Source organism: Bos indicus x Bos taurus, chromosome 7, assembly GCF_003369695.1.
Source record: "Bos indicus x Bos taurus breed Angus x Brahman F1 hybrid chromosome 7, Bos_hybrid_MaternalHap_v2.0, whole genome shotgun sequence".
In the NCBI taxonomy this organism is placed as follows: Eukaryota; Metazoa; Chordata; class Mammalia; order Artiodactyla; family Bovidae; genus Bos; species Bos indicus x Bos taurus.
Window position 1 is genome coordinate 104,122,969 of NC_040082.1, and position 118,414 is coordinate 104,241,382.

General features: G+C 45.6%; 1 protein-coding gene across 6 annotated transcripts; it reads left to right on the top strand.

Moving 5' to 3' along the window:
• Positions 1-27,100: 27,100 nt before the first annotated feature.
• On the top strand, positions 27,101-109,438 carry NWD1 (NACHT and WD repeat domain containing 1). Of its 6 annotated transcripts, XM_027548127.1 has the most exons (21): positions 27,101-27,384; positions 28,529-28,561; positions 28,705-28,828; positions 34,507-34,592; positions 37,013-37,129; positions 43,834-44,131; positions 50,468-51,740; positions 57,109-57,312; positions 58,918-59,077; positions 61,138-61,255; positions 62,599-62,757; positions 70,827-71,024; positions 73,971-74,093; positions 81,355-81,563; positions 88,585-88,857; positions 94,675-94,765; positions 97,959-98,113; positions 100,040-100,316; positions 101,984-102,534; positions 105,589-105,694; positions 107,255-109,438. In XM_027548127.1, the coding sequence occupies exons 3-21, from the start codon at positions 28,753-28,755 to the stop codon at positions 107,554-107,556; spliced, it is 4,776 nt and encodes a 1,591-aa protein (XP_027403928.1). In that variant the 5' UTR covers positions 27,101-27,384; positions 28,529-28,561; positions 28,705-28,752; the 3' UTR covers positions 107,557-109,438. The 6 variants fall into 6 exon arrangements, with proteins under 6 accessions (XP_027403928.1, XP_027403925.1, XP_027403926.1 ...); XM_027548124.1 differs by having other exon boundaries at positions 28,529-28,828; XM_027548125.1 differs by lacking the exon at positions 28,529-28,561.
• Positions 109,439-118,414: the final 8,976 nt, after the last annotated feature.

Sequence of the window (118,414 nt, forward strand, 5' to 3'; positions counted from 1 at the left end):
TGTTTGATCTCCTTGCTCTCCAAGGGACTCTCATGAGTCTTATCCAACACCGCAGTTTGAAGGCATCAATTCTTTGGCCCTCAGCCTTCTTTATGGTCCAACTCTCCCACCCATATATGACTACTGGAAAAACCATAGCTTTGACTATACAGACCTTAGTCAGCAAAGTAATGTCTCTGCTTTTTAAAATGCTGTCTAGGTTTGTCATAGCTTTTCTTCCAAGGAGCAAGCATCTTTTAATTTCATGGCTGAGGTCACTGTCTGCAGTGATTTTGGAGCCCAAGAAAATAAAGCCTGTCACTGTTTCCATTGTTTCCCCATCTCTTTGCTATGAAGTGGCAAAGATGGGACCGGATGCCATGATCTTTGTTTTTTGAATGTTGAGTTTTAAGCCAGCTTTTTCACTCTCCTCTTTAACCCTCGTCAAGAGGCTCTTTAGTTCTTCACTTTCTGCCAAGGAGTTTGAGGGGATGATAAAGCTAGTTGGGTCAGTATCCTGATTGTGGTCATGGTAATATTAACATGCACATGCGCCAAAGTCTGCTAACCTGCACATTAAAGAGTCAATTCAACCGTACATGAATTATAAAATAGTATGAGAAAGTGAATGAGGGGGAAAATATACTCAAGGGTTGAAATTTTCTTAATAATTTTTACTGTTTCACCAAGCTTCAGAGATAAAATCAAGTGACAATGGCTCCCCCCAACCCCTTTTTCTGCACAGGTGCTGTGATGAGCAGTATCACGACTTCCAGTACATTTGGTGCTGTTGCTGATTTCTGCTAAGGCACCAGCAGGATGCCTGAGTACCTTTAGGGTAAATGCCAGCCGAGAGAAGAAGGCAAATGATGTAGCATTAACGTCATGGTTGGCGGTTTAACATTGTGGGTCCTGGAAAGGATTTGGGGGACCTCAGGGGTGTGCTGGACACATTTGGAGAAGTGATTTCTAGCACGTGGGAGGCATGGATAACCTTCCCATTTTGCAGATGAGGAAACTAACATTTGGAGAGGTGAAGTCATTTGCCCAGAGGGACAGGAAAAGGCTTAAACACTGGACTTCTGGACACAGAGTAGGTGCAACTGTCCAGGGAGCTGGACAGTCCAGTGCTTGTAAAGCTTCAGAGCATGGAGGCCTTGAATAATTTAAAACAGCTAAATCATATTTAGTATCATTAGTATAACAGTATACTATGATACAGTCTAGGTTTATATGGAATTCGATTTAATATGTACTATAAATAGCACAAGTACATTAATGTACTGTGAAAAAGGGAAAGTGTTAGTCGCTCTGATCTTCCTGACCTGGGAGGGAACCTGGGTTTCCTGCATTGCAGGCAGATTCTTTACCATCTGAGCCACCAGCTGCTGCTGCTACTGCTAAGTCGCTTCAGTCGTGTCCGACTCTGTGCGACCCCATAGATGGAAGCCTACCAGGCTCCCCCGACCCTGGGATTCTCCAGGCAGGGGGAAGTCGCTCAGTCGTGTCCGACTCTTAGTGACCCCATGGACTGCAGCTTACCAGGCTCTGCCGTCCTCGGGATTTTCCAGGCAAGAGTACTGGAGTGGGGTGCCATTTCCTTCTCCAGAGAAGCCCACTAATGTATTGTATGCCATTTAATTTACTATGTTCTATAACAGCATATAATAAATGAATATACTATATATAATTTGATTATGTACTATAATAGCATATAGTGAACATAGTATATGCATTTAATTTGCTATGTGCTATCACACAGCATACAAAAATTATGTGATTTAATTTCTACACACTATAGCATAACATACAGTAAATTAATATGCTGTAAGTAATTTACTAAACTGTATACATTCATCATATATTACATGTTATGCGTGGGTGAGTGCTAAATCATTTCAGTAGTGTCCGACTCTGTGCGACCCTATGAAGTGTAGCCTGTCAGGCTCCTCTGTCCATGGGATTCTTCAGGAAAAAATACTGGAGTGGGTTGCTATGCCCTTCTCCGGGGGATCTTCCCAACCCAGGGATCAAACCCATGTCTCTTACGTCTGTTGCATTGGCAGGTGGGTTCTTTACCACTTGCATCACCAGGGAAGCCCATAACACACTATATACAGAGTAATAAATACATATATTTCTAAAAAAAAATGTAACCTCATTACAGAACATCTGGAGAAAGAAAAATAACCCTTAATTCCAGATGCAGGTTGTATTTTAGTTTATTTCTTGTCATTCCCGCCCCCTCCCCCCGCCCTTGTACTTCTAGCTGTTTCTTTTAAAAAAACAAACAAACAACAAAAAAAAAAACATAATATCTACCAAATTCTACCTCCACTTCTGGACCTGGCTCTTTTCACCCAATATTTAATCCTAAGATGTTGTCCACGATGCTACACAGCTGCACTGTCCAATTTGGTAGCTGACAGCCATTTAAATTTAAATGGATGACACTTGCATAAAACTGACAGTTTCCTTTCTCCATGGAACTAACTCCGTTTCAAGCACTGAGTCTGCCCGTATTGGGGAGCACAGAGAATATTTCCATCATCTCAGGAAATTCTATGGGGGCAGCACTGCTCCACAAGCTTTCTAACCAGCATTTTTAACTTTTTTTTTTTTTTTGGCTGCAGAGGATGGAGGATCTTAGTTCCCTGACCAGGGATGGAATCCGTGTTCCTTGGAGTGGAAGTACAGAGTCTTAAATATACTGGGCCTCCAGGGAAGTCCCCTATCTGGCATTTTAAAATAAAGACTATCTCTGTGATAAAAGATGCAAAGATTTCAAAGGGTAAGCAGTGTTCGTGTCTCCTCCCCCATCCCCAACTTCTGTCTCTCTCCCCAGACACCACCATGGCCTCTTGCTATCCTCCCTTTAAAAAATATTCTTTCCCTATGTGAGCATGTGAGGGCTTTCCTAGTGGCTCTGTCAGTAAAGAATCTGCCTGCAATGCATGAGAGCTGGGTTTGATTTCTGGGTCCGGAAGATCCCCTGGAGGAGGGCATGGCAACCCACTCCAGTATTCTTGCCTGGGAAATCCCATGGACAGAGGAGTCCGGTGGGCTATAGTCCCTGGGGTCACAAAGAGTCAGACAAGATTGAGCGACTAAGCACAGCATATGTTAGCATGCATACATATATATGTCCCCATCTTCTCTCTCTATATTTTTAAATTTTGTTTTGGCTGTGCTGGGCACACAGGCTTTGTTGCGGCATGGGGCTTCTCTAATTGCAACACACGGGCTTAGTTGTCCTGTGACACGTGGGATCTTAGTTCCCTGGTTAGGGATTGAACCCACATGCCCTGCATTGAAAAGCAGGTTCTTAACCACCGGACCACCACAAGTCCCCACATCTTCTTTTTGAAAAATACCTGCTGTTTTATACCTTGTTTTCCCCACTATGTCTATTGAGAATTGTTCCTTGTTAGTCGCTAGGAGTTGGACAGGACTGAGCGACTTCACTTTCACTTTTCACTTTCATGCATTGGAGAAGGAAATGGCAACCTACTCCAGTGTTCTTGCCTGGAGAATCCCAGGGACAGGGGAGACATGTGGGCTGCCGTCTCTGGGGTCACACAGAGTCGGACACAACTGAAGCGACTTAGCAGCAGCAGTACTATGAAAGCTGTAGGTGAGGATGTTTCCTTGTCTCCTCCAGCTTCTGGGGGTGTCAGTATTCCCTGGGCTGTGACTGCATCACTCCAGTCTTTGTCTCTGTCTTCACTGGGCCTTCTCCTCTTTCAGTTCAGTTCAGTTCACTTCAGTCGCTCAGTCGTGTCTGACTCTTTGCGACCCCATGAGTCGCAGCACGCCAGGCCTCCCTGTCCATCACCAACTCCCGGAGTTCACTCAGACTCACGTCTATCGAGTCAGCGATGCCACCCAGCCATCTCATCTTCTGTCGTCCCCTTCTCCTCCTGCCCCCAATCCCTCCCAGCATCAGAGTCTTTTCCAGTGAGTCAACTCTTCGAATGAGGTGGTCAAAGGACTGGAGTTTCAGCTTTAGCATCATTCCCTCCAAAGAAATTCCAGGGCTGATCTCCTTCAGAATGGACTGGTTGGATCTCCATGCAGCCCAAGGGACTCTCAAGAGTCTTCTCCAACACCACAGTTCAAAAGCATCAATTCTTCGGTGCTCAGCTTTCTTCACAGTCCAACTCTCACATCCATACATGACCACAGGAAAAACCATAGCCTTGACTAGACGGACCTTTGTTGGCCAAGTAATGTCTCTGCTTTTGAATATGCTATCTAGGTTGGTCATAACTTTTCTTCCAAGGAGTAAGCGTCTTTTAATCCGTCTCGAATTCCATTCTGCCCTTCTCTCTTTAAAAAAAAAAAAAAAATTTTTTTTTAAATCTAGTTGCAAAGAACAGAGGCTCCTCTCTGGTTGTGGGGCATGGGCTTCTCATTGAGGTGGCTTCTCTAGCTGTGGAGCACAAGCTAGGGCACACGGGCTCAGTACTTGCAGCTCCCAGGCGCTAGAGCATGGGCTCAGTAGTTGTGGCACTGGGGCTCAGTTGCTCACAGCATGTGGAATCTTCCTGGACCAGGGATCAAACTTGTATCCCCTGCATTGGCAGGCAGATTCCTATCCTCTGCGCTAACAGGGAAGTCCTTTGCCTTTCTCTTATAAGGACATGTACTGGATTTAGAGCCCATCCTAACATCGGAGCTGATCTCATTCAAGATTCTTAATTATGTCTGCAAAGAGCCTTTTCTCAAATAAGGTCACAGTCACATGTTCCAGGGGTGAGGACTTGGACACACCTTTTTTGGGGGGGTTCTATTCAGTCCTCTACCATGAGTCTATGATACATAGAGTGACTGATGAGGTCAAAGAGACAGGTAGGGTCTTTTTTTAAGAAGACTAGATTTTACTCTAAATGTTGGGGAAAGAGACTAAATAGTTTTCAACCGGAGATGCCACCAGCCGGCTGAGACAGGGAAAACAAACTTCAGTGGATCAAGCTGGAGACAGGAAGATGAGCGGAGAGGCGATGGTAGAACCTGGACTGGGTGGGAGGCTCCTGAAGGGTCGAACTGGGGACAAACAGGAGGAATTGAGAATAACTCTGGGTTTGGGGCCTGAACAACTGAGTGAATGAATGACCATTAATGAGATGGAGAATACTGGGGGCCAGTCAGATGGGCCAGGAGGGAGGTATTGGTCATCACCCCCATACTGTAGCTGAGTCTCAGAGAAGGAAGGGCTTGGCCAAAGTCATGCATGCATGTTTAGTCACTCAGTCTTGTCCCATTCTCTGCAATCTTTTGGACTGTAGTCCACCAGGCTCCATGGGATTTCCCAGGCAAGAAAACTGTAGGGGTTGCCATTTCCTCCTGCAAGGTATCTTCCTGACCCAGGGATTGAACCTGTGTCTCCAATGTCTCCTGCACTGCAAGCAGGTTCTTTACCCACTAAGTCATATATATACACACACACACACACACATATATATATATATATATCACTAACTGAATTAACCACCTAGTGTGTGTCCTCCAAACCCATGTATGGTGGCTTGAATTGTGTCTCTTCATAGAGATGTTTGATTCAAGTCCTAATCTTTGTTACCTGTAACTATGATCTGACTTGGAAATGGGGTCTTTGCAGATGTTAATCAAGTTAAGAAGCGGTCATAACTGGATTAGGGTAGATGATGTCCTTGTAAGGGAAGGGAAAGCTGGACACAGGCGCATAGGAAGGACATCATGTGATGATGGAGGCAGAGCTTGGGTGATGTAGCCCCAAGCCAAGGGATGCCGTGGAAGCTGGAAGAGGCAAGGAAGGACTTCCAGCATCTCGAACTGGAAAAGAATAGATTTCTGAGAATGTTCATGGTGGCCCAGTGGCTAAGACTGTGCACTCCCAATGCAAGGGGTCTGGGTTTGATCCCTGGTCAGGGAACTAGCTCCCACATGCAACTAAAGGTCTGGCATGACCCTGCACGCTGTGACTGAGACCCAGTGCAACCAAGTTAATTGAATAAATAATAAATATATTTTTAAAAAAGGAATAGATTTATGTTGTTTTAAGCCACCTTGTCTGTGGGACTTTGTTATAACAGCCCCAGCAATCCAGTTCACCAAGCTTTGTCCAGGGGGCTCCACCATGGTGTGACCTGGAGCAGCGAGCTCCACGGCTCAGCCTGCTGGCACTGTGACAACCAATATGACAGAATGTAGAGGCAGAAAGCCCAAGAACAAGGTGCTGATCAGATTTGGTGCCTGGTGATACCCCAGTTCCTGACTTGCAGACAGTTGCCTTTTTGCTGTGTTCTCACATGACCTTTCTTCTCTGTCTTTCTCTTAGAAGGACACTGATCTTATCATGAGGGGCCTACACTTTTGACCCAATCACCTCCCAAAGGCTCCTAGTCACCTCCAAACACTATCACAAGACAGGTAATTTTATGTGTCAACTCAGCTGGTTGGAGGGATGGCCCAGGTAGCTGGAGAAAGGGGTGTGTCCATGAAGGTGTTTTCAGAAGAGATGAGCATCTGAACTGGTGAACTGAGTAAAGCAGATGGCCTTTGACAACACATTTGCGTCTTTCCAATCAGCTGAGGCCTTGTTCAGGTCAGTTCAGTTGTTCAGTCATGTCTGAAGCTTTGTGACCCCATGGACTGCAACATGCCAGGCTTCCCTGTCCATGACCAACTCCTAGAGCTTGCTCAAACTCATGTCCATCGAGTTGGTGATGCCATCCAACCATCTCATCCTCTGTCGTCACTTCTCCTCCTGCCTTTCAATCTTTCCCAGAATCAGGGTCTTTTCCAATGAATTGGTTCATCACATCAGATGGCCAAAGTATTGGAGTTTCAGCTTCAGGATCAGTCCTTCCAATGAATATTCAGGACTGATCCCCTTTAGGTTGGACTGGCTGGACCTCCTTGCCATCCAAGGGACTCTCAAGAGTCTTCTCCAACACTACAGTTCAAAAGCTTCAATTCTTCGGCGCTTAGTTTTCTTTATATTCCAACTCTCACATCCATACATGACCACTGGAAAAACCATAGTTTTGACTAGATGGACCTTTGTTGGCAGAGTAATGTCTCTGCTTTTTAATATGCTATCTAGGTTGGTCATAGCTTTTCTTCCAAGGAGTGTGCATCTTTTAATTTCATAGCTGCAGTCACCATCTGCAGTGATTTTGGAGCCCCCCAAAATAAAATCTCTCACTATTTCCATTGTTTCCCCATCTATTTGCCATGAAATGATGAGACCGGATGCTATGATCTTAGTTTTCTGAGTGCTGAGTTTTAAGTCTACTTTTTCTCTCTCCTTTTTCACTTTAAGTAGAGCAAAAAAATAGGAAGGGCAAATTCACTCTCCCTGCTTGAACTGAAATATCCATATTTTCCTGCCCTTAGACATTAGTACATCTGACTTTTTTTTTTTTTTCATTTGCCACATCCTGCAGCATGTGGAATCTTACTTCCCTGACTAGGGATTCAACCTGTGCCCCTTGCATTGGAAGGAAGTATGGAGTCAACCACTGGGCCACTAGGGAAGTTTCTGATTCTTGAATAATTTGTTATGACAGCCTCAGAAAACTAATATGCCCACTGAACAAAATCCTAAAAGGACCTTCCCTCCACACCATGACCCTGGAATAGAATTGCAACTAGATAAGTGAATGACAGGCCTGTTCTGTCTGAATGCACACATGGGCACTTGTCAGTTGGCAGTCACACATTTTTTTTTTTTAAACCAAACATTCCAGACTGTTTCCTGAAGGGATGCACATTTTTCAAAACCCTATAAAGCAAAGGCTTTTGTTTGTGCATCTTTCAGATTTTTTAACATTACAAAAGTAGTACAACGTGGATAAGTGAATCACTTTGCTGGGAGCCCAAAATAAGAAATCTAAAACAATTAAAAAGGAAAAATGAAAACTACAGGGAATTCCTTGGTGGTCCAGTAGTTAGGACTCTGCACTTTCACTGCCGAGAGTGTGGATTCAATCCCTCACTGGGGAACTAAGATCCCACAAGCTGCATGGTGTGGCCAAAAATGTAAAATGAAATGACATAATATAACGTCACACAAAATAAAAAGAATCTGTTATTTAAAAAGGACTTCCCTGGTTGTCAGGAAGCATTTAACAGGAGGCTTCCTGTGTGCTGTTTTGAATCTGTCAGGAATTGTCTGCTCCTTAATTCCTGAATATTCAGGAATTAAGAGGAGAGGCAAGCCTCTCCAGGGACTGAGGAATCCAGGCATTTCCTTCATTAGCATTTCTATATGGTGATAAATACCCTCCTCTTTCTTGTGAACCATACGGTAAAAGTGATTGTTTACAACTCTCTCTCTTTAATATGGATCGCCTATGTTTTGTAAGTCTTGAATTTTAATCTTTATCTTTGCTGAGAATAACTACTTTGTAAGACAGTATATATGCCCACATCATGTTGATTAAAACACCTTTGCTCCATCAGAGCTCTGGTCCCTGTGTCTGTCTTTCTCTCTCTCTCTCTCCCTCTCCCTCCCTCTCTTTTTCAGGCTGATCCCCTGGAGTGCAGAGGCTCTCTGAGTTCACTTCCCTGCCTGGGCTTCTAAGACCCTCTCGAGAAGGTGCTCTTCGCCTTCACCCCATCGAGAGGGCGTCTGAGGCCTCCGTGAACAGAGCAAGCCCCGTGCAGGGGCTTCATTGGCTTTCTGTGTAAACCAAGGAATATCAGCCTCTTTCTCTCCTTTACTTTCTTATCATCTACTCCAGACCACCAAGTTCCGGTCCATTAAAGGACCTCAACAAGTGGCACCCAGAACAAGGACTTGGTACACATAGGCAGATTCTCGGACGGAGTGACCCCAGGGCCTATTGAGGCCGGTAAGTACTAAGACATGGGTAAAAAGGCTGGAAAGCCCCATCACTTTTCTACTTTACTTCATCACTTATTTAAAGTTCAGGGATCTAACGAAATGCATGCTGATTTTTTAGCTAGATTAGCAACTGCTATTTCCCGTACTGTAATTGGAGAAGAAGCCAAAAGGCAACTAGAGAAATTACTTGCTTATGAAAATGCAAATCAGGAATGTCAAAAAGCTATAGCTCCAATTCGTGAGATAGGGACGATTATTGATTATTTGAAGGCTTGTCGCGATCTAGGATTAGAAACTCAAAAGATGCAAATGGTAGCTGAAACAATTGCTGCTGCCTTAAGAAAGGGAAATAAAGGATGCTTTACATGTGGAAATAAGAACCATTTAAAAAGGGACGGCCTTAAGAAAGCTAAAAAAAAAAAAAGAAAAGAAAAAATATATAAAAATAAAAAACCTCCAAAAATCTGCCCTCACTACCATTGAGGAATGCATTGGGCCAAAGATTGTAAGTACATTGAAAGAAAACCTATTCTGGAAGACTCCAAGCAGGGACCCCCAGGTCCCCTTCAACAAAAACCTGGGGCAAATTCCATCTTTTACCTGAAACCCTCAACATCTGGCAGTGCTGCCATCAATACACCAGCTTTGTTCTTAGAATGAGCTCTATTTAAATTCAAATTCTCATGAACTGAAAAATATTAAATATGTATAATGTTTATTTAAATACAAATATAATTTAAATGTAATTGTTTGCTAATCTAATTAAGACATGTCTTAAGTCATCAACATTATATAATACTTTTATTATGCCTAGGTTTAAGGTAAACTAAATTTGTCAACAAAATATATATATATATATATAAATGCATAAATGAGATAAAAACTTTTAGATAAACTCTATTAAAAATAATTATATTTTTAATAGAATAATCTATTATTATAATCTAAAATAATCTCTTAAGGTTGGGATAACTTAAATTTCTAGAGTTGTAGTAAACTAAATAATAAAAGTTTATTAAATAGCTAGGTCATTTCCAAATAAAATAAGATTTTAAAACATTAATTAGTAAACATTAACTTCCTCTTACAAAAAGTTTTTCTTACAGAAAAACTAAAGAGATTTTAAAATATTAATAAATATATAATGTATTCAGTTCAGTTCAGTGGCTCAGTCATGTCTGACTCTTTGCGACCTCAAGAATCGCAGCACGCCAGGCCTCCCTGTCCATCACCAACTCCCAGAGTTCACCCAGACTCTCACATCCATTGAGTCAGTGATGCCATCCAGCCATCTCATCCTCTGTCGTCCCCTTCTCCTCCAGCCCCAATCCTTCCCAGCATCAGAGTCTCTTCTAATGAGTCAACTCCTCGCATGAGGTGGCCAAAGGACTGGAGTTTCAGCTTTAGCATCATTCCTTCCAAAGAAATCCCAGGGCTGATCTCCTTCAGAATGGACTGGTTGGATCTCCATGCAGCCCAAGGGACTCTCAAGAGTCTTCTCCAACACCACAGTTCAAAAGCATCAATTCTTCGGCACTCAGCCTTCTTCACAGTCCAACTCTCACATCCATACATGACCACAGGAAAAACCATAGCCTTGACTAGATGGACCTTTGTTGGCCAAGTAATGTCTGTGCTTTTTAATATGCTATCTAGGTTGGTCATAACTTTTCTTCCAAGGAGTAAGCATCTTTTAATCTCATGGCTGCAGTCACCATCTGCAGTGATTTTGGAGCCCCCAAAATAAAGTCTGCCACTGTTTTCACTGTTTCCCCATCTATTTCCCATGAAGTGATGGGACCGGATGCCATGATCTTAGTTTTCTGAATGTTGAACTTTAAGCCAACTTTTTCACTCTCTACTTTCACTTTCATCAAGAGGCTTTTAAGTTCCTCTTCACTTTCAATATACAATATATTCTAATATATTCTAATGTATAATATATTGATGTATATATAAATATAAACATATATTTATATATATAATAAATATATATTATAATATGATATAATAAATATATTCACCAATCTATAAAATGCTAATATACAAGACACTTCATAGTTGCTAAGGAAAAGTAAGATATATGATTTTAATAAAAAGATATAAGATATGACAAACTCAGATATACATTCCACATTTTTCCTGGGGACCACTGCTCATTTAACAAACAATACAATTATTAAAATAACCTGGAAATATGACAAGCCTATTTGGACAGAGTAGTGGCCCCTCACAAAAGAGAAATTACAGGCAGCTAAAGAACTTATAGATACACAACTAGAATTAAAGCATATTGAGGAATCTTGGTCTCCTTGGAACTCCCCTATTTTTGTTATAAAAAAGAAATCTAACAAATGGCGTCTCCTAACAGACCTTAGAAAAGTTAATGCATCTATGAAACCTATGGGTGCATTACAACCAAGAATCCCATCACCTACCACTATTCCTCAAAATTGGTATATTATTATTATTGATTTACAAGATTGCTTTTTAAATATACCTTTACACCCTTTAGACCGAGAGAGATTCGCTTTCTCTCTCCCTTATCCTAATCATATTGGACCTCATAAACAGTACCAATGGAATGTACTGCCACAAGGGATGATGAATTCTCCCACCATGTGTCAGTACTACGTAGCCAAAGCCCTTGAGCCTGTGAGAAAGCAGTTTCCTAACTTTCTTGTTATTCACTATTTGGATGGTATATTGTTTTCGGCTCCATCTATCTTAAAAACTGAACACATGTTTGATATAGCTCAACTATGCTTTAAAAACTCTAATCATTGTCCCTGAAAAAATTCAAACCTCTACACCTTACCATTACTTGGGGTTCATTGTTAATAGGCAACGCATTACTCCCCAACTAACTTAGATCCATACTGATAAATTATCAACCTTAAATGATTTTCAAAAGCTCTTAGGTGATATTAATTGGATTAGACCTTCTTTAGACATTGCTAATCATCAACTGAATAACCTATTTAATACTTTAAAAGGAGATCCTGATTTAAATAGCCCTTGTTCACTTTCTCAAGAGGCACGAGAAGAACTCTGGTGCAAAATAAATTACAAAAACAATTTCTTACTCACATCAAACTAGATTTACCTCTAGAATTGTTTATACTCCCCTCTCCTATATTTCTAGACACTTTAAACAATTTTTACAATCTTTTCCTATTATCCATTTACAAGTATTCTTTATAATCCACAGACACAAGACATAGTCAAACAAACACATCACACACTAAAGTTACAAATAAAGAAATTAAAAAAGGGGGAATACACGGGAACACTACTGTCTTCGTTATCTAAAGCAGACTTCACTAGATTCCAACATATTTCCTAAACCTATAACTATTGTTAATACAGCTTTATTTGTTTTAAAGTTTTTAACCTCTTCTTAAGATTCGACCCAAGGGGGCCCCCGGAGTTCAAAATGGAGATGAAACAAGAACGCCTGGAAGAAGAAATTCCAATACGGGCTATATCTGCTTTAAAGATCTCCAGAAAGCACTGCCCTTGGGGGCATCACCCCAATGATCTTCCCACCTGGGGACAAATAAAAACCCTTACTAATCGAGCTGAAAATTTGGTCTCTCAACAGGGATTGCCTCCGAGTCCTGAATACATTGTCCTGGCAATGCTCAGTCTTTTGGCCTGTACCTCCCCCCGGCTCAAGCTCGGACTAACACCCAACCCCCCTCTATTACTGGTGGTCGAATGGACAGAGAGAGGACCAATCGTTTCAACTAATGATTCTATACATATGCCTTCTCCCTAGTACAGGAAAGGGCCCTCACACCCTGGGCAGGAAAGAAAACTAATTAACATTTCTTTAGGCTATGAAGTCCTTCCCTTGTGCATGGGCACAGCAGAATTGTGCGTAAACATCAGCCGACAAACTTGGGCTTTCCTCCTGCCTCCAAAAGAAGATTTTCAGACATTGCTTGGATCATTTACTACCCTTTCTTTGTCTGTAAACCATGTTTATACTACTGAGACTTTAGGGAAAGAGTTAGGGAAAGAACAAAGAACATTATGCAAAGGGTTTACTTATAAAAACTGTACTTATACTCCCGTTTGTTGGGACAAATGTCAAACCAAATCAAGAAAAATCAATGTTTGTGGCTAATCATACAATTGTTGATTGGGGACCCCATGGTATGTGGTTATCTGACTGCTCAGAGGATATTACCAACACTGTGTGTGATAATGGAAGGTCACGGACACCACGATGGAACATTACTATGGCAAAGGACTTCTTGAGTGGCTTGACGGTGGATTAGCCCCACCTCGTCCTAGGATCGTCCTCGATAAACAGAGTGGGCCTGAACAATGGGACATTTGGAAATTTGCTGCATGCACCAGAGCACGGAAAAACTTGGGACTTGGACTGGACATTTCATAGGGACCAGTCGTGGTCATAGTAACTATTTCTTTCGCTATAATCAGTCATATTTTATACAGGCCTGTGTCTCACTTCCTTTTGTTATAGCCATAGAAAATTTACAATTTAATAAGACTTTTACATTCTGTAACTTGTATTAATTGCAAACTATACACTTGTCTTAACCCTTCTATTTCTTTAAGCTACTCAATTTTGTGTTATTCCTGTTCAATTCAATCATAGTGCCTACAACTGGGAACAAATCAAATTTCATTTACAAAATATACATGGTAACACCTCTCTGAATGTACAATTACTGCAAAAGAAAATGTTTAACACTTTTTCTAAAAATCTGCTCTCTTCCCCTAATTTGGAAACTTTAGCTGAACAAATTAACTGGACTAGACCCTCGAGGATGGTTTCAAAGTATTATCCACAGTATCAGATCTGGAACTGTAACTTTGGTGATTGTCATGATAATTATATTTGTTGTTTACTGTCGCTTTTCTATAAGGTTGGTTAATACTAACCAAACTCATTTGGTCAAGACCGTTTTTTACAAATATAATAAAATAGGGGGAATTGTCAGGAAGCCTTTAACAGCAGGCTTCCTGTATGCTATTTTGGATCTGTCAGGAATTGTCTGCTCCTTAATTCCTGAATATTCAGGAATTAAGAGGAGAGGCAAGCCTCTCCAGGGACTGAGGAATCCAGGCATTTCCTTCATTAGCATTTCTATATGGTGATAAGTACCCTCTTCCTTCTTATGAACCATACGGTAAAAGTGATTGTTTACAACTCTCTCTCTCTTTAGTATGGATCACCTATGTTTTGTAAGTCTGGAATTTTAATCTTTATCTTTGCTGAGAATAACTACTTTGTAAGACAGTATATATGCCCACACCATGTTGATTAAAACACCTTTGCTCCATCAGAGCTCTGGTCCCCGTGTCTTTCTTTCTCTCTCTCTCTAACTCTCTCTCTCTTTTTCAGGCTGATCCCCTGGAGTGCAGAGGCCCTCTGAGTTCACTTTCCTGTCCAGGCTTCTAAGACCCTCTCGAGAAGGTGCTCTGCGCCTTCACGGAGGCGCCTGAGGCCTCCGTGAACAGAGCAAGCCCCGTGCCGGGGCTTTATTGGCTTTCTGTGTAAACCAAGGAATATCAGCCTCTTTCTCTCCTTTACTTTCTTATCGTCAACTCCAGACCACCAAGTTCCTGTCCATTAAAGGACCCCAACACCTGGTGGCTTAGATGGTAAAGAATCTGCCTGCAGTGCAGGAAATGAAGGTTCAATCTCCGGACTTGGAAGAGGTTTTTTTAAAAATGCAAAGTATAGAGAAGCGTATGAAGTGAAAGGAGAGTGAGACTTACTTCCTCTCATCCATAACGTGCCTTCCCGGAGGTAACCACTATGAACAGCCTTATTATTATGCACATATGAACATAGGTGAGGCTTCCCAGGTGGCGCCAGTGAGACTTGGGTTCAATCCCTGGGTTGGGAGCAGCCCACTCCAGTATTCTTGCCTGGAGAGTCCCATGGACAGAGGAGCCTGGTGGGCTAGAGTCCATGGGGGTCACAAAGAGTCAGACATGACTGAAGTGACTTAGTATGGATGCATGAACATATGTGGAGAAAAAGTTTCTATTTTGACCAAAAGGGACTCATCCAACATGCACCCTTTGGCATCTTGCTTTTGTCGCATAATAATATAACATGGACACCTCAGGGCAAAGCCTTGAAGATCTAGTTCATTCATTTTCATGGCTGCATTGAATTCTATCAAGTGAATGGTATATACTTTATTTACGCAGTTTCTTAAGATGGATGTATACACTGTTTCTAACTTTCCTTATTACAACTTAAGTTGGGCAGTGGAACCAGACTACCTGGGTTCAAATCCCACCTCTGTCCATTTCAAGTTGGTTGATTAGTTATTCACTGCTGTGTAACTAACGTCCCCCAAAACACAACAGCTTAAAACAGCAAGTACTAGTTATCCACAGTTTTAGGAGCAGAAATGTGGGAGTTCAGCTCAGTAGTTTAGGCTTGGGGTTTCTAAGGAGGCTGCAATCAGATGTCAGCCAGGGCTATAGTCATGGAAGGCTTCAGTGGTACTGGAGTATGTGTGTGTGCGTCTTAGTCGCTCAGTCGTGTCCAACTCTTTGTGAATCCATGGACTGCAGGACGCTAGGCTTCCCTGTCCTTCGCCATCTCCCAGAGCTTGCTCAAACTCATGTCCACTGAGTTGGTGATGCCGTCCAATGATCTTGTCCTCTTCACTCCCTTCTCCTCCCGCCTTCAATCGTTCCCAGCATCAGGGTCTTTTCAAATGAATCAGTTCTTCGCATCAGGTGGCCAAAGTATTGGAGCTTCAACTTCAGCTTCAGTCCTTCCAATGAATATTCAGAATTGATTTCCTTTAGGGTTGACTGGTTTGATCTCCTTGCAGTCCAAGGGATTCATAAGAATCTTCTCCAACACCACAGTTCAAAAGCATCAATTCTTCCACGCTCAGCGTTCTTTATGGTTCAACTCTTATATCCACACACGACTACTGGAAAAACCATAGCTTTGACTATACTTACCTTTGTCGGCTTTCCTGGTGGCTCAGATGGTAAAGCGTCTGCCTGCAGTGCGGGAGGAGAAGGCAATGGCAACCCACTCCAGTACTCTTGCCTGGAAAATCCCATGGACGGAGGAGCCTGGTAGGCTGCAGTAATGGGGTCGCTAAGAGTCAGGCACGACTGAGCGACTTCACTTTCCCTTTTCACTTTCATGCATTGGAGAAGGAAATGGCAACCCACTCCAGTGTTCTTGCCTGGAGAATCCCAGGGATGGGGGAGCCTGGTGGGCTGCTGTCTATGGGGTTGCACAAAGTCGGACACGACTGAAGTGACTTAGCAGCAGCAGCAGCAGCAGCAGTGCGGAAGACCCAGGTTCGATCCCTGGGTTGGGAAGATGCCCTGGAGAAGGAAACGGCAATCCACTCCCATACTCTTGCCTGGAAAATACCATGGACGGAGGAGCCTGGTAGGCTGCAGTCATGGGGTCACTAAGAGTCAGGCACGACTGAGCGACTTCACTTTCCCTTTTCACTTTCACGCATTGGAGAAGGAAATGGCAACCCACTCCAGTGTTCTTGCCTGGAGAATCCCAGGGATGGGGGAGCCTGGTGGGCTGCTGTCTATGGGGTTGCACAAAGTCGGACACGACTGAAGCGACTTAGCAGCAGCAGCAGCAGCAGCAACAGCAGTGCGGAAGACCCAGGTTCGATCCCTGGGTTGGGAAGATGCCCTGGAGAAGGAAACGGCAATCCACTCTCGTACTCTTGCCTGGAAAATTCCATGGACTGAGGAGCCTGGTGGGCTACAGTCCACGCTGTCGCAAAGAGTCGGACACGACTGAGCGACTTCACTTTCACTTTCACCTTTGTTGGCAAAGTAATATCTCTGCTTTTTAATACACTGTCTAGATTTGTCACAGCTTTTCTTCCAAGGAGCAAGTGTCTTTTAATTTCATGGCTGGGGTTACGTTCTGCAGGGATTGTCAAAGTGAAAATGAAGCCACTCACTCGTGTCCAACTCTTTATGACCCCATGGACTCTAACCCAACAGGCTCCTCCATCCTTGGGATTTTCCAGGCAAGAATACTGGCTTGTGTTGCCATTTCCTTCTCCAGGGGATCTTCCCCACCCAGGGATCGAACCCGGGTCTCTCGCATTACAGGCAGACTCTACTGTCTGAGCCACAAGGGAAGCTAAAGCTAACACAAGGAGCCGGGATCGTTTGTGGTGACGTGCAGAGGCAGCGGAAACCAACGAAGTGAAGAAAGGGGCAGGAAGGCGATCACCTGGGGCTGGACCACCCCGCCCCACCTGCAGTGAGGACTGCTGACAGCCCATGCTTGGCCCATGAGGGGCGTGGGGGCAGTAGTGGTGGCGCAGAGGAAAGAGGGGGAGACCCCAAAATAAAGTCTGTCACTGTTTCCACTGTTTCCCCATCTCTTTGGCATGAAGTGATGGGACCGGATGCCATGGTCTTAGTTTTCTGAATGTTGAGCTTTAAGCCAACTTTTTCACTCTCCTCTTTCACCTTCATCAAGAGGCTTTTTAGTTCCTCTTCACTTTCTGCCATAAGGGTGGTATCATCTGCATATCAGGTTATTGATATTTCTCCCGGCAATCTTGATTCCAGCTTGTGCTTCATACAACCCAGCATTTCTCATGATGTACTCTGCATATAAGTTAAATAAGCAGGGTGACAATATACAGCCTTGATGTACTCCTTTCTCAATTTGGAGCTGGTCTGCTGTTCCATGTCGAGTTCTAACTGTTGCTTCTTGACCTACATGCACGTTTCTCAGGAGGCAGGTCAGGTGGTCTGGTGGTATTCCCATCTCTTTAAGAATTTCCCACAGCTTGTTGTGATCCAACAGTCAAAGGCTTTAAGCATGGTCAATGAAGCAGAAGTAGATGTCTTTCTGGAACTCTCTTGCTTTTTCTATGATCCAGCGGATGTTGGAAATCTGACCTCTGGTTCCTCTGCCTTTTCCAAATCCAGCTTCTACACATGCACACACTGTTACCTCTGCTTTATTCTGTTCAGTAGAAGCTGGTCATTAAGTGCAACCCACACTCAAGCGGAGGAGAATTAGCGTCTACTTTTTGAGGGGATGACCATCAAAGAGTTTACAGTCAGATTTAAAAACCACCACACTGTGCATCTGGCCAAGTTATTTCGCCTTTCTTTTCTCCACTTCTCCTGCTGAAAATGGAGATAAAAACTAGCACCTGATTATTGAATAGGTTAGAAAGAGTGACAGGTTAGTATCTGTCACTAGGCAAACACTCAGGGAGGGACAACTGTTTTATGTGCCTGGGATATGTCCCTTCTGCATGTCACTTTCGTAGCAAATTATGCTGTTGGTTTAAGAATGGTTGAATCTCACTAGGGAATGGGAGAAGAAATTTGCCGGTGAAATGACTGACAAGAGATTAATGCCAACTAGCTCACACAGTGCAATCTAAAAAAAAAGCAAACAAATCAACAACAACAAAAAATGGGCAGAAGATCTAAACAGACATTTCTCTGGGACTTCTCTGGTGGCTCCATGCTAGAGACCACAATGTAAGAGATTCCTTGCAACTCTGGAGATGAATGTTCAGCCCCTGCATCAGGACGATCCCCTGGAGGAGGAAATGGCAACCACTCCAGTATTCTTGCCTAGGAAATCCCATGGACAGAGGAGGCTGGTAGGCTACAGTCCATAGGGTCACAAAAGAGTTGGACAGGACTTAGGGATTAAATAACAGCAACAACATGGCAATTCTGTGTTTAACTCTGTAATGAACTGTCACAGCAGCTAAAGCATTTTACATTCCCATCTAGCAGAGCTCCAAGTTTTCCATATGCTCATTCACACTTGTGATTTTCTACTTTTTTTATTACAACTGTCCCAGTGGTTGTGAGATGGTGTCTCACTGTGATTTTGATTTACAAATAAATGCTATTTTTAAGTAATTAAAAAATCAAAATCAATGCAAACAAAAATCCGTGATGAACAAAATATCAGAATCTTAATGAAAACAGGATTCTGCATTTGTATACTCATTTCACTCACTTCACTGTTTTCTGTTTGTTGGTTTATTTTGTTTTTTGTTTTGGCTTTTTTGGGAGGGTCACACTGCCCCATTTGTGGGATCTTAGTTCCCCCACCAAGATCTAACCTGGACTCCCTGCAGTGAAAGTGCAGAGTCTTAACCACTAGACCACCAGGGAATTCCCACCTCACCGTATTTTAAATTGTGATATTTAATTTATGTAGGTTTTTCTGTGCTGATTTTGATTTCCTAAAAAATATTGCATGGAAATATTTTTATCCTTTTACAACAATTTAAAAAATATTATTTATCTTTACCACTTTGGTTTTTTTTTAATTAAATTTATTTATTTTAATTGGAGGTTACAGTATTGTATTGGTTTTGCCATACATCAACATGAATCCACCACGGGTGTACACGTGCTCCCCATCCTGAACCCCCCTCCCACCTCCCTCCCCGTACCATCCCTCTGGGTCATCCAAGTGCACCAGCCCCGAGCATCCTGTATCATGCATCGAACCTGGACTGGCGATTCGTTTCTTATATATTATACGTGTTTCAATGCCATTCTCCCAAATCATCCCACCCTCTCCCTCTCCCAGAGTCCAAAAGACTGTTCTATACATCTGTGTCTCTTTTGCTGTCTCGCATACAGGGTTATCGTTACCATCTTTCTAAATTCCATATATATGCGTTAGTATACTGTATTGGTGTTCTTTTGGCGTCCCTGAACCCAAATGCTGCACCCGGAGCAGCCGGCATCTCTCATGCGTTCTCAACCCACTCCGCACCCTGTTCAAGTTCACGAGGCAGGCCCAGCTATGACCTCCAGGGGGCGCTGCTGCTCTGCTCAAACTCAGCCCAGCACCTTCCATGCTAAGCGCCGGATTCAGTTTACTGACGTCTCCTAGTGGGAAATAGACAGGGAAACAGTGGAAACAGTGTCAGACTTTATTTTTCTGGGCTCCAAAATCACTGCAGATGGTGACTGCAGCCATGAAATTAAAAGACACTTACTCCTTGGAAGGCAAGTTATGACCGACCTAGATAGCATATTCAAAAGCAGAGACATTACTTGGCCAACAAAGGTCCGTCTAGTCAAGGCTATGGTTTTTCCTGTGGTCATGTATGGATGTGAGAGTTGGACTGTGAAGAAGGCCGAGCACCGAAGAATTGATGCTTTTGAACTGTGGTGTTGGAGAAGACTCTTGAGAGTCCCTTGGACTGCAAGGAGATCCAACCAGTCCATTCTGAAGGAGATCAGCCCTGGGATTTCTTTGGAAGGAATGATGCTAAAGCTGAAACTCCAGTCCTTTGGCCACCTCATGCGAAGAGTTGACTCATTGGAAAAGACTCTGATGCTAGGAGGGATTGGGGGCAGGAGAAGAAGGGGACGACAGAGGATGAGATGGCTAGATGGCATCACTGACTCGATGGACGTGAGTCTGAGTGAACTCCGGGAGTTGGTGATGGACAGGGAGGCCTGGTGTGCTGCAATTCATGGGGTCGCAAAGAGTCGGACACGACTGAGCGACTGATCTGATCTGATCTGAGACCAGATTCCTCCTCTGTAAGATGGAAATGATAACGTTAGGCTTGCGGGATGGCTGAGCAGCCTTGGAAATGCCCTGCCCAGGACTCAGTCCCGACTCAGTACACAGTGATAATCACGACTATTTCCTCAGAGTGCAGATAGAAGAATATTTTACAATTTTACTACAGAGAATTTGAAAACCTCATAAAAGTAGGCAGACTGGTATAATGAGTTCCCAGCCCCAGCCCTGACCACCATCACCCCCTGGCCAACTGTACTCCATCCACCTTGCCTAGGATTATTATTTCAAGGCAAATCCCAGTCCTTCTGTAAATACTTTGAGTCTCTAAAAGATAAAGACTTGCAGGGAAGGCGGGGGCGGGGGGTACTAACCACATTACTATTATCATGCTTTAAAACCTTTGCCAAGAATTTTTGAATACACAGATTCCAATATAGCCGGAAAAGGAGTGGGGTGCCTCTCAGTTCCATCAGCCTCTTGTCAAGAGAATGTGGGCAAATTGTTGAACTTCTCTGGTTTATTTTCCTCATGAGGCAACCAGGGTAGCATGTGCCTTAGGGCCCGTGTGCCACAGCTACTGAGCCCACAGTCTAGAGCCGGTGCTCCACAATAAGAGAAGTCACGGCAATGAGAAGCCCTTGCACTACATCTAGAGAGTGCTGCTGCTAAGTCGCTCCAGTCGTGTCCGACTCTGTGCGACCCCATAGACAACAGCCCACCAGGCTCCCCCGTCCCTGGGATTCTCCAGGCAAGAACACTGGAGTGGGTTGCCATTTCCTCCTCCAATGCATGAAAGTGAAAAGTCAAAGTGAAGTTGCTCAGTCGTGTCCGACTCCTAGCGACCCCATGGACTGCAGCCCACCAGGCTCCTCCGTCCATGGGATTTTCCAGGCGAGAGTACTGGAAAATCCCGTGGACGGTGGAGCCTGGTCACTTATGGAAACTGGAGAAAGCCCTCATGCAACAGTGAAAACCAAGCATAGCCAAAAGTAAATTTTTTAAGAAAAGAAAAGCAGGGTAGCAAACTGAAGTCCTCAGGTCACTGGGAATATTGGTGACAGTATGTGTATTAATACCTGCAACTTCAGAGTCCCTCGAAATACATTAATATGACTATGTACATATGTAAAAACAAACTTGTGCTTCAGTTCAGTTCAGTCCCGCAGTTGTGTCCAACTCTTTGCAACCCCATGAACTGCAGCACGCTAGGCTCCCCTGTCCATCACCAACTCCCAATGCTTACTCAAACTCATGTCCATAGAGTCAGTGATGCCATCCAACCATCTTATCCTGTGTTGTCCCCTTCTCCTCCTGCCTTCAATCTTTTCCAGCATCAGAGTTTTTTCAAAAGAGTCAGCTCTTCGCGTACGGTGGCCAAAGTATTGGAGTTTCAGCTTCAGCATCCGTCCTTCCAATTAACAGGACTGATTTCCTTTAGATGGACTGGTTGGATCTCCTTGCAATCCAAGGAACTCTCAAGAGTCTTCTCCAACACCACAGTTCAAAAGCATCAATTCTTTGGCGCTTAGCTTTCTTTATAGTCCAGCTCTCACATCCATACATGACCACTGGAAAAACCATAGCCTTGACTAGACAGACCTTTGTTGGCAAAGTAATGTCTCTGCTTTTTAATATGCTATCTAGGTTGGTCATAGATTTTCTTCCAAGGAGTATGCATCTTTTAATTTCATGGCTGCAGTCACCATCTGCAGTGATTTTGGAGCCCAAGAAAATAAAGTCTCTCACTATTTTCATTGTTTCCCCATCTATTTGCCACGAAGTGATGGGACCAGATGCCATGATCTTAGTTTTCTGAATGTTGAGTTTTAAGCCAACTTTTTCACTCTCCTCTTTCACTTCCATCAAGAGGCTCTTTAGTTCTTCGCTTTCTGCCATAAGGGTGGTGTCATCTGCATATCTGAGGTTATTGATATTTCTCCTGGCAATCTTGATTCCAGCTTGTGCTTCATCCAGCCCAGCCTTTCTCATGATGTACTCTGCATGTAAGTTAAATAAGCAGGGTGACAATATACAGCCTTGATGTACCCCTTTCCCAATTTGGAATCAGTCTTTTGTTCTAACTGTTGCTTCCTGACCTGCATACAGATTTCTCAGAAGGCAGGTCAGGTGGTCTGGTATTCCCATCTCTTTCAGAATTTTCCACAGTTTATTGTGATCCACACAATCAAAGGCTTTGGCATAGTCAATAAAGCAGAAGTAGATGTTTTTCTGGAACTCTCTTGCTTTTTCCATGATCCAGCAGATGTTGGCAATTTGATCTCTGGTTCCTCTGCCTCTTCTAAATCCAGCTTGAACGTCTGGAAGTTCACAGTTCACGTACTATTGAAGCCTGGCTTGGAGAATTTTGAGCATTACTTTACTAGCGTGTGAGATGAGTGCAATTGTGTGGTAGTTTGAGCATTCTTTGGCATTGCCTTTCTTTGAGATTGGAATGAAAACTGACCTTTTCCAGTCCTGTGGCCACTGCTGAGTTTTCCAAATTTGCTGGCGTATTGAGTGCAGCCCTTTCACAGCATCATCTTTTAGGATTTGAAATAGCTCAACTGGAATTCCATCACCTCCACTAGTTTTATTCGTAGTGATGCTTCCTAAGGCTCATTTGACTTCACATTCCAGGATGTCAGGCTCTAGGTGAGTGATCACACCATTGTGATTATCTGGGTCATGAAGATCTTTTTTGTATAGTTCTTCTGTGTATTCTTGCCACCTCTTCTTAATATCTTCTGCTTCTGTTAGGTCCATACCATTTCTGTCCTTTATCAAGCCCATCTTTGCATGAAATGTTCCCTAGGTATCTCTAATTTTCTTGAAGAGATCTCTAGTCTTTCTCATTCTGTTGTTTTCCTCTATTTCTTTGCATTGATCACTGAGGAAGCCTTTCTTATCTCTCCTTGGGTATTCTCTGGAACTCTGCATTCAAATGGGTGTATCTTTCCTTTTCTCCTTTGCCTTTAGCTTCTCTTCTTTTCACAGCTATTTGTACGGCCTCCTCAGACAGCCATTTTGCTTTTTTGTATTTCTTTTTCTTGGGGATGGTCTTGATCCCTGCGTCCTGTACAATGTCATGAACCTCCATCCATAGTTCATCAGGCGCTCTGTCTATCAGATCTAGTCCCTTAAATCTATTTCTCACTTCCACTGTATACTCATAAGGGATTTTATTTAGGTCATATCTGAATGGTTTAGTGGTTTTCCTTACTTTCTTCAATTTAAGTCTGAATTTGGAAATAAGCAGTTCATGATCTGAGCCACAGTCAGCTCCAGGTCTTGTTTTTGCTGACTGCATAGAGCTTGTCGATCTTTGGCTGCAAAGAATATAATCAATCTGATTTTGGTATTGACCATCTGGTGATGTCCATGTGTAGAGTCTTCTCTTGTGTTCTTGAAAGAAGGTGTTTGCTGTGACAGCGTCACAAAACTTGGCAAAACTGTTAGCCTTTGACCTGCTTTGTTTTGTACTCCAAGGCCAAATTTTCCTGTAACTCCAGGTAGCTCTTGACTTCCTCCTTTTGCATTCCTGTCCCCTATAATGAAAAGGACATCTTTCTCGGGTGTTAGTTCTAGAAGGTCTTGTAGGTCTTCATAGAATCATTCAACTTCAGCTTCTTCAGCGTTACTGGTCAGGGCATAGACTTGGATTACCGTGATATTGAATGGTTTGCCTAGGAAACAAACAGAGATCATTCTGTCATTTTTGAGATTGCATCCAAGTACTGCATTTCGGACTCTTGTTTACTATGAGGGCTACTCCATTTCTTCTAAGGGATTCTTGCCCATAGTAGTAGATATAATGGTCATCTGAGTTAAATTCACCCATTCCAGTCCATTTTAGTTCACTAATTCCTAAAATGTCAGTGTTCACTCTTGCCATCTCCCGTTTGACCACTTCCAATTTGCTTTGATTCATGGACCTCACATTTCAGGTTCCTATGCAATATTGCTCTTTACAGCATCGGACTTTACTTCCATCACCAGTCGCATCCACAGCTGGGCTTTGTCTCTGCTTTTGCTCAGCCTTTTCATTCTTTCTGGAGTTATTTCTCCCCAATCTCCAGTAGCATATTGGGCACCGACTGACCTGGGAAGTTCATCTTTCAGTGTCCTATCTTTTTGCCTTTTCATACTGTTCATGGGTTACCAGGTAACTTGTGGTTGCCAGAGTAGAAAATGGTGGGGTTTGTGAAATGGGAGATTGCTATATACACACTGTGATGGTGTTTAGTTGGGAAGTTGTGTCCAACTCTTGTGACCCCATGGACTGGAGCCCACTAGGCTCCTATGTTCATGGAATTTCCCAGGCAAGAATATCGGAGTGGGTTGCCATTTCCTTCTCCAGGGGGTCTTCCTGACCCAGGATCGAACCCACGTCTTCTGCATTGCAGGCTGATTCTTTTCCACAGAGCCACCAGGGAAGCCCAGCACACTACTATACATAAAATAGATAGCTGGTAAGAATCTACTGTCTAGCACAAGGAACTCTACTTGTGCTCTGTAATGACCTATATGGAAAAAGAATCTTAAAAAGAGTGGCTTTACGTATATATATATATAACTGATTCACTTCGCTGCACAGCAGTAATTAACACAACACTGTCAATCAACTATGGTGCAATAAATATTTACAAAATAAAAGACAAAAAATAATTTAGAAAATAATATGGCTATGGTAACATGAGCTTCCCAGGTGGCACAGTGGTAAAGAATCTGCCTGCCAGAGCAGAAGATGCAGGAGATGTGGGTCTGATCCCTGGGTTGGGAAGATCCCCTGGAGAAGGGAATGGCTACCCACTCCAGTATTCTTGCCTGGAGAATCCCATGAACAGAGGAGCCTGCTGGGTTGTGGTCCACAGGGTCTCAAAATCTGCTAACCCTCTGAATGGTAACCCACTCCAGTATTCTTGCTTGGAGAATCTCATGGACAGAGGAGCCTGCTGGGTTGTGGTCCACGGGGTCTCAAAGAGTCAGACACAGCAGTGATTGAGCAGGCACGCCTGCAACATGGGTATAGTAACAGAGTGGAAGGATGGCTCTCAACCAGGAGCAGGAGGTGAGGACTCTACCACACAGGGCGTACTTGGCCAGGTTGGAAACATTTTTGAGAGGGGTGCTACGGGCATCCAGTGTGTGGAGGCCAAGGATGCTGTTCAATATACCACAGTGTACAGAATGGCTCCCCAACAAAGAATGATCCAGCTCCAAAGTCAGTAGAGCCAAGGCAGAGAAACTGTGTTCTAGAGACTTGGAGTTCGTTAACTGTTGCTGAAACTTTGACAGTTGGAGCCTTTGATTCCTGACTCTGCCACTAGTTGGGTGGACGAGGTGGTAGTAAAAATATTGCAGAAAGGGGAACCCTTTCGAGGGCCCGAGAGTGGGCTCTTGTTAACACTTGAGAATGAGTTGTCCAGGAGATACACGTGCTGACAAAACAAGAGAATTTATTGGGAAGGGGCACCCTGGAGGAGAGCAGGAGGGAAAGGAAAAGTTGAAGGATTTCTCTGCCATGTGGCTCCCACCTTCAAGTTTTACGGTGATGGAATTAGTTTCGGGGTTATCTCTGGCCAACATTCTGAGTCACTGTCCTTCCTGGTGGTGCCTGCATTACTCAGCCAAGATGGATTCCAGCGAGGTGGATTCTGGGAGGTTGGTAGGACATGTGGGCATCTCCTTTTGACCTTTCCCAAGTTCTTCCTGTTGGTGATGGCTTGTCAGTTCCATGCTCCTTACCAGGACCTCCTGTCACAGAGTAACTCACACAAATGGTTATTACAGTGCCTGGCCAGGGTGGGCGTCTCAGTTAGCGTTTCCCCTACCAAAAACAGCCTTTAACAGGATCTCTCCGGTGGTCCAATGGCCAAGATTCCTTGCTCTTAATGGGACGGGGCAGGGAGGGGCCGGAGTTCGATCCCTCGTCAGGAAACTGGATTCCACGTGCCGCAAGCAAGAGTTCAGGTGCTCCCACTGAAAATCCTGCATGCCGCAATGAGGCTCAGTGATTTCCTGTGCTGGGACTAAGGCCTGGCACAACCAAATAAAAATAAATAAATGAAAATAGCAATTAATCACACCAGGCATGATGCTAGCCTCACAGTCTCTGTAAGTACATTTCATTCTCTCACCCTCCAGGAAGGTGGTTGAGAAAATTTAGGCCCAGGGAGGCCAAGTGGCCTGAACAAGGGGCTGCATCTCTTTGGACCTCATTTCCTTCATTGGTGGCCTTCCCTGGTGCCTTAGACAACAAAGAATCTGCCTGCAATGCAGGATACCCAGGTTTAATTCCTGGGTCGGGAAGATCCCCCGGAGAAAGGGAATGGCAACCCATTCCAGTATTCTTGCCTGGGGAATCCCATGGACAGAGGAGCCTGGCAGGCTGCAGTCAACCGAGTCACAAAGAGTCGGACACGACTGAGCGATGAATACACACACTTCTCATTGGTGGGACGGGATTATGATGTGTGCCTCTCGAGGTTGTTGGGAGGACTGCCCTCCACAAAGGGCATCTGCTAGGGATGAACCCATTAGCCGGCACACAACAGTTAACCACCAAGTCTGGCTAAGTGCCCAGCCTAGCCAGGGCTGGAGAGCCAAACAATTTCTTTTATTATCCTAGTTGCTGGGGGAATTGGCAGAGACCTGTGAAGTGCCTAAGACAAAAGTTACTAGGGTTGCTGGGGGCATGCCTTTCAGGCAATGCAGAGCCCAGAAACTTTCTTCTCCAGCCTACTTCCCCAGAAGATTATAAATTGGCCCTTTCACCACCAGCAGGAGCTGGAGGAAGGCTGGAGCCCCCAAGGCAAACCTCTGTCCTTCCTGGGGAATCCAGGCTTGCTTAGCTGTCTCCTTATGTGACCAACAGGAGTTGAGAAAGATGGATAACTGGTGATGAGCTGACTGATTGGACGGTTATGGACTCAGCACCTGCTATGTGCCAGGCACGCTGACCTTGGCAGACGCGGACATCACGTTCTCTTAGGAGGAAAAACAGTAAACAAAGAAGAAACATCAGCTGGTGGTGAGTACTGTGCAGAGAATTAAAATAGGGTGATGGTCAAAATAGCAATTTGAGACGTCAAGGAGTAGTGGCATGGTCAGAGAGAGCCTCTCAGGAAATGGCGTTTAAGGTGGAATGTGCATAACTTGAAAAGGTGCAGCATGGGAGTTCAAGTATGGCATATGCAAAGACCCTAAGGCTGAGAGCAGTTAGCCAGCATTAGACTGGAGGAGAAGGGGACAACAGAGGATGAGATGGTTGGATGGCATCACCGACTCAAGGGACTTAAGTTTGAGCAAGCTCTCGGAGTTGGTGAGGGACAGGGAAGCCTTGTGTGCTGCAGTCCATGGGGTCACAGAGAATTGGACATGACTGAGTGACTAAACTGAACTGAAACTGGCTTCCCAGGTGGCTCCGTAGTAAAGAATCTCTTTGTCAATCCAGGAGATGCAGTAGATGTGGGCTCAATCCCTGGGTCAGAAAGATGCCCTGGAGAAGGAAATGGCAACCCACTCCAGTATTCTTGCCTGGAGAATTCCATGGACAGAGGAGCCTGTCAGGGTTATAGTCCATGGGGTCGCAAAGAGTTGGACATGACTGAGCAACTAACACTTTAACTTTTTGCTGTAATAAACCATCAGGGTGAGTGAAACAGCATTTGTGAATCCTTCGAGTCCTCCTAGGGAATCCTCCAAACCTAGGGTGGTCCTGGGACCCCTGAACAGCAAAGCCTTTCCGGATGGACAAAGCAGGGAAGGGAAGTTGGGGCAAAGAAGAAAAAGATGAGCAAAAATTCAGGCTGTTAGGTAAAACTATTTCTTGAGTGCCTGTATGTAAAGTGGGGCCTTCTAAAAAATATATATGAACAAATGGAAAAGCATATCATATTTTTATTTTTTCTTTTATTTTTTTGACCACACATGTGGGATGTGGGATCGTCATTCCCCAACCAGGGATCGACCCTGAGCCCCTTGCATTAGGAGCATGGAGCCTTAACCACTGGCCCACCAAGGAAGTCCCTTTTTCTTTATTTTTTTGATTGGAGTATCATTGCTTTACAATGCTGTGTTAGTTTCTGCTGTACAGTGGAGTGAATCAGTCATATGTATGTATATAAACCCTCCCTGCTGAGCCTCTCTCCCGCTTCTCCTTCCCACCCCTCTAGGTCATCGCAGAGCAACGAGCTGAGCTGAGGCGGGTACTTACATACCTCTCTCCCAAAGGCCTTGTTCGCATTTGCTTCCTCATGGAACTTGGGGAATTTATTTTGGTTGTCAGGCACATTGTGCTTTCTTCCTTATGTGTTGTTCCTGAGATGAGAGCCTCCTCTTCTCACCCTAGCCCACCCGGGAGTGGTTCTCACTCCCATTTCCCAGAAGATGGCAGCTGATGGAGGCTGTTGGCTTAAGTCCTCCAGGAAGGCAATGGAGGAGTCAGCATTCCAAGCAAACCCATGGACACCAAGGTATCCATTCCTCCAATCTGTGGTTTGTCAACACTGAGAGGTGGGTGAGGCAGGAGTAAGGTCACCAAAGCATCTTCTGTAAGGCCAAATCCTGAGAAAGTCTTTTCCTGCTCACTTTTTTTTTTTTTTTAATTTTTCCCCAGGCTTTATTGAAATACAATCAACATATAACATTGTGTAAGTTTAGGGTGTATCATATCCATATGATGCACTTCAGGATGGCTACCCACGGTAGCATTAGCTAACAGGTGTCACATAATTACCATTTCATTTTTGTGGTGAGGACACTTAACTGTCTTAGGAACGTCCAGGTGTATAACACAACATTGCACAGTATTGTTAACTGTGATCGTCATGCTACACATTAGATCCTTGGACTGACTCATAAGTGGAGGCTTGTAGCCCTTGGCCAACCTCTCCCCATTTCCCCACCTACAGTCCCTGGCAACCACCATTCTCCTCTCTGTTCTGAGTTGGGTTTCTTTTGTGCGGTTGTTTGTGCTGGGTCTTTGTTGCAACACGTGGGCTTCTCTGTTGGGCAGCACAGGCTCCAGGGCACGCAGGTTCAGTTGCGACACGTGGGCTTCGTTTCCCAGCAGCATGTGGGTTTTTAGTTCCCTAACCAGAGATCAAACCTGCATCTCCTGTCTTGGAAGGTGGACTATTAACCACTGGACCACCAGGGAAGTCCCTGAGTTGGACCCTTTTTGGATTTCACATATAAGTGAGGTCTTGGAGCAGTTATCTTTCTCTGACTTGTTTCACTCAGCACAATGCCCTCAAGCTCCATCCATGCTCTTTCAAATGGTGTATTTGATTATTTCAAACAGCACATCTCGGTTGCTCAATCAGGGATCAAACTTGCACCCCTGGCATTATAAGCGTGGAGTCTTAACCACCAGGTCATGAGAGAAATCCCTCAGTCAGTTCCAGGTGGGTAGGTACTTAACTGCCCCTCCGGAGACTTGCTAATTTCCCTTCTTCTCAAGGAGAGCAGGCCTCAGGTTCCACACCTCGTGCAGGCAAGCAGATTCAGCTAGAGTTGATTTAAAGTTGGTGTCCCAGTTTCTCAGCACTGCTGACATTTGGGGACAGATGGTTTTCCGTGGAGGCCCTGTCCTGTGCCTTGTGGGGTGTTGGGCAGTATCCTTGGGCCCTACCTTCTAGATGCCAAGAGCTTCTCCTCCCCCAGTCGTGACAACCAAAAATGTCTCCAGATATCCCAAGTGTCCCCTGGAGGGGGGGTGCAAAATGGCCCCCAGTTGAGAACCGCTGGCTTAAATAGTACACCTTGTGCCCATACTTCACTGGAGGGCACGGTGAGCACAGGATGATGGGGGTTCCCCCGAGTTGTCCTTCTTGCCTGCCCTGCCAGGGCTTGGCACCGTGCCCAGCATCACACAGCCTCCCACTGCACACCTGGGCCAGGGCTCAATTTTCATGGAGCCCCAGGGGACCCAGGTGTTCGGGAGGCTGGTTTGTCCCTAGACTCCAAAGCTGAGCGCCAGGAAACCGCAGTTACTGTGGCTACCGGTGAGCTCCCGGGGCGAGAAGCTATTGGTTGAGGGGGAAAAGGCTCGGGTGCCTGGCGGAGTCAACATCCAAGGGATGTCAGCTGGGAGGCCATTGTCCAACATCTCTCCCCATTAGCTTTCGCAGACCAAGTGGAGCCGTGAAGAGCCACTGGTTCATCTCCCCAGGGGCCCTGGAGGTGACAGAGGCTGCGGGTGGTCAAGAAACCTAGGAGGGTGAGACAGGTACCCCACTGCAGATGGCCCTGCCCGGCTGGCCTCCTAGGAAGGCCATCTGGCCACTGGTGTGAGGTGTCTGAGGCCCCGGCCCTTTCCTGGGGAAAGACTGTCCAGGTAGGTGGGCAGCATGAACTGCAGCCCCCTCAGCCCGGGCACCCGCCGGCGGCTTCTCCACGGTCAGGCAGGCCCCCTCCCAGCGCCTGCATCCAGAAGCGTGGCCATCTTCATCAGCTCTACGGTCTCAGGTAAGGGACAGGGCTGGACTTAGAGCTTGGTGGGGTGCCAGGGCCAGTGGGCATGGCTCACAGCATCCTCTAGGAGACCTGGATGTGAACACAGCCCGGCCAGTGACCCACACACATAGGGACTGGTGAGGGAGAGCCTCCCTGACCCTTTGCTTCCTCCCCTATAAGCCCGCCTTAGAGCCTGACTTGAGAGAGTTGTCAGTGGCAAATGATACTGCAACTAATATTAATGATGAATGTTCTAAGCTAGGCTTAAAAAGTGCCCGAGTCTTCCCACAGCTACAAAGCTCTGTATGACAGGATCTGGTTTACTCCCCAACTTTATCTGGTGTAACTCTCACCTCACACCCACACCCACCCACACTGGGCTCCAATAGGTCCAGGAACCCAAGCCCCATAAACTGTAGTTATTCAACTGATCTGTTTATCTAATGCATGACTCCTCCAACCAGGCTATAAGCTCCATGAAGGCAAAGAGTCCACAGTGTGTGCAGGTAAGGGTTTAATAACCCATTCTTCGAAAATTAAAACAAAAACCCCTGATTCATACTGTCTGCCAATTTCTGTGGTGTAAATTCTCCCACCATGGTCAATTTCAAGCTGTCCTGGGTGACCTCATAAACATGCAGCCAGATATGTTGGGTAGCTCACCATCCTCGAATATTTCCCTAATGCAAAATCAATAGCTATAAACAAACTCAAGAGCAGAAACCAGGGTCAAGGGTAGTAAAATAGTTCGGAAGTGATGAGGTTTGAGTATTTGCAATCTCCACTTTCACTGTCATGTATTCCATCCCAAGTTCAGACAGTTTAATGTTTCACGTTATTATTATTTAGTTAAGTCATGTCTGACTCTTTTGCGATCCCATAGACTGGAGCCGGTCAGGCTCCCCCGTCCGTGGGATTCTCCAGGCAAGAATACTGGAGTGGGTTGCCATTTCCTTCCCCAGGGTATCTTCCTGACCCAGGGAATCTTCCTGACCCAGGGATTGAACCCGAGTCTCCTGCATTAGCACATGGGTTCTTTACCACTGAGCCACCTGAGAAGCTAATTTTTCACAGTGGCTGTTTTAACAAAATCCCTGATGATTCAGCCATCGGCTCTCCCAGGACAGCAGGGGCCGGCTCCAGCATACTGCATTGCCTACATATGCACTGTTTGCCATTGTATCCTTGATGCTTTTTTTTTTTTTTGGCATTTTTGTCTTGCGGGATCTTGGGGCTTCCCAGGTGTTGCTGGGTGGTAAAGAATCTGCCTGCCACTGCAGGAGACATAAGAGATTCGGATTCTATCCCTGGGTCAGGAAGATCCCTTGGAGGAGGAAATGGCAACCCACTTCAGGGTTCTTCCCTGGAGAATCCCATAGACAGAGGAGCCTGGCTAGCTACAGTCCATGGGGTTGCAAAGAATTGGACTTGACTCAAGTGACTTAGCACGCATGCAAACAGGATCTTAGCTCCCTGACCAGGGATTAAACCTGTGTCTTAACCACTGGACCACCAGAGATCCTTTGTAGTGTTTGGACATAAAGTAACTTCACAGAGGACATTTTATGGACAAATATAAATAACCTGTGGAATTCATAGGACAGGCACAGGAAGGGAGTAGGAGGCAGGTCCAAGATTGGCATTCAGGTCAGTGCCTGTGCTAGGACCCCGGCAGCTTCTTCATACTAGCCGCTTTGGGAGTCTTTTCATGGACACTAAAGTGACCCTCCCCTGGCTACGTGGAGAAAACAAATAATTCTTGAATGCTTACATTACAATAGGTGCAGCCTCAATGGTTCCATCAACATTTATTCGGTACCTGTGTTGAGTGCTGAGAAATTAGCAATGACTTAGACAGAGCAGAGGTTTTTGACTTTGGGGAGCTTGTAGCCCTGCAGAGTAGAGGCATCACCCACTTTTTACGGAGGAGGAAACCAAGGATAGCATGATGCTTGGCACAAGGCCATACAATGAAGGCAAGTGGTAGAAAATAATCTTAGAATCCAGATTTACCCTAGGCAGGGCTGCCAGATTTATCAAAAATAAGAAACCAAACCACCACCATAACCAGCAAAACCAGGACACCCAGCTCAGTTTGCGTTTGAAGTAAACAACCAATGATCTTTTAGTATAAGATAGTGTGCAGAGCTGGAGAAGGAAATGGCAACCCACTCCAGTACTCTTGCCTGGAAAATCCCATGGACAAAGGAGCCTGGTAGGCTATAGTCTATGGGGTCGCAAAGAGTTGAACACGACTGAGTGACTTCACTCACTCACTCAGCGTGCAGAGCGGCTTCTCTGGTGGCTCAGCAGTAAAGAATCTGCATGCAGTGAAGACTGCCTGCAATGTAGGAGACGTGGATTCGATCCCTGGGGCAGGAAAATCCCTCGGAGAAGGAAATAGTGACCCAGTCCAGTATTCTTGCCTGGGAAATCCCACGGGCAGAAGAGCCTGGCAGTCCATGGGGTCACAAAGAGTCAGACACGACTGAGTGAGTAATCCACCACCGCCAGTGTGCAGAGAGGGACATACTTATGCTAACAAGTGATCTGTGTTACACATGGAACAGGGCTTGTCAGAAATGCACATTCTGGAGTTCAGGGAGTGGGCTGCACTTATGCTACCAGGCTTCTCATTACTTATCTGAAATGCAAATCAATGGGGTGTCCTGTATTTTATCTGGCAACCCTAACCAAAGGTGAACAACCATACTGGTTAGCTGGGTCTGAGGGGTTTCCTCGGATGTGGGATTTTTAGCACTAACACTAGGAAAGTCTCAGGCATAGTTGGTCTTTCTGGCATGCCTCCTATTTTTTGTAGCTTTTGATTCTTCATGAACGGTCCTAACCTTTGTAAGAGTTGTTGTTGTTCAATCACCAAGTTGTGTCCGACTCTTTGCAACCCCATGGACTGCAGCATGCCAGGCCTCCCTGTCCCTCACCATCTCTTGGAGTTTGCCCAAGTTCATGTCCATTGGGTCAGTGATGGATCCATCCAGCCATCTCATCCTCTGTTGCCCTTTTGTCCTTCTTGATCTTTCCCAGAATCAGGGTCTGTTCCAATGAGTCAGCTCTTCACCTCAGGAGGCCAAAGTTTTGGAGCTTCAGCTTCAGCATCAGTCCTTCCGATGAGTATTCAGTGTTGATTCCCTTTAGGATTGGCTGGTTTGATTTCCTTGCAGTCCAAGGGACTCTCAAAAGCCTTCTCCATCACAATTCAAAAGCATCAGTTCTTCGGTGCTCAGCCTTCTTTATGGTCCAACTCTCACATCTGTACATGATTACTGGAAAGAATATAGCCTTGACTATACAGACCTTTGTTGGCAAACTGGTGTCTTTGCTTTTTAATACACCGTCTAGGTTTGTTGGTGCCAGTGGTAAAAAACCCACCTGCCGATGCAGGATATGTAAGAGACGCAGGTTCCCTCCCTGGGTTGGGAAGGTCCCCTGAAAAAGGGCATGGCAACCCACTCCAGTATTCTTGCCTGGAGAATCACCATGGACAGAGCAGCCTGGAAGGCTAGGCTACGGTCCGTAGGGTCACAGAGTCAGACACGACTAGAGTGACTGAGCACACACACTAGGTTTGTCACAGCTTTCCTTTGTAAGAGCACCTGAGGCTAAAAGCAGAGCTGTGAGGCAGGGACAAGTTCTGAGTTTGTCCGGTTCCTAGCCTCCATGCTGTTCCTTGCAGATATGGACGCAGAGAGGGAAGCCCTCCAGAGCACCGCCTACCCCGAAGTGCAGACCTTCTGCCAGAAGCATGGCCTGATGTTCGAGGTAATTGCCCCCCGACCCCTCACTGTCTCAGCAACCCGGGCAGGCATATGGGCTCCTTGCTCAGAGGGGCTCCACACCAGAACTACAGATGAAAGTCCTCTGAAGAAGGCAGGCGGAGAGGTCGTGGCCATGGGCACTGCAGTCAACCCTGGTGGTGTGCCAAAGTACTGGGAGTGGATGCCTTGCAACTCTGCTCCTTGGGCATGCCACTTTTTTTTTTTTAAATAAGATTTACTTTCTTCTTCTTTTTGGCTGTGCTGGGTCTTCGTTGCTGTACGTGGGCTTTCTCTAGTTGCAGAGAGCAGGGGCTACTCTTCGTTGCTCTCAACGCAGGGGTCCCAGGTTTGATCCCTGGTCAGGGAGTTAGACCCCACATGCTGCAACTAAGAGCTCACATGCCACTCGTAGACCTAGCACAGCCAAATAAGTAAATCAATAAGAAAAAATACTTTACAAAATGACGGTGGGGCCTGTAGGTGTGATGGATGACGCAGGCTTCTCTTGCTGTGGAGCAGGGGCTCTAGAACATGTGGGCTTCAGCAGCTGTGGTTCCCAGGCCCTAGAGCATTGGCTCAGTAGTTCTGGTGCAAGGGGTGAGTTGCTCTGTGGCACGCGGGATCTTCCTGGATCAGGGGTCAAACCTGTGTCTCCTGCATTGGCAGGCTGATTCTTTACCCCTGAGCTACCAGGGAAGCCTTGCATGTCACTTTCATCGTTGCTTTGTCCTGTCCTCCAGCCTTCCCGACACTGGAACAGCTTTAGCGGGTATCTATGAGGGCTGTGGGATATTTGGGTGGGTATGCATGTGAGACGTGCACCAGCTGGGCAGTCCCCATGGGCCCTAGATAGAGGGCACCGATCCCAGGGTGGGGATGTAGATGGCTGCATGTTTCTAAGTGGAAACTGATAAACCATCTTTGGAATCTCAGCCTCAGTTGATGCTGTCTCTTTGCCATTTACAACAGTCATCCAGAGAGCCTAGCCACTGGACTACCAGGAAAGTCCCTCTACATTACTAAGAAAGGGGCCCTCACTGATCATGAGACATGATTCAGTGGCAGAGATGCTATAAAGGAAGACATAGGTGCTGAGCACTGATGAAACGCCTCGTGTGCATCCCTTTAATGTGCGACTAAGGCAACACCCTCAAGATGCAGGCTGGGAGACAGTGGCCTAGAGAGATGGAGTTTCTTGTGCGGACCCAGTGGCTGAGCCTTTTTCCTTTTCCCTTTCCTCCTCCAGCCACATCCGGTACTGTAGTTCTTTTACCCCATGCTGTAGTTTATTAGGAATTTTATGTCCTTCTCTCTGGACAAAAGAATTGAGACATGGCCTGTTCTGAGTCCCACCCACTCTCTCCTCATCCCAGCTTTCTGCCTGGTCAGCTTCACTGCTTGAATTAAACCATTCTACTCAGCCCCACCTCCAGCCAGTGGGCCAAAATGGACTGAAAGTGTGCAGTTCCCCAGGACACTTGGCCACGTCTGATTCTGGCCAAGTGAAAACCCTCCTTTGCAAAGAAAGCTCTGCAAACAAGGGTGGACATGTCCTTGTTTAAAAGGAACAGTTTGAAAATGCCCAAGTTCTTTAAAAATGTTTTAAAATATTTTTAAGTAAACGTTTGAGTTTGGAATTCAGATTTGCAGGAAAATTGCCTGTAGGATAGAGTCTCCATATGCCCCCACCCACCCACTTTTTCCCCTGTTGTGAACATCTTCTATTATCGGAGCATGTTTGTTATGACTAAGAAATGGACATTGGTACATTGCCTTTAAGCAACCTCCAGACTTTCAGACTATCACCATCTGTGTCTCCTTTCTGGCTGGAGAACTCGGTTACATTTAGAAGGCCAAAGAACTCTTACATTGAGTTGTGCCAGCTCCCCAGTCTCCTGTGGCTGGGACAGCTCCTTGGTCTTCTCCTTCGTACTCATAAGCAGTACAGTTGTGGGGAATATTGCCTGGGAGTCCTGTGGCATACCTCCAATTTGGGTCTGTCTGATATTTTTCTCATGATTACACTGGCATTATGGGTATCATTCGAGTTCTTTTAATCCAGACATCCCTCTTTGAGGAAAGGTTGTCAAATTACTGAAAGAGGGCCTTCTCTGGTGGTCCAGTGGCTAAGACTCCGAGCTCCCAAGGCAGGGGGCCAGGGTTGGATATCTGGTCCAGGAACTAAGATCTGGCATGCTGCATGCTGCTGCTAAGTCGCTTCAGTTGTGTCCAACTCTGTGTGACCCCATAGACGTCAGCCCACCAGGCTCTGCCATCCCTGGGATTCTCCAGGCAAGAACACTGGAGTGGGTTGCCATTTAAATAAAAAATGACTGAAAGAAACTTTATGCCTTTATCAAAAGGAATTGAAAAACATCACCCATCCTGCCACTTTCCTGACAAACCCATGCTTGTCATTTCCAGGTGGTTGACCTGAGGTGGGGTATTCGGAACACTGAGGCCACTAACCACATGACCACAGAACTCTGCTTGGAGGAGCTTGACCGGTGTCGGAAAACATCCATAGGGCCAGCTTTTGTTGTGAGTCTCTTGGGAGGGACAGATGAACTCTTACTTCTCATTCTAGCCCCAGGATATGGCCCTGTTTCTAGACCAAACCCGTCAATGGAGGGAAGTGGGTGGCATGTCTGCTATCATGCTCAATCTTCATAGCCTGCCCATGGCAGACATTGCTAATTGATCACAGCACCCATTTTTCTGGAGAGCTAGCCAGAATCCAGACAGTAGCAGTCAAGTGGAAGCAGCAGGTGAGTGGCAGAACAGAGTGCTGAAGCCCAAAGGCATCTTAAAATTTGCTCTGAGCTTTCCCACATCATGAGCTTTGTTTGGGGGACTTTTAGATCCTAGAAAACCATAGAGAAGGTGAAAATCTACAGGGTATGCAAATTTTTTTCTCTCATGTGCCCTGTGTTATTGGGAGCAATCTCTGTGTCCCTTTTTTGAGCATGCCTCAGGAGCTAACTTCTTCTGATCCTAGGCAAGACTAACCAGGGTCTTCTCTTCTCCCCAACTAAACTCTCTCTGATACCAGAACAATCTCCAGCTCACAATTAAAGGTTTATGTTATAATCAGCATATGATATTCCAAAACTTTGATTTATTACATCACCAAGTTTCAAATATACCAAGAACTAGAGAATTTTGGCTCGTAAATCCTAGAGCAGGGATCAGCAAACCACAGCCCATGGGGCAAATCCGGCCTTCTACTTGTTTTTGTAAACAAACCTTTATTGGCACAAGCCTTTATTTGGCCCTTGATGGAAAGTTTGCTTAAACCTGTCCTAGAAAGTAAAGAGAGAAAAAGTCAAGAAAGTATCTTTGCCCAATACATCTTAATCAAAAACAAGCTTTGAGCAGCTCCCCAAAAAAACTTCTGGAGATAAGCATATAGCAAGTAAAAGGTAAAAGAAGGTTTATAAAAGCTGTTTTCTAGAGAAACAAAGACAAATAAATGAAGCCCATTTGGACTTAAAATTGCCCTGCCCAGTCAGTGTGCATGCATGCATGCTAAGTCGCTTCAGTGGTGTTCGACTCTTTGCAACCCTATGGATTGTAGCCCACCAGGCTCCTCTGTCCATGGGACTCTCCAGGCAAGAATACTGGAGTGGATTGCTGTGCCTGCCCTCTCCAGGGGATCTTCCCGACCTAGGGATCGAATCCATGTCTTTTATGTCTCCTGCCTTGGCCGGCAGGTTCTTTACCACTAATGCCACCTGGGAAGCCCACTGCCCAGTGTAGTAGCCACGAACCACATGTGGTGATTTAAATTGATTAATATCAGGCAGAATTAAAACTTCAGTTCCTCGGTTGCACCAGCCGCATTCCAGCGGCTCAGTGGCCGCATGTGTCAAGTGGCCACCGTGTTGAACAGCATGGGTATGAACACTTCCAGGGTTGCTGAAAGTTCTAGTGCTGCTTTAGAGATTAGTTCAGTTCAGTTCAGTCGCTCAGTCCCGTCCGACTCTTTGCGACCCCATGAATTGCAGCACGCCAGGCCTCCCTGTCCATTACCAACTCCCGGAGTTCACTCAAACTCACGTCCATCAAGTCGGTGATGCCATCCAGCCACCTCATCCTCTGTCGTCCCCTTCTCCTCCTGCCCCCAATCCCTCCCAGCATCAGAGTCTTTTCCAGTGAGTCAACTCTTCGCATGAGGTGGCCAAAGTATTGGAGTTTCAGCTTCAACATCAGTCCTTCCAAAGAACACCCAGGACTGATCTCCTTTAGAGATTACGTCTCCTTAAAAAAAAAAAAAACTAAGATCTGGGTGGCAGATGTGAAAAGCTTTACTATGTATTAAGTTTTATCTGTACACTTACCACTGTGTTTTCATGCTTTCCTCTTATACTTTTCTTTGTAGGTTGACATCAATTTTTCTTTCTTCCCTGCTTTGTTGAGCTGTAACTGACATCCAGCACTGTATGGGTTTAAAGTATACAACATAATGACTTGATTTACATGTATCGTGAAATGATTATTAAATAATATTAGTTGACACCCAGCTGCTTATATAGATATGAAAAAGGGAAATGGTTTTCCTAGTGATGAGAATGTCTAGGGTTTACTTTCTTAGCAATTTTCAAATATGCCCTACAGCGGTGTTAACTGCAGTCACCATGCTGTACACTACGTCCCCAGGACTTACTTATAACTGGAGGTTTGAATCACTTGATTTCATGTCTTTATTTTTTATTGAATTCTTTATTATTTTTATTTTATAGCTGATGTTCAACTTGTGTTGGTTTCAAGTGTACAGCTAAGTGATTCCGTTACATACATCCATAACGGCTCAGCAGGTAAAGAATTCATCTGCAATGAAGGAGACACAGGAGGCATAGGTTTGATCCCTGGGTGGGGAAGATTCCCTGGAGCCTTGAAGAAGTGGCAACTCATTCCACTATTCTTGCCTGAAATATCCCACAGACAGAGGAGCTTGGCAGGTGTACTTCAAAGAGTCGAAAAGAGTCAGACACGACTGAAGCAACTGAGTACAAATGCATATATATGTTTAAACTTTTTCAGATTCTTGTCCCTTAAAAATTTGTTGCCAAGTATTGAGTATGGCTCCCTATTTTAATCATTATTGTTTTAAGTACAGTCTAATATTTTAAAGGCTCTACCCTCTGAGTTGCTTCCCTTGTGACTCAGTGGTAAAGAATCTGCCTGCCAATGCAAGAGATGTGAGTTTAATCCATAAGTTTGGAAGATCCCCTGGAGAAGGAAATGGCAACCCACTCCAGTATGCTTGCCTGGGAAATCCCACGGACAGAGAAGCCTGGAGGGCTACAGTCCATGGGGTCACAAGGAATCGGACACAACTGAGTGATTAAGCAACAACAGCAAAATCCTCTGATTTATGTATCTCCTTTGCGATTCCCTCCCCCACCCCTCAGTTTTCTGCTTTTGCTGATGATTGAGACTGATGATTGATCATTTTGTTGCGTTTCAAAGAAAAAAAGAAAAGGCAAAAGTTTCGTAAAGAAAAAAAGGGAGATGGGGAGAAAAGGAACTCCAGGAGGACTTCCATTTTGCAACCGAAATTGCAGGCAGCCAAAAGCGCAATGCAGCTTCCAGGTGGCATGGGGGATGGTGGATGGGAGGGAGGGTGATCTCGGAGCTTCCCCCAGGCCTGAAAGGCCCAGGGACCTCACAAATCCTTCCAGAAGGGTTCCTTGGGCGGCAAGCTGACCTTTAGCCACTTCCTGTGTTCCTCCTGAAACAGGTGTCTCCCCTCTAACTCTTGAGAGTCACGGCTTCATTCTCCTTCAGTGGCTCTGGTTTAGGGGGCTTTCCACCAAACTCAGAGATGCAGTGGAGGCCCTTGGAGAGGCATCTCTCTGGTAAATAAGTCATTAGGCAGTGCGGCAGGGGACGGCTCCCCGTGGCTCTTCCTTCTAGAAGCTCTGGGTCTCTCGGGCCACCTGCAGCTCCAGCATCTCCAGAGAGTTGCTCCTGGTGGTGGCAACTTGAGCTTCTTTCAAGCTCCTCCCATTCCTGTTGCTCTGGTCCCACAGACAGGAGCATCTTGTGTCTTCTGTCTCCTTCCTGAGAGCTCTGGTTTGTGGTTGGCTGGCTGCATCTTTTCCAACTCCTCTTGCTTGTCCAAGGCTCTGCCTTCAAGAAAGGCAATTGGAGAGTGGAATCCTCTTCAACACCTCGTTCTTACCAAACCAAACTTGGATCCACAAGCCCATGCAGAATAAAACCAATCTACCAACATTGAGTTGTCATGAAGGAAGGCACAGCATTGACTGCAGGTGCCAAGCAAGGATTTCAGGGCAGCTAGTGCTCAAAACCCCTGAACTCCCAGATGACTTTTAGGAAAGCATTTTTAAAGGCCAGGTGAGGGAGTAGAGTTGCAGGGTATGGGATCAACTCGCACAATTCTCTGATTGGTTGATGATGAGGTAACAGGGTGGTATCACAGGGGTTAACGTTACCAGTCCTTAGGTGCCATAGGTCTGGGGGCTATGTGTTCATGATCATCACAAAGTGAACTTCTTCCATTTGGTGAGGGTTTTCACACTGGGCTTTCCTGGTGGCTTATACAGTTAAGAATCCACCTGGAATGCAGGAGACTTGGGTTTAGTCCCTGAGTTGGGAAGATCCCCTGGAGAAAGGAATGGCAACCCACTCCAGTATTCTTGCCTGGAGAATCCCATGAACAGAGGAGCCTGGTGGGCTACAGTCCATAGGGTTGCAAAGAGCTGGACACAGCTGAGCGACTCACACTTTCTTTTTTTGCAAGACAACTCAGGAAATGTGCATCAGATACTGTTTTCTATGTATTTCAGGGCGGAGCTAAAGGTGAGGATATGGGGCAGGGGTCTGTCCCCTAGGGTCCTGCTCCATTACACCATCATCACAGATTCAAGTCATTCAGGTTTCCCAGGTACACACCCCCTGGAATATTCTGGTATGTCCCAATGAAGAAGGGAGGGTTGATTGCTTCCATTTTACATAGTGAAGAAATTCAAGACTTTGGGTCCACTGTCCTAGGCCTTCTCCAGCCTAATTCTCTTGAATTCCAGTTTGCACTTTCTTCATGCATGCTGAAGGTGGAAAGACGGCCTCCTATATTCTTGCAATAAGACCCAAATCTTAGGGGCTCTGCAAGCCCTGCAAAATCATCCCAGGGGATGGCCTTATCCCCCTTTACTGCCCCTTCCCTGTTGGTTCTGTAGACCCTGTCTTTTCCGCACAGTATATCCCAGGGCCTTTGCATGTACCGTTCCCCCTGCAAGCCCTCTGCCAGGGACATTCCTTCTCCTGTCTTATTCTTTAGCTTGATCCTCACTCCCTCAGGGGAATTTCTCTGAATCCACGGCCCTCGTGTGACCTAATTTGCCTTTTCCTCTTAGGACGATGAGCAGCTGAAATACTGACACTGGTGCAGTTCTCAGACTGAAGCCTGTTTCTCCTGTTAAGACTCCAAGGTCCAGGAAGGCAGGGCCCAGCACTGTCTCGGTCACTGCTGTCTGCTGAGCAGCTGTCATGGGTTTGGCTCAATATATATATTCGGGGAAGATATTCTGCATGGGGATCTCACCATCTCCCTTTCCAGATCAACTCTTTTTTAAAAATTTTTAATTAGTTTAGTTTTGGTTGCTCTGGGTCTTTGTTGCTGCACGTGGGCTTTCTCTAGTTGCAGCGAGCAGGGGCTACTCTCTGAGAAGCTACTCACCGGCTTCTCATTGCAGTGGCTTCTCTTATCACAGAGCAGGGTCTCCAGGGCACGAGGGTTTCAGCAGTTACAACACGTGGGCTCGGTAGTTGCAGTGCGCAGGCTTAGTTGCCCGGAGGCATGTGGAATCTTCTCAAACCAGGGATCGAACCCATGTCTCCTGCATTGCCAGGCGGATTTTTTACCACTGAGCCACCAGGGAAGCCTGGAAGGACTTATCACTTGCAACAAGTCAGGAAAACACCAGAGACTTTTTCCAAAGCAGTGTCTCCCTGAACAGCAAAACTGAGAAAATTTTAAGCCAAGGGGGCATGCATATTCATGAAGTGATTTGAGCAGAGGTGAATTCAGCCTAGAATTGGGACAAAGGTCCACAGCGTCCAAGCTTTGGTTGATTGAAGTCAAGGAGGGTCTACACCATCATCCTACACCTGGGCAGGAGTCTTAGTTCCTGCAGAACTCAAAGACATATTATATCTATATCCTTTGAAGATTAACGAGGAGTCTGTTTTATCACTGTGTTGCAAGAAGGGGAACACTTTCCAGGACCCAAGAGCAGGCTCCTGTCCAACACTTAGAAATGAATTGTCCGAGGAGACATACATGTTGACAAAGCGAGAGACTTTATTGGGAAAGTATGCCTGGGCAGAGAGCAGTAGTATAAGGGAACCCAGGAGAACTGCCCTGCCACGTGGCTCCCAGCCCCCAGTATTATGGTAATTGACTTGGTTGCTGGGTTGTCTCTGGCCAGTTACTCTGACTCCGGGTCCTTCCTGATGGTGCATGCACCACATCAGCCAAGATGGATCCCAGCGAGAAGGATCCTGGAAGGCTGGTAGGATATCTGAACTAGAGTCTCTTTCTGTATTGTTTCGTTGCTAAGTCACGTCTGACGTTTTTGCGACACCATGGACTGTAGCCCTCCAGGCTCCTGTGTCCATGGGATTCTCCAGGCAAGAATACTGGAGTGGGTGGCCTTCCCTTTCTCCAGGGGATCTTCCGCAACCAGGGATGGAACTGCATCTGTTGTATTGCAGGCAGGTTCTTTACTGCTGAACCACCTTTTGACATTTCCCTCCTCAGGGGATTCTGCATCCCTTACCAGGACCCCCTGTTTAAGATAACTCATGCAGGTGGTCACTACTGGGCCTGGCTAGGGTGGGTGGCTTTAGTCAGTGGTTCCCCCTAACAACTGGACTATTGGACTGTTTCTTGACTGCTTTTCCTTTATTCCTGCATTGTCTCACTTCCCTTAAGATAATTAATTACTTAGATGTGTTCAAGGGCAAGCATTGAGGCCAGGCTTCAATCACAAAATGGCTCAGGCCAAAATGGTTTCTCTTATGTCAAGAAAGCCATTACTGGTTCCCTTACTCTGGGGACCCCTAACCGATCTGCTTACATTAATCTGATTATCTCTGTGGAACAACCACCAGGCTCATTTTAAGGGCTCGGCATGCCTCACCCAGGGTTACTGAGCTAAGTGCCTGAGCCGAGACTTGAGCCCAATACCACCCCTCTCCAACTCTCTCTCCTCCAGGCCCTCGTGGGTGACCAGTACGGCCCCTGCCCTGTCCCCACGCGGATCGAGGAAAAGGAGTGGGAGGCGCTGAAGGCTCAGCTGACCGCCAGGCCCCGCGACCTGGAGCTGGTGGCACGATGCTTCTGGAGAGACGAGAACGCGGTGCCCCCCGCCTACCTGCTGCAGGCCCTGGGCACTGGGGAGGCCTCTGGGCCTGAAGAGGCCACCCTGCTCTCTGCACTGCGCTCCGGAGCCCAGGAGGCCCGCAGGCTGGGGCTCATCAGCCAGGAGCGGTGGTACTGCTACCACCGGTCAGGTGAGGCTGCCAAGACTCCCCTAGGGGTCCCTGGGAAATGCCCAGGGGTTCAAAATACACGTCACGCTTTATCCAAACACCACCGCCTGCATTTCTATAAATGCTAACCCAACCTGGCTCCCGGAAGCCCAGTTCTGAGAAAGATTATTTTTCTGATCCAAGAGAGTGTAGTCACATCCTGGTTAATTTCAGCGTCTTAGGGTTCTTCTCTTCGGGCTCCTTCCCTTCTCTCAGGCAGGCTCCTGGCTTTGGGGGACTTGTCCTAGGATGACCACCATCCCCATACACCTGGGACCGAGACCCTCCCAGGATTCAGGGTTCTTAGGGCCAAACCCAGGACAGTTCTGGGAAAACTGGAAGAGTGGGTCACCCCGGGCTAGCTGAGAGCCGGCTTCTACTGAGGAAATTGTCCTTCATCAATGTACCTGCCTCTGAAAACTGAAGCGAAGGAAGAAGGAGTCTCTGTTGCCCAAGGAGGGGAGTAGAGTTTCCCCTCTGTGCTGAGTTCATCACCTGGCTCCCTGCTGCTCCCTTATGTCTCACCTCGAGCCTCGTCCTCTGCCCCTTCCATCCTCCACACCGGGCTAGCAGAAAGGTGTTTCTAAAAAGGCAGTGAGATCAAGCCATTGCCCCATTGCTTGCTGACTCAGGAAAGAAATAGGTTCTTTCAGTAAGAAAAAGGTTCTTATTATTTATGGATTAGTAAGTAACACACAGAGTCGGACACGACTGAAGTGACAGCAGCAGCAGCAGCAACGTCAGTTTACGCTTTATTAGTATGACAGTTTACATCACCCACCTTATTTTTTATATAATTTTATTTATTATTTTGGCCGTGTGGAGCCTTCTTCCTCGCTGCGCGGGCTTTCTCCAGTTGCAGGGAGTGGGGGCCGCTCCTCAGTCGCGGTGCACCAGCTTCTCATTATGGTGGCTTCTCTTGTTGCAAAGCAGAGGCTCTAGGGCACGAGAGCCTCAGTAATTGCAGTGTGCACTCAGTAGGTGTGTTTTCCAGGCTCTAGAGCACAGATTCAATAGGTGTGGGGCACCAGCTTAGTTGCTCTGGCATCTGGGATCTGCCCGGATCAGGGATCTAACCCGTATCGCCTACAGTGGCAGACAGATTCTTTACCACCAAGTCACCAGGGAAGCCCTCACATTATTAAATATATGAATTTATATTATCCAAACTATTAACTATATGAATTCATGTTATCCATACTATTAAATATATGAATTTATGTTATAAAATATTAAATATATGGATTTATATTACCCACACTATAAAATATATAAATTCATTTGATCAACATATTACATATATTGATTTATTAAAAGGTATTGAATGTAGTAATTTATACTAATAGTATTTTATTAAAATATATTGACTGCTATTTACTGTATATATAGTAATTCTAGTAAGGAGATAATCCATTTTTAAAAATTTTATTTGAGGATAATTTTAGATTAACAAAAAAGTTACAACGTTATAAAGATACAAAGATAGTGTAGATTTCTCTTACTCATATAAGAGTAAGTATGATCGAGGTACATTTACTGGAACTCAGAAATGAACATCAATATTTACCATCTGTACATGACTAGTAACTAGACTCCAGACTTCATTTGGATTTCTACAGTTCTCCCATCAATGTCTTTCTGTCCCAGGATTCCACACTTGCATTTCATCCTTTGTCTCCTGAGGCTACTCTGGTCTGCAACAGGTTTTCATGACTGTTTTGAGGAGTACTGGCCAGGTCTTTTATAGAATGTCCCTCAGTCTGGGCTTGGTTGGTGCTTTCTCATGATTTGACTGGGATTATAGGTGAGGGGGCAGAGAAGGCAATGGCACCCCACTCCAGTACTCTTGCCTGGAAAATCCCGTGGACAGAGGAGCCTGGAAGGCTGCAGTCCATGGGGTCGCTAAGAGTCGGACACGACCGAGCGACTTCACTTTCACTTTTCACTTTCATGCATTGGAGAAGGAAATGGCAACCCACTCCAGTGTTCTTGCCTGGAGAATCCCAGGGACGGGGGAGCCTGGTGGGCTGCCATCTATGGGGTCTCACAGAGTCGGACACGACTGAAGCGACTTAGTAGCAGCAACAGCAGCATAGGTGAGGGGGAGGAAGACCACAGAGCTGAAATTCCCTCCCCATCCCATCATATCAGGAGCACCTGAGGCCCACCTGGCATCACAGGTGGGGCTGACCTTGACTGGTTAAGACTAGTCATGACGGACCGGTTTTGGATACACCGTTTGTGTGTCTAACAATGTTGAGTCCACTGTTTGTTGAGCACTTACCCTGTCACTATAGCTTGCTGGAGTCCAGCTCCAGCAGCCAGGGATTCAACCTGAAGGGGTGAGCGGTGTTGGAGAGAAACTGAGGCAGCCTCTCATTTTTCTTGGACTGCCTGTTTATTTCAAGCTTATGATTCTCTTTTATACTTTTACAAAAGCATTAGTTTAGAGGTTTGATATTTTTAGTTCCCATTGACCCAGATTTATTTTTCTCCAAAAATCATTGTTGCCCCTCAAAAGGGGTTCCTTCCTCAGCGATTCTCTTATCTACTTTTTCTCATGTGTCCTTGTGAATACCCTGTAGCTCATGCTAATGTCTGGGCTGCATACCACATTCCTCAGTTTAATTCTTATCTTTCTAAGTCCTGTTTACCCCTAGTATCCTAAGCTCACTATTTCTTAGAAAGGGCTTCCAGCTAATAATATCTCTAAAGTCCCTAATCTCTATAAACTATAGTAGAATATGCTAACATTACAGCATCCCTTAAATCTTTAGCTTCTAACTATTTTAATTATTCCTAAGCCCTAAATTCCTGGTGGCTCCGACGGTAAAGCATCTGCCTACGATGCAGGAGACCCGGGTTCAATCCCTGGGTCGGGAAGATCCTCTGGAGAAGGAAATGGCACCCCACTCCAGTACTCTTGCCTGGAAAATCCCACGGATGGAGGAGCCTGGTAGGCTACAGTCTATAGGGTTGCTAAGAGTCGGACACGACTGAGCAACTTCACTCACTCAAGCCCTAAATTCACCAAATTCCTTTGCCATAACACTTTCCTCACAAATAGGCTTCAGATAGCAATCCCTCCCATGGTCTCAAGCTGTGGCCTGTGTGCTCACCCTGGAACACTTTTTTGTAAAAGTCCTTGAACAAATGTCAGTGATTAACTTTATGAATTATTCTTTGAGCACAGCTGCAGAAGGCTTTATGCCTTCTTATGCTCCTCTCAAAAACAATAAGCACCTTAATATTCTCTTCAGTCAACTCAGCCGAGGAAAGGAAAAAACAAGTCAGAATCACAAAGCCTAATTCCTTCATTCTGGGTCCGTGCCTACGGAACAAAGGGAGGGGGTTTAGGGCCATGCCTCCATTTTGTCAGTAATGCCTAACGCGGCTCCCGACAACAGCTTGCTCTACGACACAGAGCCAAGTGTGCCAATTGTTCTCAGAGAGAAATCTGACCCTGAGGTCATACTCAGCATCTGGGGTCTGTACTTTGGGATGGGCCCAGATTAGCATCTCAGCCCTGCCCCTTTCCAGCGCATGACCTCTGGCAGGCTTGCAGCCTCTCTTTCTTCATCTGTAAAATGGAACTGCTGCTGCTGCTGCTGCTAAGTCGCTTCAGTCGTCTGACTCTGTGCGACCCCATAGAGGGCAGCCCACCAGGCTTCCCCGTCCCTGGGACTCTCCAGGCAAGAACACTGGAGTGGGTTGCCATTTCCTTCTCCAATCCATGAAAGTAAAAAGTTAAAGTGAAGTTGCTCAGTCGTGTCCGGCTCCTATCGACCCCATGGACTGCAGCCCACCAGGCTCCTCCATCCATGGGATTCTCCAGGCAAGAGTAGTGGAGTGGGGTGCCACTGCCTTCTCCCAAAATGGAACTAGTCAGAAGTAGTACCTAGGGGAGTCGTTATGGAGATCTGAAAGGTCCTGTCTCGGCCGTGATCTTATTCAACAATAAGATCACTAAGCAATCATGTCAAACCTCACCCACTAGTAAACCCCTTTTGAAAGAACAAATAGAAATTCCTAGACATCAGCAGGGATAAGGCAGTGGCACCCCACTCCAGTACTCTTGCCTGGAAAATCCCATGGACAGAGGAGCCTGGTAGGCTGCAGTCCATGGGGTCACACAGAGTCGGACACGACTGAGCGACTTCACTTTCACTTTTCACTTTCATGCATTGGAGAAGGAAATGGCAACCCACTCCAGTGTTCTTGCCTGGAGAATCCCAGGGATGGGGGAGCTTGGTGGGCTGCCATCTATGGAGTCGCATAGAGTCAGACACGACTGAAGTGACTTAGCAGCAGCAGCAGCAGCAGAAAGCACAAATGGGTGTGGAGGTCAGAGGCGTGTCATAGACAGTATCTTTAGACCATATTATTTTTCAGGCACCTTGCTAAACTTTCTTTAAAAAAAAATTTTTTTTATCTTGAAATAGAGTTTCATAGGAAACTGGAAAAAAAAAAAAAAAGAGGAAGAGGTTTCATGTATCCTTTACCCAGATTTCCCCAAAGGTAACATCTTGCATAACTAGGGTACAATATTATAACCAGGAAGTGGACATTGTTAGAATACAGAGAGAGTAACAGAAACCATTTGTGCATGTGTGTGTATGAGCCTTTTCTTTCTCTGCAATTTTATCACCTGTATAGCTTCAAGTAACCACCATGGTTGATACACAAGGACTGTTCCCTGACCACAGGGTCCCTCCCACTGCCATTTAGAGCTACACTCACCCCTCCCCACAAACCCCAGCCTTGGCAAGCCCTAACCCAACTCCATCTCATTTCTTTTATTTCGACCATGTCACAGAAGATAAAATCGCAGACTGAAACCTTTTGTTCCTTCAGCATAATATGCTCAGCTTTTCACAAGCATTATTTCATAGAAAATCCCCATAGCAGCCCTTTCAATTTTGGGATTAGTACTCTTGTTAAAAGGAGGAAACAGAGACTCAGAGAGGTGCAGTGATTTTTCCCAAGGTCACACAGCCTATTGCTGGCAGACAGATAGTCTTGGATTGGTTCATGCCAAAATGTGTCCAAGAAGCATCCCATTTAAGGACTGCGAGTTGCCTTCATCTCTGATCTCCATTCATGAGGCTAAAGGGGTTGTGGGGTCAGATCAAGGAGGACTTTTGAGTGGCTCTTGTCTTTGGCTCTGAGACTGAGTCCTGTCTCCAAGGTCCTGACTCACTCATCTGCAGAGATCTGGGAGCCTCTGATGAGCCCAGAGCAGCTTCAGAAATAACTCAAACCTGATTGCGATTTCAAAACAAAGGCCTCCAAGGAGAAGTCAATGTGGGCTCTTGGCTCTAGAAGATACAGGTCCTCAGGGCAGCTGCTGCATGCTCTGGGACAGGAGTCAGCAAACCATGGCCCAAGGCCCAAACCCAGCCCACTGCTTGTTTTTATAAATAAAGTTTTATTGGAACACACTCAAGCACATTAGTTTGTAAGTTATCTATGGCTGCTTTCACATGGCATGACATTAACCTTTTTGAAATGAACAATTCCTGCATACAAGTGTTTGAGCTTTTGTTTTCAGTTCTTTGGGGGCCATACCTAAGAGCTGTATAAACTCCATATTTAACTATTTTGAGTTTGATGGCATTGTTTTATGATGAGACTGCTTCACATACACACTGCTTCACACAATCTGTGTGTTGCCTACACCAAGGTATCTTTGATTTTGTTGTTGTTGTTCAGTTGCTAAGTCATGTCTGACTATTTGCAGTCCCATGGGCTGCAGCATGTTGGCTCCTCTGTCCTTCAGTATCTCACAGAGTTTGCTCAAACCCGTGTCCCTGGAGTTGGTGATGCTATCTAACCATCTCATCCTGTGCTGCCCCATTTTTGCCTTCAGTTTTTCCCAGCATCAGAGTCTTTTCCAATGAGTCAGCTCTTCTCGAGTAGTGGCTAACTCAATGCCACTCTTGGTGTGGCCTCTGAACCCCAGCCTCAGCATCACCTGGGAGCTTGTTGGAAATTCAAACCATAGGCCCTACCCCGACATGCAGAATCAGAACTTCTGGAGGCAGGGTCCAGCCATGTAGGTTTTTGTGAGCCCCCAAGTGACTCTGGCAAACTGTGGCCTCAAGGCAAACCTGGCCCATTGCTTGTTTTTATGAAAAAGTTTTGTTGGAACACACTGGAGCCCATTATTTTGGATGTTGTCTATAGTTACGCCAAGTAACTCTGGCCCATGTTAAGCCTGAATTCCAGTGTTCTCATTCCTGGAATGTGTCTCCCAAGTGTCCCCATTTGAGCCAGCTGATGACATAATGCTGACCGCACTCTCTTCTACTTTTGCAGTCATTGAGTGGGAAATAGAACGGGCCTTGCTGAGCTCAACGGTTGGGGATCACGGGGCAACAGTCTTCCTGAGAGAGATCCAAGACCTCAATAAACACATCCTAGAAGACTGTGCCCTCAGAATGGTGGACCGTCTTGCAGATGGTTGCCTGGACACGGATGCCCAGAACCTTCTCAGCAACCTCAAGGGGCGCATCGCTGACCGGCAGCCTGGAGTTCTCAAGGCCCACCACCTAGCGTGGAGCCGAGACCTGGTGAACCCCCAAAACAAGGCTCATGCCCGATACCTGAAGGAGCTGGGGGAGCAGTTTGTGGCCAGGGCCAACCATCAGGTTCTTGAGTGCCTCCGGGAGCTGGAGGCAGGCAGGCAGGAGTTGGCATGGCTCTACCAGGAGATCCGCCACCACCTGGGACTCAGTGCCGAGGTCAACCGGACCTTCTGTGGGCGCCAGGAGCTCCTGACCCAGCTGGGGCAGCGACTGCGACAGAGTGATGGCCACCCCCACCCACCCCTGGTGCTTTTTGGACCCCCAGGGATTGGAAAGACGGCTCTGATGTGCAAGCTGGCTGAGCAAATGTCGGGGCTGCTCGGCCGCAAGACAGTGACCATTCTGCGGCTTCTGGGGACGTCACAGATGAGCTCTGAGGCCCGAGGCCTGCTCCAGAGCATCTGCTTCCAGGTGTGCCTGGCCTACGGGCTGCCCCTGCCCCCTGCCCAGGTCCTAGAGGCCCACACCAGGCTGGTCCAGTTTTTCCACATCCTCCTCCACACCATCTCCAGCCGAAACTTTGAGTCCCTCATGATCCTGCTGGATTCAGTGGATGAGGTGGACTCTGTTCACTGTGCTAGGAGGATCCCCTGGCTGCCTCCCAAATGTCCTCCGAGGGTCCACCTCATCGTCTCGGCCTGCTCTGGACAGCGGGGGGTTTTAGACACCATTCAGCAGGTGCTCACGGACCGAGAGGCTTACTGGGAGGTGAAACCCCTCTCCGGAAACCAAGGGCAAGAGATGATCCAGCTCCTGCTGTCTGCCTCGAGGAGGACACTGAGTCAGGTGCAGAGGGACATGCTCTGGGCCAGCCTCCCAGAGTGTGGACACCCAGGGCGGCTGAGGCTGGCTTTCGAGGAGGCCCGGAAGTGGGCCTCCTTCACTGTGCCAGCCCCGCTGGCTTCCACTGCTAAGGAGGCGATGCAACAGCTGTGTGCCCGCCTGGAGCAGACACACGGGTGGCTCCTGGTGGCCCGCGTGCTGGGCTACATTGTGTCTTCCCGGTGAGTCTCTGCTGGGTTCACTCTGTTTTGAACTGAGATAGTATGCGTGCATTCTTCTCCAAGGGCTGCCATAACAAATCACAACCTGGGTGCCTTAGAGCAATGGAAGTCTTTCTCTCACAGTTCTGAGGGCCAGAGTCGGAATCGAGGTGTCAGCAGAGCCACACTCCTGGAGGCTCTGAAGGAGAATCTGTTCTAGGCATTCTCCTTCATTTCTGGTATTGCTGGCCATGCTCAACGTTCCTTGGCTTGTAGAAGCATCACTCCAGTCTCCACCTCTGTCATCTTGTGGTCTCCTCCCTGTGTGTCTCTCTGAATTTCCCTCTTTCTTGGAAGGACATCACTCATTGGATTAGGGTCTACTCCTATCCGGTATTGTTACTGACCAGGGTTCTTGGCCTTCTCAATCAATAGAAATTGATCAGAGGCCAGACAAGAAATCCAGGCAAGGATTTACTGGTACTTCTGCTGTGAGCACAGGCTTTCTAGGTGGCACTGGTAGTAAAGAACTTGCCTGCCAATGCAGGAGAGGCAAGAGACTCTGGGTTCGATCCCTGGGTCAGAAAGATCCCCTGGAGGAGGGCATGACAATCCATTCCAGTATTCTTGCCTGGGAAATCCCATGGACAGAAGAGCCTGGTGGGTTATTGTCCATGGGGTTGCAAAGAGTCGGACATGACTGCAGCAATTTAGCATGCATGCATTGCTGCAGCAGTGGGGAGGGAGTACAAATGACAAGCTCCCTAGCTGCCTGCTCCCAGTGAGCTGGTTCCTTATTTGGGTGAAGGTAGGTGTCAGGCTGGAGGGGTAGCTTAGGTGGTTTGTCCACCCCTTTGGTGGTGTGAAACACCCTGCTTTTGCTCCCAGCTCTTCAGAAGTGGCAGTTGGGTTTTTGGTCTTTTTCTGTCTTATCCATAATTTCCCCAGTGGTGCATGCATGAAGCTATTTTCAGTTCTTCATAGTTTGTTTGTATTCTGTTGTTCGAGGAGACGTTTGTCCAGGTGCAAACACCACAGCAAAGGGCCCCAAGTCCCAGGTCCCAGCCCGTCTCAGTGGGACCTCATCTTGACCACTTCCCCAAAGACTGGTTTCAAATAAGGTCCTACGCACAGGGTCCCCATGGGCATGAATTTTGAGGAACACTTTTCAACCTAGTATCATTCACATCATAAAGTTCACTCTTTTGAAGTGTCTGGTTTGGTGGCATTCAGTACATTCACAGTGTTGTGCTACCACTAACCGTGAGGAATGGGTCCTCACCCTGCAAGGGAGGCCCTGTCCCTGTCGGCAGTCACTCCTCCTCCTCCTCTCCCAGTCCCCAGCAGCCATGAATCTGCTTTCCGTCTCCATGCATTTGTCTAGGTTATCTCCCTTTCCTTCTGCCTGTCTATGTATCTGTCTATGTCGCATCACCAGTTCAATGGACATGGACTTGGGTGAACTTCAGGAGATGGTTAGGGACAGGGAGGCCTGGCATGCTGCAGTCCACAGGCCTGCAAAGAGTTGCAAAGAGTTAGACGACTTAGTGACTGAACAACTACAACAATACATATCTATCTGTCATCTGTCAGGGCTTCCCAGGCGGCTCTAGCGGTAAAGAACGCTCCTGGCCATGCAGCAGATATAAGAGATGAGGGTTTAATCTCTGGGTTGGGAAGATCCCTTGGAGAAGGGAGTGGCAACCCACTCTAGTATTCTTGCCTGGAGAATGCCATGGACAGAGGAACCTGGTGGGCTACAATCCATGGGGTCACAAAGAGTCAGACACGCCTGAAGTGACAACACAGCACGTCACATCATCTCTCATCTGTCTATCATGCTGCTTACACCTAGTGGTTGGAGGCTAGGAATTCCACTATCATCCTAGATGATCTGACCCTTAGCATCACGGTGGGAGGCTGAGAAACTCTGTTAGGCATGCATTGTGGCCTTTTCAAACACCCTCTGTACAGAGTGGGTAGCTGAGTGTCTGTTGTATAGGGCTGCTGAAAGAAAGAATGAGACTATACTTGCAAATAGACATCACCTGGCCAAGGTCCCTCAGCCAGCACCAAATGCAGAGTGGTGTGACCTCACACACAGAGCTTGTCTGCAGTGCAGGAAAGGCAGGTCCCATGTTGGGGGGCAGGTGAGGTGCCTGCTTTGGGTCCACATTGTCACAGGGTTGTCTCTGGGGATGGAGAAGGGCTCTTAACCTAGTGGTTCAGTTGTGACCTTAGGCACACCCCCCAGCGCATATCTCTAGCACCATCCAGTAGAATATTGGCAATGAGGGCAACGCTCTATATCTCATTGTCCACCGTGGTAACCACGAGCCACGTGTGGCAAATAGACACTTGAAAGCCAGCTTATCCATCCCAGAAACCGGATTTTAAACTTCATTAATTTTTACCTTTCAATGACTGTGTGTGGCTGGTGACAACTATACTGGACATCGTGGCTCTAGACTCGATGAGACACAACATCTTCAAGAGCAGGGATGGAATTGAATTCCTTTCCCCCTGGCCATCCAGGACCATGAATACGCAAACCTCAGTTTCCCCATCTGACAAACAGAAGAAGGCCCCCTCCTGCACAATTCCAGCTCTCGAGGGCACCTTATCAGAGGGACTCACATGCTCCGAGAACCATCTCTCCCTGCCACTTACCTTGTCCTCTCCTTCCTGTGAGTTGGCTTATCTTCTTCCTAGCAACTGGTGTTGCTGTTTCTTTTTTCCCGGTTATTTTCTATGTGGCTCTCTGCACTGGAAGATCAGCTTTGTGGGCCCCGAGCTCTCTGTCCTCCAGGGGGCAGCACAGACATAACACTCCATGAACAGGGGTTAAGCAAAAGTGCCCATGCTTTACTGATGTCAGTGGCCTTCCAGAACGCAGCCCTCTGCTTCTCTGAGAATGAATGCACTGGCTGGTCCCTACCAAGAGGGCCCGGTGCAGGGGTGTGATGCCAGAGAAGTGTGGGGCTGTGCTTCCCTTGGATATCCAGGGTGAAAGCCTCTTAGGATGTCCCATTTTTTTGATCTGGTGGACAAGTCATTCATTGTGCCCAAAACCGCAAAGAGAGAATCTAAGCCTGCAGAGTACATCATGAGAAACGCTGGACTGGAAGAAACACAAGCTGGAATCAAGATTGCTGGCAGAAATATCAATCACCTCAGATATGCAGATGACACCACCCTTATGGCAGAAAGTGAAGAGGAACTAAAATGCCTCTTGATGAAAGTCAAAGTGGAGAGTGAAAAAGTTGGCTTAAAGCTCAACATTCAGAAAACGAAGATCATGGCATCTGGTCCCATTACTTCATGGGAAATAGATGGGGACATGGGAAATAGATGGGGAAACAGTGGAAACAGTGTCAGACTTTATTTTGGGGGGCTCCAAAATCACTGCAGATGGTGACTGCAGCCATGAAATTAAAAGACACTTACTCCTTGGAAGGAAAGTTATGACCAACCTAGATAGCATATTCAAAAGCAGAGACATTATTTGGCCAACAAAGGTTCATCTAGTCAAGGCTATGGTTTTTCCTGTGGTCATGTATGGATGTGAGAGTTGGACTGTGAAGAAGGCTGAGCCCTGAAGAATTGATGCTTTTGAACTGTGGTGTTGGAAAAGACTCTTGAGAGTCCCTTGGACTGCAAGGAGGTCCAGCCAGTCCATTCTGAAGGAGATCAGCCCTGGGATTTCTTTGGAAGCCATGATGCTAAAGCTGAAACTCCAGTACTTTGGCCACCTCGTGTGAAAAGTTGACTCATTGGAAAAGACTCTGACGCTGAGAGGGATTGGAGGCAGGAGGAGAAGGGGACGACAGAGGATGAGATGGCTGGATGGCATCACTGACTCGATGGACATGAGTCTGAGTGAACTCCGGGAGTTGATGATGGACAGGGAGGCCTTGCGTGCTATGATTCATGGGGTCGCAAAGAGTCGGACATGACTGAGCGACTGAACTGAACTGAATTGAACTGAAGCCTGGTTTGTTTCGAGAGTATACTGAAGATTGAGAAAGAAGATTTTATTCTTTTTTTCCTTATGGCTGCACCTCGAGGTATGTGGCTTCCCTCATAGCTCAGTTGGTAAAGAATCTGCCTGCAATACAGGAGACCCTAGTTCAATTCCTGGGTTGGGAAGGTCCCCTGGAGAAGGGATAGGCTACCCACTCCAGTATTCTTGGGCTTCCCTTGTGGCTCAGCTGGTAAAGAATCCATCTGCAATGAGGGAGGCCTGGGTTCGATCCCTGGGTCGGGAAGATCCCCTGGAGAAGAGGAAGGCTACCCATTCCAGTATTCTGGCCTGGAGAATTCCACAGACTATATGTATTGTCCATGGGGTCGCAAAGAGTCGGACACGACTGAGCGACTTTCACTTTCACTTTCGAGGTAGGTGGCATCTTAATTCCCCACCAGGGATCAAAGCTGTGCCCCCTGCATTGGAAGTAGAGTCTTAACTACTGGACTGCCAGGGAAATCCCAGAAGATTCTATTTTGAAAGAGTAAATGTTTGAGGAAACACTGGACCACCCCATGTAAACCCTCGTGTTGTGGCTCCCAGGAATATTGGTTTGGAAAGACCTGTCAAGAGGAGAAAAGCAGATTAGGGAGATGGCCTGGCTACTCCAATGGGGAAATTGTGGAGAACACCACCATTGACATAGCTGTGACTGTCAAAGATGAGATGAACTCAGTGGAAGAGATCTCAGAGAATACTGATGTTAACATCTACCTCGTTGGACAACAGAAAATTCCAAGTGAGCAGGCATTCTGTATGTGTAAAGAATGTGGGAAGCGTTTCCAGCAAAATGAAGACTAATCAATATCAGGGAATTAAACGCACACACACAAGGTGTTTGTATTCTTTGTAAGCAGAAGCCAGCCTCTCTCTCTCATCTGCTTTGAAATGAACTCTGCTTGTTCTCCAACCCAGAGGAAATTTGTGGACAAGTCCCTTAGTTTTTCCAGGCAAATGCTTGCAGGTATTATGAAGTCCATTCCAGTCTGATGCTCATCGTGTTTAAAGCCACTTCCTTTTTCAGGCAAGAACACATGGGGTGGTTTATGTATTATTTTCACAAGTTACTTCTCTTCCTGTGCTACTCGACTCATCTGAGATTGGGGGAGGGATGGTTCAGGGTTCTGTAGGTGTGAGAAGGAAAGAAAGATCAGGAAATGTCTTACTTGATGGGTACAGCTGGAACCAGGTATGAGTACCAGCTAACCGTGGGCTCTGTCCAAACGCTGATCTCCATGGTGAACCCTTCAGTGATGGGCAGGATGCCATAGAGCTGGTCACATCTGTCCCTCGCTCAGCTTCTGCCTTCTCCAAGTGCAGGAGACACAGGTGTGCCCCCACGCCCGTCCGTCCTTTCCACAGGCAGGGGCTCTCAGAGGCGGAGTTAAAGGATGTTCTGTCCTTGGATGATGAGGTCCTGCAGAGCGTGTACCAAGACTGGACCCCACCCAGCAAAGAGCTTCTGCGCTTCCCACCCCTGCTGTGGGTGAGGCTTCGTCGAGATCTGGGTAACTGCTTGGCCAGGCGGCCCGTGGACGGCTTCACCCTTCTGGCCATTGCTCACAGGTGAGTCGAGCGGGTTGGTGACACTGGCTGGGTGGGACGCCAAGAGCAAGGACTCCCTGATCGGGTTCCTCTTCGTTCCAGATCCTTCTTCACTCCCCATTCCCAGGGAATCAAGTCCACTTAGCACAGCAAGCAAGGGTCTCCCCCCCACGAGCTCTAACACAGCTAACTTGTTTGTTATCATTATTAGTCACACCACACGTCTTGTGGGCTCCTAGCTCCCTGACCAGGAATTGAATTCGAGCCCTCGGCAGTGAAATGGCAGAGTCCTAACCATTGGACTACCAGGGAGCTCCCACAATGAACTGCTTCTTTAAAGTGAGGAGAAATTCACACGAAATTCATCATTTGAAAGCAGAACAGTTGAGTGGCATTTGGCATATTCACATGTTGTACAACTATCACCTCTACTTCCAGAACATTCCCACTGCCCTAAAAGGTACCCCATCCCCATTAGCAGCCACTCCCCAGTCCCTGCTCCCCCAATGCCTGGCAACCCCGAGCCTGCTTTCCGTCTACGGATTTGCCTGTGCTGGACATTTCATATGGACGTGATTGCACGCAGTGTGGTCTATTGCGTCTGGCTTATCTCACTCAGCGTGACATTTTCATGGTCTGTCTGTGTCACAGCACGTGTTAGCGCTTCATTCGTTGTTATGGTTGAATGATATTCCCCTGCAGGCATGGATCACATTCTGTTTATTCACTCATTCGTTGACGAACACGTGGCTGTTTCCACCTTTTGGTGACTGTGACTAGAGCTGCTGTGAATAGGCATGCACAAGTTTTTATTTGAACGCCTGCTTTTCCATTCTTTGGGGGGTATATATGGAGTGAAATTTCTGGATCATACAGTAACTTGTTTTATGTTTAATTATTGAGGAACCCAAATTCTCCGATTTTAAATTGGAAATCCCATGGACAGAGTCTGGAGGGTTATAGTCCATGGGTTCCCAAGAGTCAGACATGACTTAGCAACTAAACCACCACCATAGTTAATTCAGTTTTGTGTTAGTTTCAAGAAAACAGCAAAGTGATTCAGATATATACATATATTATATATGTTATATATATATACACACATATGTTATATATATAACATATAAAAACATATATATTATATATGTTTTATATATAAATTAGTACTTATACATACATTATCTTATATATTATTATATTATATAAGTTATTTGTATATAAATTATCTTATATCTTATTATATATTATTTATACTTATATATTTTGTCTTATATATTAATATATATTTATATATATCAGTATATTTTTATATATATATTCTTTTTCAGATTCTTTTCCATTATAGATTATTATAAGATACAATTCCCTGTGCTATACAGTAGGTCTTTTTGTTTATCAAATATTCCTTTTTAAAGTAAAATTACTTAAGGAAAAAGGTAAGATGGGCTGATTTAGAGCTAAATGGTAGGTACCAAGTAGTGCAGGCGGCCAGCTGAGCCAGGAAGCATCTAGAAGGAGTTTAGGATGGACTGGCACTTGGGAACCACTTCCTGAAGTGGTGGCCAGTCACCACCTCTGAGCCCAGCCTGTGCCCCAGGCCCATCAGCCCATGTCTCCTCTCTGCAGACAGCTGACCGAGGTGGTCAGAGAGCTCTACCTGTCTGGGCCTGAGAAAGCCAAGAGTCACGGAGTCTTGGCCGACTTCTTCTCAGGGGCCTGGAGCCAGGGCATCAAGAAACTCATCACCCTGCCACTCGTGGGAAAACCCCTGAACCTGGACCGCAAGGTGAGGTGTCCGGGGGCCCCTGTTCCCCACTCTCAGCCTCCGCACTTCTGTGGCCGGAAGGCCGGGGCCACGTGCCCCCTTCCATTCCCTATTTCCAACCCAGACACACTCTGCCTCCTTTCCTTCTTTGCTCACAAAGGACAGAAAGTCCCCAAACATTATTTGAAGGGTGGGGAGCAGCAGATGAGGAATTGATGCTCCACTAACTTTCAGGATGAGAAAACAAAATCACAACATTAAAAGCTTATCTCCAAAGTCATGGCATCCCAGAATTTTAATTCCTTATGCTCTGATTCATCCTGAAACACACAAGTTTCCTCCTTGTTTTGTGTGTGTGTGTGTGTGTGTGTGTGTGTGTGAGTGGTGGGGGTGTTGATGTTTTCCTTGTGAATCCCCTGATACAATTCAATTTTCAATCATTGGTTCTCCCAAAGTGTTACTCATTTTAAAAATAACACTCATTTCGCTTCCCACCTAGGAGAGTAGTGTGTAATTGTTGGAGAACACAGAGAGGATCAAACAGTAAAATAAGAGCTAAACCCACAAGTCCCTGCTCTGAAGAGCTGCTCCCAGACTTCCAGTCACTATTCACGTATTTCCTCCGTCTTTCTTTTGTACTCAGGAGCTCTAAGACTTGGGTCCTTAGCTTACAAGTTGCCACCTCTTTTTTTTTTGCCTTTCAAATACCTCGAGGCCCAGCTCAAATGCCTCTCCTTCAGTAAGTCTTCCCTAATTTCCTTCCTTTTGCTTATTTGTTCTTTTTCTTTTTTTTTTGCCATGCCACGCAGCTTATGGGATCTAGTTTCCAAACCAAGGATCAAACCCGTGTCCCCTGCAGTGGAAGCGCAGAGTCCTAACCACTGGACTGCCAGGGAATTCCCTTGACTACTTGTTCTTTACTCCATGTGCCCTTCTCTCCGAGTCAGAACTCAGACTGTGTATTTATTTTATTCTTGTCTGTGCTGAGTCTTCGTTGCTGCAAGCCGTCTTTCTCTAGTTGCGGATCATGGGCTTTAGGCGTATGGGCTTCAGTAGTCGCAGCACTCGAGCTTAGCTGCTCCTCTGCACGTGGAATCTTCACGGACCAGGGATTGAACCCATGTTCTCTGAATGGGCAGGCAGATTCTTAACCACTGGATCACCAGGGAAGTCCAGAGCTCAGACTTTTTAAAAGAAGCTTTTAGTTTCAAGATCATTTTAGAGTCACAGACTAGTTGCCATGAGTGTAAGAGTTCCCGTGGACACTTCTTTTAGACTTCCCTATTGTTAACATTTGCCCTAAACATAGCACAGTGACTACAGCTAGGGAATACACTTTTGAGTCTTTTATTATAGTTTGATTTCTCTTTTGCATTTTCCCTCCTGGACAGGGAGGCCAGAGGCAGGGCCAGGCCTGATTCTTTCTCCTCTCTGGTTTCTCATAGACGCTCTCCTGTGCGCCCAGAACTCCTGCAGGCTCAGCCTCATCTCTTTAGGATGTGGCTTGCCCCTCTTCCTGGTTTCACAGCCTCAGGACCTCCCACTCCAGTCCCTCTTCCCCAGCAATGCCCCTGACCATCCAATCTGATCATGTCTCTCCTCTAATATCTCACATGGCTCCCCAGCACCCTCTGTCTCCAGTCCAATCTCCCCAGCCTGATGTTCGGTGCTTTTGTTATCTACTATCGACATCCTCCCTAGTCTCATCCCAACCATGATCCTTCACTCTGTCTTATAATTCAGCCTTCCCAAACTCTGATCCTGCTCTCTCCCACCACTGGGCACATGATGCTCCCTTGCTCTGAAATGCTATCATTTCCAATGTATTTTGCCAGACAGGCTCCTACTTACCCTGTGAGACCCAGTTTCAATGCCCCTTGGATTCCCGGAGCCCCAGACCCCTCCTATCCCAGCCTGTGTGTGGGTATGTCCTGTGTGTGGGTGTGTGTGGGTGTCCCCATCTGAAATTGTGTCACTGTCCCTCCAGTGTCACCTGGTACCTGGCCTGGCCCATGTTTGTGGAGTGAATGAATGAGATTGTGTCTTAGTGGCCTGGCTGCCAGCTCTCTCTTCCTCTGCAGGTGGCCCCTCAGCCCCTGTGGTTCTCCGACACGGTTGCAAACCTGAGGAAGCTGAAGGAGTTACCCTACCACTTGCTCCATGCCGGCCGTATCGAGGAGCTGAAGCAGGAGGTTCTGGGTAAGGTCTCGGAGGGGCTTGCGTGGGTCCCTGACCCTCTGGTGCTCCCACTTTCTGGAGCCTGACAAGGTGGAAGGGTGAAGGTTAAAATCTCTGGCACCTTTTAAAGCACTAGTTCTCACCAGAGGCGGTTCTGCACCGTCACCGCCCCGACATACACACCCACCAAGGGACCCTAGGTGATGTCTGGAGATACTTTGGTTGCAGCTGGCATCTAGGGCTAGCTGGTAGTATAGAGGATGAGAAACTGCCTTAGAATGAGAGAGACCCTGTCTACCTGTCAATCTATCACCTACCATCTCTATTCATCTACCATATACGGCTGTCTATCTAGTATCTATCTATCGCCTATCTACCTGCTGCTGCTGCTGCTGCTAAGTCGCTTCAGTTGTGTCCGACTCTGTGTGACCCCAAAGACAGCAGCCCACCAGGCTCCTCCGTCCCTGGGATTTTCCAGGCAAGAACACTGGAGTGGGTTGCCATTGCCTTCTCCGCCTATCTATCAGCATCTATCTATAATCTGCCATATCTATCATGTCTCTCTCTCTCTATATATATATATATATAAACATAAAATCTCATCTAACATACATATCTCCTTCTACCATCTGTATCTATCATCTTTATATTTATCTATCCAATATCTATCATAACTATCTACCTACCAACCTACCTAAATTTCTCTCTCTCTACCATTATATCTATCATCTTTATATCTATCTATCCATCCATCCACCTATTTGCCTATCAATCTACCGTGTGTGTGTGTGTGTGTGTGTGTGCACGCTCAGCTGCTCAGGTGTGTCTGTCAGACTCTTTGCAGCCCCATGGACTATATAGCCCGACAGGCTCCTCTGTTCATGGAATTTTCCAGGCAGGAATACTGGAGCAGGTTGCCATTTCCTACTCCAGGGGATCTACCCGACCATCTACCATCTATGTCTGTCTATCTGTCTGTCCATTGTCTATCCGTCCATCCATCTTTCTGTCTATCTATCCCTCTCTCTCTCTCCCCATCCATCCATCCATCTCTTCATTCATTCTCATCCATCCATCCATTCCTATCATTCTCAACCAGGGATGACTCTGCTTCCTAAGGGACACTTGACAATATGCATCTTTCCGACGGTCATCACTTGGGAGGCGTCCCTGGCATCTAGTGGGTGGAGACCAGGGACACTGCTCGTCCACCCTACCTAATGGCCCCACCACAGAATACGACCCAGCCCCGAATGTCAGTGAGGCTGCGAGTGAGAACCTCAGAGAAAGGAGCTGAGAAGCCACCTCCCACGATGCGCTGAAAGAAGCTGCAGGCTCCCCACAGCGCCCCCTTCTGCCCACAGGCAGCATGACCTGGATTTGCTGCCGGGGCCTCTCTGGGGGCATCGAGGGCCTGCTGGAAGACTTTGACCTGTGCGCCCCATACATGGACTGCCCTGAGGTCAGCCTGGTCCGGGAAGCTCTCCAGCTGTGCCGCCCGGCAGTGGAGCTCCGAGGCATGGGTGAGTGGTGCGGAGACGGCGGGACGGGGGAGGTGCGGTCTACTCTGCACCCACTTCTAGAAGCCCAGTGTCTTCACTGAGTCACTCACACACCTTTCCTGTTATAGCTGAGGGCTTTCTCCTAGCTCCAGCTTCTAGAACTTTGAATTGAATCTGGGAGAGTTTAGGAGTAAAAACTACCAAGGCAGAGCCCTTCCTCTCACCTCAGCCCAGCGATGTATTCTATTTAAAAAAATTTTTTTAAGTTTATGTTTATTGTTTTAGCCTTGCCATGCAGTCTGTGGGATCTTAGTTCCCAGACCAGGGATCAAACCCAGGCCCTCAGCAGTGAGGTCACAGAGTCCTAACCACTGGACTGCCAGGGAATTCCTCCAGTATCTTATTCTAGAAAGGGCCACATAGGAAACATTTTAGGCAAAATTGAGGAAATTATGTTGACAGTATAGATAGATGGTGTTCAGTCGTATCTGACTCTTTGCAACCCCATAGACTGTAACCCACCAGGCTCCTCTGTCTATGGGATTTCCCAGGCAAGAATACTGGAGTGGGTAGCCATTTCCTACTCCAGGGGATCTTCTGGACCCAGGGATCGAACCTGCAGGCTCTTTACCACTAGCGCCACCTGGGAAGCCCATGACATTTAATATAACAAGGGAGAAAACGTTCCCACAGATTTTTTTTTTTAATTGATGAAACGCATATAATGATAATAACTGAGCACAGCTTTTTGTAAGTTAGGTCTACTCATGAGAAAGCAGGGGAAGTCTTGATCAGGCAGATAACATTTAGGGCTCAGCTGGGGTTCAAAGTTGGCATTTCCTGTCATCCCACTAATTACGCATATCAATTTAAAAACATCAATGGTTTTACAAAAACCATTCTTAGCTCTCAGGGAAAGTCGTTGAGCAGGGTTTGGCCCACGCTCTGGCCTGGAGTTTGAAGGATCTCTTGTGTCCTCAGGTGATACTCTGTCCAGGATGGAATTTTGTTTGTATTTTTTTAAAGTGTGGCAAAATGCCCGTAACATAAAATGAACCATTTTAATTGTCCAGGTCAGCAGCATGAAGTCCATTCACACCCCGTTGCACGACCATCAACCCCATTCATCTTCGTAACTTGTGTGTCCTCTCAAACTGAACCTCCGTCCTCATTAAACACTCGCTCCTTTTTCCCCCTCCCTAAGCCCCTGGCACTCACCCTTCTACTTTCTATCTCTAGGAATTTGACCATTCTAGGGACCCATGTAAGTGGACTCATGCAATATTTGTCCTTTTTGTGAGTACTTATTTCACTTAACATACAGTCCTCAGTTCATCCATGTCAGAATATCCTTCCTTTTTAAGGCTGAATACTGTTTCGTTGTGTGTATGTGTGTGCTAAGTCAGTCCAGTTGTGTCTGACTCTTTGTGACCCTATGGACTGTAGCCTGCCAGGCTCCTCTGTCCATGGGATTCTCCAGGCAAGGATACTGGAGTGGGTTTCCATGCCCTCCTCCAGGGGATCTTCCTGACCTAGGGATCCAACCTGCATCTCTCGTGTTCCATTGTGTAGATGGGCCATTCTTTGATCATCCATTAACTCTTCAATGGACTCTTGAGTTGTTTCTACCTTTTGTCGATTGGAAGTAATGCTGCTGTGAATATTAGTTCCATTCAGTTCAGTCACTTAGTCTTGTCCGACTTTGCGATCCCATGGACTGCAGCGCTCCAGGCTTCCCTGTTCATCACCATCTCCCGGAGTTTGCTCAAACTCGTGTCCATCGAGTCAGCGATGTCATCCAACCATCTCATCCTCTGTCATTGCTGTGACTATGGGGGTACAAATATCTCCTTGAAACCCCACTTTCGGTTCTTTTGGATATATACGTGGATGTGGAATTGCTCAATCATTTGGTAATTTTGTGTTTAATCTCTGAGGAACTGCCAGCTCTTTTCCCACACTGGCCGTGCCGTTTTACATTCCTACCAACAGCACACAAAGGTGCTAGGTTCTCTATATCCTCTACAACACTTGTTATTTTCTGATTAAAAAAAAAAAAAAGCCATCCTATTGAGTGTGAAGTGGCCAGGCTGTGCTTTCTTTTCTTTCCCCTGCTATGTTCGGTCTTAGCTGTGGCATTCAGGATCTTTGCTGTGGCTCGAGGGCTTCTCTCTAGTTGCATCGCAGGGGCTCAGTAGTTGTGGCACGTGGGCTTAGCTGCCTGATGGCATGTGGGACCTTATGTCCCCAACCGAGGGATCGAACGTGAGCCCTGTCCTGTGCAAGCAGGATTCTTAACCCCTGGACCACCAGGGAAGTCCCCATGATGGTTTTTATCATACATTTCCCAACTGGATTTTTTGTTTGTTTTTGTCTGGCCACACTGCATAGGTTGTGGGATCTTGGTTCCCCAACCACGGATACCTTGGCCCTCGCACTGAAAGCGCCAAGTCCTAACCACTGGACCACCAGGGACTTCCCATCCCAGTTGGTTTTGATTTGAGTGTTTTTACAAGTGATTTTATAAGGATGCTTAATTCCTGTATTCCTTCCATGGTTCATTCATACCTGCAACTGCTGCTTGTCTGAGAAGCCTACCTGGCTACCACTGAGGCTGGACACCCCTGGCCCCCACACCCCTGCATATTCCATTGCTACATGCTACTTCCACATATCTTAACTTTTTAGTTATTATTTTCTCTGGCTTTCTTTTGCATCCTCTATCTGCCCCTATGCTATGCTAAGCTGCTTCAGTCATGTCTGACTCTTTGCACCCCTATGGGCTGTAGCCCACCAGGCTCCTCTGTCCTTGGGATTCTCCAGGTAAGAGTCTGTCTGCCCCTGCTCCCTGCCAAATGTCCACCCCTATTACATAGATCAGTCCAAGTGCATGGATATTGGTCTCACCAAGTTGACTTAAATCTGGGCTCTGGCATTTACTGGCAGTGTGACCTTCAAGTCCCTTACTACCTCATCACCTCCCTCACTCTCACCCCTCCCCGTGCCTTGCAGCCTTCAGTTTTCCCATCTGCAAAATGGGGGATGTTGGTGAACCCTCCCACCTAGGGCTGCTGGGGAAACTTTGCAAGTCAATTCACGCAGAGCCTGTCCCCATGGTGCCTTCCGAGGAGCCTTTTACTGTCATGTGACAGCACTGATGCTGTTGACCTGAATGGCCTTGGAGGGGCCATTTCTGCCCCGAGCCTCCGCTTTCATCATCTGCAAAATGTTGGATAGCGCTAAGGTGGTGTCTACACGACTGAGCGACTTCACTTTCACTTTTCACTTTCATGCATTGGAGAAGGAAATGGCAACCCGCTCCAGTGTTCTTGCCTGGAGAATCCCAGGGATGGGGTAGCCTGAGGGGCTGCCATCTATGGGGTCACACAGAGTCGGACACGACTGAAGTGACTTAGCAGCAGCAGCAGGATCCCACCCAAGTGGATGATGCTTTTGCCTTCCTCTTCTTGCATTCATGCTCACCAGAGGTTTTAAACCTCAAAGGGACTGATTTCCCAGGAAAATACCCTTGGGCCAGTTTAAGAAAAGATTTCAAAGCTCAAATCACAGTATGTTCTTTGCAGCGCTCCTTGACTGACAACCTGTGGCTGCCCGGGGCAAGGAGAAGGTGTAGAGAGAAATGTTGCCACCAGATGGTGCAGCTGAGCAACCGTGCATTCTCACAACATTCCAGTACTTCCCAGCAAGCTCCTAGAAACCAGTCCTATTATGGATATCTCCCGTTGCCTCAGGCTCCAGGATGACTTGGCGTGGTGCCATTCCTGTTTGTTTTTATTTAAAAGACTGATATTTTGTTCATCATGGATCTGGGGGCATGCTTTTGATTTTCTTAAAAAAAAAAAAATTGCATTAAAGTAGTGTTTATCTTAACAGTTAAGTTTGTTAGCACCACCTTAACTGCTACGCCTGTGGTGAGTGGGACACTTGCTCCTGTTCCTGGCCTTACCCGATTTCACCCACCAGCAAACCCAGGCACAGGGCGTGGCCACCCTTGCCCCAGGCCCCACAGTTCGTGTGAGCTGTGTAAGCCGCTGAAACCTCGTGTGTGTGTGCTAAGTCGCTCAGTCATGTCCAGCTCTTTTGCGACCCCATCAGCTGTAGCCCACCAGGCTTCTCTGTCCGTGGGGATTCTCCAAGCATGAATACAGAAGTGGGTTGCCGCTTCTGAACCTCACCATGCCTCAGTTTTTGGGGTGATAGTGATGATACATCTAGACTGCCCCCTCCCCAAGATGTAGTTACTTTTAAAATACATATTTATTTATTTATTTAGCTGCATCAGGTCTTCATTGCTGTGCACGGGCTTTTCCAGTTGCCGTACATGGGCTCTCTAATTGTGGCATGCAGTCTCAGGAGTTGCCACACACAGGCTCTCTAGTTGTGAGAGCTCAGTAGTTGTGGTACATGGGCTTAGTTGCTTTGAGGCATGTGGGATCTGAGTTCCCCAACCAGAGATGGGACCTATGTTCTGTCCTGTTCATTGCAGATTCTTAACCACTAGACCACTAGTTCAGTTCAGTTCAGTCGCTCAGTCGTGTCTGACTCTTTGCGACCCCATGAATCGAAGCACGCCAGGCCTCCCTGTCCATCACCAACTCCCGGGGTTCACCCAAACCCATGTCCATTGAATCGGTGATGCCATCCAACCATCTCATCCTCTGTCATCCCCTTCTCCTCCCGCCCTCAGTCTTTCCCAGAATCAGGGTCTTTTCTAAGGAGTCAGCTCTTCGCAGCAGGTGGCCAAAGTATTAGAGTTTCAGCTTCAACATCAGTCTTTCCAATGAACACCCAGGACTGATCTCGTTTAAAATGGACTGGTTGGATCTCCTTTCAGTCCAAGGGACTCTCAAGAGTCTTCTCCAACACCACAGTTCAAAAGCATCAATTCTTTGGCACTCAGCTTTCTTTATAGTCCAACTCTCACATCCATACATGACCACAGGAAAAACCATAGCCTTGACTAGATGGACCTTTGTTGACAAAGTAATGTCTCTGCTTTTTAATATGCTGTCTAGGTTGGTCATAACTTTCCTTCCAAGGAGTAAGTGTCTTAATTTCATGGCTGCAATCATCATCTGCAGTGATTTTGGAGCCCAGAAAATAAAATTAGCCACTGTTTCCACTGTTTCCCCATCTATTTGCCATGAAGTGATGGGACCAGATGCCATGATCTTTGTTTGCTGAATGTTGAGCTTTAAGCCAACTTTTTCACTCTCCTCTTTTACTTTCATCAAGAGGCTCTTTTAGTTCTTCCCATCTGCATATCTGAGGTTATTGATATTTATCCCAGCAATCTTGATTCCAGCTTGTGCTTCCTCCAGCCCAGCGTTTCTCAAAATGTACTCTGCATATAAGTTAAATAAGCAGGGTGACAATATACAGCCTTGACGTACTCCTTTCCCTATTTGGAACCAGTTTGTTGTTCCATGTCCAGTTCTAACTGTTGCTTCCTGACCTGCATACAGGTTTCTCAAGAGGCAGGTCAGGTGGTCTGGTATTCCCATCTGTTTCAGAATTTACCACAGTATATTGTGATCCACACAGTCAAAGGCTTTGACATAGTCAATATAGTCAAAGGCTTTTGGCATAGACCACTAAGGATGTCCCAATATAGTTATTTCTTAATCCCTGGTGGTTGTCACTAAGTTATATTTAACTCTTGGCGACCCTAGGGACCATAGCCTGCCAGGCTCCTCTGTCCATGAGATTCTCCAGGCAAGAATACTGGAGTGGGTTGCCATTTCCTGCTCTAATCCCTAGAATCTATAACTATCACTTTATATGGTGAAAGAAAATGTGATTAAGGTTCTTAGGATGGAGAGTTTATCTTGGATCCTCCAAGCAGGCCCAAAATGCAATCACAAATGTCCTTATAAGAAGGCAGAATGAGATTTGAAACCCCCCCAAAAAAGGGAAAATGCGGAGACACACAGATGAGAAGGCCATGTCAAGACACAGGCAGAAATTGGGTGGATGCACATACACGCTGTTGGTGGGAATATTGTTGCAACCACTGTGGAAAACAGTATGGAGGTTTCTCAAAAAAACTGAAAAATAGAGCTACCTTATGACCCAGTAATTCCATTCCAGGGTAAACAAAACAGAACAAAAACGCTGAAAGATACATGAGCCCCCGTGATCATAGCAGCATTATTTACAATTGCCCAGATATGAAAGAAACCTAAAATGTCCGTGGACAGATGAATGAATAAAGATTTGCTACATATATTCAATGGACTAGTACTCAGTCATAAAAAAGAATGAAGATTTGTCATTTGCAGCCATGTGGATGGACTTATAGGGGATTGTGCTAAATGAAATAAGCCAGACAGAGAAAGACAAATACTGTATGATATCACATATGTGGAATCTAATAGAACAAACTAGTGAATATAATAAAAAAGGAGCATACTCACAAGAATAAGCTGGTGGTTACCAGTGGGCAATGGCACCCCACTCCAGTACTCCTGCCTGGAAAATCCCATGGATGGAGGAGCCTGGTGTGCTGCAGTCCATGGGGTCGCTAAGAGTCGGACACGACTGAGCGACTTCACTTTCACTTTTCACTTTCATGCATTGGAGAAGGAAATAGCAACCCACTCCAGTGTTCTTGCCTGGAGAATCCCAGGGATGGGGGAGCCTGGTGGGCTGCCATCTATGGGGTCGCACAGAGTCAGACACAACTGAAGCGACTTAGCAGCAGTAGCAACCAGTGGGCGAGGGGATGGTGAAGTGAACATCACTCAGCCGTGTCTGACTCTTTGCAACCCCATGGACTGTACAGTCCATGGAATTCTCCAGGCCAGAATACTGGAGTGGTGTTCTCCAGAAGGTGTTCCCTTCTCTAGGGGATCCTCCCAACGCAGGGGTCAAACACAGATCTCCTGCATTGCACGTGGATTCTTTACCAGCTGAGCTACTACGGAAGCCCTAGAGGGAATGGAGGGGGCAAAATAGGAGGGGGGGAGTAAGATAGACTACAAGGATGTATTGTACAACATGGGAAATATGGCTAATATCTTGTAATAAGTGTAAATAGAGTGTAACCTTTTTAAATTGCATAAAAAATTAAAAATAAAAAAAAGAAATTGAGGACTTCCCTGGTAGTACAGTGGATAAGAATCCTCCTGCCAATGCAGGGCACGTGGGTTCAGTCCCTGGTCCAGGAAGATCCCACATGCCACAGAGCTGCTAACCCCACAAAGCACAACTTCTGTAGCCCTGGCACCTGGAGACTGTGCTCTGCGACAGAGAACCACCACACAGAAGCCTGTGCACCGCAACCAAGAGTCGCCCCTGTTTGCTGCAACTAGAGAGAGCCCACAGCAACCAAGACCCAGTGCAGCCAAAAGAAAGAAAGAAATATTTTAAATAATAAAAAAAGGAAGTTGAAGTGATGTGGCCACAAGCCAAAGATGCCTGGAGCCCCCAGAAGCTGAAAGAGGCAGGGAAGGATGCTCCCCCAAAACCTCTGGAGGGAGCACAGCCTTGGCCACACCTTGATTTCAGACTTCTGGCCCCCAGAACTGTGAGAGAAGAAGGTTCTGTTGTTTGAATCCCCCCAAGTTGTCTTGTTTCCAGCAGCCACAGGGCACTAACCCACTCAGTAACTATGAACTGCTGGTGAAATGATCCTACACATTGGTTGGGTGCCTGGGTTTCCCTGTAGGCTCAGACAGTAAAGAATCTGCCTGCAGTGTAGGAGACCAGGGTTCAATCCCTGGGTCAGGAAGATCCCCTGGGGAAGGGAATGACTACCCACTCCAGGGTTCTTGCTTGGAGAATTCCAAGGACAGAGGAGCCTGGTGGGCTACAATCCATGGGGTCACAAAGCATAGGACACGACTGAGTGACTTACACACTTGGCATTCAGAACGTAGCCATAAGCAAGACAGGCATTGTCTTTGTTTTCAGGAAACCCAAGGTCTAGGATGTGAGGTGGGGATCCTCCTGGTGCACTTGAAGTAGGGGCGAGTGGGTGGAGAGGACAGAAATGGAGGCAGAAGCGGGGAGGGCTCCAGCTGGGGGAGCAGGGCCCCTCCCCTCAACCAGCGTCCCCTCTGTTGCAGAGAGAAGCATCCTGTACACAGAACTCCTGGCCAGACTCCATTTCTTCAGCACTTCACATCCCGGGCTGGTGGGACAGCTGTGCCAACAGGCACAGAGCTGGTTCCGGATGTGCCCACAGCCTGTGCTGGTGCCCCTTGGAGGATTCCTCCAGCCCCCTGGAGGGCCTCTGCGGGCAACCCTCAGCGGCTGTCACAAAGGTAGGTGTCCCCAGCGCAGTCCCTGTCTGCCTGGGGGCAGTGGTTGCAGGCTGCTCTCTGGGGCTCCCCTCTGCCAGCTGGGAAGCCCCAAGGGTGCCAGCTGGGCCTGGCCCTGCTGTCTCATGCTGACTTGACTCCATCTGTCCCCCAGGGACTGTAGACGACTAGTGTAAATACGGCTATTGAGCCCAGAGCAAGCAGATGCTGACTGCCTCTGGGGTCTCGTCACTAAGAGTTCGGTGCCCATCTTACCATAGCTTCTGTGATTTTACAGCCTCATGCTAGTAAGTTTGGAAACTGAAGACTGGCTCCTGCCTGGCCCTGGAGAGGCTGGTGGGACTTTTAGGTTCTCCATGAGACACCAGAATGTCAGGATGAGAGGGTTTTGTTCTCTCCATCCATTTCCAACCCATCTTTCCGTCCGTCCACCCATCATCCCTCTCTTCCTTCCATTTGTCTGCCTTTCCATCCATCCAAACTCCTTCCCTCCCTCTCTTCCTTTCTTCTAACCACTCAGCTATCCATCCGTCTTTCCATTCATCCACCCCTCCCTCCATCTGCCCTTCCTTCCTTTCATCTATCCATCTGTATGTCCTTCCATCCTTCCTTCCCTTCTTCCTTTCCACCCATCTGCCCATCCATCCACCATCAGTTGTCCATATTTCCAATAGTCATCCTTCCTTTCACCATTCTATCCACACCACTTACCTTTCATTTTCCCCAAATTGCCACCTTCTATTTGCTCAAATACCCCTCCTCCCATCCAGACACTCAGCCATTCATCAACTCACCCACCCACCTATCAAATTCATCTACCCTTCTAATACCCATCCGTTCACTAACCCACTCGTGCGGCCAGTCATCTGCCTGTCCACTTACCCGCCAGCCCACCACCACGCATCCAGCCCTTTATCTGCCCACCCACAGCCTCACATTAATCATGAGGCTACTGAACACAAATGGCTTGTTGTTCAAATACCAGCCATTATAACTTGTAGGGAAAGCTACACTCTCAAGGCACAGAGCTTCAAAAAGAGAAATTCTAAGAGACACTTGATACAATGCATGGAAAAAAAAAATGATTTAGGGACAGCTACCAGAATACTGTGTTGAGAAGGATTATAAGACTGAGTCTAACAGGAAAGAATGTACATTTATTACGATACTGATTCTGATGCTGTAACAAAAGCCAACATAGCAATGGCTGAAATAAAAAAGAACTTCATTTGTCTCACACACAACGGTCCATGCATAAATAAAGGTAATACGGTGTCTTCAGGTTGTCAGGGACTCAGACATTTTCAAACTTTTTGCTCTGCCATTTTCAGTGTGAGGTTTGCATTTAATGGCCCAAAATGGCTGCTCCAGCCCTTGCCATCACAGCGGCATTCCAGCCGGGGAAGAGGGAAGAAGTAGACGGCAGTCCCCTTCCCTTCGAGGACACAACCTTGAAGCAGAACTTGTCACTTTTGCTCCTGTTTCACTGGAGAGAACATGGCCATCTTTGATTATAAGGGAGCCTGGGAAATACGCTCTTAGTCTGGGTAGCTACATACTCAACGAAACGTGTGGGCTGTGGATTTTATTACAAAAAGAAGCATGATATCAATAGAATGGCTACTGTAGGGGGTGGGGCCGATCACAGAGCGTGGTGATTGATTGGTGAGATCTGTCCAAGCATAAGGAAAGGCAGTCACAGCGCACACGTTTTTTGGTTTTTCTCATCTCAGTAGGAAAATGTCTTGTGTTTCAGACCCACTGTGCCAGTTGCATGAGCTCTAGTCATGTCGCCCGGTGGTGCTGGTGGTAAAGAATCTGCCTGCCAGTGCAGGAGACATAAGAAACGTGGGTTTGATCCCTGGGTCGGGAAGATCCCCTGGAGGAGAACATGGGAATCCACTCCAGTATTCTTGCCTGGAGAATCCCACGGACCGAGAAGCCTGGTGGGCTACAGTCCACAGGGTCGCAAAGAGTCGGACACCACTGAAGCAATTTAACACATACACACACACGACATGTTGAGGTTGGGAAGCTTCCTACCCACTCTGGGCTTCAGTTTCTTCATTTTTATTTATTTATGGATGTACCATGTGGCTTGCAGGATCTTAGTTTCCTAACCAGGGATCGAACCTGCATCCTCGGCAATGAAAGTGTGGAGTCCTAACCACTGGGCCTCCAGGGAATTCCCAGTTGCTTTGTTTTTAAGATGAAAAGTTTGAGTTCTCATTTCCAAGGTGACACAGTTCGTGAGTGATCACAAATTAAAAAAATAAAAATAAAAAAATAAGGAAAGAAGAGAAAAATCCCACCTCCTCATATCCTGTCCCAGTGAGGTGGAAATACAATCCTGGATTCTCAGACCTGGACTCTGACTTTAACACCTCCCCCACCATCTTGGCTTTCCTGGTGGCTCAGCAGTAAAGAACCCGCCTGCCAATCAATACAGGAGACACAAGAGATGCGGGTTTGACCCCTGGGTTGGGAAGATTCCCCTGGGAAAGGGAATGGCTACCCACTCCAGTATTCTTGCCTGGAGAATCCCATGGACAGAGGAGCCTGGTGGGCCACAGTCCATGGGGACAGAGTCGGACACAACTGAGTGACTGAGCACGTGGACACCCCAGTTGTAATGACCAGAAATTTCTCCAGACATTTCCCAGTGTGCCCTGGGCGTGTGGGGCAGAATCACCCCTGGGTAGGAATCGCTGAACTAGAGACACTTACGAATGAAGAGTGGTTTAGCCCATCTTCCTGCCTCAGAGCAGCTCAGAGTCTGCATCTGGCGTCTGACAGTGCTGGTTTTAAAATCCCAGCTCTGCCACTTCTAGATGTGTGACTCTGGACAAGGAACTGATTCTGTGCCTCAATTTCCTTATCTGCAAAGTGGGGGAGTATTTCATGGCTGAGAACTCAGACCCATGAGCTCTTGTTTCTGTGTGGCTGCAGGCATCACTGCCATGGCATGGAGCCTGGAGGAGAAGCTGCTGCTGGTTGGCACGCAGGAGGGCATGGTGGCTGTGTGGGACATGGAGGAACAGCAGGTGATCCACATCCTTCCTGGACACACAGGTGAGGCTTGGAAAATGGGGCTGACGATCAGGCTCCTCCTAGAGTCCTGCAGTGATCAGCCAGTTTTCAGGGTCCATTTCCCACCAATTCACTTCTCTGTATAAAAACTGTGGTCTTTGTTCCTGCATCAGCTAGCTACAGCCATGTAACAAAAACCCCAAACAAGAATGCAAATCAGAACAGCCACTGTGGAGAATAGTAAGGAGGTTCCTCAAAAAACTAAAGATTGTTGCCGTATGATCCAGGAATCCTATACCTGGGCATATATCTGTACCATAATTTGAAAAGATACCTGCCTCCCTGTGTTCATAGCAGCAGTATTTAAAATAGCCAAGACTTGGAAGCAACCATCAATGGATTAATAGACAAAGATGTAATATATACAATATATATGAATATTAGCCACAAAAAGAATGAAATAATGCCATTTGCAGCTACACACATGGACCTAGAGATTATCACACTAAGTCAGAAAAAAGACAAATTCTGTATTGTATCACTCATATGTAGAATCTAAAATATGATACAAATGAACTTATATACAAAATAGAAACAGACTCACAGCAAAGAGAACAGACGTGGTTGCCAAGGGTGGGGCTGGGAAAGGGCTGGACGGGAGTTTGGGGTGAGGAGATGCAAACGTGTGTGTAGAGAAAGGATAAACAGCAAGATTCTATTCTATAGCATAGGAACTATATTCAGTGTCCTGTGATAAACCGTGATGGAAAAGAATACGAAAAAGGAAAATGCAAAATCAAGATCACCCCAAACACAGTAGCTTCAAACAATAGCTTATTTAGCTCACCTCTGTGAGTGGGCACTTCCCCGGTGGCTCAAACGGTAGAGTCTGCCTGCAATGCGGGAGACCTGGGTTTAATCCCCGGGTCAGGAAGATCCCCTGGAAAAGGGAATGGCACCCCACCCCAGTAGAATCCCATGGACAGAGAGGCCTGATGGGGCGACAGTCCATGGGGTCGTGAAGAGTCGGGCACGACTGAGCGACTGACACACAGTGTGAGTGGGCGCTCCAGCCCCGTGGCAAGCACTCATGTGCTTTCTGAGGCTGTAGATTTGTGCTTTTGGGGCATTTCTTATACGTGAAATTGTATACTATGTGATCTTGTGCGTCAGTTTTCTTTCTCGCCACTTAACACGTTCGCAGTTCATTTGTATCGTTACAAGCATAGATAGTTTGTTCGCTTGCATTGCTGAATCGTATTCCCTTGTATGCAAGCGACAGGTTTTCAACCATTCGTCACTTGAAGGACATTTACACTGTTCCCAATTTGGGGCTGTTGTGAATAATGCTACTCTGATTCATTGTATCATCATCTTTATACTGTTTAAATGCACTAAAAATATTTCATTTATCTTAATAGATCATATTCCAGAATTTGTTAAATGTTTAAAATTATTTAAACATTTTGTGGCTATTTAGGCTTTTTTTTTTTTTTTGGATCTTCCCTGGTGGCTCAGACCGTAAAGCGTCTGCCTACAATATGGAAGACCTGGGTTTGATCCCTGGGTCGGGAAGATCTCCTGGAAAAGGAAATGACAACCCACTGCGGTATTCTTGCCTGGAAAATCCCATGGACGGAGGAACCTGGTTAGGCTACAGTCCGTGGGGTCGCAAAGAGTCGGACACGACTGAGCAGCTTCACTCACTCACTTCACTCAGGCTATTTCTAGTTATCTTCTATTTGGATGATACTGGGATGAATCTGTTTTAACTCTTGGTCAGTATTTTTTTCATTCTGTTTAATATTTCCAGTGAGTGGCACTCTTGACTTGGAAGGTATGAACATTCCTATAGGTTTTGAGAAGTGTCATCATATTGCTTTCCAAACAGGCTGCAACAGATTAAAACACTCCCTAACCCCAAAGTTCTCAGCATTAGATACTTGAATTTTATTCTTTTTGTCTAAGGGGTTGCAGTGGAGTACGTACTGATAGAGTATTGACAAATGAGTCTCTTTATTTTATTATTTTCATCAGGATGGCTATTTTTCCAGAGGATGATTCAATCTCTGTACAGTAGCTGACTCATGGCGACCTTGATTCATTTTTTAAAGTCTTCAAACTCTTATTATTTGTAATCAGAAAAACTCAGTAATCAACTTACTGAAAAAAAAACAAAAACACTGTGTGTGTGTGTTAGTTGTTCAGTCATATCCAGCGTTTTGCGACCCCACAGACTGTAGCCCCACAAGGCTCTTCTGTCCATGGAATTCTCCAGGCCAGAATACTGGAGTGGATTGCCATTCTCTTCTCCAGGGTATCTTCCCAACCCAGGGATCGAACCCGGGTCTCCTGCATTGCAGGAAGATTCTTTACCATCTGAGCCACCAGGAAAGCCCTGAAAACACTGTAGACCTAAGTAATAGGAAAAGTAAAAGTTTCCCATCACATGGTAGGGTGCTAGAGGTCTTTTGTACTGGCTTCTGAGAGTCAACTGTGAAATTTTCAAGAATTAGGAGAGGTGGTCATTCTTTTTCTTAAAAAAAATTTTTTTTTATTGAAGTATAGTTGATTTACAAAGTTGTGTTAATTTCTGCTGTACAGCAGAGTGACTCAGTTATACACATATATGTGTTCTTGTTTACATTCTTTTCCATTGTGGTTTATCCCAGGAAATTGAAAAGTGTTTTCTATGCTCTACAGTAGGACCTTGTTGTTTATCCATTCTGTATGTAAACAGTTGGCATCTACTAATCCCAAACTCCCAGTCCGTCCCTTCCCTGCTGCTGCTACTGCTAAGTCGCTTCAGTCGTGTCTGACTCTGTGCGACCCCATAGACGGCAGCCCACCAGGCTCCCCCATCCCTGGGATTCTCCAGGCAAGAACACTGGAGTGGGTTGCCATTGCCTTCTCCAATGCGTGAAAGTGAAAAGTGAAAGTGAAGTCACTCAGTCATGTCTGACTCTTAGCGACCCCATGGACTGCAGCCTACCAGGCTCCTCCGCCCATGTGATTCTCTAGGCAAGAGTACTGGAGTGGGGTGCCATCGCTTTCTCCGCCATCCCTTCCCTACTCCTTCTCTTCTTTGGCAGTCACTAGTCTGTTCCCTATGTTCAAACAGCCATTCTTAAATGTTAGATTATAGAAACATACGATTAATCAATTCTATTGAAACAAGGTAATAAATACTCAAAACGCATCATTTTCTAAATATTTCACAACACTCTACTCTTATCTCTCTTCTTGGTTATTATATCTGTGTGATATATATGGTTATATATAGACATATAAACTTGTGCAACCTGTTTTTTTTTTTTGCCTCTTTTTATATCATGTATATATCTCTAGCTCATTTTTATTCATTTTCTTTTTGGCTGTGCTGGGTCTTTGTTGCTGCTCATGGGCTTTCTCTAGCTGTAGTGATCAGGGGCTAATCTACATTGCGATATGCAGGCTCTTCACTGCAGTGGCGTCTCTTGTTGGAGATCACAGGTTCTAGGGCGCGAGGGCTTCAGTAGCTGTGGCGTGTGGACTCAGTTGCTCTGTGACACGTGGAGTCTTCCTCGACCAGGGACTGAACTTGTGTTTTCTGCACTGGCAGGTGGATTCTTAACCACTAGACAACCAAGGGGGTCCACTAATTCATTTTAACAGCAATATAATGGCCTATGTATGGGAAGTATTATAAAGTGTTATTATTTATAAAAACTCTGGTTGAAAACTACCCCAATCTCAAGTAATAAAAATCATTCCAAATACTGGTGCCATGTGAATTCTAAAACAAAATGCCCTTCCTTTACTCTCCCTCGATCCTTCAGTGTTCCCCCAAAAGTGATCAGTGCACACACTCTGTTATATGCCATTAGCAATTTTTTCTCTAGGCTTATGCAGACATAGCTCTGTCTTTTGAGCTCCTGTCAAAAATCACATCGTGCTGTTTTATACACTGGGCTGCAGCTTGCTTTTGTCACAATGTACGTGTGTTAGTCTCTCAGTCGTGTCTGACTCTTTGCAACCCCATGGACTGTAGCCCACCAGGCTTCTCTGCTCATGGAATTCTCCAGGCAAGAATACTGGAGTGGGTTGCCTTTCCCTTCTCCAGGGGAATCTTCCTGGCCCAGGGATCGAACCCAGGTCTCCAGGCAGATTCTTTACCATCTGAGCCACCAAGGAAGCCCAATAGATTGTATCAATGTTTTGTAGAGATTGAGAGTCTGGGCTCCTGGCTGAGATCCTGGCTCAGTTACTTATTAGCCATGTGGCTTTGCATAAGTTACCATCCTAGGCTATGACTCAGTTTCCCCATCTATACAATATGAAAGTGAGTCACTCAGTCATGCCCAACTCTTTTTGACACCATGGACTATGCAGTCTATGGAATTCTCCAGGCCAGAATACTGGAGTGGGTAGCCATCCCCTTCTCCAGTGGATCTTCCTGACCTAGGAATTGAACCAAGGTCTCTCGCATTGCAGGTGGATTCTTTACCACCTGAGTCACAAGGGAAACCCAATGTGATAATAATATTATCTCAAAGAGTTGTTATGAGATTAAAGGAGTTTAATGCATGTTAACAGCTATGCTTGGCACATAGAAAGCACTCAGTAAATATTGGCTATTGTAGTAATAATGACTATTATGGTCAGGTCAGTGCATATATGTATATATGTGTGTGTGTGTGTGTGTGTGGTCAGTCCATGGCATTTTCCCAGCAAGAATACTGTTGTGGGTTGCCATTTCCTTCTCCAGGGCATATATATATATCTCCTTCCTTCTTATTATTTTTAATTCTTGCATAATATTCTTTATACGGGTGTACCATATTATTTGGGCTTCCCTGGTAGCTCAGATGGTAAAGAATCTGCCTGCAGTGCAGGAGACCTGGCTTTGATCTCTAGGTGGGGAAGATCTCCTGAAGAAGGGAATGACTATCCCCTCCAGTACTCTTGCCTGGAGAATTCTATGGACTGAGGAGCCTGGTGGGCTACAGTCCATGGGGTCCCAAAAAGTCAGACGTGACTGAGCAATTAACACACACCATATTATTTAACCAACTCTCTTTTCATAGGTTGTTTTTGGTTTTTTAAATATTTGTTTGTTAATTTATTTTGCTGCGTCGGGTCTCAGTTGAGGCACACAAGATCTTTGACCTTCATTGCAGCATGTGGGATCTGGTTCCTGGACAAGGGATCGAATCCTGGCCCCCTGCACTGGGAGCATGGAGTCTTAGCCACAGACCACCAGGGGAGTTCCAGGATGGGCTTTTCAGTTTTATATTTCTAGTGGAAAAAGAGAATTATCTTCTTTCAGGCTGCTGTTAAAGAGGAAAGATTAAACAAGAAAAAACCTTGAAACGAGGTTCTCTTTTGGAGACAGTTTAACCAGGACCCTGAAGCTTTGGGGCTGGATCAGCCCTTTAAATCCCCCCACACCTGAGAGATCCCAGAACCCGATCGACTTCAGTGTGTGTGACTGCACGTGTTTTTCCCTTTGGGTGTTTTCTTTAATAAAAATTAGAATGGCTTCTGTGCCCTCAGGGTACCCCCTCCATCCATTTTGAACATTAAAAATATACATTAATTTATTTGACTGCACTGGGTGGAATTTTTAGCATGTGGAGTCTAATTCTCTGACCAGGGATTGATTGAACCCGAGCCCCCAGTTTTGGGAGATCGGAGTCTTAGCCACTGGGCCACCAGTTAAGTCCTCAGTTTTTTTTTTTGTTTTGTTTTATTTAGACAATATTGCAATTAAAGTCCTTATCCATCTTCACACACTTACGCTATTATTTCTGTAAGACACCATTTCTAGGAGTGGGATTTCTTAGTCAAATCGTATGCACATTTTTCATGTTTTCTCTCTTTTTCTTAGCTTCTTGTACTAAAAAAAATCTATAGACTCAGAAAAACTTTTGAAATAGTACAAAGAGTTCCCATGTACTTTTATACACCTTCCCAGACTAGCAATGCCTTGTACAACTATAGTATATTATCAAAACCAAGAGGTTGCACATTTTAACTTTAAAAAAATGTCACCAAGTTACATCTTTGCAAGTTTTTTATCAACTTATACTCTAATTGGAGAAGGAAATGGCAACCCACTCCATTGTTCTTGCCTGGAGAATCCCAGGGACAGGGTAACCTGATGGGCTGCGGTCTTTGGGGTCGCACAGAGTTGGACATGGCTGAAGCGACTTAGCAGCAGCATACTCTCATTAGTGGAGTATAAGAATAACTGATTTCTTGTATCTCTGCCAGCACTCCAGCAAGCAATCCATCAAATTTTTGCCAATACAATGGATAATAATAGTACTGGTATTTCATGATGGATTTTTGTGGTTACTAGTGAGGTTGAGTATCACTTTCAAATGCTTATTGTTCACTTGTACTGTTTCTGTAAATTTCTTGTTTATATTCTTTGTCCCGTTTGTGAGTAGGTTATTTGTATTTTTCTTGCTTATTTGTAAGAGCTATTTGTTTATTAGGGAGGGTCTTCACTTATCTGTTATGGACTGCAAATATTTTCTCCCAGTGTGTGATATCTTTCAAGTTTATCCTTCTGAAGTTTTACATTTTTATGCAATCCAATCGGTCAATTTTTCCCCTTTATGTCTTGCAGATTTCATGTTTTTCCTAGAAAAATATCTCTCCACGAGTATGACATTTTCTATAATCTCACTTCGGTTTTTTTGTTAGTTTATTAACTTTAAATACTCCCTAGATGATGAACTTTTATACATTTCAATGATCTGTTTATTAGCGAGTCAACATTTGGGCAAATGATTTAATCCCAACCGGTTGTTTCATTCAGTTTAGTTTTGCCACATTCCGTTATGGTTTCTGATGTGTTCATGTATGCATGCATTTATTTTTGGCTGTACTGGGTCTTCGTTGCTGTGCAGGCGTTTCCTCTTGTTGCGGTGAGCGGGGGCTACTCTTACGGCAGAGCACGGGCCTGAAGGCACACAGGCCTCAGGAGCTGTGGTGCCAGGACTCGGTAGTTGCCGCTCACGGGCTCTAGAGTGAGGCCTCAGTAGTTGCGACTCACAGGCTGAGTTGCTCCTCCACATGTGGAATCCTCCTGGACCAGGGATCGAACCTGTGTCCCCTGCGTTAGCAGGCAAACCCGTAACCTCTGGACCACCAGAAAAGTCCCCACATTCCATTATTTGTAATTCAGACGTGTTCTAATCTGTACATCTCTTCTTTGGTAAACCAGGGATTTCCAAGCCCATAGATGTTTTAGTAGTCAGAAGGTCGAAATGTTCCCAGCTAATGTGCTCTCCTCCACCCTGGTCTGTTGCAGGAGAGGTGAGGTGTGTGGAAGTGTTTGCCCAAGGGACACATGCCATCTCTGCCTCGAAAGACCAGACCTTGCGCTTGTGGGACTTACTGTCTGGCCAGGAGAAATTCACCATTTGGGATGGAGGTTCAAAAGATCCCACTGAATCTCAGACCTGGAGCCTTCGTGTGGATGAAGCAAAGAAGGTTGTGTATTCAGCTTCAGGCTCAAAGGTAACAAATACCTGCCCTGTTGGCAAAGGAAGGCTGAGACCAGAGCAGTCAAAGATGGCACATTGTGTTTATAAGAGGTGTTCCCTGAAATGAGGCTGAAGTACACCACCACTTGAGAGGGTGCCATAAGGGACTTCAAAACTTAGAGTTTTGAAGATTAGATAACCTTGATAGTTCTTTCTGACCTTAAGATTTGAGACCTTTCATAGTATTTAATACAGTCATTTTTAGTGCTATAAATTTCCCTTTGAGCACTGCTTTACCGACACCCTGCAAACTTTGATATGTTATGTTATTTATGTTCTGTTCTAACTATTGCTTCTTGACCTGCATACATATTTCTCAGGAGACAGGTCAGGTGGTCTGGTATTGCCATTTCTTTAAGAATTTTCCAGTTTGTTGGTACATAGTAAGTACCAAATAATTAATAGCTATTAATTGTTCTACAATGAAGTAATAAAAGTAATTGGTACTTGTTAACATGTGAGTAATATTGGTAGTTTATAAGCTCTGCTGTCCAATATGGTGACCACCAGCTATATGTTGCTATCGAGCACTTGAAATGTGGCTACTCCAAATTGAGATGTGCTGTACACAAAGGCCTCCTCAGACAACCATTTTGCCTTTTTTGCATTTCTTTTCCTTGGGGATGGTCTTGATCCCTGCCTCTTGTACAGTGTCATGAACCTCCATCCATAGTTCTTCAGGCACTCTATCTATCAGATCTAATCCCTTGAAACTATTTCTCACTTCCACTGTATAATTATAAGGGATTTGATTTAGGTCATACCTGAATGGTCTAGTGGTTCTCCCTGCTGCTGCTGTTACTACTGCTAAGTCGATTCAGTCGTGTCCGATTCTGTGCAACCCCATAGACGGCAGCCCACCAGTCTCCTCCATCCCTGGGATTCTCCAAGCAAGAATACTGGAGTGGGTTGCCATTTCCTTCTCCAGTGCATGCATGCATGCTAAGTCGCTTCAGTTGTGTCCGACTCTGTGTGACCCCATGGACAGCAGCCCAACAGGCTCCTCCGTCCACAGGATTCTCCAGGCAAGAACACTGGAATGGGTTGCCATCTACTTTCTTCAATTTAAGTCTGAATTTGGCAATATGGAGTTCATGGTCTGTGCCACAGTCAGCTCCCAGTCTTGTTTTTGATGACTGCATAGAGCTTCTCCATCTTTGAATGCAAAGAATATAATCAGTCTGATTTCAGTGTTGACCATCTGGTGATGTCCATGTGTAGTGTCTTCTCTTGTGTTGTTGAAAGAGGGTGTTTGCTATGACCAGTGCATTCTCTTGGCAAAACTCTATTAGCCTTTGCCTTCCTTCATTCTGTACTCCAAGGCCGAATTTGCCTGTTACTCCAGGTGTTTCTTGCCTTCCTACTTTTGCATTCCAGTCCCCTCTAATTAAAAGGACATCTTTCTCAGGTGTTCATTCTAGAAGGTCTTGTAGTCTTCAAAGAACCATTCAACTTCAGCTTCTTCATCATTACTGGTTGGGGTATAGGCTTGGATTACTGTGGTGTTGAATGGTTTGCCTTGAAAACGAACAGAGATCATTCTGTCATTTTTGAGATTGCATCCAAGTACTGCATTTCGGACTCTTTTGTTGACTATGATGGCTACTCCATTTCTTCTAAGGGATTCTTGCCCACAGTAGTAGATATAATGGTCATCCGAGTTAAACTCACCCATTCCAGTCCATTTTAGTTCGCTGATTCCTAGAATGTTGATGTTCACTCTTGCCATCTCCTGTTTGACCACTTCCAATTGCCTTGATTCATGGACCTAACATTCCAGGTTCCTACGCAATATTGCTCTTTACAGCATCGGGCTTTACTTCCATCACCAGTCACATACACAGCAGTGTGTTGTTTTTGCTTTGGCTCCATCTTTTCATTCTTTCTGGAGTTATTTCTCCACTGATTTCCAGTAGCATATTGGGCACCTACCAACCTGGGGAGTTCATCTTTCAGTGACCTATCTTTTTGCCTTTTCATACCGTTCATGGGGTTCTCAAGGCAAGAATACTGAAGTGGTTTGCCATTCCCTTCTCCAGTGGAACACATTTTGTCAGAACTCTCCACCGTGACCTGTCCGTCTTGGGTGGCCCTACACGGCATGGCTCATAGTTTCACTGAATTAGACAAGGCTGTGGTCCATGTGATTAGATTGGTTAGTTTCCTGTGATTATGGTTTTCAGTCTGTCTGCCCTCTGATGGAGAAAGGTAAGAGGCTTATGGAAGCTTCCTGATGGGAGAGAGTGATTGAGGGGAAATTGTTTTGTTCTGATGGGCAGGGCCATGTTCAGTAAATCTTTAATCCAATTTTCTGTTGATGGGTGGGGCTGTGTTCCCTCCCTGTTATTTACCTGGGGCCAAACTAGGGGCCTCCCTGGTGGCTCAGACAGTAAAGCGTCTGTCTGCAAAGCGGGCAACCCGGGTTCGATCCCTGGCTTGGGAAGATCCCCTGGAGAAGGAAATGGTGCCCCACTCCAGCATTTTTGCCTGGAAAATTCCATGGACAGAGGAGCCTTGTAGGCTACGGTCCATGGGGTGTCAAAGATTTGGACACGACTGAGCGACTTCACTTCACTTCACTTCAAACTATGGTGGAGGTAACGAAGGTAATGGCGACCTCCTTCAAAAGGTCCCATGCCCACACTGCTACACGCAGTACCCCCAGCCCTGCAGCAGGGCACCGCCGACCCACGCCTCTGCTGGAGACTCCTGGACACTCACGGGCAAGTCTGGGTCAGTCTCTTGTGGGGTCATTGCTCCTTTCTCCTCGGTCCTGGTGTGCACAAGGGTTCTGTTTGTGCCTGCCAAGAGTTCATTTCCCAGTCCCATGTAAGTTCTGGCAGCTCTATGGTGGGGTTAACGGCAACCTCCTCCAGGAGGGCTTATGCCATACCCTGGTCTACTGCACCCAGAGCCTCTGCCCCTGAGGCAGTCCACTTAGAGTCCAAATTAGAGATACCAAGGGAACATTAGAGTCCAAATTAGAGATTCCAAGGGAAGATTTCATGCAAAGATGGGCTCAAAAAAAGGACAGAAATGGTATGGACCTAACAGAAGCAGAGATATTAAGAAGAGGTGGTGAGAATACACAGAAGAACTGTACAAAAAAGATCTTCATGACCCAGATAATCACGATGGTGTAATTACCAACCTCGAGCCAGACATCCTGGAATGTGAAGTCAAATGGGCCTTAGGAAGCATCACTACGAACAAAGCTGGTGGAGGTGATGGAATTCCAGTTGACCTATTTCAAATCCTGAAAGATGATGCTGTGAAGGTGCTGCACTCAGTATGCCAGCAAATTTGGAAAACTCAGCAGTGGCCACAGGACTGGAAAAGGTCAGTTTTCATTCCAATCCCAAAGAAAGGCAGTGCCAAAGAATGCTCAAACTACCACACAATTGCACTCATCTCATAGGCTAGTAAAATAATGCTCAAAATTCTCCAAGCCAGGCTTCAACAGTACATGAACCATGAAATTCCAGATGTTCAAGGTGGATTTAGAAAAGGCAGAGGAACCAGAGATCAAATTGCCAACATCCATTGGATCATGGAAAAAGCAAGACAATTCCAGAAAAATGTCTGTTTCTGCTTTATTGACTATGCCAAAGCCTTTGACTGTGTGGACCACAACAAACTGTGGAAAATTCTTAAAGAAATGGGAATACCAGACCACCTGACTTGCCTCTTAAGAAACCTGTATGCAGGTCAGGAAGCAACAGTTAGAACTGGACATGGAACAACATACTGGTTCCAAATAGCAAAAGGAGTACGTCAAGGCTGTATATTGTCACCCTGCTTATTTAACTTATATGCAGAGAACATCAGGAGAAACACTGGGCTGGATGAAGCACAAGCTGAAATCAAGATTGCTGGGAGAAATATCAATAACTTCAGATATGCAGATGATACCACCCTTATGGCAGAAAGTGAAGAACTAAAAAGCGTCTTGATGAAAGTGAAAGAGAGTGAAAATATTGGCTTAAAACTCAACATTCAGAAAACTAAGATCATGGCATCTGGTCCCATCACTTCATGGCAAATAGATGGGGAAACAGTGGAAACAGTGGCAGACTTTATTTTTTGGGGCTCCAAAATCACTGCAGATGGTGATTGCAGCCATGAAATTAAACGACGCTTACTCTTTGGAAGGAAAGTTATGATCAACCTAGATAGCATATTAAAAAGCAGAGACATCACTTGGCCAACAAAGGTCTGTCTAGTCAAGGCTATGATTTTTCCAGTAGTCATGTATGGATGTGAGAGTTGGACTATAAAGAAAGCTGAGCACCAAAGAATTGATGCTTTTGAACTGTGGTGTTGGAGAAGACTCTTAAGAGTCCCTTGGACTGCAAGGAGATCCAACCAGTGCATCCTAAAGGACATTAGTCCTGGGTGTTCTTTGGAAGGACTGATGTTGAAGCTGAAACTCCAATACTTTGGCCACCTGCTGTGAAGAGCTGACTCCTTGGAAAAGACCCTGATGCTGGGAGAGATTGAGGGCAGGAGGAGAAGGGGACGACAGAGGATGAGATGGTTGGACGGCATCAGCAACTCAATGGACGTGAGTTTGAGTAAACTCCGGGAGTTGGCGATGGACAGGGAGGCATGGAGTGCTGCAGTCCATGGGGCCACAAAGAGTCAGACACGACTGAGCAACTGAACTGAACTGTATACAAAGGGCACCCCAGGTGGCGCTAGTGGTAAAGAATCCCCTTGCCAACGCGAGAGGGGTAGGAGATGGAGGTGAAATCCCTACATCAGGAAGATACCCTGGAGGAGGAAATGACACCCCATTCCAGTATTCTTGCTGAGAGAATGCCATGGACAGAGAAGCCTGGTGGGCTTCAGTCCATGGGGTTGCAGAGTCAGACGTGACTGAGCGTCTGAGCATACAGGCACAGTAAGGATAAAACACACATTGGATTTCAAAGACTCAGTATCATAAAATATAATGTAAAATATTTCAATAATAATTTTGTATTGATTATATGTTGAAATGACAACATTTGAATATATTGGGTTAAAAAGGTATATCATTGAAATTGATACCTCTTGTTTCTTTTTACCTTTTTAAATGTGGCTTATAAAAAATTTAACATCATATGTGTCTTACATCGTATTTTTATTGGACAGTGTAGGCCTAACTATTACAGAGATGTGGGTTGTTTTCAAAACTGATTCTAGAAATCAGCTATGTTATCAGCAAAAGTTGGGAAAATATAGTAAAGGAATAGTATATAATAAATAACTGCAAACCTAACCATTATCATAATTTTGCTTTTTACGGTGTGCGTGTGTGTATATATGTGTGTATGAAACAAAAGGGGGATAAAACCATATGTACAGCTTTATAAAAGGATCTTTGCCCACAACCTTAAAAATTCTTCAAAATCAGCATGTTTAGTGATTTCATAAGATTCTGTTGCATGGCTGTGCTGCAGCTTATTTAACTAATCCCTTAATACTGGACATACAGGTTGCTTCCAGTTCTTTGCATGTTCAAATAGCTGAGGTAACTTTCCTTATACATATATACACATGTATATATCTTTCTGTGTATCTTTTCCGAGTCCTTTAGTGTAAACCCCACAAGTAGAATTAATAGAATTATTTAAATGATTACTTTTGATGAAAAGATACTTTTGGGGATAAGGTTAAGGATGAAACTTCTCTAATTATACATCAGTAATTACTTGGAATGAACATATATGCATATGGCACGGCTGTTTTTCTATTTTTTTAAAGCTGTATTTTAGAGCAATTTTATTTATTTATTTTTTAAAAATGATTTGAGAAATAATACCCTTTTTTTCCTAAAAATATATATATTCATTTATTTTTGGTTGTGTTGGGTCTTAGTTGCAGCTTGCAGGGTCTTTTGTTGTGGCTTGTGGGCTTCTCTTTAGCTGTGGTGCCTGGGTTCCAGAGTGTGTTGCCCATGGCATGTGGGATCTTAGTTCCCTGACCAGGGATCAAACCTGTGTCCCCTGCATTGAAAGGTGGATTCTTAACTGCTGGGCCACCAGGGAACTCCCAGCAGTTTTAGATTTGTAGAAAAACTCCAGAGATAGTAGAGAGGGTTCCTGTATGGCCTTGTTCCAGCTTTCTCCAATGCTGTCTTACATAACCAGTGTACATTTATCAAAACTAAACATTAATATGGACAATTACCATCAATTCAACTCCACACTTCATTTGGATTTTATCAGTTTTTCCACACATGTTCTTTTGCCGTTCCAGAATCCATTCCAGGATCCCTTCCACTTCCCCACTCCTTTTTGCTTTTTAATCAAATTTTTAAAAACATTGCCGGTTACTTCTTTTTCAGTTGATTTACTTGTTTTTGGTTACACCAGGTCTTCGTCGCTGTGCTCAGGCTTCCTCTAGTTGTGGTGAGCAGGGGCTACTCTTGGTTGCGGTTCATGGGCTTCTCATAGCAGTGGCTTCTCTTGTAGCAGAGCTCCGGCTCTAGGCGCACGGGCTTGAGTTATTTAAACATATGGGCTCAGTAGCTGTGGCACCCGGGCTTAGTGGGATAGAACCCATGTGCCCTGCATTGGCAGGTGGATTCTTACCCACTGTACCGCCAGGGAAGTCCTTCCCTCCTTTTTCTTTAAACTGATGGAGCATTGACAATAAAATGCATAAACTCTAAAAAAGAGCAGGTTTTAATATTGTCAATATTTTGTAGTAACTATAAATGGATGGCATCACCAGTTCAATGGACATGAGTTTGAGTGAACTCCGGGAGATTGTGAAGGACAGGGAAGCCTGGCGTGCTGCAGTCCACGGGGTTGCAAAGAGTCGGACACGTCTGAGCGACTGAACAAAAACCAATAAAGGGAAAGGAACCATTAAAATTTGTATAAAGATAAAAAGACTTCAAGTGCAATGACCAAAAAGAAAAAAGAACAGGTCTTGCATTTGACTCTGGCAAACTTGCGATCTAGGTCTCCCTCTGACATGGCTCTGTCTTTTCATCATTCTGTTAGATCAGTGCTTGGAACCTGGAAACTGCAGAGCTGATTTTCCGTATCCTGGGGGATGCCTCTGACCCCTGGGTATGCATGGCAGTGCTGGCTTCCCAGGCCACACTGCTGACTGTGTCCCAGGGTGGCGTGATCAGTCTGTGGAGCTCAGCCACGGGAACACTGCACAGGAGGCAACGTTTGTCCAGCGTCAAAGAAGATACAGTTGCCTGTGGGGTCTCAGTCCAGAAACGAGGAATGATGGTTACTGGGTCCAGCACGGGCTCCATCTCTTTGGTAAGCAACAAATGTTGACTGAGTCAACATTAATTCAGCTCCAAAGTGCTTAGATGTCCCAGAAGTTGGGAGAAACCATCTCACCTTTGATCTGTTTTTTTTTTTAACCTTCTATTTCATATTAAGAGTATACCTGATTAACAATGTTGTGATAGTTTGGGGTGGACAGCAAAGGGACTCTGTCATACATATATGTGTATCCATTCTCCTCCAAATCCCCTTCCATCCAGGCTGCCACATAACATTGAGCAGAGTTCCCTGGGCTATACAGTAGGTCCTTGTTGGTTATCCATTTAAATATAGCAGAGTGTACATGTCATTCCCAAATTCCCTAACTATCACTTCCCTATATTCTCCCCCCATCATAAATTCCTTTTCTAAATCTGTCAGTCTGCTTCTGTTTTGTAAATAAGTTCATTTGTATCATTTCTTTTTAGATTCCACGTATAAAGGATGTCGTATAGATCCACCCGTGTGCTGCAGATGGCATTATTCCATCACCTTTGATCTTTTAATGAATGACACTAGGCTTCTTCATTCTAGGGGTTTGCAATTCAGCACAGTCCAGGAAACATCTCTTGGTGTCTCCTGGGGGCTGGCCAATGCGCAACTGTTGATGCTCAGTCTTTCTGCGGATGCTCTGGGAGAAAGTATAGAACATGTATCAGAACTGTCCCTGATGAGGGGATAGGACTTGGGTTTCTATCCACCAGCTCCATCAGTGGTTAGGTGAGGGCTGCTCCAAGGAGCATTAACACAGGGGCCAAGTGTATGAGGGAATGAGGTCAGAAAAACAACCTCCCAGCACCGAGTTGCAGGTGTGCAGTGCGCACCCTTCAGGGATAGAGGAGTGCATTGAGGGGACATGGATGGGGCACCAAGATTGCATTATATCGGAGTTGCAGGTGGAGGAGCAAGGGCACCACGCCATGCATTAGAGTCTAACCGCATCGTCAGTCTAGGGAGGAATTCAGTCTAGGGAGGGAGCCAGGCTCTCCAGTGACTCACAGTCATACTAAGAGGAACAGAGTCTGTTTTCAGTAGAGGTAGAAATAGCATGTTCTTGCTTGGGTGAAGGAACAAATGCTTCTGATAGAGGCAGTCTTGGAAGGTTCCTCTCCAGGGAGACAGCCTCAGAAGAAGAAAGGATTACTAAGATGAATAAGCAAAGATGGAGGGAATAGGGGGTTGCGTGGTGAGGCGGTAGGAACATGCTTGGTGTTGTGGAGAAAAGAGAAGTGGAGTGGAAATAGATCACAGAGGGTTTTGCGTGTCCTATTGAGGAGGTGAGAGTTTCAGGAAGGGAGAAATATGGCCACTAAAGAATCGTCCCATAACCAACAAGGACCTACTTTATAGCACAGGGAATTCCACTCGATGTTGTACAGCAGCCTGGATGGGAGGGAGGTCTCGGGGAGAATGGATACATGTATACGTATGGCTGAGTCCCTTTGCCGTCCGCCTGAAACTATCACAATGTTGTTAATTGGCTATGTTGTTGTTGTTGTTCAGTCGACCAGTTGTACCTGACTCTTTGCTACCGCATTGACTGCAGCACAGCAGGCCTCCCTGTCCCTTACCATCTCCCGAAGTTTGCCCAAGTTCCTGTCCATTGCATTGGTGATGCTGTACTACCATCTCATCCTCTGATGCCTTCTCCTTCTCCCCTCAATCTTTTCCAGCATCAGGGATTTTTCCAATGGGTCAGCTGTCCGTATCAGGTGACCAAAATACTGAAGCTTCAACTTCAGCATCAGTATAGTGTATTGGCTATACTCCAATGCAAAATAAAAGGTTTAAAAAAAGAATCACCCCCAAACTCCAGATTTCTGGACCTCATGCCTCGTAGCCTCCCTGAGCAATCAAGGCACCAACCATGATCATGGAAGATAATCCCAGTCCTTTCATCAGGTCTCTTGGTTGCTTCCCATTACTCCTTCAATCACTGATTATTTTCACTAATATCCTGCAGCCTAGCAAGGAACATGAACTCTAGGATCAGACTCACTGAATTTGAAAACCCCAGTCCTGAATGTAAGTTGGTGCAGCCACTATGCAAAACAGTACAGAGGTTCCTTAAAAAACCAAAACTAGAGTTGCCCTATGATCCAGCAATCCCAGTCCTGGGCATAAATCCAGAGAAAACTCCAATTCAAAAGGATCCATGAACCCCAATATTCATTGCAGCACTATTTACAATGGTCAAGACATGGAAGCCACCTAAATATCCTTCAGACAGATGAATGGATAAAGAAGATGTGGTACATATACATAAGGAAACACTATTCAGCCATAAAAAAGAACGGAATAATGCCATTTGCAGCAACATGGATGGATCTAGAGAGTATCTCACTAAGTGAAGTAAGCCAAAAAGAGGAAGACAAATACCATATGATATCACTTCTATGTGGAATCTACAAATGAACTTATTTAAAAAACAGAAACAAACTCACAGACAGATAACAAACTTTTGGTCACCAAAGGGGAAAGAGGATGGGGGGTAGGGATAAATTAAGAGTTTGAAATGAACAGATCCAAGCTACTATATATAAAATAGATAAATAACAAGGCCCTGCTGTACAGCATAGGCAGCTATATTCAATAACCTGTAATAAACTATAATGGAAAAGAATATATATACTGAATCGCTTTGTCATAAACCAGAAATTAACACAATGTTGTCAATCAACTATGCTTCAATAAGCAAACAAAGACAAACCAAAAAAAAGGAAAATCCCAGTTCCACCTCTACCTAGTTGTATTCTTGGGCTACTCAGCCCTTTGCTGAGCTTCAGTTTCCTCATCTGTAAAACGGGGGCAAACAGGGAGCCTACATGCAGGGCGCTGAAAGGGATGCACAGACGGGCACCTCTCCAGGCTTCCAGTCAGCCGGGGTAGGGTGGGAGCGCTGGCATAACAGTGGAGTAAACTGAACATAATGTTAGTTGAGTTCAGGTTTCTCCCTGTGTAACTCATCTTTGATGCCCCATGCCAATCCCCTCGATTCAGAAGGCTATTCTGTCGGTCCCCTGGCTACTGATGGTAATGCCCTCGGTTACGAATGCCTATGGTGCTTTCCTGGGCACACATCACTCATAGGGGGCTCTAACACGTTTCTCCCACGGAGCCCCTATTTATGACTGGGCCGGCTCTTGTGGCTCTTTTTTTTTTTTTTTTAATGATCATGGGATGCACTTCAGCTAAAACCCATCAGAGAACTTTGAGGAAGGTAGATAGCATGCCCGAGGACCACACAGATTTGAGGGTAGGGTGCCAAGCCTTTTGTGGATCCAATCTTTACTGGAAAATTTAAAACACATGGGGAGGAGTTAGGATGTAGGAAGGGGAAGGCAGGGTCACCCACGTGGTCAGTTATCTAGGTTACCAGCGTTTTCTGAAAGAGGAACCTTCATGGTGGGCAGCCTGGTTCCTTATCCAGTGGTTTTGCTAGCAGCTGCCAGCTTGTTTATTCAAGATGGGTGTCTTTAGAAATGGATGCCTCAGCAGTCAGAAGGCTTGATGTCAGGCACTGATATTACAGTTGCACATCTGTGACCCTGCACCTAGCTGAGTCTTTTTTCTTTCCTGCCCCTCTCTCCCTACATCCGCACACTTGGTCTCGGCATTGCTGCTCCTGGGAGCAGCCTCTTCCCAATCTGAAATAGAGGTGGTGGGTAGAACCCCACCCAGCTCTTGATCCCTCAGTGGGGGCAACTCTGATGCATGCTCTACTCTCTCTCAGGGCACCCCCAGCAGGACTCACGTACATTTGCCTGCATTGGTAACTGCTTCTTGAGCCACACTGATTGGCTGCCTTTCCTTCCTTGTCTCAATTCTCCACACTATACCAGTGTTTCCTAGGATCGACCCCCAAATAAACTAGTTGCACTCAAATACTATTCTCAGTGTCTTTTTCTGGCAGAACTCAAACTAGATTCCTAGAAACATGTATATCGGGGCAGAAAACTGTTGGCGTGACTGGACGACAATCCCCAGCACCCCCAAAAAGCGGGTGGTCAGGCTGAAGAGAGATCAATTCTGCTATTTAGAAGGATGGTGACTGGGTTGTAAGAACTAGGGGTCTCTAGAATCTCACTAGTGTTCAGATCCTAGCCCCGCTGGGGAGAAAGTCTTGATTCTACTTTCAAAACATGTGAAGACAGTGGTAAGATCAGCTTAAACTAAAGACGCAGTCAAGTCCAGGCCCACTCGAAGTACAGATTAAATTGATTCAGACCCCTCCACTAGAGGCTCGAAGGAAGCATCTTCTTTCTAGGTTAAATATTATTTAGGTTCTACTCTGCTTTTCGAGGGCCTTCCTAGGATGTTGCTAGCAGTAAAGAACCCGTCTGCCAATGTAGGAGACGCAGGAGATGTGGGTTTGATCCCTGGGTTGGGAAGATCCCCTAGGGAAGGAAATGGCACCCTACTCCAGTATTCTTGCCTGGGAGATCCCAGGGACAGAGGAGCCTGGCGGGCCACAGTCCATAGAGTTACAGAGTTGGACATGGCTGAGCGACTGAGCACACACACATGTATAAAATAGATAACTGGCAGGAAGCCACTGTGTAACACAGGGAACTCTGCTCAGCGTTCTGTGGTGACCGAGATGGGAAGGATATCTGAAAAAGAGGGGATATATGTGTGCGTGTGTGCTAAGTCGCTTTAGTTGTGTCCGACTCTGTGCGACTCTTTGGACTGTAGCCCTCCAGGCTCCTCTGTCCATGGGATTCTCCTTTCAAGAGTACTGGAGTGGGTTGCCATGCCCTCCTCCAGGGGACCTTCCCAGCCCAGTGATCAAACCTGTGTCTCCTGTGGCTCCTTCATTGTACGCAGATTCTTTACTGCTGAGCCACGGGGAAGCCCTCTATGTATACGTATGGCTGATTCACTTTGTTGCACTTCGTTTGTTAGTAGAGACTAATATAACACTGATTGAGAGACTGGGATTGACATATATACACTATTATATATAAGATAGATAACCAATGAGAACCTTAAAAAGACTCTCCTTCACAGTGAAATATCTATGGAAAAGAATTACTCGTACTACTATCTCCATTTCCCTCAAAATTAAAGCATAAATTGTAAAAAGAAAAAGAAGAAGAAAGGAAAATTCATCTTTGTGGTTGAGCAGGCACTCCCATCTTTGAGGAGAGCTGGCTACTGTGTCAGGCAGACGCACTCTACCCCTTAGGGAGGGAGAAGGCCCAAACTAACACACAGAGAGAATTTTATGTTTAGTTTCTTCTTGTCCTGCCTTAAAATAAAAATTGTATTTCATCAACAGCCATTGCAGAAATTAACTTCCTCCTGCCCCTCTTCAGGCAAAAACAACCAAAAATAAACCCAAACCTTCCTCTAAGAGCTGAACAAAATCAGTTCATCTCTGCAACTTGGGAACGGGGAGAATGGTACTGCCGTCTTCCAGCTGTAATCTATCTTTCAATCTTATTTATGATCTCTGAGCTCTTCTTGGGGCAGAAAACTAGAGTGCTGTGATAGTCGCTGGGTCCCTGAGTTGGTTACAACAATAACATCAACAGTAATAATAATAATAGCTACCACTTTGGGAGGGTTGATTATGAGACAGAAGGCTCCATCCCATGCACTTCTCACCCCATGATAGCCCCGTGAGGCAGTCCTGGGATCATCGCCCACTTAACAGATGAGGAAACTGAGGCAGCCTGGGGCTGAAGGAATTTACTTAGGATCATAGAGCTGGTGAGTGGCAGGGCCTTGCATCACACGCAAGCCCTTGACCTTAAACCCTTAACCTGGTGGAAACGCTTGATGGGCATCCTTGATTCTGCACAGGTTTCCTCCGAAGGAGACAGCCTGCTGGAAAAGCTTCCGGAAGCTGTGGGGTTCCTGGTGGTCTCTGAAGACGAGTCTCTTCTCGCTGCAGGTAGCGTTTAGCTCTCATTTGGAGCCATGAGGCAGCAACTCTGGGTTTGGTCGGCAGTGGAGAGGGGCCTGGGGAAATGGGGACGTGGGTGGGCAAACTCTTTCTGCACAGGGCCTCATAGTAAACATCACTGCTGGTCTCTGTCATAACTATCCAACCCTGTCCTTGTAATGCGAAGCCCACCATGGATGAGATTTCAAGTGAGTGTGGCTGTGTGCCAATAACATTTGCATGGATGCTGAGAGACTTCCCTGGAGGTCCAGTGGTTAAGACTCCACACTTCTAATGTAGGGGACAGGGGTTCAATCCCTGGTCAGGGAATTAAGATCCTATATGCTATGCAGTGTGGCCAAAAAGTTTAAAAAAGTACTTTCATGATGCTGAAATTTGAATTTTATACCATTGTCATGTGTTATGAAATAGTAATCCTAGTTAGTTTCTTCAAGGATGGAAAAAACTTAAAAACTACTAGCTCACATATAAAAATAGATGACCAGCCAATTTTTGCCCACGGGCTGTAGTTCATCAACCCCTGTTCTGGATAAATCTCTGAAACATTCTGGACTTCTGTTCCATTACCTCTGAAATGAGAGTGGTTATTCCTGCCTGAGTTACAGGGATAGAGAGGCATGGGGTGAGAGGAGAGAGTACACCCAGCCCACACAACCCCTCATATCAGGAGATATGAGTGATTAGGTAGCCACAGGAAAGGCTGGTTGGTGCCATGTTCAGACAAGAATCAGGGGGTACAGGAACCTATGACTTAGCCTGAAGTAGTCAGGGAAGGCTTCCTGGTAGAGGTGACAAACAGGTGCTCCATATCCTGACTTTATTTTTAAAGAAAAACATTTTAGAGTAGTTTTAGGCTCACAGCCAAACTGAGCAAAAGGCACAGAGAATTCCAGGTACCTGCTTGCTCCCATTAGCCTCCCCCGTTTTCAACATCACCCACTAGAGCGGCACGCTTGTTGCAGCTCCGAGTTTGATGAAACCCCACTGACACAGCATCCTCATTCAAAGTCCGTGGCTCACATTACGGTTCATTCTTGGTGCTGTGTACTCCGTGGGTTTGGACAAATGGGTAATGATGTATATCCATCATTGTAGCATCATACAGATCGCTTTCACTGTCCTTGAAAGGGAAAGGGTATCCGCTCAGTCTGTCTGACTCTTTGCAACCCAGGAACTGCAGCCCGCCAGGCTCCTCTGTCCATGGAATTCTCCAGCAAGAATGCTGGAGTGGGTAGCCCTTCCCTTCTCCAGGGGATCTTACCAACCTGGACTGAACCCGGATCTCCCACATGGCGGGCAGATTCTTTACCGTCTGAGCCACCTTAGATCAGTCTAATTTTTTTTTTTAATATTCATTTTTATTTTTTTATTTGGCTGTATCAGGTCTTAGTTGCGGCATGTGGGATCCTCCTTCCATCGTGTGAGATCTTTTATTACTGTCATGGACTCTCTAGTTGAGCATGGGCTTAGTTGCTCTGCGTCATGTGGGATCTTAGTTTCCCAACCAGGGATTGAACCCTTGTCCTCTGCATTGGAAGGTAGATTCCCAACCACTGGACAATCAGGGAAGTCCCAGTCCAATTTTTTAAAACTAATCAGTTTATTTTTTTGGCTGCACTGGGTCTTAGTTGCCACAGGCGGCACCTTTGATCATTGTCGCATGTGGGATCGTTAGCTGCAGCCTGTGGGGTCTAGTTCCCTGACCAGGCACAGAAGCCAGGCCCCTGCAAAGGGAGCATGGCGTCTTAGCCACTGGACTACCAGGGAAATCCTTCAGTCTGATTTTTACAAAGCCATTTCCAGGGTTCAAGACACTTTAGACCAGCGCTGTCCAGGAATGAAAAGTACAAATGTGAACCACATTTGTATTGTGTACGTTCTCGCGACCCCATTTAAAAAGGTAAAGAGAAATAAGTGGCATTTGTGTTATTAATACGTCTTATTTAATGCAATAGACCCCCAAACCCAACATGAAATCAACATGATTTTAATGGGGGCCTACCCCTCCAGATTGTCACAGAGCCTCGGTTTGAGTTCCTCAAGGCACACAGCTATCCCACCGGCTATTTATTTTACATACGACAGTGTATATGTGTCCCTGCTCATCTCTCCACTCGTCCTGCCCTCTCCTCTCTCCCACCCCCCACCCCTGCAACCTCGTGTCCGTAAATCTGTTCTCTATGTCTGATTCTCCATTGCTGCCCTGAAAATAGGGTCATCAGTACTACTCAAAGGCAGGTTCTTAACCACTGGACCACTAAGGAGGTTCCTGTTGCTGTTTTGCTAAATCTACCCCCTCCTTCCTCTCCTTCACCTCCTCTTCCTTCTGCTCCAGCCACACTGGCTTCCATGCTTCTCTCAAACACAGCTGGCCTTTCCTTCCTTCCGGGCATCTCATGCTATTCCCACCCTTCCAGTGCTTGCCACCTCTTCATCTCTCTAAAGGCAATGCAAATGTCCTACAATAAATTACCGCACAAGCATGGTGGCTTAAAACAATAAGAGTATCTTTATTCATGGTTCTAGTGTCAGGAAGTCCAAAATCAAGGCATTGGTAGGACTGGCGCCCTCCAAAGTCTTCTGAGAAGTATGTTTTTTGTTTGTTTGTTTGTTTGTTTACGCTGTTGTTTTTTCTTCACTTGTTTGTTTTTTGCTTCTTCCAGCTTCTGCCGGGATTCCTTGGCTTATGGCCACATCTCTCCAGTCTCTGCCTCCATCTTCACGTTGCTTTCTCTGCTATGTGCGTCTCTGAGTCCTGTTTTTCTCATGGCACCCAGCCCCTGACTTCATTGCCCTTAACACAAGCTGTAATCATTTTATTTTCCTTCCTTCCTCCTGCCCTCCCACCCCTCCCTCCACCTTCAAAACGTATTTACCATGTGTCCAGCTTTGTTCTGGGAGACCACCAGCAACCCAAACAGGCAGAATCAGCTGTCTGAAAACTCATAGCCTTGTGATAATAAATAACTTTACTGTTTTCTATGAGGTTATTGATCACTGGTGTGCTCACCCTTCCCCAACTGTAGGCTCTATGATGGAGGCCTGGTCTAGCTTGTTCACCACTGTATCCTTTCCACCTGCGTATAGTAGGTGCTCAAAAAAAAATCATTATTGATTGAATTCAATTACTCTCAAATTCCTCAAGGAGTGAAAAGTATAATCTTGGTCTCTGCTGTTTTAGGTTTTGGAAGGTCCGTGAGGATATTTTTGGCAGATGCACAGGGATTTCATCGATTCCTGGCCACTGACCTTGAACACGAAGATGTGGTAGAGACAGCCGTTTTTGGTCCTGAAAACAATCTGATTGTCACTGGGTCCCGGGATGCACTCATTCAGGTGAGGGAGAGATGCATGGCCCATCGTCCTCACCTTCACCTCTGGAAGAGAAAGTATGATTCTTTTTCTAAACAAAAATATTTATTTATTTGGCTGTTCCAGGTGTTAGTTGCAGTATGTGGAATCTTATAGCTGTGACATGCAAATTCTTAGCTGTGGCACATGGGATCTCCAGGTCCCTGCATTGAGAGCAAGGAGTCTTAGCCACCAGACTACCAGGGAAGTCCCAAAGTATGGTTCTTTAGGGATCATTTGGCTTCAAAATACAGAAACCCACAAAGACTAGTGCAGGCAAAACAGAGCAGGTCATTGGATGACACGGTGGGGGTGGTCTTCTGGGACTCAGAGACAGATCTAGGGGCAATTATTAAAGCATTCAACAAAAGAGAGAGCATTCCCGGTAAACATAAAATACTGGGAAGAGTTTGACTTTCAGAGGAGCAGGGTTGGGGAGATGGGGAAAAAATCCTATTAAGCTCAAAGTTCTCCAAGCTGGGGAGAAGAGCATGTGATACAGTAGCAGCAACATTCTGGTCTTAGGACCTCTTTAGATTTTTAAAGGTTATTGAGAACCTTCAAGGAGCTTTCATGTATGTGGATTATATCCGCATGATTCATATATTTTTAACAAATGATCTATTTTGAAATAGTTTTAGGTTCTTACAGAAGAATTGTGAAGAGAGCCCAGATAGATCTCAGATACATACGTGTGTGTCTTAGTCACTCAATCATCCACCTCTTTGTGACCCCATGGACTGTAGCCCACCAGGCTCCTCTGTCCATGGGATTTTCCAGGCAAGAATACTGCAGTGAGTTGCCATTCCCTTCTCCAGGAGATCTTCCTGACCCAGGGATTGAATCCGGATCTCCCACATTTTAGGCAGATTCTTTACCACCTGAGCCACCAGGGAAGCCCCATATATATGTGTGTGTGTGTGTATGTATATATATATATATATATATAACTTTCAGAGGAGCAGGATTGGACATATATATACACACACACATATATATGTATATGATTATACACACACATATATACATATATATATGATTATATACACACAGACACACACATATATGAGTACTCTCTGGGTCTCTTCGCAACTCTTCCGTAAAACATAAAACTATACATATCAACTCTTCACCCAGCTATCCTCAGGGTTAACATCTTATATCACATTGATCTCATTATCAAAACCAAGATATTAACATTGGGACAATATCATTTGGGACAAAACTCATCTACAGACCTCGATCCTATTTCACCAGTTTTTCTACAAGTGTCATTTTTCAGATCCTGTATTGCATTTAGTATCTACTGATATTTACCATGTTAAATTTTTAAATGCCAAAATCTAAAAATACTTCTCCATTAATTCCTCAATGTGACATATGAATATAATAGCATAATTTTGTGAAAACAGTAATTATTTTCTGAAACACACACACAAAAATCATGAAAAGTGTTATCATTTCATATTTTGGCAAATCTCTTTCTTGTCTGGCTTCACAGAAGACAATCAGATTCTCATATTTGATTCTACATTCTCCCATCTGTTCTGATAACATATTCCATAGTTTCTCGAAGACTATTGCTCATTTATGAGAGGAAGAATGTGTAAAAAAGACAAATGACTTCTTAAATAACAGCAAAAATAATTGTGTTTTTGTAGAACTCCCTGAAACTCCCCTTTTGCAGAACCACCTGGAGGCTAACTTCCAGGGGTTCCCCAGAACACACTTTGAGAACTGCCATGGTAGCTGATTGATGAGATGTAGGAAAGTTTGAGGGGGTGAGGAAATGTGAGGGCCCTTGACCTCCAGCCTGAAAGTTTATCTTGGGCAGACAAGTGATCTTAAGAATATTCCTCCTGAACTGCAGCAGCATAAGGAGAAGTTCTGCCGCTCTGCTTCCATCCTCAGGTGTGGAGTCTGTCAGCGCAGGGGACTCTGCTGGACATCTTGGACGGTGTCGGGGCCCCTGTGAGCCTGCTGGCCCGGGGTGGGGCCTTGGTGGCATCTGCTTCCCGTCAGTCCTCATCTTTTAAAGTCTGGGATCTCACCTGTGCTCAGAAGCCGAGGGCCTCTAACCCATTCTTGGACCGCACTGGCCTCACAGCAGTGTCACACAACGGCAGCTATGTCTATTTCCCTAAAACTGGGGACAAAAACAAAGTCAGCATTTGGGACTTGGCAGAAGGTTTGTAAGACTTAAGCACAGCCATTTGTGTGGGTAAGAACTGAAGCCCCTGTCTTGGTCTGTTTGGGTTGTCATAACAAAACACCATAGACAGGAAGAGGAGAAGATTAAAGAACAGACACTTATTTCTCATGGATCTGGAGGCTAGAAAGTCTGAGATCAAGGCCCTGGCAGATCAATGTCTGTTGAGAGCCCACTTCCTGGTTTGCAGATGGCCACCTTCTCAATCTGTCCTCCAATGGCAGAGAGCAGAGAAAGAAGCAATCTCTAGAGTCTCTTCTTACAAGGGCACTAATTCCATTAATGGGGACTCCACCCTCATGATCTAATCACCTTCCAAAGGTCCCACCTCCTAACACCATCACATTAGGGGGTTAGGACTTCAACACCTCTTTGGGGGTAGGACCCAAACATTCAGTGTGTAACACCCCAGTTAGGTTAAAAGTGGCTGATAGAAAACAGGACTCGATTTCATAAATTTCTAGCATATGGTCATTGACTATTTGATGGTCAATTCCTGTTTTAGTTGAGGCTTCCCTGGAGGCAGGGTTCCTGATGGGGATATTTGCACAAGTGGTGTACAGAGGAGAGCTCCCAGGAGGAGAGAGTGAGGAAGCAGGCTGGGTGGCAGCAGTGTTGAACATGGAGCTGGTCTCAGCTTGATTCCACAAGGAGCCCAGGAACACGAATTGCACTTCACAGTTGTCCCATCTTGAAGCAAAGGGACCAGCCTTTTTACTCCCATATCAGGCAGTCACTGTCCATCCTAGGTGGTGGGCTCAGCCCCTAGGCATTGCTAAATGAGGTGCTTCCTTCACTCAACAGCCATGAGATCTTAGATCTGGGTGAACTGACTGGTAAAGGGGATCTAAGCATGTCAGTAGTAATACCTGCCCAATCCCCACTGGGTAGACGGAGGTATAGAAATTCCTGTTGTTGTTCAGTCACCAAGTCATGTCCATTGAATCGGTGACGCCATCCAACCATCTCATCCTCTGTCATCCTTTTCTGCTTCTGCCTTCAATCTTCTGCCTGGCTGATCATAAAATGAGAAAAGAAATTCACTCTCAAGTTCGTGTCTGGATTCGACAGACATTGGTTTAGTGCTAGTCTTGGGGCCAAACTCTGGGCGTTAACAGTGAGCAAGGCAGATGAAGTTGCAAAATTTGAGGTGCTTGCCTGCTAGTCATGGGGGAGAGTAGGATGTGAAGAAACAGAGCAGGGTGGTGGGCAAGGTGATAGGAGTCAGTAAGCCACAGCCCAAGGGCCAAATCCAGACACACACTTGTTTCCATGTTGTTTGTGGCCGCTTTAGGGCTGTGCCAGCAGAGTTAAGTGGTGACAGCAGAGAGCATACGGGGCAAAAATATTTACTCTCCTACCCTTTACAGAGGGTGGCAAAAGGAAACATTTGGGATGAGAGGTTCCGAAGACCTGAGAAAGGCATGTATATTGGTTCTGAGAAAGCTTCAGAGGGTCTGAGGCAGGGCAGTGAGATGTTGTGATTGTCATATTTTAAAGCTTGGATGATTGGTGGGCAGGAGCGAAACCAGGGAGACTGGCAATAGCTAAGTTGAAGGGTAACAAAAGCATTTTTTTAAATCCTTAAAAGATGGGAACCAGTATCCCTGTGATCCATTCTTGATGCGGTCTTCTCTCTGTGACAGGTGAGGAGCAAGATGCTCTGGACACCTCCAACGAGGTCAGGTGTCTGGAGGTTGCCGAGCAGGCCAATCTCCTTTTCACTGGCCTCGTTTCGGGGATTGTCCTGGTGTTCCCCCTGAACTCCAGACAAGACGTGATGTGTATCCCTCCTCCAGAAGCCCGGAAAGCCGTCAACTGCATGGCTCTTAGTAAGGACGAGGGGCACCTGGCCATTGCCTATGACAGCACCATCCTGGTGCTGGACATCAGCCCGGGGGACCCCTGTCCAGTCATCGACGGGCCAATATACACCTTCTATACCCAACTGCCCGACACCATAGCCAGTGTGGCCATTCTGGCTGACTGTCGTGTCATCTACGGCATGATCAACGGTGACCTCTTCCTTTACGAGTGTGTGAATTCCAAGGTGTTCCCTCTGGAGGCCCATGGGAGCCGAGTCACCTGTGTGGAGGTCAGCCACAAAGAGCAGCTGGCAGTCAGCGGGGCCGAGGAAGCCCTACTGTGTCTCTGGGACCTGCAGGTGTGCAAGTGGAAATTCGAGATGAGCTACACGGTGGGTAGCCTACCACACCATGTGCATGTCCTGGCATTAGAAAATGGATGATGGGCATCATTTATTAAGGGTACACCACATGCAGCCAACCAGGGTCGGAACTAGTGTGAGTCAAGTGAGAGAGGTCCTCGCCTCCAGAAGAGAGTTTTAGGGGATGCCAAAAAACTTGGCCATCCAGAGAAATAATGGTTTAGTTCAATGTTTAAAAAATAAAAATAGATGCAAAAATACACACAAAATAAAATATCAACATTTATTTATTTTCAAATGTTTTATTTGTGTATTTATTTTTGGCTGTGCTGGGGCTTCATTGCTGCACGGGCTTTTCTCTGGTTGCAGCGAGTATGGGCTACTCTCTAGCTGAAGTGCTCAGGCTTCTCATTGTGGTGGCTTCTCTTGTTGCAAAGCATGGGCTCTAGGGCACGCAGGCTTCTGTAGTTGTGGCTCCTGGGCTCTAGAGCACAGGCTCAATAGTTGTGGTGCACAGGCTTAGTTGCTCCATGGCATGTGGGATCTTCCAGGACCAGGGATCAAAGCTGTGTCTCCTGCATTGGCAGGCTCTTTACCAATGAGCCACCAGCGAAGCCCAAAATAGCAACATTTAAAATAAAGACAGGATGGGAACTTTGCTGGCAGTCCACTGGTTAAGACTCCGAGCTTCCAATGCAGGGGGCCCGGGTTCGATACTGGTCAGGGATCTAAGATCCCACATGATACACAGCACAGTCAAAAAGTGAAAATAACGACAGGATCAAATCCTGCACTGGCACAGTCCTGCCTCACTCTTCTCACCCTGATCCTGTCTGGCCTTTCTTTCACCCAAAGGTTTTGATTGTATGACCCATGCCAGGGCTCTTTCTAGTGCCAAGGAAGGCACTTGACCATAGCAGACGGCGTCCCACCTCTTGGAGCCACGTTCTAGTCGGGGAGACACTGTGAGCTCTGTGAGGGCAGGATTTTTATGTGTTTTGTTCACTGAGGTGGTACCTGTCCCTCGGAGAGCTCCTGACCATTAAATGTTTGTGAAATTAAAACAAAGCAGCATATACATGATGTTTGGGGTGCAACAAGACCTTTGAAGAAAAATAGGGCAAGAAAAAGAGGTAGAGCGTGGCAAGGGCTGCTATTAAGAAAGTCAGGTAAGTCTGGTGGAATAGCATTTTAGGCAGAAGGAACAGCAACTGGGAAGGCTCTGAGGAGGGAAACTGATGACTCCTTTACATACAAAGTGTTCGAGAGTTTTCACATCCATCTCTTAAGAAGTTATAAATTTTGTATCAATATGATTGAGTGATATCATATATTTACATATTCATATATATTATGCAAAATTGTTCAGTCACTACTGCCGACTCTTCATGACCCCATGGACTGCAGCCTGCCAGGCTCCTCTTCACTATTTCCCAGAGTTTGCTCACATTCATGTTCGTTGAGTTGGTGATGCTATCTAACCATCTCATCCTCTGCCATCTCCTTCTCCTTCGGCTTCAATTTTTCCCACCATCGGGGTCTTTTCCATGAGTCGGGTCTCCACATGAGGCAGCTAAAGTACTGGAGCTTCAGCTTCAGGATCAGTCCTTCTAATGAATATTCAGGGTCGATTTCCTTTAGGATTGACTGGTTTGATCTGCTTGCAGTCCAAATATACATATTAAAATACCATTTTATAATTTATTCCTCACAACAATCTTGTAAGGTTGTGCTAATATTCCAGTTTTCTCAGATGCGGAACAAAGATAGTACCTGAGGTTGCAAGATATAAGCATTCTTAATAAACTAAGGGAGACAATCTTGTAACTAAGAGAACAGAATATAGGCAGTTTTATCTCAAAATGCCTTCATCCCCCCTGACTTATCTTGATGAAGTCACTATAAGGCTGAGATATAAGTAATCTTTTGCCTTGTTGAGTTGGGAAATATCACCACAGCAGTTAAATACACCTAGCTTTTTCTTTTTAAAAAAAATAAACTTAAATTTGGAATCATTTTAGATTTACAGATTAAGTTGTGAAGATAGTTTGAAGGTTCCCATTTACCTGCTCCTGACCCAGCTTCCCCTGATATTAACATCTTACATAACTAGAGTATGTTTGTCAAAACTAAGAAAGTAACATGGGAACAATATGATTAGCTATCAACTTTATTGGGATCATATGTTGTTGGGTTTTTTTTAAAATTTGTATCTTTTTAAAAATTTATTTTTGGCTGCACTGGGTCTTCATTGCTTTGCGTGGGCTTTCTCTAGTCGCAATGAATGGCGCTACTCTCCATTCAGATGCCCAGGCTTCTCATTTCTGAGGCTTCTCTTGTTGCAGAGCACAGGCTCGAAGCACACGGGCTTCAGTAGTTCAGCATGCGGGCTCAGCAGTTGTGGCGCACAGGTTTAGGGGCTCCGTGGCATGTGGAATCTTCCCGGATCAGGGATTGAACCTGCGTCCCCTGCATTGGTAGGTGGATTCCCACCCACTGCGTCACAAGGAAGTCCAGGATCATATGTTTTTCAGTGAGTTCCTTTTTTCTGTTCTAGGATTCCTAATTTCATTTAGCATATAGTTTTTAATTAAATACAATTGGAGCTAATACTTGTATAACCAAGATCATTTAAGAAATTAAATCCTATAGTTCCTGTTCTCCAATGCAAAATGTCACTAATCCTCTCAAACCAATCTCTTTGAAGATGTATTTTGGGCCAAGGAATATCAATGCGTAGCATCTCTCCAGGTTTTAACTTGATCCATCTCGCAAGAAGGAGCTTCCCAGGTGGTGCTAAAGAACCTGCCTGCCGATTCAGGAGACATAAGAGGTGCAGGTTCAATCACTGGTTCAGGAAGATCCACTGGAGGAGATATTCTTGCCTGGAGAATTGCAGGGACAGAGGAGCCTGGTGGGCTACAGCCATAGGGTCACAAAGAGTCAGAGATGACTGAAGCGACTTAGCACATATGCATCACCCAAGAGGTGTTTACAAGTCTGGCTTCCTATACAAGTGCCTTGGGGCTGGATTCCTAGGTGTCTTTCAGTCTGAAATAAAGATCACATTGCCTTTTTCTACAGAATTCTTACTGTATAGGAGTCCAATGTGCTTGCTTCTCCAAGGATGACAAGTATGTCTACGCAGGCTTGAAAGATTGCTCCATAATTGTATGGAGTGTGCTGGATGGTGAGTCATTTTGCTTTGAGGGTAGGACTGAGCTTAGGTCTGGAGACAAAAGACCCTGTTCTGGATCCTTGACATTAGAGGGCTCTGCTCTGACCTCCCTTCATTGGGTCCATCTGCTTGGGGGGCAGGTATCTGCAGCTTCAGGGAACAGGCCCAACTGGAGCTATACCTCTTCTTCTAGAACCCATGCTCTGAAAACCTGGAACTCCAGAACACCCTCCCCACATGCCCCAGAAGTCCTCTTTAGGGCCTCTGTGGGCCTCTTTCCCAGGTCTATCCTTCTGAAAGTGGGCTATGCCTTGAGCGTGCACACCCCCAGGCTGTGAAGGTGATTGTGGAATGGTGTGCATGGAGTCTGGATGTGTGACCTGGGTGGGGATTCACATGTATGTATCTGAGGCCCCTTAGGGATGTAGGATGGAGCTGGATGTGGGAAGAGAAGGGGAAAATCGCAGACATCTGGGGTCTCCCATACTGTTATATTCAGACATGGAACTGAAGAGCCTGAGAATCCTCAACCCAAACCTGACCTTCCAGGTGTTCTGAAGGTATATCAACCAATGTAGAAGGATAGAATATATTTCACTTAATACAACAGTTTATTAGCTGGGTTTACAGTGTTTACATATTGTATCTTATAGGACGTTGACCATTCATTCTCTTTCCTCAGGCCCTGTAAATGTTTGGGGAGCCTTGTTTAAGATCAGCCACTTTGAAAACTCCACATTTCTCATTCTGTTTAACATCACACTAAGGACATATTAACAGAAGTTAACATTTCTTGTGTACTGGATACTGTCACCAAGTCATTTCATTATCTCAGTACACACCCACCTTTTATAAAATTTGAGGCTCTGAGAGATGGGGTGGGCTGTGGTTTGAAGCTGGTCTACCTGCTCCCCAGGGTTACCTTTGTCACATTCTCCTATAGAGAAAGGAACCCTTATGACACTGGCAGGGAGGGGTAGGAGTTATTGCTATCCCCATTTGACAAATGAAGAAGCTGAAGTTCAGAGTGATTAAGAAATTTTCTCAAGGTCATAAAGCAAGTAAGTGGCTGAATGAATAGCAGATAGAGTTGAATATATTGTAATCAAATACATTATAACTGAAAACACTGTGATTGAATCAGTATAATTGAATAGTTATGTTCTAATACATTGCAACTGAATACATTGTATTCTAATACAGAGTAATAAAGATGCTAAAGTCTGTGGACTGTGGCCTTAAAAGCCCATCCTGCACAGGTTCACAACCTCTCTTCCCGCTCCTTCTCCAATAATAATATTGACTGAATTCACTTTGGGATGAAACTGATACTTAGCACTTGACATGCATAACATCTTCAAATCTTCAGAATTCCCCTCAGCAGGTAGGCTCAGTTATCATTTCCATATTGTGGATGAAGCAAGAGGGAATGAGAATTTTGCTGTCATGCCTAAGCCAGTAAGGGGGATAGAAGAAATTTGACCCCACGCAGCTAAGTCTCAAATGTGTGAGATTGGATCTCTGTGGCTGAATTTTTACCATTTGTGCCCATCCCACCACTTCTCCCTACAGGCACACTGCTGGCTGTCCAGTTTGTGCATGCCGTGGTGAACAGAATCATCCCAACCTCCAATGGCTTCATTGCCCCCTCCAGACACGGCTATCTCATCCGTGAGCGTTTCCAGTGCCCTTCATCAAGAATCTCACAACAGGACCCTCTCAAGAACTTCAAGAAAGCAGTGTGGATGGTCAAATCCAGGCAGAGAGAAGAGCTGGCAGCTGCTGCAGGAGCACTCCAGGACTTGAGATCGGAGAGTGCCCAGGGAAATGAATCCAGATCAAACAAACGCTCACAAGTCTGCCTGCTGGTGTAAAACCCCCGACGGCGCCAAGTGAGTTAGTCCCATTCAGTCCAACTGAAGCAAAAAGAAAGTATGTGTTGATATATATCTGGACTCGAAGCCTCCAGTTATGTGACCAGACCTTGTTTCCTACCATCTTTCCATTTTTTTTCTCTCCTCAGCTCTATTCTCCAGTCCACCCCCAGATTAGCATCATGACAGCCAAGTTCAGCAGAAAAGAAGGTCTCTTTCCAACAGTTTGAACCAAAGTCCTGGTTCTAAATCTGTTAGCCCCAATTAGTTCATACACCCATCCCAGAACACAAAGCTATCTTTGAGGAAAATGCAGCACTCTGCTTGGCGGTCCTGACCCCACGTCCATCCAGACTGAGGTTGGAGTCAACACCACCCAACTCTGTAGACTGAGAGGGGGAGAGGCTACTCCCCACGGTAACTGGGGTGCTAGCCAACATGGGGATGGATGGATATGAGACCAACCAGACCACAGACGTGGACCACAGAGCCAATTTATAAAGCACCAGTTGGTATGGTCTGATCCTTATCACAGCCCATACTTCAGAGAGGGCAGGAGTTTCTGCTTCCATTTTACAGATAAGGAAACAGCCTTGCAGAGTTAGTCGTGATTTGCTCAAGATCACGAGCAGAGAGAACTCTGAGAAATTAGAATCTAGAGCCTTCCTGTTCCAATTTTTGTTGGGACCACCTCACTCTAATTTTAGACCCAGAAGCACAACCATCAGTTCCATGGGTGGCACATTCAAATGCCCACAGGCACCAACAAGTAATCAAGATAATTGCTGTGCACTGGGGTGACCAGCAGATTATGATGGTGACCATGCAAACATGGAGGGCATTGCTCTGTCTTGGCACGAGACACGAGAACCTTGACTCTACCCCTGAATGGCCCTGGGGAGAGCAGCCCACTGGTGCCAGAGCTTCCTGTTGTCATAAGTAAAGCCAGAAATCTGGATTTTTATGAGAAATGTCCTCATTTTAACCAAGTTGGCAATGGGTTCAAATTTGCACTTATAGACACACTTGGCTCATGTGTCTAGTTCATTGTGACCCAAATTGGCATTAAAACAGTAAACCTGTTATCATTCTTCCATCTATACTCCTTGGCTCTCAAACTCTGAGGCTAGAGATGCTTTTTATCTTAAAAACTGGAGGCTCTTGGAAGCAGATGGATAAAGCTGCCGACATCTTCCTACCATGCTTTTGAACCATCTCTGCCTTGTGCAAGTTCAAAAGTCTGTCTGTTTCTGCTCCACTTAAATGGCTTTTTCTTTTATGCCTGCAGCCTTCTAAAAGCCCCCACTTGCTTCTGGGGCTTTTGCTGTAAGGATAGCAGAGTCCAAACCTTCAAGGTGCTATTCCATCCTCTCCTCCTCCCCAACCTCCAGCTGAATTCCAGACAGAAAAAAAACAGCCTTAGAAATAGAGGCTTTTGAGCTGGATGTGACCTGACCAATGGTCTCATTCAGCCATTTTTAAAACTAGTGTTCCAAGGAGGGCTTTGACAGTTCTGCAAATGTCACTTAGCATCAAATTTCACTTAAAAATGTTTTATAACTGTAATTTAAAAATACACATTGGGTAGCAGTTTTTAAGGTGTTGGAAATGACTAGCATAGGATTCTCCTGCCATCTCCATTTAACTTAGAGGGGAGGGGAGCCCTTGAAAAAAAATTAAAGCTACTCTTTGCACCATGTCTCTGTGAATCAGGGGTTTACCCAATGCATAAATAAGATTTAGCTACAACTTCTGGTTTAAAATATGAGTGCCCATCTCAGCAGCCTCAGTGAAAATCAGTTGCTTCTTATGTAAACACTAATTTGCCTATAGGAAAGAATTTTTTTTTTACTAATAAAATGCTACTTTGAATTGTTGCTTACCGTGGTATTTCTGTAAAGAGTCTTCATTTAAGAAAGTGTTCGGTTGCTATGAATGTTTGACAAGCACACTGCTTTGTAGCGGAGTGACTTGGTTGAGGTTCCCCAGCTACGGTGGAGCCAGGGTGAGAGCATGGTTATTGTGCCAACAGGACTGTATTAACATACTATCCGAACTGAAGCACTTTTTGAGAGTGAAATGGAGTGATCCAAACAATTACTCCAGGACAACTACAATGAGCTGGCTCTCCCAGGACAGTTGGAATATATAGCTCCTCTAGTTACAGCAGGGATTGCTGCTGCTGCTGCTGCTAAGTCGCTTCAGTCGTGTCCGACTCTGTGCGACCCCATAGACGGCCACCTACCAGGCTCCTCTGTCTCTGGGATTCTCCAGGCAAGAACACTGGGGTGGGTTGCCATTTCCTTCTCCAATGCATGAAAGTGAAAAGTGAAAGTGAAGTCGCTCAGTCGTGTCCGACTCTTAGCGACCTCATGGACTGCAGCCCACCAGGCTCCTCCGTCCATGGGATTTTCCAGGCAAGAGTACTGGAGTGGGGTGCCATTTATATTAAATTCTAGACAGTCCTTTTAAAAATTAAACATGACATATAACATTGTATTAGTTTCAGGTGTACAACGTAAAGATTCGATATTTGTATATATTATGAAATGATCCCAAGAAGTGTAGTTAATATTCAATACTGGGCTTCCCAGGTGGATCAGTGGTAAAGAATCCACCTGTCAATGCAGGAGATGCAGGAGGTGTGATCTCTGGGTTGGGAAGATCCCCAGAGGAGGAAATGGCAACCCATTCTTGCCTGGGAAAATGCCAAGGACAGAGGAACCTGGTGGGCTACAGTCCATGAAATTGCAGAGTCAGACACGACTGAGTGACTACACACACACACACACACACACACAGTTGATTTACAATAGTGTCTTAATTTCAGGTGTACAGCAAAGTGATTCAGTTATATATAGTGGGTTGGCCAAAAAGTTCACTTGGGATGTTATGGGAAAATCTGAATGAACCTTTTGGCCAACCCACTATATATATGTGTGTGTCTGTATTCTTTTTCAGATTTGTTTCCCTTACAGAATATTATAAACTATTGAGTTTAGTTCCCTGTGCTATACTGTAGGTCCCTGTTGGTTATCTATTTTATATATAGTAATAGTAGTTGCTGCTAAGTCACTTCAGTCGTGTCCGACTCTGTGCGACCCCATAGACGGCAGCCCACCAGGCTTCCCCGTCCCTGGGATTCTCCAGGCAAGAACACTGAGGTGGGTTGCCATTTCCTTCTCCAATGCATGAAAGTGAAAAGTGAAAGCGAAGTCGCTCAGTCGTGTCCAACTCTGTGCGACCCCATGGACTGCAGCCTACCAGGCTCCTCCATCCATGGGATTTTCCAGGCAAGAGTACTGGAGTGGGGTGCCATTGCCTTCTCCGAGTAATAGTAGTATGTATATGTTAATGCCAAACTGTGGGTGAATTTCTGTTTTGTATATAAGTTCATTGGTATCTTTTTTTTAGGTTTCCCATATAAGCAATATCATATATTTGTCTTTTTTCTGTCTGGCTTACTTCACTTAGTATGATAATCTCTAGGTTCATCTATGTTGCTGCAAATGACATTATTTTCATTCTTTTCTTGGTAAGAACTTTTAAGACCTATTGTCCTAGCAACTTTCAAATATACAATTCAGTTCAGTTCAGTCACTCAGTCGTGTCCGACTCTCTGCGACCCCATGGACTGCAGCACGCCAGGATACCTTGTCCATCACCAACTCCGGGAATTTACCCAAACTCATGTCCATTGAGTCAATGATGCCATCTAACCATCTCATCTTCTGTCATCCCCTTCTCCTCCTGCCTTCAATCTTTCCCAGCATCAGGATCTTTTCAAATGAGTCAGTTCTTCACATCAGATGGCCAAAGTATTGGAGTTTCAGCTTCAGCATCAGTCCTTCCAATGAATATTCAGGACTGATTTTCTTGAGGATGGACTGGTTGGATCTCCTTGCTATCCAAGGGTCTTCTCCAACACCACAGTTCAAAAGCATCAATTCTTCGGCACTCAGCTTTCTTTATAGTTCAACTCTCACACCCATACATGACTACTGGAAAAACCATAGCTTTGACTAGACAGACCTTTGTTGGCAAAGTAATGTCTCTGCTTTTTACTATACTGTCTAGGTTGGTCATAACTTTTCTTCCAAGGAGCAAGCGTTTTAATTTCATGGCTGCAATCACCATCTGCAGTGATTTTGGAGCCCCCCAAAATAAAGTCTGTCACTGTTTCCATTGTTTCCCCATCTATTTGCCATGAAATGATAGGACCAAATGCCATGATCTTAGTTTTCTGCAAGTTGAGTTTTAAGCCGACTTTTTCACTCTCCTCTTTCACTTTCATCAAGAGGCTCTTTAGTTCTTCTTTGCTTTCTGCCATAAGTGTGGTGTCATCTGCATATCTGAGGTTATTGATATTTCTCTTGGCAATTCTGATTCCAGCAAATATACAATACAGTATTATTAACTATAGTCACCAGATTGTACATGACACTTCCAGGACTTATTTATCATAAGTTATTTTTGGTGAGAAGTCAGCTTCCTTATTAGGTGGTTACACAAATAATAATTCATTATCATGGCAAGCAATCAAATAGAACAGAGGCTATAAGGTAAAAATCGGAAGTAGGGTGATCATGGTGACTCTGTATACAAGACTTTCCAGTAGTCATGTTATGGATGTGAGAATTGAACTATAAAGAAAGCTGAGTGCCGAAGAATTGATGTTTTTGAACTGTGGTGTTGGAGAAGACTCTTGAGGGTCCCTTGGACTGCAAGGAGATACAACCAGTCCATCCTAAAGGAAATAGGTCCTGAATATTCATTGGAAGGACTGATGCTGAAGCTGAAATCCAATACTTTGGCCACCTGATGCAAAGAACTGACTCCTTGGGAAAGACCCTGAAGCTGGGAAAGATTGAAGGCAGGAGGAGAAGGGATGAGATGGACAGAGGATGAGATGGCTGGATGGCATCACTGACTCAATGGACATGAGTTTGAGTAAACTCTGGGAGCTGGCGATGGACTGGGAGGCTGGGCATGCTGCAGTCTATGGGGTTGCAAAGAGTCGGACACGACTGAGTGACTGAACGAACTGATGCCACTTAAAACAAAAGCTTTATGTTATGATAACTCTTCAGTCACTGGCAAATCGGGACATCTGGTCACCTAAACAGCTCTTAGTCCCCCAATTCCTGCCCCCTAGAGCTATATCTTTTGACCAACTTCATCCATTTCACCCAGCCCTACCTCCTGCCTCTGGCAGCCATCAATCTGCTTTCTGTATCTATAAGTTTGAGGGGGGGTATTTTTTAAATTTATTTTTAAAATATTTATTTATGGGCTATGCCAGGTCTTCCTTGCGACATGCAGGATCTTTAGTTATGGCATGAGAACTCTTAATTGTGGCATGTGGGATCTAATTCCCTGACCGTGGACTGAACCTGGGCCCTCTTCATTGGGAGTGCCAAATCTTAGCCCCTGGACTTCCAGGGAAGTCCCTGGGCAGGGTTTAGTTACTTGAAAACTTTTAACTTTAAATTCTAGAGTTTTTTTCTTTTTTTTTTTTTTTTGCTAAACTCTGTGAAAACATTCAAACCCACAGCAAAGTTGCAATATTGAGGACAATGAACATGTGTTTATTGAGATTCCCTGATTGCCCTATTGCTGCCAATCTCCTGCTAAACCAATTCAAAATGACACTGGGACTAGGGTGAGAAGAGTGGAGGGAGCACTCAGACCAAAAATAGTCAACCATCAAAACAGACATTGGGTTACCATAACTTTTAAATAAAAATGAATAAAAATGCATATTGAACAAAATACCAACATTTTCAATAAAACTGGATTCTGATCCTGTATTTGCACAGACTCCTCACCCTAATTCTGGCCCTGGTGATATCAAGACACTTCAGCGCTTATGTAAGGAGGCATTTTTAAGGAATAAGGTCATTCTCCTACATAACTGCACACACCTGCCAAACTAACAATAGGCATTCCTAATTTTTCTAATTAGTCCTAAAGCATTCCTAATTAGCTATTTCTTCAAACTAAACTAGGATGCAATAAAGATTTGTTCACCCATTGCACTGCATTCATTTGCTTTGTCTCTAGTCTCATTGTAGAGCAGGAGTCAGCAAGCCACAGTCTGCATGTTTGTTTTTGTAAATAAAGTTTTATTGAAACACAGCCATGCCTGTTCATTCGCATATTACCTATGGCTGTTTTCATGCTGCAGTGACAGAGAATGTATGAACCCAGAGTGAAAAATACTTACAATCTGGCTCTTTGTACTTATTTATACTGTATACTTTAATACTGTGTGTATTATACAGACATACAATAAACATATATATTTATATTGTATATAACATTTATAATACTTTTATTATATAGTTATTTGTTTAAAATATAAAATATTGGGACTTCCAAGGTGATCCAGTGGCTAAGGCTCCATGTTCCCAATGCAGAGGACCTGGGTTTGATCCCTGGTCAAGGAACTAGATCCCACATGCAGCAACTAAAGAGTTTGCATGCTGCAACAAAGGCCAAAGATCCCACATGCCACAACTAAGAACCGGCACAGCCAAACAAATAAATTTTAAATATATATATATATATATATATATATATAATTTACAATCTGCCAACTCTGGTCTTAAATGACTTGATTAGATTTAGAGCAGACATTTTCTTAAATGGACTGTTTTTAGAGCAGTTTAGATTCACAGCAAAATTGAGTGGAAGGCACAGCGATTTCTCATATCCCCCCTCCACCCACACACGTGTCATTTCCTCCATTATTAACATCCCCACCAAAGCAGTCTATTCGTCACACCTGAAGAACCTACATTGACACTTCATCATCACACGGTAAACGGTTTTGACAAGACTACTTCATGGGGTATTAGTGAGCTATTACGGAGTAACAAATCACCACAAACTTAGCTGCTGAAAAGAACAGCCTTTTATTCTCTCACAGTGTCTGTGGGTCAGGAATCTAGGCATAATGTGGCTGGATTCTCTCTTCAGGGTCCTACAAGTTGTCACTGGGGCTGGGATCTCACTGACCAGCTCAGAGCCCTGATCCATGCTCCTTTCGAGCTGAGCTTCTTGCAAAGCTGTAGGCCTGTGGCTCTTGGCTCCCAGAGGCCGCCTCTTTCCATAGGCAGATCATGACGTGGCTGGTTCCTCCTTCAAGGCCAACAGAATCACACATCTCTACTGCTTCAAGACTGACTTCCAGACTCTTCTAAAGAGTGCCCCTGGGACTTCCCTGGTGGTTCAGCAGTTAAGACTTCTCCTTCCAAGATACAGATGTAAAGAACAGACTTTTGGACTCAGTGGGAAAAGGAGAGGGTGAGATGATTTGAGAGAATAGCACTGAAACATATATATTACCATATGTAAAATAGATAACCAGTGTGAGTTTCATGTATGACACAGGGCACCCAAAGGCGGTGCTCTGTGATAACCTGGAGAGATGGGGTGGGGAGGGAGGTTGGAGGGGGCTTCAAGATGGAGGGGACACATATATGCCTATGGCTGATTCATACTGATGTATGGCAAAAACCATCACAATATTGTAAAGTAATTATCCTCCAATTAAAATAAATAAATAAACTAAAAACAACAACAACAAAAAGATTTCTCTTTCCATTGCAGGGGGGTGATCCCTGGATTCAGGAAACTAAGATCCTACATGCCTTGTGACCAAAAAAAAAAAAAAAATCACATCATAAAACAATAGAAGCAATATTGTAAAAAATTCAATCAAGACTTTAAAAATGGCCCAAATATTTTTAAAAATCTTAAAAAAAAATTTTAAATTAAAAAATAAAGGGTACCCTTGATTAGGTCAGGTCTACCTACATAATCTGCTTTCTGATGAATTCAAAATCAACTTCATTTGGAATCTTAAATACTCCTGAGAATTCCCTTCACCTTCACCATGTAGACATAGACATACTGTAGGTGTGACATCCATGATGTTCCTGGGACCGCCTATACTCCAGGAAGGAAGACAAGGCAGGGCGTTCACACCAGGGCATGAGGACTTCTGGCAGCTTGTAAAATTCTACTGCTGCTGCGGCTGCTGGTGCTAAGTCGCTTCAGTCACGTCCAACTCTGTGCAACCCCATAGACGGCAGCCCACCAGGCTCCCCCGTCCCTGGGATTCTCCAGGCAAGAACACTGGAGTGGGTTGCCATTTCCTTCTCCAATGCAGGAAAGTGAAAAGTGGAAGTGAAGTCGTTCAGTCGTGTCCGACCCTCAGCAATCCCATGGACTGCAGCCTTCCAGGCTCCTCCATCCATGGGATTTTCCAGGCAAGAGTACTGGAGTGGGGTGCCATTGCCTTCTCCGAAAATTCTGCTACAAACTGTGATTCCCAACTTCAGCGAGTTTGATCCTAATGTTTGCCACCTGGGAAGACTTACCTAGTTCAAAATATACAGGATTTTTGATCTTCTTAATTTTGCCAAAATACTGTCCAACAAGAGACCTACCAGAGAACTTACTTTAATGTCATTAAATTAGACAAATGATAAGGAAATTTGTGTCCCAAATTTATCTAAGCTGTCTATCCAAACTGTCATCTCTAAGGTTTTCCATTTTTTCTAATTTTTTAAAAACTACTTTTTATTTTCATATAAAATCATTTTAACTTTTTATATTGATGTACAGTCAATTTAAAATGTTGTGCTAGTTTTAGGTATATACAGCAAATTGATATATATATATATATACACATATATATATATTCTTTTTCAGATTCTTTTCCATTATAGGTTCGTATAATATATTGAATATATTTCCCTGTAGGGAAATACAGTAGGGGCTATACAGCAGGCCCTTGTTGTTTATCTAAAAGGTTTTCAACTTAATCTGTGTAGATGAGAATAGTAAAGAAAAAAATTAGCTTAGCCACTTTGTATGCTTTATAAGGAGAAGGCAATGGCACCCCACTCCAGTACTCCTGCCTGGAAAATTCCATGGACCGAGGAACCTGGTGGGCTGCAGTCCACGGGGTCGCTGAGAGTCGGACACGACTGATCGACTTCACTTTCACTTTTCACTTTCATGCATTGGAGAAGGAAATGGCAACCCACTCCAGTGTTCTTGCCTGGAGAATCCCAGGGACTGGGGAGCCTGGTGGGCTGCCGTCTATGGGGTCACACAGAGTCGGACATGACTGAAGTGACTTAGCAGCAGCAGCATGCTTTATAAAAACAAGAATGAAAAGATGTACATGTCCTATTGCCTACATATTGAACACACACACAGACACACACGCACACACGCATATATTCATGTATCCTTCAGAACTCACACCCGTGCCCAAGGTGGCACTGACTTGTGGTTGCCTGTTCTCCAGTTGAGTGAGGGCTTCCTCTGATCCTAAGAGACCTACTAAAAGAATAGAAAACCTAAAGTGATCCTTGTGGGAGGGGGAGCAATGTAGAAGGTCTCTGGGGCTTGTGAGAAGCCCACATGTGCCATTGATTCTCAGGGGAGGGACCTCCCCCAGGAGGTGCTGCTGTGGATAGGACTGGTAGCCTCAGAATGTGCTTCAGTCGGCCTTAGCTTCTGTTCAGGCAGAAATGCAATGAAACTGAGCAGAATACCTTTGTGGGCTGGGAGCTATGAATCCTCACACTTCTTTCTCCTCAACCCCACGTCCACCCTGTGCCTCGTCCTCTCTGCTTTACCTTCTAAATATCACTCCCTTTCACCACCTTCTCTCCACCTCCCCTTCTCCTACCCTGGTCTAAAACCACCATCATCCTTTGCCTGTCTAAACGATGAAACAGCCTCCCTGCACCCTCCCTGGCTCCCCTCCAATCACTTCCCTGCAGAACAGTCAGAGTATTTGCTTCCAACTTCCAAGCTTCTGAAACAGTTCCTTGTGTAGAACCCACACACAATTTCTACCAGCACTAAATGCCAAGTCCAAAAGCCTTAACTCATTTCATAAGAAAGAGTGGCCTGCCTTCTCTGTTCCCTCTACACTTATCCTGCTCTCTCTCTTTCTCTCTCCCTCCCATTTCTCTGAAATCCAAGAACACTGGTTTCTTTAAGTTCTTTAAATATGCCACACTCATTCCCACCACAGGGCCTTTGCACAGCCATTCCTTCTGATTTTCACAGTGAACACCTACATATCATTTAGGACACAGCTAGAATATCACTACCTCTGGGAGGCCTTTCTCATCCCCTGACTGGGTTAAGTCTGTCTGGTGACAGAAGATATTTTCCAAAAATGGTCATGGCAATAATTCCTATCTCCCCATTCTATTCCTGGGGCTTCCCAGGTGGCTCAATGGTAAGAAATCTCCCTGCCAATGCAGGAGATCCAGGTTCGATTCCTGAGTCGGGAAGATCCCCTGGAGAAGGAAATGACAACTCATTCCGGTATTCTTGCCTGGAGAATTCCACGGACAGAGGAGCCTGGTGGGCTACAGTCCATGGGGTTGCAAAGAATTGGACACGACTGAGCACACAGGCATCATGCATGCTATTTCAGAACCTGGCCACTCCCCAGGTTCTGGAGTCTGTTGGCTCTCCACTTGAATTTGGGAGGGACTTCTGATTCTGTGTGACTTGCAAAGGTAGATCAGAAAAGCCTATAAGGCTTCCACCTGGCTCAGTTGTTCCTCTCTGTGTGATTGGGCTTGGAACCTAGCTGCCATACTGTGAGGAAGTTCAGGCTACATGAGGCGGCCACATGTGGGTCATTCTGGCAATAGCCACTGGCCTCAACCTACAGCCAGAAGCAACTGAGACATGTGAGTGAGTAAACCTTCAGAGGATTCCATCCTCAGCCTTCCAAATACCCAGCTGACACAGAGGGGACAGGGATGAGCTATCCCTTCCAAGCCTGGAGGTTGGAGAACAAAATAAATGTTCT

Coding starts and splice junctions, on each gene's coding strand:
- NWD1 (XM_027548124.1), top strand. CDS start 28,753: ATGGAGGCTGTTGGCTTAAGTCCTCCAGGAAGGCAATGGAGGAGTCAG. Junction 94,766..97,958: donor CGAGTCTCTTCTCGCTGCAG/GTAGCGTTTAGC, acceptor CTGCTGTTTTAG/GTTTTGGAAGGTCCGTGAGG. Junction 102,535..105,588: donor AATTCGAGATGAGCTACACG/GTGGGTAGCCTA, acceptor CTTTTTCTACAG/AATTCTTACTGTATAGGAGT.